Source organism: Prosopis cineraria, unplaced genomic scaffold (genome assembly GCF_029017545.1).
Source record: "Prosopis cineraria cultivar Desert tree isolate PC_DT_omini unplaced genomic scaffold, ASM2901754v1 PC11, whole genome shotgun sequence".
In the NCBI taxonomy this organism is placed as follows: Eukaryota; Viridiplantae; Streptophyta; class Magnoliopsida; order Fabales; family Fabaceae; genus Prosopis; species Prosopis cineraria.
The window spans coordinates 9,530,504-9,671,892 of record NW_026555342.1 but is presented as its reverse complement, the minus strand read 5'-3'; the positions used below and the strand labels follow the sequence as shown (position 1 = coordinate 9,671,892).

General features: G+C 33.9%; 16 protein-coding genes and 2 non-coding genes across 24 annotated transcripts; 10 read left to right on the top strand and 8 right to left on the bottom strand.

Annotated features, from left to right (window-relative positions):
• Positions 1–13,509: 13,509 nt before the first annotated feature.
• Positions 13,510–15,554, bottom strand: LOC129286764 (protein JINGUBANG-like). Its single transcript, XM_054922782.1, has one exon. The coding sequence runs from the start codon at positions 15,437–15,439 to the stop codon at positions 13,916–13,918; it is 1,524 nt and encodes a 507-aa protein (XP_054778757.1). The 5' UTR covers positions 15,440–15,554; the 3' UTR covers positions 13,510–13,915.
• Positions 15,555–24,952: 9,398 nt separating this feature from the next.
• On the top strand, positions 24,953–27,851 carry LOC129285162 (uncharacterized). 3 transcript variants are annotated; one of them, XM_054920738.1, is made up of 7 exons: positions 24,953–25,156; positions 25,457–25,622; positions 25,738–25,796; positions 26,220–26,338; positions 26,510–26,747; positions 27,180–27,251; positions 27,522–27,851. In XM_054920738.1, the coding sequence occupies exons 1-6, from the start codon at positions 25,085–25,087 to the stop codon at positions 27,210–27,212; spliced, it is 687 nt and encodes a 228-aa protein (XP_054776713.1). In that variant the 5' UTR covers positions 24,953–25,084; the 3' UTR covers positions 27,213–27,251; positions 27,522–27,851. The 3 variants fall into 3 exon arrangements, with proteins under 3 accessions (XP_054776713.1, XP_054776710.1, XP_054776711.1); XM_054920735.1 differs by having other exon boundaries at positions 24,957–25,156; positions 27,137–27,251; XM_054920736.1 differs by having other exon boundaries at positions 24,967–25,118; positions 27,137–27,251.
• A 5,352-nt stretch (positions 27,852–33,203) lies between these two features.
• On the top strand, positions 33,204–35,292 carry LOC129286959 (allene oxide synthase-like). The gene is made up of 2 exons (XM_054923070.1): positions 33,204–33,951; positions 34,234–35,292. The coding sequence occupies exons 1-2, from the start codon at positions 33,291–33,293 to the stop codon at positions 35,031–35,033; spliced, it is 1,461 nt and encodes a 486-aa protein (XP_054779045.1). The 5' UTR covers positions 33,204–33,290; the 3' UTR covers positions 35,034–35,292.
• A 2,792-nt stretch (positions 35,293–38,084) lies between these two features.
• Positions 38,085–38,158, top strand: TRNAI-AAU (transfer RNA isoleucine (anticodon AAU)). The gene has a single exon. It is a non-coding gene; the product is annotated as a tRNA-Ile (tRNA).
• A 7-nt stretch (positions 38,159–38,165) lies between these two features.
• On the top strand, positions 38,166–43,829 carry LOC129287179 (CASP-like protein 5C1). 2 transcript variants are annotated; one of them, XM_054923365.1, is made up of 5 exons: positions 38,166–38,333; positions 40,988–41,258; positions 41,805–41,937; positions 42,064–42,254; positions 42,347–43,829. In XM_054923365.1, the coding sequence occupies exons 2-5, from the start codon at positions 41,104–41,106 to the stop codon at positions 42,375–42,377; spliced, it is 510 nt and encodes a 169-aa protein (XP_054779340.1). In that variant the 5' UTR covers positions 38,166–38,333; positions 40,988–41,103; the 3' UTR covers positions 42,378–43,829. The 2 variants fall into 2 exon arrangements, with proteins under 2 accessions (XP_054779340.1, XP_054779341.1); XM_054923366.1 differs by lacking the exon at positions 38,166–38,333 and having other exon boundaries at positions 40,563–41,258; positions 42,064–42,290; positions 42,436–43,829.
• A 228-nt stretch (positions 43,830–44,057) lies between these two features.
• Positions 44,058–45,166, bottom strand: LOC129287178 (protein VACUOLELESS GAMETOPHYTES-like). The gene has a single exon (XM_054923364.1). It carries the CDS (start codon positions 45,014–45,016, stop codon positions 44,294–44,296), a length of 723 nt encoding a protein of 240 aa, XP_054779339.1. The 5' UTR covers positions 45,017–45,166; the 3' UTR covers positions 44,058–44,293.
• A 9,070-nt stretch (positions 45,167–54,236) lies between these two features.
• On the top strand, positions 54,237–55,418 carry LOC129286994 (uncharacterized). Its single transcript, XM_054923110.1, has one exon. It carries the CDS (start codon positions 54,396–54,398, stop codon positions 54,849–54,851), a length of 456 nt encoding a protein of 151 aa, XP_054779085.1. The 5' UTR covers positions 54,237–54,395; the 3' UTR covers positions 54,852–55,418.
• Positions 55,419–56,950: 1,532 nt separating this feature from the next.
• Positions 56,951–57,307, top strand: LOC129286071 (uncharacterized). Its single transcript, XM_054922107.1, has one exon. It carries the CDS (start codon positions 56,951–56,953, stop codon positions 57,305–57,307), a length of 357 nt encoding a protein of 118 aa, XP_054778082.1.
• A 2,579-nt stretch (positions 57,308–59,886) lies between these two features.
• LOC129284863 (protein TIC 62, chloroplastic) lies at positions 59,887–64,768 on the bottom strand. Its single transcript, XM_054920354.1, has 14 exons — positions 64,505–64,768; positions 64,290–64,407; positions 64,127–64,199; positions 63,986–64,037; positions 63,721–63,897; positions 63,319–63,400; positions 63,099–63,171; positions 62,921–63,031; positions 62,255–62,407; positions 61,815–61,948; positions 61,149–61,313; positions 60,883–61,068; positions 60,509–60,688; positions 59,887–60,318 (listed from the first exon to the last, which is right to left on the bottom strand). The coding sequence occupies exons 1-14, from the start codon at positions 64,761–64,763 to the stop codon at positions 60,258–60,260; spliced, it is 1,824 nt and encodes a 607-aa protein (XP_054776329.1). The 5' UTR covers positions 64,764–64,768; the 3' UTR covers positions 59,887–60,257.
• A 7,462-nt stretch (positions 64,769–72,230) lies between these two features.
• On the top strand, positions 72,231–75,922 carry LOC129285755 (4-hydroxy-3-methylbut-2-enyl diphosphate reductase, chloroplastic-like). Its single transcript, XM_054921623.1, has 10 exons — positions 72,231–72,639; positions 72,839–73,035; positions 73,575–73,754; positions 73,874–74,005; positions 74,121–74,195; positions 74,286–74,391; positions 74,507–74,601; positions 74,813–74,995; positions 75,108–75,194; positions 75,524–75,922. Exons 1-10 carry the CDS (start codon positions 72,246–72,248, stop codon positions 75,587–75,589), a joined length of 1,515 nt encoding a protein of 504 aa, XP_054777598.1. The 5' UTR covers positions 72,231–72,245; the 3' UTR covers positions 75,590–75,922.
• Positions 75,923–76,133: 211 nt separating this feature from the next.
• On the bottom strand, positions 76,134–81,152 carry LOC129285754 (cytochrome c biogenesis protein CCS1, chloroplastic). Its single transcript, XM_054921622.1, has 8 exons — positions 80,629–81,152; positions 79,367–79,586; positions 79,169–79,280; positions 78,336–78,608; positions 77,886–78,151; positions 77,258–77,414; positions 77,088–77,171; positions 76,134–76,666 (listed from the first exon to the last, which is right to left on the bottom strand). Exons 1-8 carry the CDS (start codon positions 81,059–81,061, stop codon positions 76,481–76,483), a joined length of 1,731 nt encoding a protein of 576 aa, XP_054777597.1. The 5' UTR covers positions 81,062–81,152; the 3' UTR covers positions 76,134–76,480.
• Positions 81,153–81,483: 331 nt separating this feature from the next.
• TRNAQ-CUG (transfer RNA glutamine (anticodon CUG)) lies at positions 81,484–81,555 on the top strand. The gene has a single exon. It is a non-coding gene; the product is annotated as a tRNA-Gln (tRNA).
• Positions 81,556–85,022: 3,467 nt separating this feature from the next.
• Positions 85,023–96,170, bottom strand: LOC129285936 (uncharacterized). 2 transcript variants are annotated; one of them, XM_054921926.1, is made up of 23 exons: positions 96,019–96,170; positions 95,531–95,862; positions 94,484–94,587; positions 94,192–94,260; positions 93,982–94,042; positions 93,720–93,859; positions 93,073–93,262; positions 92,727–92,788; positions 92,106–92,194; positions 91,112–91,181; positions 90,963–91,022; positions 90,568–90,714; positions 90,428–90,463; positions 90,279–90,316; positions 89,500–89,586; positions 89,013–89,178; positions 88,835–88,912; positions 88,443–88,579; positions 87,857–87,933; positions 86,353–86,422; positions 86,094–86,159; positions 85,536–85,684; positions 85,023–85,316 (listed from the first exon to the last, which is right to left on the bottom strand). In XM_054921926.1, exons 1-22 carry the CDS (start codon positions 96,076–96,078, stop codon positions 85,550–85,552), a joined length of 2,274 nt encoding a protein of 757 aa, XP_054777901.1. In that variant the 5' UTR covers positions 96,079–96,170; the 3' UTR covers positions 85,023–85,316; positions 85,536–85,549. The 2 variants fall into 2 exon arrangements, with proteins under 2 accessions (XP_054777901.1, XP_054777900.1); XM_054921925.1 differs by lacking the exon at positions 85,023–85,316 and having other exon boundaries at positions 85,357–85,684.
• A 7,823-nt stretch (positions 96,171–103,993) lies between these two features.
• LOC129285065 (probable 1-acyl-sn-glycerol-3-phosphate acyltransferase 5) lies at positions 103,994–108,163 on the top strand. Of its 2 annotated transcripts, none has more exons than XM_054920609.1 (4): positions 103,994–104,262; positions 105,345–106,255; positions 106,521–106,626; positions 107,070–108,163. In XM_054920609.1, exons 2-4 carry the CDS (start codon positions 105,684–105,686, stop codon positions 107,148–107,150), a joined length of 759 nt encoding a protein of 252 aa, XP_054776584.1. In that variant the 5' UTR covers positions 103,994–104,262; positions 105,345–105,683; the 3' UTR covers positions 107,151–108,163. The 2 variants fall into 2 exon arrangements, with proteins under 2 accessions (XP_054776584.1, XP_054776585.1); XM_054920610.1 differs by having other exon boundaries at positions 103,998–104,262; positions 107,640–108,160.
• Positions 108,164–110,067: 1,904 nt separating this feature from the next.
• LOC129285064 (UPF0496 protein At4g34320-like) lies at positions 110,068–112,058 on the bottom strand. 2 transcript variants are annotated; one of them, XM_054920608.1, is made up of 2 exons: positions 111,646–112,058; positions 110,068–111,365 (listed from the first exon to the last, which is right to left on the bottom strand). In XM_054920608.1, the coding sequence occupies exon 2, from the start codon at positions 111,348–111,350 to the stop codon at positions 110,229–110,231; it is 1,122 nt and encodes a 373-aa protein (XP_054776583.1). In that variant the 5' UTR covers positions 111,351–111,365; positions 111,646–112,058; the 3' UTR covers positions 110,068–110,228. The 2 variants fall into 2 exon arrangements, with proteins under 2 accessions (XP_054776583.1, XP_054776582.1); XM_054920607.1 differs by having other exon boundaries at positions 111,675–112,058.
• An 8,689-nt stretch (positions 112,059–120,747) lies between these two features.
• On the top strand, positions 120,748–121,376 carry LOC129284832 (putative lipid-transfer protein DIR1). The gene has a single exon (XM_054920317.1). The coding sequence runs from the start codon at positions 120,774–120,776 to the stop codon at positions 121,095–121,097; it is 324 nt and encodes a 107-aa protein (XP_054776292.1). The 5' UTR covers positions 120,748–120,773; the 3' UTR covers positions 121,098–121,376.
• A 1,409-nt stretch (positions 121,377–122,785) lies between these two features.
• LOC129284936 (dolichyl-diphosphooligosaccharide--protein glycosyltransferase 48 kDa subunit) lies at positions 122,786–127,680 on the bottom strand. The gene is made up of 13 exons (XM_054920456.1): positions 127,320–127,680; positions 126,768–126,904; positions 126,454–126,579; positions 126,071–126,124; positions 125,833–125,946; positions 125,444–125,499; positions 125,319–125,360; positions 125,119–125,194; positions 124,935–125,006; positions 124,713–124,838; positions 124,526–124,630; positions 123,866–123,949; positions 122,786–122,991 (listed from the first exon to the last, which is right to left on the bottom strand). Exons 1-13 carry the CDS (start codon positions 127,585–127,587, stop codon positions 122,938–122,940), a joined length of 1,314 nt encoding a protein of 437 aa, XP_054776431.1. The 5' UTR covers positions 127,588–127,680; the 3' UTR covers positions 122,786–122,937.
• A 751-nt stretch (positions 127,681–128,431) lies between these two features.
• On the bottom strand, positions 128,432–132,596 carry LOC129286656 (deSI-like protein At4g17486). Its single transcript, XM_054922633.1, has 4 exons — positions 132,361–132,596; positions 130,005–130,257; positions 129,328–129,615; positions 128,432–128,935 (listed from the first exon to the last, which is right to left on the bottom strand). Exons 2-4 carry the CDS (start codon positions 130,213–130,215, stop codon positions 128,691–128,693), a joined length of 744 nt encoding a protein of 247 aa, XP_054778608.1. The 5' UTR covers positions 130,216–130,257; positions 132,361–132,596; the 3' UTR covers positions 128,432–128,690.
• Between the last annotated feature and the right edge of the window lie 8,793 nt (positions 132,597–141,389).

Sequence of the window (141,389 nt, the reverse complement as noted above, 5' to 3'; positions counted from 1 at the left end):
TAAATATGTATTAATTATTTTTTATTACTATAAATTATGAGAGGTGATTTAAGAAATGTATAATAAATACTTATTAAAATAAGTAATTTTATTTATATAAAATAAATAATAATAATAATAATAATAATAATTTTTCTAAAATGAAGGGAGTACGTACCATGCTACATGATGACATTTGCAACGAGCGAGGAAAGTGTTCATCAATGTTTTAAAAGTATTCATTGACAAATGACAGAGAAAGGATTATGATGAAAACAATATAATTCAATGAAATGTTTTTTAATTAACATTATGATAAACTCTTAACCTCACATCCCTATTATAAAATCACCTATAACTACCTCACCATAATTAAGGAGACATAGTCAAGTTATTAATTTCATATAAAAAAAGGGATAAAATTTTAATTTTATTTTTATTTGAATAAAAATTTAAATTTACATTATATATTAAGGTTGTCTGAAATTTAATAAGTTTTCAAACATGATATATGTATGTGCATATATATATATATATAAATTTTGTCCTTAATTTTGACAAATTTACACGTGTTCCTCACATGCTAATCATTATTAAAGACACTGAACTAGGTCACTTAATCATCAAAATGAACTTTTCTCACGGTTATTAAAAAAAAAAAACCAACTTCTGTTTATTTTTTTAAAAAAATGGAAGAATGAATCCATTAAAAAATTCTTATAAGATGTCGAGAATAGAAAGCATTTGTGGAGGTAGTTTATTATGTGAAAATTATACGTGTGAAACAAACCGCCATGGGTTGTAATGAGATGAATTATGATCGTTCGAAATGAAAAGTGACAAATTGAAGGTGTGAACACAGAAAATAATTCAGTGTTAGTGATTGTGAATTATCGCGGCGCTACCGCAACTTGGGAGCGTGGGGGCCCATGAGTTTAGTAAGAACGTCCATGTCGTTGACAAAGGGAGTTCGCGGCAAGGAAGATTCCGGGGAATGGATCCGTTTACCTGGTCTGGGTTTTAGTCAATTTCCGTTTGTTTTTTTTGTGGATGCTAGTCAATTTACATTTTTAATCCGAACTTCCTCAATTTTTCCAACGTGATTCAAGGTTCAAGCCTGGCTACCACGAAAGAGCACATGTGTGAAGGCTGGCCTCTTGGACATTAACTGAAGAAGAGTTATGCTAGAGTGAATTATTGGGCCATTAAGTGGACTTGCAATTGAAGCCCAAGTCGGAACACTTGCACGCTTAGTTTATTGGAAACGTTTGGAGTTTGGTCTCCATGATGGGGGCACACACAAAAAAATAAAATAAAATAAAATAATAATAATAATAAAGTAGCCCAATGAACGTGCTCACAGGAGTTGATTCACAGGCTCAAGGACACTGCGTTGGAGGTTATTCTTCTGGATCGTAAGACATTGTTGTTCAGTATAATTTTGGTATACTCTTCCTCATACGAACGTTGGACAAGTTCACTCCATGGTTAACCCCTACGGCCAGTCTTCTTCTTCTTCTTGTTTTTTTTTTTTTTTTTGGAATTAGGTAGTGGCTAGCGAAAGCTAGAAAGAGTTACAAAACCAGAAAAAAGCTAAGGTGGTCTCGCCAGGGTATTAACGCCGTTTTGGTCATCTTGTGCCAAACGGGATATAAGTAATCTGCAGAGGTTGACTTCACGACTCACGAGTGATGTGATGATGCTCCAGGTTCTGCTGTCTGCATACAAAATCTTGTATTTCCACAATATCATTGTAATTAAAAGGGGTGGTCTCCTCTTGCTGTACTTCGGTATATCAGACTGATTGCCTCAAGTGAATCAGAAGTCATGTAGACTCTTTCAGCAGTAAGCTGGTTGCAGACTTGTATTCCATATTTAATTGCTGAGCTCAGCAGTGGTAATAGGTACATTTCCCAGGTTACAAATGAACCCAATAATCCATTCTCCATCAAAGTTCCCAAATCAGACCCCCACATGCAGCATTATTTTGAGCATCAGCGATGCATCCCCTTCCAGACAGAAGATTCCACTTCTTGGTGCTACCCGGCGGTGTCCATGAGTCACTCCCTGGTCACTTTTATGCCTTCAATTATTCAACATCCTTCAAAATATGATCCTTTTCTGTTATCCATATACTTGCATATGCGTAATCCCTATCATGAAACATATTTTCTTACGTCATCCATGTATTCACAGTTCCCAACCCAGTGGACAAGTAGATCTGTTACTATTGCTGCTACTGTTGTTCTATTCATACATGCACAGCTCGCAATAACAGAGTTGCAAACTATTTCAACCACTCATGCGGGGAAGAAAAAGATCATTATGTAAGCAAGGAGAGTCATTGAATATGAATTTGAATGAATTAAATTCAATGACTGTTGGATTCAATTTATAATAATTCCCAAAAATGTTTATTGCATTCACTTGATGCTCCTTGTTTAAAGCTGTCATAGTCTTTTATACTAAGACCAGATACTTGCGTTTTATTTTCATTCTCAACAAAACAAAGAAAGACAGAATAAATTAGAAGAGTTAGCTAAGCTAAGGTGGCCTTCCTTGTGGATTTTTTCAAAAGCAATGTTACGCCTCGATTGATATGAGAGAATGGGTGGTATTGGAGTGAAAATGAAAGAAAAAATGACCATTTTAAGTATTTGGTGCTTGGAAGAACGCATTTTAATATGATGGCCCATTATCTCATTTAAGGCAATCCCCATTTCATCGGCGGATCATGGGAATGAAATCCATTCCTAGGAAGGAATAACTTTTTGGGTGACCAAATTATCCCTGCTTATGAAGTTTTCGTACAATATTATCCTTCCATTTTTTCACTTACTGCCTCATCTCTCGACTTCTTCGTCTTGTGTTTTTCTTGCCTGTAAAAAAATTGCACCCTAAACATTCCAATCTTGTGATGGCAAAGCTATGGGAGTTTTGTTATTTCTTTATTTTTAGATTTGTTAGTTTGTGAATTGCTTACAAAAAAAATTCTTGCGTTGATTGCTGGAGATGCTGAGAAATGGAACAAATTCATTTTGACAATTACTGGATAATTTCTTGGGTTATAGTATGCAATATTTTCTACAAATTTCAAGAAGCGGTGGGAGAGTCAAAGGAGGTGGAAGAAGAAGAAGAAGAAATTGGAGCTGTGAAGTGTGAAGGGCGACGATCCAGTAACGATGGCAAGTGAGGCGCAAAATCTGGGGCTGTTTGGTGCCATTATATCTTTTTAAAGAAATAGGAATAAGGGTAAAATGGTATTTTGTTATTATAATTACAAATACTAAATAAAAATTATTCAACCATTCCCCTAACATATCAAACATGTTTTTTAAGGAAAACTTTAAAAAATACCCGTTGACCATAATTAATTACAAAAGACAGTCCCAACAGCTTTAAAATTTCATTGTAATTTAAGGGTACTGGAGCAAAATTAAAATGCTGAAAGAAAAAACAAAATTAACCTTCTTCATAAAACATACACAGAAAATGCAAAAACAAGTTGTTTATTTTTTTTTTACTATCTATTATTTGTTACCTTACATTAAGTTGCTTATTGTAGAACAATCTAAAATTTCACACCAATTTTTCACAAAAATATAATTTAATATTTAAATCTTAACTACTAAAACACTTACCATGATAAAAATGTATCTACATTGGTATTAAAGGGTAAAACCAATTTTCAAAATACTACCATGATAAATGATAGTTATCATTGTAGAAATAACTTTAGATGTCATTTTCAAAACCTACTATAATAGAAAAAGGTCTATCATGATAATTAAGAATTGCAATCACTTTGTGAAGTTTACCACAATAGAAAGAGCTTTCCTTATAATAAAATAGTTTACAAAATGGACTACCATAGTAGAAAATAATTTATCATGATAGAAAATATTTAAAAATGATAAAATAAGCCTATCAAAGTGATTTAAGAAGTAAATAAGGTAATTAAATAGTTACAGCATCAAATAAAGGTACTTAATGGGATACCACTTCAAACAAATATTTAAAAATTCACCAATTGATTGAAAAAACATAAATAGGAAAAAAGCATGGTTCCTAGAGCAATTCAATCATAGACATTAGACCGAATACATATAATTGTCAACAACATGATTCGAGTGTAAAATTATAACAAGTACACTTAACTCTTTTGGATGACCATACTTTCCAAATATAAAGTTAATCATTAATATCCAAATGGATTAGAACAATAATTTTCACACTTTAATACCATGATTGATCTAGAGTTCACTTTAAGGTGTACACTTAATTACAACACATCCATAACGACATCATCTATATATCAAACATATTCTAAACAAGGAAAAATTAGAGCCACATTTGAATTACAGTCATCCAATATGTAACATCTCAAAAATTAACCTAAGGTTAATTAAGTTAATTTAGAGCAAATGAGTAATTTTGGAGGAATACTTAGATATAAATATTTTTAATTAGAAGATTATTATTAGATTTAATTTAGATTAAAATCTTAAGTTATGATCTTATAGTAAATAGAAATAGTAATGCTAATATTATTAAAAAAACAAGAAAGAAAGAAGAAGGAAAAGGAACATAAAATAAATTGAAAATTGAAAAGGGGGAAGAGAAGTAATTTTTGCTTGAGGTATAAATAATGCCAAAAAAAAAGAGAGAGAAAAGGTGAGGCGTAACCGTGTGTGCATTAAAGAAAATGAAAAGAGAGAGAGAGGCATGATTTCACATGGGACCCACACGATTTTTTTAAAAGCCAACAAGCCTTTTGGCTTTTCATTCTCTCTTCCTTTTTGTTTCTGCTTCCGCATAGAGTGAGCGAGCGAGCGTCGTCGGCGATAGGACCGGTTTAGAATGTAAAGCTCCATAGTAAGATATTTCAGATGGAATTTTAAGTATTCTAAGACTAGGTAAGTGTTCTAAACATTTTTTTTAGTCGTTTTTCCCTTTGAGCTGCAGATTTTAAAATTTTAAAAAATCTAAGATTTGAAAGAAGGATGAATTTTTGGTGAGAAAATCTTGTTATTGAGATTGTTGGTAGTGTAATAAATATTCTAGAGTATTATTTTGTTGATAGAATTGGAATTTGAGGCATTTAAGTTTATCCCTAAATCCCTATGGGTAGATTTTTGGTTAAATCTGAAAATATAAATTAATTTGTTGATATTTAGATGATTATTTGAGATGAGAAATAAATTATTATGGCTATAGAATAATGATTCTAGGCTTGAAATCAAGTTTGCAATTTTTGAGTATTTTTATATGCGAATTTTTGAAATAAAAAGGGAAATTTTGATATTAAAAATTATTTGAATTAAATTATTGTGAAGGAGACTATTGAACCAAGTAGGTAGGTTCAAATACATGAAATTAAATTTTAGAACTCAAGAGATTAAGACTAAGGTCTTAAAAATAAAATAAATACTTAGGTGTTAGAGTATGAGTGAAAATTGTGTTAATAATATTATTGACACATTGGGATATGATCAATTATAGATTAATTTTCTTTTGACACCATTTAAACTTTGAAAAGCTTTGGAAGTGTTGTAACTTGAGGGATAACCTTTGATCTCTCAAAGGTTAAGGTAACCGGAAGAAATCTATTTTATACATTTGTATGTTACTTAATTAATTATGTTGGTGAAATAAAAGAATATATATATATATATATATGTCTAAATTTTGAAATGGTTGTTTGTAATGTATGTGGCTTTGTTGAGACTCTATGACTTGTGACCAAGTTAATTATAACTTGGTATGAGTAATGAGATTGATGGTTGATGATTATGTGTACACTCTTAGATATAAGTTGTGAATTATGCACAATGATGAATTGTATGAGCATGTTGAGTTTTATATAATGCTAATGTGGTTTTGTATGATAATATAAAAATTGATACAAGAAGCATGATTGAAATATGATGATTCTTGATGTTTGTTGAGCAAGAAAGTTGATGAGCATGTAGGATAATTTTGAATTATATATATGAGTTTTTGAAATGCATTTTCTCATGAGCATGATCATATGGCGGGAGTTCGCCTTAGTGAAGGAGTTAGTGGTTATACAAAATCCATATGGTACTTGACTATTAACCAATAATTCTAGGGGTTATAGTCGTTACTTACCTTGTAAGGTGTAACATCCTAAAAATTTTAAGACTCAAATTTATTTAAAAAAAATAAATAAAAATAAAATAAAATATCTATAATTAAATTAAAATTTAGAATAATTTAATAGAGGCCCAGAGTTTGAATTTTACTAAGCAAAAGTTTGGTTTTATTTGATTTTTAACTATGGGAAAAATTACCAAAGTTGACCCGGGCTTTTGTGCAATAATAAAAAATGTTGGGCCCTTTCTTGTAATTTTCCCCAAAGTTTTTGACCAGCATTTTAAGGAGCAAACTGATGCAGAAACGCAGAGAAAATGAGAAAGGAAGCAAACGCACAAACGGGAGAGAGAGAGAGAGGAAGAAGAGAAGAGAAAGGGAGGGAGTTAGGCTTGGATCTAGGAGTCTTTGCGACCGTTGCGAGCTCGGCTACACGATAGGTAAACTCCCTACTTCAATCCTCTTCTCTTTCTCTTGATTTTCTTCAATTTTTGGAAGAGGAAATTTTTGGATTTTGATCCCAAAGGCTTTATTCTTGTAAGCTTTTGTTTCTTTGGATTCTAGGGAGCATGTTTTGAGTTTCTATATAGTGATCTAATGTTTTGAGTGAATAATTGGATGAAAAGAGGTGTTTTGGGCACAAAATAAACCTTGAGAAATTGGGTTTTTGCTCCTCAATGGTTTAAGCCTATTGATTTAGTTATAATTTTGCTATTTGAGCCCAATAAGATTTAAATTAAGGTTTGGTTTTCATTATAAGGGCTAATGGTGAAAGTTGGTGACACTAAGTGAAGGTTTTTAATTGATAAAAAATTATATAAATTGAAAATTAGCCTAGTGATGGCTAATAAATTGTTTTGGCGGTTAAGTGATACTATGTGAATGGTTGGTTTAATATATGGACCATTAGGGTGAATTATGACTCATTGACCTAAGTTGTGTGGTATGAGTTATAGTCTTCATTAATGCTATTTGTCATGATAAGTGATGTGGATCACTTATATGTTGTAGAAAATTGTTGGTGGAACTTATTGAGAAGTAAGGAACAAGCCGAGCCCTATTTTGTATAAGGGGAACCCTTTTGGTACCAAAGGGTTGAGGTAACAGGGGAATTTATATTTCTTATTACTTTGTTTTAGCTATTTTTGAATAAATATTACTAGTTATCATGCATTACATGTTTTAAAAGATTAAATGTGCTTTATAAGGGGTTATGGGGTACTACTTTGATTATAGTGCAAATATGTTTTCTAATTGTTTAATAACAATGTTTTTATGGAAATGAGATTTATAAATATTATACTACTTTAGAGTGTTGAATGGTCAATACTCAGGAAAGGTAGACAAGAGTAAAAGGCATGATCTCGGTGGGAGTTCACCAATGAGAAGGTGTGGATTTTTGATATTCTATGGCACACTGTCAGTACTCAGTGTTGTCTTACGTATTGTGGGCTCAGTGCACTAAAGTGGTTAGTGTATTGAGTGTTCGACACCTCTCAGTGGGGGAGGGAATCCGACATATGAAGTGTGAGGTTGAGTGCCTAGGCCAAGGTAGCCCTCACATGGAGAGTAAGTCGGGCTGGCTCTGGGAGGGAGTTAGCTTTGACTGCTCAGGATTCACGTCGAAGGGGCATAGGCGGTTCGGTGGATTAGATCATGCCTTAGATTATGTTTTGTGCCTGTGGAGGTACAAGTAGGTATAAGGTTTACCTGCGAGTTAAAGAGTGCTAGGGGGCATTCTGTTGGTCATGAAAGGCCATACCGGCCTAGGTCATGCATTCATGCATTTTAAATGGCTAAATTATATACTATGTTGAATTTATTATTCATTTATTTAATTATGGCTTACTTTGTAATAATCAATATAGATTTCACTGTTGCTGAGACTGTGGTTGTCTCACCCCTTTCTTTTCAATATTCTAGGTCCAGGCGAAGGATCCAGTGGTGGACGGGGAAAGGAGCAAAGCTAGGGGTTTGCTTGTGATTTGTAAAGAACTGCAACCCCTTTCTTTTGAGCAAATATATTGTAATGTATTTAAGATTAGGGTGCCAGTAGGATATGATTATGTGTGTGTGTGTGAATATGTGTGGATTGTGTGCTTGTGTATGAATTTTTGTCTGTTTGCAGACTTGTGGCTAGGAAACTTGGTTATGGTGTGTGGTTTTGATGGATTTACTTAGTAGACCAAGTTTCTATTACAAGCAGATCTTTATTTTGATATATATGTGATTTTATAAGCAAATGCAAAGTGGTTGCATTGCAAATGGTGTGCTATGGGAAAACATACAGCTTGGATAGAGAGAGTGGGTGCGTGGTCCCCACAAGGAGCTCTGAGCCAAGTGAAAATGTTTAGCATATGTATTTATATAAATACATGGTATTTGGATTGATTTGTGACCACTCTTGTATGATTTGTGCATTTTGGGGGTTTAGGGTCCATTTTAGGAAATGGCACCCGGGTGGTCAAATTTTGATGTATGGGGGTTTTCCATCATTTGAATGTTCTATCAAGTGTTTTTAATCTTATTTGACGTGTCCAAAGTGTTTCCACAGGTTTGTGACCATTAGGATGGGATTTGGACAATTTTGAAAATGGTTTTTACCAAAAAGCTGTACTTTTGCATCCGGGTGTCCAAATCTTAATCCGACCGTTGGATTTCTCTAAAATTTGGGTCACAAGTAAAACCTTTTATAAGCTTCGTGTGGGCTTTGGAATCACGTCGATCGGATATCGGACGGAGAAACGACGCACTCCGGAATTTGGTCTGGAGGTGCTGTCATGACAGCATTAAATTGCTGTCATGACAGCTACAGTGTTGATTTTGTAACCTGCACAAAATTCAATCCGTCCGTTGGATCTTTTCAAAATTTAGTATGCTAATAGTATTCTTTAAAAGTGACATGTGGGCTTTGGAATCACTCCGATCGGAGGTCAGATGATGAAATGGTGCACTCCGAAAGTTGGTCCGGAAGTGCTGTCATAACAGCTTTTTAGCTGTCATGACAGCAAAAATAATCAAAATTTTAACATGTCTAATTTTTTAATCCGACCGTTAGATCTTTTTGAAATTTGGTACACTTATAGTACCCTTTGAATGTGACGTGTGAGCTTTAAAATCACTTCGATCGGAGGTCGAATGACGGAACGGTGCCTCCTGGAAATTGGCCCAGGAAGGCTGTCATGACAGCAATAAATTACTGTCATGACAGCATCTTTTTATTCCATTTTCGTCTAGCTTGCTTCCGTGCGCTATAGTTAGAACCTATAATTTTTTTTAAGGTTTTAAATGATTTATTTCTTAAGTTGGTTAGAGGATCAACTCCTTAACCACACTTAGTTTGTTTGAATTATATGATTTTTGGATAACACTCGAGGCAAGTGTTACATAAGGTACTGTAACATTGTTCCTATTAAGGGACTTGATCTTACTGGCCTATCTGGAGTTTTGGGTAGAGCTAGTTTTGGGTATGACACCCTATAGTGTGTGATTTGGGGGAAACCGTGTTCATAAGTGAGTAAGGTAACCCTGGCCCGATAGCCCCTCAAGATATGATTAAGGCCTTGGGTAGTCTCACCACATGGACGATCCTTTTCGATTGTTGGCCCACGGATTTCATGTCAGAGGAAATAAGGGGGGATATAAGGAAGAAATCGATCATGCATATTATTACTATCATGCCATTTGAGTGATCGATGGCTATGTTAAGAATATGATTATAATTGTAAAAATGAGAATATGTAGTAATTATGCGAATAACGTATATGTGGCTATTTGTGTAAATTTTGTACTTGACTTTATTCTTGAAATTATTCACATGAGTTAAATGTTAATGTGATTAACATGTTATTAATGTGATTGTTTGAATGGTCACCTTGATAAATTAATTAACCACTTGCATTCATGATTAATTATCATGTATTTGTATAACTTGGATGTACCTTGGTTACTGAGTAGTTATGCTCACCCCTTTCTTTTAACATATTACAGGAGCTAGCTCATCTCAGAAGAACAGAGGAAAGGAGCATTTAGCCAAGTGATAGTAATCACTTCTGTAGGCCTTTCTCTTTTTATTTTGATATGTGTATTTAGTTTATGATATTGCCAACTAGGATACTATATTCTTGATCCACTTGCATTATGGGTTTTGTGTTGGGGGAAATGTATTTTGGGCCCTGAAGAATGTGATTTGATGCTTGTGCTATATTAACGGGCCAAAATATTTGTACAAATAGAAATAGTTAATATTGCCTAATTTGAGAACTTGAATGTTGTTATAATCTCCCCTTGTATTTTTGATATTCAAGGGTGAGCAGTTGATATTAATTATATGTGAATGAAAAGAGAAATTCATGTATATGATAGGCTATTGATGAGTGATATATAGAGTATGATGATTACGTAATAATCATTGTGATAAATGTAATTGAGACCTTGACCCCCCGCTGCCAGTTATGGAAGGGTTTGAGTGGCCAAATGTTATGTCGTAAATATGTATATATGTATTGTAGAGTAAGGCATATAGAGAATAAAGGGGGAAACTCTTCTCCCATGTTGATGTGTTTCCTTTATCATGCTTCCACATATGTTTAATTGAATGATATGAGTTCTTGAAATATTTTAAAGATTTGGAATCCCTTTATATTGAATTGTTTGTGAAAATATATGTTAAGAATTTGTTTAGGTTAATCTCTAATAGGATAATCCTTTTGGGTTAGTCCTTAATTTACTATAGTTAGTTTGATGATTAAGTTCTAATTTAGGACATCCTTTACATAATACAATTGTATAGTCACAATTAACTAATCAAGGTTCCAAAAAAAATTAATCATAGTATCAATGTTTCAAGTAAACAATCAAGACCATGAGGAATAGATAAAATCCTCATGACATTATATATGAAGTTAATTAAAATATAGAGTTTACATGCTCAATTGTAATCATAATTATCCTAGGTTAGCAATTATACATTACATAATTAAGAAAAGGTAAGACAAAAGAACTAGTGTCTCATACACTAATTTAGGCCTTTAGTGCTTTCGTAGCTAGACCCACTTCTATAAAATGGGGAATGAGACATAAATGTCTCAATAAATAAAATTAATATGCAATGATACATGTAAGGTAATTAACCATGCGTTTGCTGAGTGGGCATATTACAATGAGTTTTCAAACACAATTTATCCAAACAATCTGAAGAAAAATGCATGACACATCTTATATACTTCCTTACAACATGCCTGGAACCAACAAACCCAATTAAAGATAAGTCAATCCAAGCTTAGTGTCACTCATTAAATGCAATGAGAGCATACTACATGGTATATTATCTCCGAATAGAAATCGCAAACAAATATATATTTCAAACCCAACAAGTCATGTATATTAGAATATATCCGAACAAGAAAAACATATTCAAATACTTAGTGTCAGCATGCTAATAGTAGTTGCTCATTTTTGTACATACCGTTGTTTTTTATCCTACATTAAGTTGTTCATGACCTTACTATCTGTCATTTGTCCATTTGTTTCCATTAATTTCATTTCAGGCATTATCATCATACTAACACAAGTTATTCGTTTCCCTACATAGTTTATTACCTTGCACGAAGTTGTTTATTGTCCTACTATTTATTGTTTATGCATCACTTTCAAATGAATTTATTTCAAGTATTGTCATCATGCTAACACAAATTATTCATTTCCTTATATACTGTTGTTTATTACCTTATGCATTAAGTTGTCCATCACCCTACTGTTTGTTATTTATCCATAACTTTCGGTTGAATTCATTCCAAGTATTGTCATCATGTTGACATGAGTTGTTCATTTTGATATATATTGTTGTTCATTACCCTATATTAAGTTGTTCACTGCCCCACTATCTATTGTTTATCCATTACAAATGTCCAAAAGCAAGGGAAAAAGTTTATTATTAACTGAAAATAATAGACAAACAATGAACAATAGAGAATACATAACTTAATGTAGAGTAATAAACAACAACATATAAAAAAACGAACAACTTAAAGCAATGGATAAATAACTATATTTTAAGAGGGACAATCAGGTAATTTTTTTTAACATTTTAATTTCACTGCATATTCTTGAATTGTTGTAACATACTAAAATTTTAAAATTTTTCAAGTTTTTTTATTAACTATGACAAAAGGGTTTTTATTGAAATTTTTCCTATTTTTTAAGCCTAATACCACTCTCATTCTCATCCTATCAAAAGTCATTCTTTTGTACCAAACGAGGTATTGCAGTGTCACTGACGAAAACGAAAAGCCTCCCAACAGATCGACACAAACTAAAACGTCGTTTTGCCATCTTTGTCGTGTCCATGCTGTCTCCTGACGTGTCAGGCCACTATTAGACCCTTCCTTTCAGGGAATTACTCTCTCCTTGCTACGTTCCACGACTCATTACATCTCACTAGCTACCAAAATGTTCTCCCCTCTTTTTTAGGCAAACCCAACTGTCCATCCGTCATTTTTCCAACCAAAACCTAATATCATTGCCCTAAAGGGATTCAAAAAGAATAATTAATTTATTTTCGATTAAAAAAAACATCCATCTCTTTACTGTTTTATCCCTATAGACTAGCTTCGCCTTGGAGAAATATTTTTCAACCATATATGTATATACATATTATTCATGAATTGTGTGTGACTATAATATGTAATATCCCCTCTGTATATTCTGTTTTTTATGTTTTTATAGAAGAACCCTCAGCAGATTCTTTAATGCTCTGTATATATTGATTATTTATTCATGTATAATTTTGACTTTGATAGCTTCCTTCATTTGATGTATACATCTTTTTTATTTTAATACATCATCTATGGAATATCTGATACCATGGAATCAAATTTAGATATTGTTGAGTTTAATTAAAAATAATATTTTTGTAATTTTTTTTTGCAGGGTATGGAAATATGATTTATAAGTTTATAGTTGTACAAACATGAACCCCAAATTCAAGAAAAGACATGAGCTAACAATTAGGTAAAATTTAAAAGTAATTTATCTACATTTTTTGGATGAGGCTAGGAATATCTTTTGATAGCTAGAGCTCGAAGACAAAAGGGCAAGCCCTAGTAAATTAGATTAATTAGTCCATGCACCAGAGTTAGCAATCCCTCGTCCAACCACTCATGTTTACTTCCTACGTATATATATATATATAAACAATATCACACAATTTAAAAAAATAATTAATTATAATAATTATATCTGAAAATAAAAAAGTAGACTAAAATACCCTGTATTAATCAATATAAGTACACATTAATTATTTTTTATTAATGTAAATTATGAGAGATAATTTAAGATATATGTAACAAATGTTTATTAGAATGGATAATTTTACTTATGAAAAATATAAATTAAAAATAATAGTTTCTCCAATAATAAAAAACAAAGAGAGTACTTGTTTAGCTTCGAGCTAGAACTCCAATCACTCACTTTCACAATAACCTCTTCCTTGTTTACCCTTTTGCCCCGAACCTCTAGCTCTACGCTTGTTTTAACACCTTCACCGCTAGTTTCTAAGCTTTTTATACGTGATCCTCTCTCCTCTCATATTAATGAAAATAAGATCATATATGTTTAAAGACCAGTGATAGGTTAATTAAAAAACTAAAAAAAAAATCATACAAAAACAACATATATATCATCGAGGCAAGTTTTGAGATGCATTGGTGGGGGACTCCAGCGTAATTAACATACACATCCTACTTCAGTCCTACCACTTTTACTCTGGCTGAGCGTGATCTCCTCGTCCATGTGGAGAGCATTGTCAACACTTTTATCCTCACTAACTTTCACTTTGAAAGTGCCACCTGTTATCAATCCCTCCAGGTAAAGATGAACCACTGGCTTTACTCACTAACCCTTGGAACATCCTCAACTCCGGCGCGTGCTCCGGTACGCGCCACACCTTCACTGAATTGTCTAAGCTCCCCGTGTACACTATCCATCGTCTTCCTCCCTCCGTCGTAGGACACCGATGATGATAATCCTGTTTGCATTCATCTTCTTCCGATACTTCAGCTCTTTCTTCTTCCACGGCGATGCATTTGACGGGTCCGGTGTGACCCGTAAGAACCGAGAGGCACGAGTGGGTTCCGCTGTCCTCTCGCTTCCACACGCATATGTTCTTATCCGCTGAGCCGCTGAACACGAGGTTACCGCCGGCGGCAACGCAAAGAACGGCTAGCTTGTGACCTTTAAGAACACCACCGTGAAAGAGGTTTCCCTTTCCGTCTGCTTCCCAGAAGTTCAACAACCCATCGGACGACCCACAGTACACCACACTGGACTCGCGGTTCACTGCCAAGGCCGTTACGGCGTTTTCCTGCCTCAGAAGAATGCGATCCAGAAGGTGGTTTGTTTTCCCTTTTCCCACCATTTCTCTCCTCCACATCTTCACCGTGCCATCGGCGGATCCCGTGAAAACGAAGCAGTATAACCCGGCGACCACCGAGTTGACGGCGTCCTCGTGGGCGTGGATCGATTCCAAGCATTTTGAATCCGATAACCTCCAAACCTTAAGCGTCTTGTCCCACGAGCCGGAGTATAACAATCCTTGATCTTCCACCAGGCTTAAACTCGAAACGGCATCAAAATGCTTGATTTTCACCTTGTTCTTGCGCCGCCGGACTTCGACATAATTCTTCGGATTCATGGAGCTTTTCACGTAATCCTTTAGGGTCGGCAAACTCCCGATGCGTTTGTAAGAGGTTGGATTCTTCTGCGTAAACTTCCACACCCTGATTTTCCCATCCTGGTGTCCCGTAAAAATCTTGTCCCCAGAAATCACGATGGCCTTCACCAGTCCACTGCTCGATTTGAACCCAGCGAAATCCTTTAAATTTTTCCACACCCTTATGTTCTTGCTATCGGAACCCGTGTACAACAAATCTTCAGACACGGCGAGCGAATATATATGCCCTTCTTCACGTACGAGCGAGCCAATGAGGCCGTGCGGCGGAAAGCCATGGTCATCGTATTCGTGGAAACCAGGAGGAGCGATGGACGACGAGAGGAACCAGGGAGATTTGGAGTACGGGGAGGTGTCGGGGGCTTGCTGGCTCCAGGGAGACATCAAGTAAGGCGAGCTATTGTTGCTGGAGAGGGCGCTTTCGAGGCCCCCCGCGGTTGCATCGACGTTGCTGTGGCGCTGGTGGTGGTGGGAAAAGCCATTGTCAACGGAGAAGTCCTGGGCGCCGACGATGTAAAGCGAGGTGGGTTCGGAGTGCAGGAAGGATCCGAATTTAGGACGGTGCAAGGTGGTTTTCTCCACTGTCATGGTGGTAGCACCACCGGTTTGGTTTGTCATCCAAATCCAAAGAGGAAATGAAGGAACAGAAGCTTAACAGAGAGACGGAGAGATAGATAGATAGAGAGAGAGAGAGAGACTTGGGGACGTGGGTTGGTCTGCAAGAGGCGTTTTGTGGCGTTGAGGAAAGTTGGGAGAGGGGATGGAGGGTGTGTATATATGGAAAGAAATGGAAGGGAATAAAACTGTTCAAAATCAAGTTGAACGAGAATGAAGCTGGAGGACACGTGGCACCTCAAGGGACGATGGAGCCGGGAAACCGGGTAAGCCGGTCACTCAATGATCTGAAATATGGAGGGAGGCTTTGTTGTACTGTAGCGTCTTTTCGAATTTCCCTCACCTTCACGGCCCATTAAGTATTAAGGGCATCAAATTTTTTTGCGCCTCCGCTCCTACAAAAAAATGTCTCTCTTGTCTGCCTAATTAAATAATGAAAAAAATATTATGATCTTCTTTCTATTTTATTTCAATTATATATATATATATATATATATTTTTAAAACCCATATTAAATTTCTCTAATTTGATTAAATATAAAATATAAACATCTCCTCTATTTTTAAAATTTTATTTTTACCCATCCAATCTTTAGTTAATTGTTAAGTTATACATATGGAACAAAAATTCCACCTCTTTAAATATAAATATTATTTAAAATCATTCAAATTACCCTAAAAATTAATGCATTTTATTAATTTTTTAATTTATATTTTTTTCATTTTTTAAGAGTATTTATTTAGTATTTTAAAAAACATTAAATGTAAAAATAAGTAAAAATAATATTTCAAACATGAAATTAAGAAAACTTAATGAAATACAGATTTTTTGGCTAATAATAAAATAAGGATTTAATATAATAAATTACTTAATATAAATTATGTTTTTTAAAATCTAATTAATTTTATCATAAAATTTTAAGTTTTTTATTTAACTATCCACATACTTAATTATTTAACGTTTTTAAGATAGGAAGAGAGAATATACAATTAGATTATTAGGAAAAATTAATAATTTTAAAATTTTCAACATAATTGCAAATGAGAAGTTAAGTATTTTAAAATATTTAACGGAATATTTTTAATGGTGTTAAAAATTAGATTAAAATGGTGTTAAAATTTGGACTAAAGTGTAAGTTTTTAAAATAAAAAGAAGGTATCTATAATTTTAACAAAACAGAAGGAATGTCATTGTATTTTACTCTAAATAATAATATACGGTTATTGCATTTGATTAAATTAATAATATCCCTTTTTAAAAAAAATTGTATATATAATTCATTCATGCCATTTTGAAAATGAGATTATTATTCAATAAAATATGTAGTATTATATATAGAAATGAGAATTTATAATTTTTAGTGAGATTAATTTAAGCATATTGTTCACGTAATAATAAGATTATTTTTCACCAAAACATTGCAATCATTTAATTAAACTAGACGAGAATATATAATATACATTTTATATTAGATTTATATATATTGATATAGAACGTTATCTTTTATTCTTGTTTATTTTTCATCAGATAAAATATAGACATGGTATAGTTTTTTTTAGTTTTTATGAGCCCCAAACAAATAATAATAATAATAATAATAATAAATTGAGATTTTATGTAGCAGTGGTTATAATAGATTAATTAATAGTGTTAACTGATATGGAGGCAGCGTGAGAACTGACAGGGTGGTGGAATTTCTTCCAAACAGATCACGATACGATTGACGTGGTTAAGTTAGCCAAGGCACGATTAACCTTTGACTTCATAACTGTACATTGGCAATGAGCAAAATTCATGAATCATGATTAGCATGTGAGGAAGAATGGTCCAATTGAATCTTGATATCGTAACGTACCATAAAACATGTGTGGACGGTACAGTCAAAATCTAAATGCATCACTTTCTAGGAAACTGATATACATGTTACTTACAACAAAGGTTGTTCATTCGCCTAAGGAAAAACAAAAAACAAAAAACAAAGGTCGTTCATGCTTCACGTTTCCCAATACTTGGTCAATTTAACGTTGCACATATATCTTCATCCTTAAATTAACCTCTCGCCTCTTCCGAGGACTATATTGACTTTATATATATATATATATATATAACTGTCTAATCACTTTTGATTATAAGTTGTTCTTGCATTTGGGAGTCTAGACAGCACTATTTTCAGGTATCAGATCGAATTTTGTGATTGTTACTACTCATCAACAACATATGATTATGATTTCCTTTTAATTATATTTTTGGATGCACAATCTGCATGAACGTATGTTCAGTACATGATATGTCCCGGCCCCCCAGTAACGAATGGTTTTGTTTAGGTCTCCGTGTCGGCATGATACCCCTTCCAGGCTTCCACAGGGAAAGCTACAAAAGTTTATCCGATATTTGCTACGTGTTTGACACAAAATGCTGGCAAAAATTGGGTCCACAAAAGCATAAGCACGATCATCATAACCTTACACAAAGATACTTTCATGTCCGGGGCTTAAAAAAAAAAACATGTTGGTCTCAAGCTGTTTATTAGGATAGACCAAACCATGATATGATGTGGTATGCATTACATACTTCATATTTATAACATTAGAAAGGTTCGCACTGTGACGGCCACCTGGCTCTTTCCCGAACAAGCAAGGTCATCATATGCTAATCAAACATTTAATTTGTCCACTTCCATTATTGGAGCCAAAAAATCGTATTTTTTTAAATTAATTTTTATGTCATCTTGGTTTTGTGCCTGCTTCCTCCAGTTGTTGCATTTGTTCTGCATTATGATATTGTTTATACATATATATAAAGACACACACACACACACCCTAATCCTAATCCTAATGAATAAATAATTAATATATATAGAAGGAACAAAAACTTACGCCTTCTGGGAAATTAGCCCGATTTGGCAAAGATATTCTTGGCAAATCGCGCGCATCTACAACTCACCTATGATATGGATGATCAATTCCGGATTCTCCAAGATTGGCCAGATGAATGCAGGAGAATGCTCATTGATGAATGTCCCGGCAATGTATTTTGTGTCTCATTCTATTGTTCTAATTGTCGCCTGCCTTTCTGTACCCAAAAAACAGAAACAGTTATCCATTATTTTATATATATATATATATATATATATTTTATCTTACAGTACACACATCTTTCCTATATATATATATATATATATATATCTTCAAAAGTATTTGGACACTTAAAAATGTACATGGTATTTGATTTAATTGCGTAGAGACACATGATTGGCAACTTTGGCTTAAGGTTGAAAAATACACATCATGTATGAGAAGTTGAATCTAGCAAGCGAAATGTGTTAGTTTCTCAAAACATTGTGAACTAATAAAATTCGAATCTCTAGTATTAGAATTGAGGTATCCACATCGTATATCGAGCATAATTGTGTTTAATGGGATAATATAACTATACGTAATAAAAATAAAACAAGCTTTGGCACTGCAAAGGATTTTTTTTTTTTTTAGAGCGGCGGAGAACACGCGGCGAATAACAGCGATTGGGTCAGTTTAATTTGTTGAACATGCATGAATAAGATTCCGTGAGATTAATGTAGCTGGCTTGTACCTTATTTTGGATTGACCTCAAATTCTACGTGTCACCAAAAACAGCCACACCAACTCAGATTCATCGACGTGCATTATTTTTGACCAGCATCATTTACCTAAGTTAGAGTTATCTACACATATGAAATGACGTAGCTTATGTCCATGATGCGTCTTCCATATTTTCCTTGTTAGACACTTGGCTAATTAAATCTCCTTTCTTCCTTCCATCTTAATCTTACTCTTTACGTTTTTCCCCCTTTCTTAAAAGGAAGTAACGTTCTCCTTTTGTTTTCATTTACAAGAAAACTATCATTTTTAACTTATTTTTTTATATAAATAAAATTATATTTTTTAATAAATATTTATTGCGAGCCTTTTAAATTATTCTTTATAATTTTATCATTTATAATTATAAAAAATAATTAATAAAAAGTATTATAATTTATTTTTTTATTTTTAAACAAATTTAATATAGTTAATTGATTTTTGTGTGATACTTTTTTTTTTTAGAAATAAAAAAAGAGAGAGGGAAGTGGCAATTTAGACCAGTAGGATCATACCACCCTTATATGTCAAATAAGCATGGTTATTGGTTACCTAGTCAAAATATTTCTTTTCTCTGCAATGATTTAGCTTACGTGTTGCTACTGTTATACATGTCTCCTATGGCTCAGACAGGTCGATTATGCTGGTGCAAAACGGATTCTCACGTAATAATATACTTTAGTGGCAAGACGTGGCAGGGTTATGTAAACTAATTGCATTAAAAGTTATTTAAACCCAACAAGATGTGAGTGCTGATGATTTAGACCAGGGCAGGTGCAGTACTCTCCTAGCTTAGCTAGGTTAAAAGCTAGCTAGCTACCATCACACACATACATCTGGATGTGAAGACAAATTACTTACACACAGATAGATTGATGATGTACAGTTATGATGTGATAGTCAGCGCAAATCCTTTAACTTTATTGGCTGATCATTAGAAAATATAACCACACGCCTTTTATCAAATTAAAGGTGTTTTTGACGAGGTCAAAACTTATATGGAGATCTTATTTATCATAATAATCTGCATTGAAATTGGCTTTCCGCCAAAGAATTTATACTAATTTACCTTAAGTTGACAGAGAGTTAAATGTGTTTTCTCTGCAGTTAATTCGATCTCATGCGCACATCAACCAAGAAACTAGAGAGAAACATGCATAGAGGCTGTTAAATTGGTAGGAGCAACTATGTACTTAGCCTTTAGAACTTCAAGGTGCACATAATTTCATATGCCTAGCTATGGCTATGCATTCAAGACTTCATTTGCTGTACAAGTATGAATTATTATTAACCATGCATACATATATACATATATATGAGTAGATGAGAAAAGTTGAAAAGGCTATACACTTATTTGTGTGAACATCCTAATTTTCTGCTTTGATATATAGGTCCGATTTCTGCATTATTCTGGGTAAGACATGATACTATGTGTGAGGTTGGCAGCCTCATTTAATTCTTCTGGCTTATGTATAAGTTGATAAAATTCGTGGCTTCTATACGTTTGCAAACAGTTGTCATTGGCATGATAATGCTCTGTGATGTACCACCTTGTCTCCCCCTACAATTGCCAAAATGCCACTTCACATAAGTTTATATATTCGAATGTTGATTGTCATACAATGTATTGCATTCGATTCTCCATGATCATTTGCCATTTGGGCATTCCATTTTCTCTCAAGCCCCCTGTTCATTTTAAATTGATTTTTATAATTTTTTAAATTGTATTTATCAAACTAATATAAAAAATTTAATATCAAGTCTGGAAAGTCTTCCATGCTTATCCCCTTGATAATCTAGACTGTATAAATTTAATATTTTTATTTTTATTTTCGTTTTATATTTATAAAAATTAATTTTTTTTAAAAAATTTGATTACCGCCAACAAGATCAGCGTGCAGATTTAATTTGGACAAATAAATTTAGTATTAAATTTTTTTATAATTTTCATAAATTAATTATTTAGATGTTCTTTAGACAATATTATGGTCTAGTTTAATATTAAAATTTTTTTATAATGTTATAAATTGACTATATAGATATTCAAGTTCAGATTTAATATTAAAATTTTTTTAAAATTTTTATAAATTTTATTTTGATAAATATAGTATTTAAAATAACTAAAAATTAATTTAAAATGAACCATGGGGACCATCTTGAAAGCAAATGGATGGCCAGATATTGAGGAGCAATTGATGCTCATCAGTGATGAGCACTAAATGTAGACACTACAATATATACTAGCATAAAATATGCAAACAATTAACACATAAACCTTTTTTTATGAATACTATTATTTGTTTTTGCACATGCATCATAAGTAAATGAAAGGACTTGTACCGGGATAATCAAACTTTTGATTCTTTAAATTTGTATCCGTTATCAATTTGGTCTCTCAAATTTAATTTTTATCATTTTAACTTTGTACCTTACATTTTCTTAAGCTATTATGTTAGTCATCCTTTAAGTTTTGAAACCCATATTAGCTCTCAAATTAAACTAATATATAAAATATATATATGTTAACGAAATTCATGTGAAGGAAAAAGAAAGAAAATATTTTTTTTGGCCAAAAGAAAAGGAAAATAATGAAATCATATGACTTGTGAAAGTCCATTCTTATCATTTAGGTCAAACACATACAAGCTAAGTTATCAAAATACTTTGCAAGCATCAAATTAATCTGGAAGTCAATTTATATTTCAAAACCTTAATGGCCATAACATGATAACTTAAGAAAGAATAAGAAATTTTAAAGTGATAAAAATTAAAGAGAAAGTGACAATAAAAACATAAACGACAAATAGGCATAGCAAAATGTGATAATTATGTTTTAGTCTTAAAGGATTTGTTTGTCAATTAATTTTAATGTGAAAATACTATTTTACTTCTCTGAAAAATGTGTGTGTGAGAGAGAGGGAGGGAGGGAGAGAGCAGCCTGTAGACCCAATCAATTCGATCATTAGAAATGCAAACACCTACATCCTAACTTCAGCTTAGAAATTGAATTCAGTGAATAAACCCTTTGAAGAAGGAGCTTACAGCTCATAGCCATCAACCCAGATAAAAAAAGCATACCAATCATGTTGCTCTTCCCTTGATATAAAACTCTTCAAACCCTGATTTTTTATGAATTCATAAGGTCCCAGCAAAAATAGAAGGCTGTTGTAAAAAATTCATGTTTCATTAATGTTGACAACTAAAGTTCTTATGAACCAAACCTAATGATGAGAATGTGGGTAGAGGGAGATCAAATTTGGTGAAGAAGAATTAGATCTTGCTTGCTTCATTTGCATTATTGTTGATGGAAGCGGCAGATTTGATGAAGGTGAATGATCTTGTGCAGATGAATTTATGACCTTGTGTGACTGCGTGTGTGTCGAATTGCCAAATGAGTTTCCTAAGATTAAACATTAAGAACATCCCATTTGATCTCCACCACCCTCATCATTAACAACCTAACTAAGGTCAACGATAGCTAGTCGCTAATGTGAAGAAGAGTGCCATAACAAAATATGACGCCACTGTCATACACTCATACCTATTATCCTCGTCCCGCCTCCCTTGTGAATCCCATACCACAACATGGTTCTTCACCAGCACCATCTGCAAATGTGCAAAATGAACTCTTACCAGGGCTTGATAGAATCAAGATGCGAGGAGGGGGAGAGAGCTCGAAGAGTATAGATGGGAAGTTAAAGATGATAGATTGAATAGAGAGCAGTGTTTTGAAATCCAGAACCGGACATCTCAAAAAGAGCTTCAAGTCACAGTTTTGATGTTTCAATTGGTTAAACCGGCGGTCAAAATGATAACATAAAAATTAAATAAAAATAATATTTAAATGCACAAATATATAAACAAAATATTAATTTGTTGATGGTGCTTGGATCCCCACTCCTAAGGCTAGATGCCTAGACCGTTGGAGTTGGAGGTAGAGGCATGTCGGCATAAGTTTGTGATATCGAAGGAAAATGCTGGAGCTGAAGGCACGCTGTCATGTCATGACTCAAAAGCTTTCATCTCGATGCCAAAAGTTGGATTGCTAAAGCTGGAGGCAGAGGTTGGAGGAGAAGTCAAAGATTGAGCTTGGGAGATGGAGGAGATATTAGAGATCAGAGAAGACAAGACAAAAGAGAATTAGTGATTAAAAAGAAAAATTATGAATCTAAGTAACTTAGCCTAATTTTTTTTTTTTTTAGCTTTGAACGAGTTGACTCGCTTTGGTTTCTGGGTCAAAGCCAGTTCTTTCAAAACCGACCGGGTCAATCTGAGTCAACCCAATTCAAATATTAGATTGATTCAACTGATTGAACCAAATCGTTTTATTCAGTAGGTGGTGGTCAGATCGTCCAATCCGATTTCAATAATGCTTGGGAGAGAGTGGGGAGATGGAAGGGGAGAGAAAAGGCTAGAGAGAGGGACTTAGGGGGCAAAATGTCATTTTACAAAAATCCAAGATGTCAAATAAATCCCTTAACACTAGAAAATGATGTTACATATCATTTCATGGTACTTATTTATCATTTATATATTTTGAAATTATTTTACTGTTATCCCACTTTTAAAATTAAACTTGAGAGATTAGAGTGATAATTGAGGCAAATTGAGGAAGGAAAGAACGAGAATGTTTGTTGATGAGGCGGGTATGGTCCAACAGGGAAGTTGATTGGAGAGATGATGAATGATTGAGATTATGAGAGAGTGATGAGAGGAGTGGGGAGCAGATCTAGAAGGTGCAAATGCAGCCTACTCCTAAGTTAGTGCTGTACACTTGGCTTCCTTCTCGAGCATGCAGATCTGCAAGTGCTTACCAAACGAAGCACTTGTGTCCACTCTTCCTGCTTTCCACTTGGCTCTCCCTTCCTCGACTTTTCTACTTTTCTATCCGCCTACAAAACAAAATATCCGATCCTCATTCGAGGATTATTTGTAGGATACGTCTTTAATCACTGATTATGAACCACATTGACCCAACAAATTCTAGCTACTTGTCTGCTTCTGAAGAAGATCAGACCAACTTCTCTGATTATTTATTATCAGATGAATAATGTTGGCTGGCATCAAGTGTATGATTGCAACTTCCAGAGATATCACAGGTGTGGTCAATAGTTTATACCTATAATCCAACTACCAGTGTGTGTGTGTGTGTGTGTGAATATGAATAACTAGGACATTTCATTCGCTACTAAAATACTGGTCTATTTATTTGGTTTATTAATAAAAAATACACATTGGCATAGCATGTGTGTTAGAGCATGTTTGAATTGAACCCCTCCCTTTTTGCGCTCCCATCAAATCAAAAGGAATTTGGGGGGTGCGGAACACGCTCCCAATCACATATTTAGCGGTCCTTGCGCATTTGTATGAATAATAACATGACTATGCTATTTACAACTGATAAATGATGGTTATCTCTCTCTGTTTTTTTTTTTAAATAGACCTTTTTTTCCTTACTATACGAATCGATCAATGTGTTATAAGAAAGTAAAATGTAATATATTGGCACCGAGTCCAAAATGAGCCACAATTTTTATGGTTTATAAATAGAGTAATTTCCAATAGATTTTATAAATATAGCTGCGTATATTTTTAAAACATATATCGGAAATGAGCAAGTACATGGTCAAAACTTAAAACTATTAAGACAAATTTTGAACAGATCAGTAATCATAATTTGGAGCAAAAAAAATGGAGCTCCGGGCCTTTATTTTATTTTATTTCCATTTTTCTATGGGGCATTAATTGATGGGCTTTGGATTGCTCTCTCACAAAATAGCTCGACTTATTTCCTACATAGGCTTTCACGAATCACGTTTTGTACCTGTCCTATTTATAGGCCCATGGTAATGTCGTTTAAAAATAAATCCACAATCACGAACAAAAGATAACAGAAAGAAAATCGAATGTAAGAAGTAAGAACAGGCAACCCAACCTGCTAAGAGCAAAGCCCAAAAACTAAATCGTTCGAAGTTCAGATGCCAACAAAATCAGAAGCATAACCTGACCGACAAGAAAGGACCAAATTTCGGTAATGGCGTCTAGGATGGATTTCGTTCCCGAAGAAGGCAAGTGTCTTCATGAAGATTGCACCACTTTGATTTTGGTTCGTATGATTTTCTAGGGTTTCTTAGATTCTATTATTTTTTAAGTGTAAATTAATCCAATTAATTTGTTCTCCTTCTCCTGCTCTGAGAGCCTTTCAAAGAATTTGCTAATTTTGATTTCATTTCACCCTTGTGTGCTGCTAACCAGACGGGGGGAAGCAAAATGATATGAAAATTTTGGTTGACTGTTGGGGAAATCGTGGGATTCTCTGTCTCTATCTCTCTATCTCTCTCTCTCTGTTTTTTTTTTTTTTTTGGATTCTATAATTTCATTAATGCTAATTTTTCCGTGCGTTTAGCCTGCCTTGTCGATTGGGAATGTGGGGCAGCTTGCTGCTGACCTTTTAGTTTCATCAATGGGATCAGAACGAGTTGGATATTTGGATGACCCTCATGTTCTCCCCTGTGTTGGGAACGATGCTTATGGACCTGTTCCTCAAGGCGACCTTGCGCTCCCTCTTGAAGGTGATCCTTACCTTACACTTTTGGTTGTGACCTGTGACAGTTGTAATACCTGCATTAAAATTTTTGCGCTGAAAATTGTCAACTTTTTTTTTTTTTTTTTAAACTTGGCTTGCAGTTTATGATTCTCCTTCTAATGCGATCACTATTATCCAACAGAGATCCCCAATCGTTAAGGTATCACTCCAGGTCACCTTCTCTCATTTAAATTGATTCAGTTGCGTACCATCATCTCTTCCGAGGTAGCACAGTTTCGCTTCGACATGATTCATTCACTGACCAATGCTTTTAAGTATTCACCTGCTGGGTATCATGGCTGTCCCTTTACACATCCGGGCTTGTCTCCGGCAGTGCATGTCCATTTTACCGAAGATATGATGAATGTTAAGCATGACTTTCACCACATTTTCTGATTCAAAGCTAACATTGTCTTACTGCTTGCTTTATAAGTTAGCTTACTATTGTTGTGTCTACGTTTTGCTTCATCTTGGTGCTAGTTTCACTCTTGATGATGTATAGTTGCTTTTAATTACCTAATTGGCACCAGTAATTTGGAATGGAGAGGGAAATTTATTAAATTTTATGTCTTCATCTGAGCAGGGTATGATGCTTGAATTTGCAAAGAACTTGTCTGATTTTGTTTATGTTTCTGGGAAGAAGCATATTGTTTTGCTCTCTAGCTTAGATTTTGGGAAGTGGCAAAGAGTTGACATGTCAAGGTACAGACCTGTACTCTTTTTGTTTGGTGTCAAATTATAGCTTTATCAAGATCATGTCTTAACTGAATCACCTTGACAATATTGTAAATTGTAAGTGTCCAGCCATGTAATATGATTAGCAAGTGCACATTGTATCATATGTAATACCTGATATGTATACTTTCACTTTAGTGGTTTGCAGATATATTACCTCTCTAGTGCCAGCAATGGCGGAGTAGATGAAAAGTGCGAGCAACTCGGGTGGAAGAAACTTCAGGAATACAACCCTTCTCAGAAGCATTGGAAATATCTTAGCAATTTAGCTGAAGGAAATGCAACTGGGGAAGAAATCTCTCCTTTAGAGGATGAATTGGAAGAAGAAAATTATTATGCTAGCTTGCCTTTTGCTGCTCTTTTTTCATTTCTCAAGGTAATTTTTTTGTTTTGTATAATTATGATTTTCTTATTTTTAGTAATAATTGTCATCTAGAAACAGTGTTATTTTATCTCCCTCCTGCTTCCTGGGTATATTTTGTGCAATACATATGTTGAAAGCTTCAGGCCTTAGTTATGATCAACTTACCTTGTCTGTGATGGTGAAATCTAGGAGCTACACGTGCGATACTGTGCATTATGGATTAAATACTTAAGAATGCATCCTTCACTGGAACTAAATAAATAAATCAAAGGGATGGGGATGGCTTTTATTTTTTTTCCCTCCTGCAGAGAAAGAATAAAATGAAAAATATGAACTTGAGGTTATGCTTGTATGTGGCTGAAAATTAAAAGGTCACCTGATCACAAGCTTTATTTTATTAGGCCAAAGGTTTGAAGGTGACTTGCCTGTTATGTTATTGCTCAGAAGGAGACAACATGCCTGATGCTTTTCAATTAGCCGATGCTGCATGCAAACTTCTTACACTGAATCCCAATGGTGAGCTTTATTTATTTATTTCAAATAATTTGATAATTTGATTTATTTCAATTAGCAACATGCCAGACTCATAACTTAAATATCTCCCGATGCAACCTGACTTGGAGCTTCCTTTTAATATATCTTGCTTTTAAACCGTATCAGTGTATGATCTTTTGCCTACTCAACATTAAAGGTTCTCTTAGGAGGTAATGAGTAGTCGTGTCTGCTAGCAAAATAATAAAATATACCCACTCTTACATCAGTATATTTCATATCATGCTTCTTCAGGAAGTGGTGCTGATAAATGGCGCGTTCCGCTCTCTTGGATGACTGTATATGGACCGCCTCCAGATTTGTCCATCTTCTGAAACTTGATTGGCATTATAGTGAGACAAAATCAGAATGGAGGGTGCAGGTTGGAGAAACTGGCCATGGATTAGTATACTCAAGGGAGCACGCCAGCGGCTCAGTCACATTTTTTTCCCCCGAAGCATGTAACCTTTAAACTACCGACGAAAGGGATGTGCGCTGACATTTCAGATTCTCTGTATTTGCTTTGTTATGTTGCTAACCAGTTAAACATATGAACTAGAAGCATAATGAATCAAAATTCAGTCATCTCTATGCATCTTTCCTTCAGCACTTTATTGTAGGCAATCGATTATTTTTGGGGCGTAGTTTACATTCAACATCCAAGTCATGACTTTTTCTGATTTTTTCAAAATTTTTTATATGATGGAGTATGATTCTGAGTTTTAAAATTTCATGAACAGGCTCGCGATAAAAAAAAAATGACTTTATACCCAAAAAAACAATTATGTGAAGTTAAGTATTTGTAACCATGTTTTTCATTTAAAACCTTTAACAGAATTAGGGTTAATGTGTAAATCTGTCCCTGAAGTTTTTTTGAAGGTACAATTAGCATCCTTAAGTTTTTAAAAGTGCAATGCCCCCCTAATCTTTTAAAAACGTAGCAATGCTGTCTAATTTTAATAAATTTAAATGTTTGACCGTTACTTGACTGTTTATTTTGAAGTGGTATGTCATGTGGTGTCCTTTCACTTTCTTCCTTTATTTTTTGTATCTTAGGTGGTATGAGAGAGATTGAAGAAGCATTCAGATGCAGATCATCTTCTTCCACGATAGCGTGGCCTTTGGCACCATCTTCATTTCCTCTTCCAATTAGAACAAATTCAAGCATGGGTTCCTGATTTCCAAGAAACAACATCACTCAAAGCTAAGTTAAAAAAAAAAAAAGGCCAGCATAAAAAAAAACAGGGAAATTGAAGAACTAATCTTGAGCCTTCATAAAAAACCTGGAAAAATTTGGGCACAGGGTTGGGGATTTAAAGTCCTTGATGTTGAAAGGTGGAAGCTTTATCTATTGAATAGGAGGAGGATTTTTCCAGTAAGGAAGCATTATGGGTTGACTTGTAACTACAGTTCTATTGCTAGTTCTACCATGGTAGCGTCATCTTCGGCACCATCGATTTCATCTTCGACAATGCCGACAAGGTCGTCTAGAGCTACACGGTGGTCATCAGGTCACCTTTATGCATTGTCTCTTCCTATGCCCGCAGCAAGAGCAAGCGTGCGCCGAAATCGATACATCATTCAAGCCAAGGATTTAGAATGACTCGAAGGAGTGAGGGAGCAATGGAAGAGTTGAGATTTGGAATTGGAGGAACAAGAGATCTTTGTGAATCGGATCTCGACAAGTGAGGGGGAGAAGAAGAAACTTAGGAAACTTAGGCGAAGTCACGAGGGCTAGAAAGAGGAAGCGATCTGGGTTCATGGCTTCCTTTCTTTTCTTATATCCGTGCACAGGATTTTCAAGCATAAGAAAGCAAGATTCGATAGAGAGAGGGACTTGGGGGTATTATAATTGTCACCCAAGATTCAGAAGGAATCAAATGAAGAGGTCTCAACTCTCAAGATAATAAAAATCAATATCGAAAAAATCTAGAAAGAGAAAAAATAAATGCTTCAGCAAGATTCAGAACGCGTGGTCTTACGGCTCATGGAAGAAGAAGAATGCGGCAATGGTGATGGTGTAATGATAGAGAGGAGGAGGAAGAAGCTGAAACATGGTGGAAATGGTGGGACCTGCGACTACTACTACTATTATTTCCTTTTTCATATTTTTGCTAACAAAAAGGAATGATCTGGAAGCTTTATAAGCATGCCACATAAGCATAAGCATAAACCAGTCAATTAAAGATCAACATTTTTTCTGTCAACTCAAAAACAATATTGCACTATTTTAAAAATATGGGAGACAACATTACACCTTTAAATAGTTAAGGATATTAATTGTATCTCCAAAAAAATTGCCAAGGCAAATTTACACAATGACCCATAGAATTATAACTTTTTTTCTTTTTTGATAAAACATAGAATTATAACTTAAAGTTAGAACAACTACAACAAATAATGAGGGAGACGCCGGGAGGGGTTTTGTTTATGGTATCAAAAGTCGAAACCTAAAAACAGAAAGGACATGATGACACCCTTTCATTGGGTTTGGGCTAGATTTATATCTTCGCTGGTCCTACTGGCCCAATAATTAAAAAAAAACTCTAATTGGGCGTCGGTCTTGTTTTAACTTTGAAGTCCATTTTGTCCCAAAAACATGTTAAGCCTGTTTTAGCAGGACACATGTCTTGAAATTTTCTGGCCAGACATATGTCTTGTCATTTTAATTTTTCGATGTGAGTTGGGTTTGATAATTATGTTTTTTTTGGGACAAATTGATAATTATAACTTATTTCCATTGTGAAGATTGAAAACTACGACTAATTATTTATTTATTTCCTGATCTGACGAGTGTTGAGCGAAGATAATCTGACGTAACGATCAAAGACATTAAAAATTGTTTGCGTTGCAAATTACCGAATAACCCATCTTAAAGCAAGGCGGTCGTGTATTCCAGAAGTACTGAAATGCCATAACAAGAAGATCACATTACAAAACAAAAAGTGAAAGCAATAGAAATAAAAATTTTATACCTAAAATATTATTCGACTTTTTTTCTTTTCATTTTATGTTTCAAAAGTAATATTTTTATTTATTCTTACAATTTTTTAAATAAAAAATAGCATTTATAAGGCTTGGGGTAACCTGAAGCCAACAGGCAAACAACCCATCTGTTTTTTTTTTCAAAAAAACAATTAGAGAAAGAAAAATAAATTATACTCTTTTCATTAAAAAATGTAAGTATTTTTTGAGAATTTAAATTTTAAAAAATATAAAATATTTTTAGTGTTTTGAAGGTATAATTAATCTGCTTTTTCTAAAAGTTTTTATAATAAATAAATCACTTTATATTTATTTTAAGATAAAATATTCTATTAAATAGGAATAAATATGAAAAAATGATATTAGTTTAAAAATAATTAATTACTTTATCAAGGGATGTAGTTGAATTTGTGAGAATTTTATACTCTAGACATTATTAAGAGAAAATTTTAAATAAAGATCAAGGATGTGACTTAATTATTAATGGATCTCAAAAAAATTTAAAATTTTAATTCAATTTAACAGGATAAAAGTGAAAATAATTTTAACTATAAAAAGATTAAAATATCCTTAATTTATTATGCATAATCACTCATTATTAATTTTCTTACTTTACTTGTTAATTTACTTATATAAGTTATAAATTACATGAATTGACATGCCAATAATTATATAACACTTGCCTATTTGGATTGCAAAATGAATCAATTTTTTAGGGCAGAATCATGGTTTCAATGAAAAACTGCCAAACATTCCAAATTGTTGTTAATAACTTATTTAAGGGAAAATCACGTTTTCTTATAAGATGGAGCTGGTAGGTTCTCTCAATTAATTTTACTGTTAAAATATTAATTGCTTGTCAAAATGTTTTACATGCCAATATTACTCCTTGTCTATGGTATGTATTCTCTCAATTTCATATTATATATTTCTTTCGTTAAAAAATATAAAATATTTTTAAAAAAATTAGGTGTTAAAAATATAAGGTATTTTTAATCTTTGAAGGTGTAATCAATGCCTTTTTTTTTAAAATACTCTTATTAAATAAATTACTTTATATTTATTTTAGGTTGAAACATCTTATTAAATAGGGATAAATATGAAAAAATATGGTTAATTTTAAAAATAAGTAACTATTTCATTGGGGACGAAACTTAATTAAAAATACTTTACATTTTTAAATGGAGGGAGTACAAGTTTAATAATATTATATACAACTTTATTAATAATTTAATTTTCAAAAGTAATGTCCTTTGTGGTAATTTGTATAGCTAAAATTAATTTATTTAAATATTTTTAATTCTGTTAAAATTAATTTAAAAAAATATTCACACAAATTGTGTTATAACATAATCAAAATTAATTATATTAATTAATTATTTTTATAATCAATTATACTCTGTTGAAATCTAAATAGGCTTGACATCAATTGTTCAGTCATAAGCAACAATATCAATTGTTAAATTATTAATTTTACTTATTAATTTACTAACATCAACTACAAATTACTGGTAGGTCTTATAAATTTACTAACATGAATTGAAAATTACTGATGGGTCTTGTAATTTATAATTAATGTTAATAAATTAACAACTAAAATTAGCAAATTAATAACTAATATTATTACTTGTCTAACAAATAGATATAATTTATAAGTAAAATTAATAAATTAATAAGTAAAATAAGAAAATTAATAATTAGTGATTCTACATAATAAGGTGAATGGTACTTTAATTTTTTACAGTTAAAATTATTTTTACTTTTATTTATTAAATTGAATTAAAATTTTAAATTTTTTTAAAACCTCCTATTAATCAAGTCACATCTGATTGTTACTTGAAAATCTCTCCATTATCAATTAATAGTCTCTCCTATCCCTTATAAGATATAATATGTTTTTAACTATTTCACTAGAGTTAAGGAGTTAATTCATTAAATATATTTTAAAATAATTTTTTTAACTTTATCTTTATTAAAAATAGTTAATTTATTAAATCACTTTTCACTGTAATTTAAATATTTTTTAGTTTACTAGACTAAGCATAGATTTTGTTATAATTATTGACTCTTAACAAATAAATTTTTGACAAATTTACTTTTAATTAACTGAAAATCATGCTTATATGCCCTTTTTAATGCATCCCTGCTAGTCTGGCCCCACTTCCACCGAAAGATGTATTAGAACGCAGACTAATTTGTATCCAACTGGAAATCCTTTACATGGTAAACTCTACCGTCAAGTATTTAATGTTATTGTATAATCGGAACTGAGTTCCTCCAAAATTCAAATTTTTAATTGAGCTGATATAAGTACAACCTCTACCAATTAACCAATTAAACCAAGTTCAGTGATGTATTTGACGTTGCTTCCCACTTTTCTTTTGTTAATCAGGCGGCCCAGGAGGCCAAGACACGTCTTTGGAGGAATTGGTCCCAGCCCCATCCCTCATACAAATTTAATCCGCCAGTGAACTTGTTGGATGCAATGCAACTACCCTTTAAATCGTACCAAACAAATGCCTCTTCACACTCAGTCACTTCCCTCCAAACACAGACCAATTTGCTAAGCAAAACCTAATGTCATTTTCTTGGCATAATTAAGCACTACCAGTTTCATATAAATACCAACGACTTCAACCGTCATGCCCCAACAATTTACAATAACCCTGCAAGAGACTTTCAGAGTCAACTTTTATCTCAGCAAAACTTCATTTTCAGTTGTTTCCCACACTCCACATTTTCTACCAAGATTTCCATATTTCATTGGTCACTTGCCTAGATTCTTCCATCTGGCCTAAAATTAATAAATAAAAAATGCCCAGATATTTTCATCCTTTTTCCTTGAAGAGAAATAAAATATTGCTAAAAAATAAACACGGAGAAGGAAAGGCAACGAAGTCAGACAAATAATATCCTAATAGAATAGCTATCCAACCAAAATGCATCATCCAATCCAAATCGATCACATTGCATTTCGGGTCCCTTTCTTCCCTCTTCTCATAGACTTCGTTGCGCATCGATTATTGCACATTCCGAACGATGTCCTCTTCTACCTCAGACCACTGCGATTCCACTTCCAAGCTCCCGCTCAGACCCATCCCCGGCGGCTATGGCCTCCCCTTATTCGGAGCCATCGCAGACCGATTCGATTACTTCTACAACCAAGGCCGTGAAAAATTCTTCTCCTCTCGGATCCAGAAGTACAAATCCACCGTGTTCCGGACCAACATGCCGCCCGGCCCTTTCAACGCCTCCAATCCGAAAGTCGTCGCCGTCCTCGACGCTGCTAGCTTCTCCATCCTCTTCGACGTGTCGAAAGTCGAGAAGCGCGACGTCTTCACCGGAACTTACATGCCGTCCACCGCCTTCACGGGCGGCTACCGCGTCTGCCCCTACCTCGATCCCTCAGAGCCAAAGCACCAGCAGATCAAGAGCTTTTTCTTCTCCCTGCTCTCATCGCGGCACGACCAGGTGGTTCCGCTCCTCCGGAGCCACTTGTCGGAGCTGTTCCGGAAGCTGGAAGACAAGGTATCTGACAAAGGGCAAGCGCCATTCAATTCCATGAGCGACAACGAGCTCTTCAACTTCGTATTTCGGTACTACTGTGGAAAAGACCCGGCCCAGACAAATCTCGGGTCATGTGGCTCCAAATTATTCGATCTCTGGGTTCTCCCGCAGCTTCTTCCAGTGGGTTCTGCAGGTTAAAGGGCGTTTGTTTTTATTTGGTTCGGTTTCATCCGGTTTTCACTCACATCACAGCTCCTTTTACTAATGTTCTTCATTTAATAATGATTGTCATTCCGTATAAATAATAAATATCATGAATTTCGAAGTACAAATTGTCATTTTTGTATGTGTCAGGTGATGAAAAGAGTCATATCAAGTACCAACCTACCATTTTTGTATTAATCCACTGAGATAGATTTGTTCTGGTTAACCTCCAACTCTGACAATGAAGTCTTACACATCTTGTTCTATCCAGGTCTGCCATGGTACTTTTTCCCCATCAACGTGGTAGAAGACTTCCTGCTTCATACGGTGCCGTTTCCCGGGTGGTCCTTAAAGTGGGACCACAACAAGCTTTACAAAGCCATCGACTCATCCGCCACGGAAGCACTCGGCCAAGCCCCGAGCTTCGGCCTCACCAGAGAAGAAGCCTGCAACAACATCCTCTTCGTGCTGGGCTTCAACTCCTACGGTGGGGTCAAGATAGTGGTCCCCACTCTGATGAAGTGGGTGGGATCAGCTGGTCCGGCCCTGCACAAGAGACTCGCCGAAGAAATCAGGAGCGTGGTTAAACAAGAAGGCGGGGTCACCTTCAACGCGTTGGAGAAAATGGCACTGGCCAAGTCGGTGGTGTGGGAGACGCTTAGAATAGAACCTCCCGTACCGTACCAGTACGGGAAGGCGAAGCGAGATTTGATCATAGAAAGCCACGAGGAAGCATTTGAAGTGAAGAAAGGGGAAATGATATTTGGGTTCCAACCATTCGCGACCAAGGATGGGAAGGTGTTTGAGGATGCAGACAAGTTTGTGGGGGACAGGTTCGTGGGAGAAGGAGAGACGTTGCTCAGGTACGTGTATTGGTCGAATGGGAGAGAAACAGAGGATCCCACCCCGGAGAACAAGCAGTGTCCGGGCAAGGATCTTGTGGTGCTGATGCTCAGGGTCATTCTGGTGGAACTCTTCCTGCGATACGATACGTTTGAGGTGGAGATTGGAACCCCCACGATAGGCCCTACCGTTACCGTTAAGTCTTTGACTAAGGCCACGAACTCCTAAAACTTGTTACTTCATTAACACCTTAGTAAAGTAAAATATAACTAAAATATATATATATATATATATATATTTTCACTTGCTTTGTCAAGTTATTAATGAAACTTGTATTATTTAAATATATGCTTTCTTTTGGCTGGCTAGGCGGGGTTTGGATTTGTAGTAATTCTGGTCGTGTGCGTGTTAATCTAGTTTGAGATGGAACAGATACTTCTTTGTAGTCATTGTGACCACGTGATGTGATGTTTACTGTTTACGTTCACTTGCTGCTCATTGTTTGAAAATCATTTTCTTTTTGTCATTTCTTTCTACGTACATCTTTTTGCCACGAACAAGTTTTTTTTTTAATTTCTTTTTTAAGATATTACCTGGTATGGTGTCTTTTAATTTTGTCTACATCTATTTATGGACAAGCAGACGTGAAATTAGAATTTCAGGCCCAAAAAAATCGTGTAGGTGAAGGTTTGCATTTAACTTCTTGAAAGTTGGTAACTTGGCTTTCAATCGGAGACACTTTTACGCTACATTTTGGGTTGATAAGGAAGGGTAAATATTTTCCTGCTGAAATTAATCTTCTGATTTCTCGCTCTTCTTATCTCAATGGTAATTCATTTGTCATCCAAAAATCCATCGTCGTTAGTGATTTTTAGTCCAATTAAGAATGATATGTATCATTTAAACTTGTTATCTAATATTGCCAAATTCTTAGAAGTTTGGAATTTTTTTTTTCCTTTAGGAATTCTGAAAGTTTTGATGATAAGCTCTAGTTGCCGTTGCCAATTGCCATTTTTGAAACAGACAGGACCTATGAAAGAGAAAGAGCCAGATAACGGGATGGCCCAAAAATAACGTGCAGTTGGGATCATCAGACGAGGCGGGTAGATGATTGTGTATCGTGTCATGTTGACGTTGAAAATTATCTTCTAATGAGGGCTGTGTCAACTTATGAAATGGAACTAGATAGCATAGAATAATACATAGAATAATAGTAGTACGTAAAGTTGCTGGGCTGACTTTCTTGGCCGAGAAACAAAGTTAAAATGAGAGCAGAGCGAGTGTCACGCACGTGTAAATATATCACTTGCTATATAATTCGTCTCCAGGTGGCAAATCCGTAGAGATGCTTCTAAATGCTTCGTTCTTCAGTTTGAATTGCCAGATTACTCGCCGCGAACAAAAATAAATATTCTGAACATTTTAGTTTGTATATTCATAAAAATTCACATGGAAAGCGAGACCGATTTAGAGGGGCAAGCACCACGGCGCAAAAATTTTGCAAATTTCTTTTTTTGGTTTAAGAATACTGCTAAAATGAATTTATGGCCCTCCACTATAATGTTATTTTGCATTTTGGCCCCCCATTGATTTGATTCTGGATCCGTCCCTGTTCACAGACCAAAATGATAATAAAAACGATGACTAATTAGCAATGAAATGGAAAGCTTATCGTTGGTTGATCTAATATGAATAATTAATCCTTGGTCTTGCTTTCCTTCCTTGGGTTGTGTAGTGAAGAGGGAAATAAAGAGAAGCGAGGATGTCGATGTGGAAGAATATGAGCTATGTAGAAAATATTGATTAATATGTTCAATGCTCCAAATTAATATCTCTGGATATTTTGCTTATTTTGTTTGGGTTAGTTTATTTGTTTTAGGTGTGTTTCTTATTCTGGGCCTTATATATATAGTGTGCCCCCTCTTGTATCTCATGTACGTTTTCTGCTACAAAACCTAATGAGTTCAATAAGAGTATTATTCAGCAAAGTGATTTTCTATAAGCTACTTGGCGACGAAGATGGGTGGTAGTTATGAAGAAGGAGCTACATAGTTGATGAGCTCTGATCCGAGAGAGCTTGGCCTCGCCGCTAAGAAACTCGCCAAACACGCCGTTACCCTTTGGCTTCGTCGGCACCGCCTTCCTCCAATGCCTCGCCGTTGCATTTTCTTGAGTCTTCCTTCAATCATTTTTGGCATCTTAAGGTGATTATTGTGTACCTCTCATCAAACTAGTTCGTATAGTGATCCACGTTATTCTCACAGAATGTTTTCCTTAATTTGATAATTATTTTGGATTATTATTAGGTAACATTACACAGCGGAGAGATTGCGAAATGGATAGCAGTTGTAGCTGTTGTGGGGCGATTCCCAGGTATGCTGTCAGTTTTGGTCTCTCCGGATGTTGTAATAATTAAGAAGAAAGGACGGAGTTTGCAGAAGCAGTGATGCTAGTGATGGTGGTGGCAATATGCATGCCTTGGGATTGCTGCTTATCTGCTTCTTCAACACACGAAGGTGTCTGGTGGTTTCACAAATTCCTTCGCCCTGCCTCATGGCAGCATCTCCAGCACTGCTGGCATCCTCCTCCTCCAATTCTTTATCCTCTCTGGGCCCTCTTCATCTTCTCTAATTTCTCTAATTTCCCTCAACACTTTCCCATCTTTATTATTGCACTCCTTACAACCACACACACACTCACTCACTCATGTCTGTGAATCTATTTTTCTTCTTGTATCATTTCATTTGTTGTACAGTAGGTAAATTGATATTTGAAAATGTGACATCAAACTTCATTCTAGTGCTCAAGTCATCATTTGATTCTTCGTTTTTAGGCCCAAGCTTATTCCTTCGGATAATATATGAGTGGCATGCATGTTTTTACTATCTATGTATTTTCGAGTTAATCATAAAATGTTGTACTTGAGTTTTTTTTTAAAAAAAATATGATAATTAACCTTTGAAATTTTAAAGTCTTTTGTGGTAAAAGAAAATGAAATGAGAGAGGAAAAAAAAATTTTCAATCCATTGAGTTTAAATGTGAAGGGTTAATAATAAGGAAGGGTGATTCATGCTAACTCTTGTAATCTTTGCACAGTTTTGTCTGTGTTTTTATTCAAAAAATAATAATAAGGAAGGGAATTGTACCCCTAAAAAAAATGTAAGGAAAGAAATTGTACCAGAAAACATGGGAAATTGGTTCTGTATTGTAGTATGATACGCCGTAAAAGCATCTATAAATTTATCTTTATATATTTTAAGAATCTAATTCCAAGCATCTGGCCTATTAGCTCAGCCGGTTAGAGCGTCGTGCTAATAACGCGAAGGTCGCAGGTTCGAGACCTGCATGGGCCATATTTTTTTGTTTTCCCCCAACCCCAGTCGGACTCACCAACCAAGCCTGTCTTTGGACTAACCTCAATCGAATCTGAAAACCTAGGTTTCATTTATAGTTCAAGTTATGAGGGCATGACTGCATCTTTCAAGCAGCTTCAGTTCGACGATTTGAACCCCCGTTCCTTCTGGCGAGGTAAACACTACCCAAGGGAATTTAGTTTCAGCCATTGACTGTATTGGTTATTATTTCCACAAAATATTGTCATCACTGCTTATTTTAGGTCTTCAATGATGTTCTAGGGCCACTTTGGTCTTGATGAAGCTGGAAATCAAGTATTAGTATTTGCGTGTAAAATTTGAAACTTGTTGAATTACGCGGGCGAATCCTTGGGTTTTGATCTGTAGTTATATTGTGAAAAGGCAGCATCTTTGTGCATTATTTTCGATAATAATCTCATGATGAGCTTTTGCCAGTGATGGTGTTAATGCAGGACACCGAACTAAATATAAATGAAGAAGAAAGAGATTATATATTTCATGGTATTGATTCCCTGAGACAATTTGTCCTGTATTTTCTCAATATGACTCTGTGACTGCTCAATACATGTAAATAGATCGGCCACAACTCAAAAGCGGGGGCTTTTTAATTTAGAAGGAAGGATTTTATAGTCCGGATCTGGATGGATGGCTTGAAACAAGAGGGGGAAAATTGGCACACAGCTATTTCTTTGTGATACAAGTGAAGAATACTAGAAGTTTATTTTTCGTTGGCATCATAAAAAGTAGATGGAGGGCCGTGAGATGGCGAATGACGTGGCAAAAAAGGCTAACACCACAACCTCTAAGGACCTAAGTAAATAAATAGTTCACGAGCATCAAATGCTAATAGATCAGATGATCATCTAACATTCTAACTGATTAGGATGTACAGATTCTGTCAACCATGGATATGTTGGTGTAGCACAAGTGAATCTTGATGGAATTCTTTTCAGCTAAATAGCTTTCATGCTCTTCCAGTCCTTTTGGTGTCTTAGTGAAGGCATAGTAAGCTCAGAGGATGCCTTTGTAATTGCTTTCATCAGTGATCTATATCTGATTCTGTTCTTCCTACACATTCCACAGCAACAATGGCTGCAAAATCTTCATATCATGCTCAACTAATTTTTGCTGAACCATTGGGAAGCCATCATTATCTCCATGCACTAACATTTCTGGGCCAATTATTGCTGCTCTGTATATATGAAGCTTCGAAAAGCCAAAAAAAAAAAAAAGGTTGAAAATATATACTCTCACTGTTGTAGCGTAACGAGGATTCTGCAATGAATCAAACAGCTCTTGATTTCATTGCAGTATGCGGTCTGATCACCTTGAAATAATACCCTTTCAACTACTGTGTTTATGTAACAGTCAAAAGCTAGGTCTGCCCAAATTTCCTGTGGATATGGAACACCATTCTAATGTAAAGTCTTTTGTGTTTTCCCCACTGGTTAGATCATGATTTTCATAACAGAGTAGGATTTGTTTGGATCAGGGTCGATGCTTAGGAAGAGCTTTTATTGATGTTGATGAGTGGTTTTCTTCAGAGCTGGCTGGGAGAGCAAGGCTCAGGCTCTTCAGTTTGGATTCATTGAGGGTGTTGTGAAGAAAAGAAAAAGAGTGTGACTGACTGAAACCCAGCCTTCTGCTGTATATAAAGTTGGGATCTTTCATTGTGGCTATAGATTGTGAGAAAGTGACATAAAATGATTCAAAATATAAATATGCATCAGTACATTTACTTTACTCCTAGGCTCTTCTGAAATCGGTGATTGCCTCCAAAATTTTAACCATATGAATCTAGTGACCTCAAACAGCCATGTCCACCCCTAGTCTCTCATCACTTTCCCAAGAACATTGGGGGGTCACTAGGATAGGACACGTGGCAAATCCAGGGTCATTCTTTAAGAAAGCACTAGTGTGGTCTTTTATTAACTGTTGCTTTGACTGAAACTAGAGAGAATGGTTAAACTAAACGATTGAATGAAAAGTGATATGTATTTGTATTCCACTTGTACCCAAGGGTCCCACCCACATACATAGTGCTCTCTCAGTGCCCCAAACAAGTTAACCAACGTTCAAATCCAGGAATAGAAGCTAGAGCATCAACTAAAGAAAGCATCCTTAGCATCCTTTTATTAAAACAGGATTGTCTTTTGGTACAGACAATTTTCATGTCTAGTTTATTATTTATACATACTGATAGACATAGCATACTAATTACTCGATTGTAACTCTAAAATTTTTAAAATCTTTAATTGCTTATGGGTTATTAATCGTAATTTTCTATAAAAAGAAAAGCAACCCATGTGTCAAATCAATCATTATGACAGAAACAACATTATTGCTCAATGACCAAATCATAACATAATAACATGGACTAGATTAGTGGATGAAATTTAAGCAATTAAGCCGAATTTCTTTCGAAAAATTCAAGCAATTCTTTTACACATTATAATAAATTTACATATTATAATAAAAAAGTTACAAAATCTTTTATCTTCTTTTTAGTGGCACCCACTTATTTCTTCATGATTCAATTGACATATTTCTTCACTGCAAAAGTCCAAATTTCCACCTTGAAACTTGCCGGAGTCCTACAAAGGACTTGAAATGTTTGGGAAAGAGATGTCCTAATTTCCATAAAGTACGGTAAATTTGGTTGTCTTCTTGGGTTGTTTCTTAGTTGCTAGAAAGAGGAACAAAGTGGTCCGGAATTTTTGTGTACACCTCTCTTGGGATTTGTGATTCTTCTTCATTACAAATCATAGCAGAAGGTTTCAATTGAAACAAGTAAAATTGATTATATAGATGAGGGGTGCGGACTATTATGGTTCAGAAATGAAGGGGAAAATTGATGAGAAAACATAAGAGAAGGAGAAGAAAAGGCAAACCCAGAAATTGTAAATTTAGATTCAGAACGTCTCATGCAACAAGGAGAAAAGAAGGGCATGGATGAATTACCTGGTTCTGTAGGTACCATTGCGAGCTTTAGTCTCAGACTGGGTCAGACTATGTTCTCTTCTGCTTCTCTTCTCTTCATGTCTTTCGGTGTTGAATTTTACAGCTACACTGCTTTCTGGTACTTTTCATTTCCCGCTACTTCACTGTATAATCCTTGATATTCTGCGGTCTTTAATGGGATGAATCTTTATAAACCTGTTCAGCCATACATTAGCACGATGAATGGTCTAAACTGAATTCTTTTATCTGATTATGCTTCTTGGTCTGTGGAATAAGTGGAACGAATGGTTGCTTTTATGCCTAAGCTAAGATTCTTAAACGTTTTCCAGAGTATGTTGATTCAATGTAGTGATGCCCTTTTCCATGGATGAAAAGTGATTGATCACCTTAAGGTATTGTTTGGTATTCTTTCAGTTTTCAACTTCTGCTGCGATTTGGAATTGGTAATGAGGGATGAGACGGAAAGAAGCTAAACTTTGTCATTGTTCTAACCTACAAGAATCATAAACTCTTAGTATGACAAAATTTAAAAACAAAATCCCTTTTACTCATCCAGGCAGTGATCTGGATAAACTAACATCTGCTTCTGTTCTTTGCTCTTTACTTGCACTACATAAGTAACTGTTGATTCCTGCGTTCTAATCTGGATCTTACTAAATTGCAGCTACTTGGTAACAATTATGGGTTTGGTCATACCTTGGAGTTTTACATTAGCATTGGTAGATGGATACTCTGTTCTTCTGAAATGCCCCATTCATCAGCCAATAATACTGCTGATCATTGTTATCGGAGATTGGGTACGTAGATTCTGATTCATGTGCATCATCAGATCGTGTGGGTAAATTTTGGTAGAGAAAATTAGGTGCTGACATGTTCATATTCTTCTTGAAAAACTAAGGACCTAGATTAAGAATTTGTTGCAGATATTATCTGTTCTGACACTAGCAGCAGCATGCTCAACATCAAGTGTTGTGGATCTGCTGATACATTCCCATGGTTCTTATTGCCCTTGGAAGTATTGCAGCAGATACCAGATATCTGCAGTTATGGCGTTTCTGTCATGGATCCTGTCATTGGCATCCTGTCTTTTCAACCTCTGGCTATTGCCCTCCTTGTGATTCTCATTTCATTTTGGCTAGGACCATAACAAGTAAATATCACACTTCATTAACGATATGTTGTTTCCCCTTTATTTGTGTATTGTAGGATTAGAAATTCTAGAGGGCAGTGTATTTGAAGAGTGCTGTAGAATCAAAGAATAGTCAGAGAAGCTCTTAATGTGTATATGTATATAGGAGTGGAATGGTGTCAACTTGAACAAAACACAGCTCATTCTGGTGACTGGTGAGCATACACATGGATTGGACTGAAACCTGCGGATTCTCATGATGGCATTCTTACAGGGGAAAGGTGGTTGTAAAAATGGAGAACAGAATTCACAGAAATAAGAAACAAAACGGAATTGAATTGTGCAAGTATCATAAGCTCCAATTCTTAGCGTCTTCTAGACTGCCTGAAGATACAGTATGGCCATCCAGTAGACGCCATATACATAGTATAGAGAAGTCGTTATCAATCTTGAGGTTGACGCTTAACCAAAGCAAAGTGCTTTTGCCTCCCTTTTATGTCCTGATTGGCAGTTTCCCAGTTTCAACTTCCACGTGATGTACTTTAAACTCTTACATGAGACACGCTGTATACCTTATATTTCACAAACTAATGCAATATTTTACGCATTTATTATCATTTCGTTTTATTTAAAAATAATATCTATATATATATATATATATATATATTATATTAGAACATACCATAATAATTAAATTTAAAAACAAAATCATGAAATTTAATTAATCGGTGGAGTCAATATTTAATATGATATTAAAATTTTCAACATTTATATTAGATAACGTAAAATAATTATAGGGAGGGATAAACATGACATGAAACTTCTGCGAGCTAAAAAAGTTGTTTTTCTCCTAAAAGATGTAACAAAAGCATTTCTCCAGTATTTATTTCATTATATGAAATTAACATTTTGCACCTTCTTCTTGGGAAAATAGCTAAATAAATATATTAATTGATAAAATTATAAAATTTGCATTAGAATTTAATATTATTTGTATATGTTTCAAATATTATATGAAGAATAAAATAATAATTTTATATTTTATACAAATAGTTTCAAATATAAAATAAATAATAAAAGGGATAAAGCAAATTTTAGTTCTTCATGTTTGGGGGTTCTATCGATTTGGCTCCCTAACTTTAATTTATATCATTTTAATCCTTAATGTTTACTTCAATTATCAAGTTACTCCTTTAAATTTTGTAAGATAAAATAGCCTTTAAAGAGAGATGATGTAGCAATTAGATTACTGATGTAGAATATACACATGGATAAAATAAAATATATTAACCAAATCTGTTAAGTCCTAATTATTTGTCTGTTATTTATTTTATTATAGTGTCATCATTATCATGGATTTTTGATAAGTAATTAAAATTTTTTATTTAATTTACGTGTTTTTTCATGTTAGCATTCTAAGTTTCACATGAGCTTTTTTCCGGGTTATTTTAGCTTACAAAACCTAAAAAGTAACTTGATAATTAAAATAAACATTAAGAAAGGATAGAAATTAAAATTGAGGGAACAAATCGATAGAACTTCCAAACGTGAATGACTAAAAGTTACTTTAACCCATAATAAAACTCTTAAAACAAATGAGGCTGACAAATTAAATTAGTGTGAAGAGTTCATTAAAAAAAAATTAGCGTGAAGAGAATACTTGGCGTGCAATTTTGCAGAGAGCCTGAGTCATACTAACTATTTTTTTTTTTTTTTTGAAAAAGCCAAATAGTCATAACTCATATCAGCTAATGCACACCTTCCTCCTCCAATTTTTATGTCTTATAATTAAGAAATTGATATTGATATCATATATGGATTTGTTGGGAAAAATTAAAGAGCGAGGTATGAAGTTGAGTTGATCATAGTGATTGAGAGAGCTTGTTGAGTAAATTACAGTGAGTCCTGGGATGGCATGCCACTACATCTCCCATTGATCAACAACTGAACCACTTTCATCATTACAGATCCATTTCACTACTTCGACCACGAAGCTACCCCACAATGGCTTCTCTGCATACCCATCAACCTCGTGACATCAGTGATCCCACGACCCCCGCTATGAGAACCGTCGGATCTCCCAGCACCGCCGATATCACAAACTGCACCGCCAGACCCGCGATCTCACAGCACTTCTTCACCTTCCCCTTGCTCCTACCACTGCCATGGCTGCTCTGAAGCGTGTTCTTCAACCTCGGAATCCTCGTCCCCGATCCCTTCCCCTTATAGCTTTCCATGTATATCTCATGCCAACTCTCCACCAGCATCTCCCTCACGCAAGCCACATGCAGATTGTACTTCTTGCAATTCGATCTGTAACTCCAGCTCCGTCCCTTTCGCCCGCACCGGTGGCATGCCGAGCTCACCTTTCTGTACAGATACAGCTTGATTTCTCCGTCGTCCAGTACCATCGGCAGTTTCGCGCAGCACGGATGAAGGTCGAACCCGCAGGATCTACAGTGGTACACGAATCCACTCACGCCCTTCTCGCACGCGTTGCAGTAACGCGCCATCTCCCCCGGCGGCCGGATCAGGAATTGGAAGGAGCATTTCTTGTAGAAAGGGTGGCAGATCGAGGGCGAAGGGATAGCGCAATGGACGTGAAGATCGTAATCGCACATCGAGCACTTGTATCGCGATCCTATGCCGACCTCCTTGCAACCATCGCATTTGAATGGAAATTCAGAGTACTCGAATCTGAGCTTGTGTTGTGGGTGGCTGAAGTGGGATATCTCGCTGTATTTCATGATCGCGTTTCAGAGAATTGGCTGAGGAGGAGGAGTGCTTGAACACGAAGATGAGGTATGTTTATACATACATACTAACATAGATATATATATATATGTATATATGAAACTAATTATTAAAGACCTGATTATTGGGAGACTATAGAAATGTGTCATTTGAAGTCTGGGGCTTGGGTCTATAATCTTGTGTGGCTTGTGGGTGAAGCAAATGGAAAAGAATTATGCCTCCTGATCAGATGATAATGGTGCAAGTTCCTGGGAATTTCCGTTTCAACGAGAACAGGGAGACATTATGCGCATATTGATGAGTCACGTCCCACGAAGGAACATATACCAATTTTTAAGCTTTTGACGATTTTGTAACCTGCTAATCTGCAACCTTAATTACCACGTATTTTCAATTATTTAGTTTCTTTCTATTCTATTTTCAAGGGGTGTGTTCACTGGATGGGACCGTCCCGAAAAAAGGGGACTAAATTTTTATTCTATGTTTTGTCCTATTCCAAAAGTCATCCTGTTACATTAAAAATTGAGATGAGATCAAGACATCTCATCGTCCCAATAAATCGAATAATGTCAGAAAAAATTTAAATAATAATATTCATTAAAATTTTGAATAATATAATTTATTAAGTTTAAAATTAAAACACGGCAAGTGCATAAATCACAATAATTTAAAGTCAATTATTGAATTACATTAATCACAATTACACATTATGATAGCAATTATAAGTGATCTTTAGATTATAAGAGCAACAACAATAGGCAATCTAAGCACAACATCAAATTATTATTCTTCTATTTTAGTTGAGATGTGCTAAGCTAATTACTCTTCTGTAAATAAAACAAGAAATATGATACAAATAAAAGTCATTAAATAGACATATATAAGAATAAACTATATTAATATAATTAATATATTATAAAGAAAGATATTGCCATGTTTAATCTATGTTGTTAAAATTATCAATATAAAAAACCTTATTTTTATTATAAAAATTGCAAGTATTGAAGTTATAATTGATATAATTAATATAAGTATAAATTATATTAATATATTTAATATATATTTTTAAAATAAAAAATAATATATATAATATTTAGGATGTGACGGGATGTCCCAATGGTAATCCCGTGTCCCGACACAATTGCTTTTGAGCTGGGACAAGACTCATCATAATATAATCAAGATGATATTGGGTCAATCAAGATGAGTATAAATTGAGCACTCCTACTATTATCAAAGATATTCAAAGTGGTAAATGTAGGAGATTGATTCATCCACTACAAACCTTGTGATTTCATGCTTGTTAAGGAGTTACAAGGGCTCATGAGATTCCAAGATATACATTCAAATTATGTCTCTCTCAAGATTGAAAGTTCTTGCCCTTTTCATTTTAATACAAGGTGAGTTTATTTTGTATTAAAGAAGTCCTAGCTATTTTGTGTTAATGGAATAGATGAACAAGTGAATTTGAACCAAATCTCTTATTTACATGCTAAAAAGTTCATGAAAAATTCATATTTTATTATAATTTTTTTATTGTAATTTTAAATTTTCCCTAAGTAATTATTTAAAATTTTAGTTATTCCAACCCTCTTATTTTCCTTATGATTTTATTATCAATACTTCTATTACTCTCGTTTCTTCTCTTATCTCCCATTTTATTCTCATCTCTTATTAATCGAAAAACAGAGGTAAGCTCATTATACTTAATCTTTCATTTGTGCCTCAAGTTTCGTCTCATCTTTCTTTAACCTTTAAAATCTCTTATACTATATAAATAAAGAATTTTAAATACATGAATTTTAAATAGGAGATTTTAAATCTAAAATTTAATTTAAAGCCATTAATTTAAAATGCTACCTTAATTTATTGTAAATTTATAGGAATTTCTTCCCAAAATATATAAGAATAAGGCGTCAATGCAAGCTTATAAATAGTTGAGAATAATTGAATTACTTGGCCTTTTTTTTTTTGAGCAAATACTTGGCCTTTTTTTAAAATAAAAAAATAAAACTACAATAGGATATTTAAGAATGACGCGAAGAAAGAAGGGCTGTGGATATTTGCTTTAGTGGATGGATTCATTGTGATGTGAAGGCTAAAGGATATATGGAGAGAAAGTGCCAGCCAACGCTGTAATAATTGGAAGTTTTGAGAGATTGAAACAACGTAGCCAAAGGAATAGATTCCTCTGCACAATTAGAAGTTCTGCTTCTAAGCGTTAATGCCTATCTCGTGTCTTTTCCTTAAAATTAAACATAGACGACATTATCTTGGTTTATCATCTTTCTTATCCAATATTTTATCTGTACCTAGACTCCCAACCGCCTGTAACACTCCTTCACCATGAATTCATATATATATATATATATATATGTTCTAGGGCAGATGTTATTATTTAAGTATTTCTAGCTCTAACAAGTTGGTTAACCTTTTAACAATATGTCAGGAGTTTCATATCAAAGAACCTCACAAGTAATATAGAGTTTATAAGTTTAAAGAACTCTTCTCCTAACAGGCTAGTCTTTTAGAATTAATTCTCTCTTTGAATTTATGTTCGTCATGTTGGTATTGAGAGGTAGGTGTCACAGAAAGAGCTACCTATAAAAAGTTCTGTCTAGCAAGAGGCCAAGTGAAGTATCGTGAAATGAAATTGCTAAAGACGTCAGCTCTTGACGGGGTGTTATTATCATAATATAAGTCCTTAAGAGACTTTCCCTTTGAGCTTGTATTCATCACACAATATTGAATTTCCTGAAAGAAGGCTTTACTATAAACACCAACATTATAAATTTATAATATGCATTTCAGGAATTTTGCAATACTCTTCAATAAAATATAAAATTAGCAAAAATATTTCCATTCTAATAGTTTGATTACCCAAGCTCTATTATTGATTATTATTAATAAATTGGTTTCTTAAAAAATGTGTTAAATATTAATCTTATTACTATAATCAACTTTTACCAAACTTAGCTTCACTGTCTCACAAACGAACTTCTAATGAATTGAAATCCAGATAAATACTAACCCGTGCAGTACCTGTAACTGTTAGGTGTCACACGGAGATGGTCGTTTCATGAACCATGAATGATCGTGGAGCATTTGTTCTTTTGTATCCCCTTGAAATCTACACCAATAGGACTGTTCTATCCCAGACCCAAAAAAATAGTAATATATATAATTGTATATGTATATGTATGCATATATCTGTCAATAATATAGCTAGGGGATACAATGAGGAGAGAAACAAATAAATGGAGGAGTTTTGCAGCATTGTGAAGGTGATGAGAGATTCTTGTTGCGTGCGTCATGAACAATAATGTTGTGCGATTTATCATTGTCAAGAATGAAATTATTCCTTTCAGCAGCCTTCAATTACATATATGTACAAACATTCAGTCTTTCACTTTTAATTTGCACAAATTCTGTGGTACTGCCCACTCCCTTCTGTCTCACCCTCGTCTCTCTCGTCACTTGTTGGTTTTGATTGATCCCAACATTCATTTTCGTAAATCAACTATAAACTAGTGCTATTGAATAATCGAGTCAAAAATATGAGTCAAGTTATATGAATTAATCCAAATAATCTATCATTCAGTTCGGGTCAGGTTTGAAAAAAAAAAAAAGATCCAAACAAAAAGAAGTTTTTTTTAAAAAAAAAACAAATCATATAACCTGTAAATTATATTAATTAACCCTAATGGATTTGAGTTGGTTCATTTAACTCATATTTAAAAAAAATAAAAAAAAGGATAAAGGAAAATTTTCATGGTATAAACCATATTGGGCAATACTTAGTTAAATCAATTTATATATTTTATATAAATATTATAAATTAATATTTTGATATATCTATAATGAATATCAAATTAAAAATCATCATTTAAGTGTATTTTTTTAAAACTCATAAAAAACAGATTGAAAAAAAAGGGTTAATGATTTAAATGAAATATCCTTAAGTTAAAGGTTGGATTGAATTAGGTTGTAATTTTTTTAACTCGTATAAAAATAGATTAAACCTAACTTAACTCATATGAGCTAATTTATATGATTTGAATTAGCTCATGTTTTCACCTTTATTGGACAAACTTTTCATTTTTCACACAGGATCGAATTTTACGGAGCGGCCAAACGAAAAAATGGAAACAGGGGAGAGAATATAGGGTGAGGAGGAATGAGAATGGGATTATTAGATAACACCGCAACTCGGTTGATTAAAATGGAAAAAGAGCAAAAGTATATATATTCCAAGCCAGCATTTGACCAGGTATGAATGATTGAGGGTTGGGTCAGACGAAGGAACAAGTCACTCACATGTTATTGATCTTGTTGGAAAGACGCAAACTACGTGTGAAGGATATAAAAAATGAGATTGGATTTTTTTTTTTTTAGGCCGAAATAGATACAATCCAACAAAAGAGAGAGACGTGCAAACTCTCCTTGTATCTTTTTATCTCCCATGGGGCTGTCCATCCACAACAGCAAGAGAGTCTTCAAGAATAATGGATTAAATATTTGTTGAGAGAATTTTGCCATCAATATGGTTTTACCAGGCTTGACTCATGAATGATAGGTAATTATATCAAAGGAGAGAGTTTTCAAGGATAAAAATATGGGTTAGGCTCAACTAAAATTCTTCAGTGTTGATTCTTTTCTTGCCCACTTCATCTGATTTTTCATTTTCCCCTCTCAAACTAATACTTGTGTTGTCCTTTTCTTTTACTTGCCTTTTTTGTAAAAGGCCTGACCTAATCCTCAATTATTGTCAAATTTCAACCCTCAGCCCAATTATACACTTCTGTGGTCCATGAAACGGACGCCGATGGCCCATTGGGGAACCATTGAAAAGCGACTCCATTGATATGTTCAGTGAGTTTTGCGTCCAAAATAATATAATATTTTCTTGTTTTTCTATGAAGTTTGCACGATTAGGGGGAAGACTTATCTCAAAAAAATTCAAGCTATTATTAAATGATAATGTTATATTGAGATTCAAATATCACTTAAAATTTTTTGTTGTGTCGGTTATCTGAACTTGTGATGGTTTTATTCTCAATACAATTGAGCACGAAGCAGCTAGTTTTCAAGCTAGTCATGTGGATCATTTCTTGACAAAATTATTACTATGATATGAGCAAACGTGATCATGGGTGGAATGTTGATCCATCTTAATGCTAAGCGCAGTTTTAGTTCAACGTCAACACATGAAAGAATAGCATTAGTTTCGGACGGCTTCTCTCTCTTGAGATGAGAGCATTGTGGCTCTCTAAAACCTCTAGGGTTTTCCTCTCCATCCTTGGGAGAGTCTCTCCGTTAAGGAGGGCTTTTCTTGTTCTTGGTAGCGGCGAGCTCTGGGCCTCTTCTTCGCGGCAACTGCTGAGAAGCGGTGAGGTGGTGGGTGTGCGTGAGTTGGGTGCGATGGTTGATGGAGTGGGAGCACTGATTCATGGAGATGGATTCAAGGGTGATGGGTTCAGCGGTTCCGATAGTAATGGAGGAGGAGGTTGTGCAATCATGATCATTGAGTTTGATTCTGTGACCATTCTAACGGGAAAATGGAAGGTTTGAGGTCAGTGGCTTCAATGATTAAAGCGATGCAGATGGAAATGTCAATGGGGTCAAGATCTAAAGCTGTTAACGAGTGAAGGGGGTTCGATTATCGATCGAGGCCAATCGTTTACAGGATTGATGAACTGGTCTGTGGAGATGGCACTGGGGACTTATGATGGGTGCCCCCTAGTTCAGAGGTATGGATGAGAGTCAAGCAGGTGTCATCGACAGGGTTCACGGCTTCTTCAGAGTATATGGTAATGAAATTGATGAGTATTAGTCTTGATATTGTGCTGGTCCTATCCCAGACTAATATCCTCCAGGATGCTCAAGCTGTGAGGATTGATCTAAGATTGGGGGTATTTAATTTTGTTCTGACACGTGATTTTGTTGATAAGTTTAATCTAGAATTTGATTCGTTTATTTGGCATAATTATTCCTTAGCTAATTTCTCAATGATTTACGAGGATCATTACTGGTATAATCTTGGTTATTTTATTGATCTTTCTTGGTCAACATGGGTAACATCATCTGATCCTTTTAGGCTAGTGGTGATGAATGGATTGAATAGTTTTAATGATTTGAAGTATCGTACTGAGCATGTGGTTTTGCTTGTGATGCCTGCAAACTAATTTTTAGATGATACGAATAGTGTTTCTTTTATTGGGATTAAGCTCTTATGTTTTTGCCTTTGCCTTGTTACTATGTATTTGTTCAAATCTTTTGCCGGCAATAGACAATTCCTCTATGTTATTGTGGAATGATCTGAATTGATTTTTTTTTTTAATAAATGATCTGATTTGTTTAGGCCATAGTCTGTTTTGCCCAAGATATTCTGAATGCATAGTAAATGTTTGGATGGTGACAATGGGATTTTGCAAGATGGTCTTGATGTTTTGAACAACACTCTTAGGGCTTTTGATAGAGATAATGCTTGTCTCCCAATGGTTGATTTGTTCGAAGAGAAAGGAATAAGTTTAGCCTATTCAACCTCTGTTGATTTCTTTATAAATTCTGGCAAGTCACTTAGCTTTTGCAGCTTTAAGTGGAACCCAAGTTCTTTTTATCAAGCTATTGCATGGATTACATGTATTGCAGTGATAGGGATGTGCGAGATCGGGTTTGATCCTTTCTAGTTTCTCTCATAGATTATTTAGTTCTTCCATCTAGGATAATAGTTTTCTCCATGCTTTTGCCCCTTTTTTTCTCTTGCTTTTGTTTATTTTTTGGATACCTTTTGGTTTTTGGATTTGATGTTGCTGCTCTGCTTTGAGCATTTTCTTTGAATTTTTATTGATTTTCTTTGTGGCCAAAAAAAAAAAAACAGGTGAAAGAACAAACCTGTTTCATTAATCATTGCAGAGTCTTATCCGATCGCGTGACACAATTCAATATATATACACATGTATATTTTCAATGTTTTCGTGGAAGTTAGTGGGTCAATGGAACCGAGGGAGGGTGTTGACCCATAATTTGAAAGCCCACTTTTAGTGTCAACAAACATGAGCGATTTGTAATTTCCATCCAAAAAGCCTACTTTGTGGTTTGTGCTTCACAACAGCACGACCTCGAAGCCACATGTTTCTTTAATATATTTGACATTTTTTTCAAAAGAAAAAATCAATCAAAGATGATGTAAAAAAAAATTTATATTAATTAAAGATTATCTGTAATCAAAACTTAAATGAATATTTTATTAATTTAAATTAGAATTTTATCAATAAATATTTATTTAAATTTTAAAAATAATTCATTCTAAAATAATAATGATTCATTTAAATTTTTTTTTATTTAAATTTTAATAATAACTTATCCTTATCCAACTATCCTTGATTGTTAGTTTTTCTTTTTAAGAGGAAGTGTGTTGGAAGAAGGAACATGTGGATTGTGGTCTGTGGATTTGAAAATGGAATCTGTGGGCTACAATACCATAAAGAAAGCCGCAAAGTGGATGTTGTACACACAGCACAACACGCTGTTTCTTTTTTCTTTATCTGTTTTTTTTTTTTGGGGCCCCCACCGGCTTGCACAACACGCTGCTATCTCTCGTTGTGGTACCCACAAATGTGATATGATCTTCAATTTGCATAACTACGGCATCACCCCATCCTAAGCTTTTTATAAGAAAAAAAAAATTGGGAATACTCTCTTACTCAAATAAATAAATAAATGGAAATACTTATTTAGCTTAAATATGCCATGCAATCCAAAACACAACATTTTTCATCAGCTATTATTGGTCTAAAGTGTAAGGTACTTTACAAAAAAAATCAATAGCTTGCATTAAGTTATTTTCCCCTATAAATGCATTTATTAATTTTATTATAAAGAGATTTTATAAGAAAGGAATTAAATGTAATTAAGATAGATAATCTTAAAAAGTAGTTATCTTTTGCCACTATTTTAATGTTATAGATTACTTTTAACCACTTTTCTTGAAATCTATAAAATTTGCTAAAAGTTTTTTACATTTTAAGACTGGATGAAATATTAAAAACATCAAATCATTGTCTGGTGTGTTTATTATATTATTCCCGTTATGTCCTTGTTAATTATATGAAATAATCAAATTAGTGTGGTTAATAAGACGCATGCTAAACATTCAATAAGGGCATCTTGTAAAGAATTTTAAATCCAGAACAAACTATTAAGAAGCTTAATTAGTTTTAATTATATTCTTGATTTCAGTGATCCGGTTATTTGCTCCGGAGCAGCAACTTAAAATAAAAATGGCTTAGTAATATATCAAGTTTCATATGCTAAGCTACCCACCCTGTCTTAATGTACTTAACTCAACTTAAAAATGTACACGTTTAATTTAAATAAATCAAATTGAGGTCTAACATTTTTATTTTTTTCAAAAAAAAAATAGAAGGCTATGGCGTTAAATTATACAGGAAGTAAGACCTAAGAATGTTGGGATCCATATATTTATATAAACTCTAAACCTTGATGACAAGCATGAGGAGCTATGCAGTTGACACAAGACATTGAAGGCATCTCATAATAGAAGTATTTTTCCTGGTTTTAACGATAGACGTAAATTTAGGTGAAATAAGCATATATTAAATTAAACGATATATACTCTACTTGTATACTTTGCTCGACGCATTCATTGCTAAGAAGGGCAGACGAGAAAAGGAAGGATCACGGATAGTCCATTTTTAACCTTGTTCTGAAAAATACGATAACCACTACTGTTGAGTATGACAGGTGCAAACAATACAGTCACTAGAAACGTGTGATGGGCTTGCGGCGAATTTGGAAGATTCGAGGAGTCAAACAGACTCATCTCCCACATCATGCTTTCAAAGTTGTTATGTGAAACTATTTACCAAAAAGAAAAAAAAAAAAGTTATCTTGTGAAACTAGAAATTCGATGGATGCTTCCTCTTTCAAATCAAACATGGGGCCTTCCCTTTCTTCATCTGAATAGTCCACAAAATCTGAGTTAACTTGCTAATATAGAAACGTGGCCCGCAATCTGACATGAGAGTGATACTGTCATTACTTTAACTTTCTGGTAGTGAGGAAAGTGCCGAGGGTGTCCCTTAGTCAACGTCGGAATCAGAATCCTTACGCGATGCTGTTTCCTTGCTACATTCATGTCACCTCCTCTTCGTTTCTGACCCTACAAATACCACAACTCCTTCCCAGAATGACCATCCAATATCATAACTAAATCATACTCCTCTGCTTCTCTCGCTGTGTTTCCTTTCCCACCGTGAAACCGCCCAAAGTTCCAACAATAACATCCCGAAACAGAGAACGCTTCTTTGATTTGGGAGACATCAAGAACAAAAATTAGAGTGATTCCAAATGGGTACTTGTGCATCTTCTCAAAACACAGGCCAAGGTGGAAACTTCACTTGGAAATCAAGTGTGAACATTATAGACATGGAGGGAAAGCTGCAACAACTGAAGGAACCGAAGAAAGCAGGGCATGTTCTGTCTCAGAACCCAAACTGTTTCGTCTGCAGCTCAGAATCCATGTACGTCGGGTCTCCGATTCCTCGCGTGCGTCCTAGTGAAGAGCTTCAATTAGGACATATTTACTTCATATTGCCTCTCTCTAAATCCAGCACATCACTTTCGCTTCAGGACTTGTGCGCTCTGGCCATCAAGGCTAATGCAGCTCTTGCTCATTCACGCACGCCTTCTACTGCTAATTCGACTGCTTCTGCTACCTACTCAATCTTAAGGAAACCATTTTTTGTTAAGCAAAAATGTCTGCTCAGTAACTCAAATCTTGCACGTGTCTCTCTGAGTGTTTGACGTTAAGTTTAAACGAGTCATTAAGGGAGGAGATTGAAGGCCTCAAGAATATGCAGAGAACAAGGAAGAAGTAGACAGAGAGAAAACCAAAATGCTGAGAGATGACTGCCGCTGGTGATGTGAGATCCAACGGCTCTGATTGCTGGAATTGAAAGTGCTAATCATGTTATTTGTAGGATTTCCACTTCATTAATTGTTTTTTTTTTGCCTAAAAGGTCAATTTTATTAATTTTCTCTTCATTAAATTTGAGTGTCTATGAAGTTTTGAGTGACCTATTAGAGAAAGATCTAGTCAAAATTTTGAGGAGTTTTGTGAAAATTTTAAGCTCAGTAAGTTATTGAACTCTCTACCAGAAATGGGGCTGACTTGAGTCTGGGTTTTGAGGTTCAATATTGGCTGTGAAGTGTGCTTATGTGAAATGTCAATATGAGAATCGTCCGTCTTCTATATTTTTCACAAATCATTGCCAACGATCTTTGGTAACGGACTGTTGCAACCTTGGAGGTATAACCTTGCAATTTCAATGTAGTCCAAGTGGATAATGATTTCCTCATTTCAGTAATTGTCATTGAAACCATATGACAATTTCTTAGCATATAACGACATATTATATCGTGAGAGGAGGGGGGGGGGGATTCTTAGTTTGTTTGGACTAATGCTTGTAAAATTGAAATTTTCACTACCCACAATTTGCAAATTAAAATTTTTGACAAATTGCTATCTATTTTGATTATATAATTCAAAAGTAGATTTAGATGTATGATGACGATAAAGAATATGAGTTAATTTGATCTCCTTAAGACAATAATATTAAAATCAAAAAATAAATTTAAATCAATATATAAATATTGCATATATTTTGTTTACACTTTTTAGGAGACTTTTTGGGCATAGCCATAATGCATCCAATTAACAATAAATGAATACCTAAAATTTAAATGAAAGTTGTCACGTGAGAGGAGGAAGATCAAAGCACTAAAAATCAAACTAACTATTAAATCGATTGAAATAATAATTTAAGAATGAATGATTCATTCATAGTTGAATTAAGATCAACCCTATTATAATTAAAATACACAAAAATGTTCATATATAATTCTAAAGAGATTAGTCCACAAATATTACATGGAACGGTCATGTATGATAAACATATAATCTACCAAAACAGAGTTAGTAAAGCATAAATTTTGTGAACCGCTACTTTTTTAAAAGGAACTTATTGCAAGCTCAATAAAAGGAGAAAAATATAAAATCCAACCCCGGCCTACTCTTACAAAATTCCTAGTCGGACCAGTTGGGAGATTAGATTAGTTTGCAAATTCACCGGCCAACCCGAGTTAGATTTTAATACGAGGAGGAAGATCGTTGACAAAAGCCGAAATTCTCAAATTGGAGTACGTCACGCCATAAGAGTAAATTGATAACACATCATATTATTGACAAAGATCTTCACGCAAACACGGGGGAGAGAGCAGCTCCAGCACGGACGAAGACTTCTTAAATCGCATTCAATGCTTTCCAACGGATAACTAATCCCAAACCTACACAAAGTTGCTTCGGCCATAATCAGTGTATTGGAACAAAAATCATTTGACCCTACTCGCATTATGTTTTAAACCCGTAGTTTTGAGCAACTCAAAGTTAAACCAAGTCATCTCTGCCACGGATTTTCAATGTCAGCGAAACCTGATTCACGTGAACGTGCAACCAGGTCAACTTTATTAACAATTTAACATATTATCAATACAACTCACAGTAACGCTAATTCATTTCACTTTCTTTTTTTTTTTTTTGGGAAATGGTTAGATTGATAAGGAGATCATTATTTTCAAAGCTAGAATGATGCTACAAACACTACACTTAAGAGCCCAAAATAAAAGGCAAACAAAGGCCCACGTTAACAAAAAGGAAGAGACAGGAACGTGCCGAAGCCAGAATTTTCAACCCCAAAATCCTCTCATTGGTACAAACATTCACTTAACTTGGAATTTCACTTGAAAGGCCACCGTTATGCTCTTCACTCCTATATATACCCGAACTCTTCGCGCCACAGCTATATCCAAACCCACTTCTTTATCTCTGTCTCACTCGTATCCAGATGGGCACCTCTGCTTCTTCTCAATGCAAAAACGAAGATGGAAACTTTAGCTGGAAATTCACAGTGAACTTGGTTCATTTTGATGGTAAGCTCCAACAGTGGAAGCAGCCACTGAAAGCAGAGCATGTTCTGTCTCAGAACCCAAACTGCTTCATCTGCAGCTCAGATTCTATGTACATAGGCTCACTATTGCCCCATGTGGCTCCGAGTGAAGAGCTTCAAGTGGGGCAAATATATTTTCTCATGCCACTTTCTAAATCTCACATCCCACTCTCACTTCAAGAGTTAGGTGCATTAGCCATCGAGGCCCATGCAGCACTTACCCGCTCGATCATTCAATCTTCTGTTTCACTCTGAAATTGTTCTGCACGTACACTATTCATATTACAGATCACCATAAAGCTAATGCTTAACGTGGTTTTGGGGTTTTCTAGAAGGAACAAGTCGATCGATGATTATTCTAGTTGTACAAGAGACAAGGGGAGAAAAACAGAACCACAATAGTCCTTTACTTTCTGCACCATTAATTGGAGTTCCCAACGTGATCTTTTAGAGAAAAAGGCATAGATTAGGAATCGTATGCTTTAGTGCAAATATGCAAATTGTTATACTCCTCATCTCTACCACTGAATATGAAATTGCAAGGCCGTGAAAAGTGTACATATGGATGGCTAGCTAGCTTCGAGAGAATAAATTTTCCATCATGCTTGATTTTTATCGTATGATCGAGAAGTGTTTTCTTTATTATCTTTTTTCTAGCCTTTTGCAACAACCAAGTTCCTTATACACTCTAGGGAGATCGAGGGAGAGTAAAAATGACAGTATTTAATAAGATTTAACGTGTGAGATCGAATAAGAATGAGTTTTCTATCTACTCCCAAGATTGACCAGCAGCGAAGAGTGTGTGAATGATTTGCCGGAAATAGTTGGTATCATAAATTGATTGTTGGGAAAAAATGCAGAAATTTTGAGAGGATTTGCTTCGTCTTGTTTCTTTTTTTGTTTCCTTTGTTTTGGTCTGCTTTATGATCAAAAGACGACATTCTGGAATTGGAATGAATATGCTTGTTGGTGGTCATCCGTTAAAGCATGGTGTCTCCAAATGCAAGTTGGCTACATATCAAATCTGGAATATATTCTTTTTAATAATATATGACATTCGTATAGTGCTGTAACAACAATCATATATAATATGTTAAAAAAAAATATTTAAGTATGAAATTGAGAAGTGAATTACATCTATACTCTCATAATTTTGTATAATTTATACATGAGGATATAATGATATAATTTGGTCTTCTCTTAATTACAATTTTCAAAAGTTGAAATAAACCATGTCACCTAAACAAATCAAAGTGTGTGTAATTAATACACAGTAATGAGCGTGATACAAAAAAGCACAACATAGTTTGTCTGTGACTGTGAATGTGGAGTGTACCAGACATCTTTCAGAACGTCATCAGAAATCCTTTGCTTTTTTAGGTTTAAATCCAAATTCAACTTTATCCTATAAATCGTCTCCCCCAAAATATGCGCAGGCTGATATAAATGTAAAGATAATAAACAGGAAGTAGATATCTATATTTTCATAGGGGAGTATATGTAAGTCAGAAACTTGTATCTAAACCATAAAATCATCATTCAGAAAAATAATTGGTTGAACTCAAATCCAGAAACAAGGGGAATGTAACTTGCCATGTCACTACTCTTTTGGCTACCTTGTGTCCTTACAACATCCTCATCGCAAATAATATTGCAATCGTGTGCCGTCCATTTAATGCGTTTACTCTGACCTTCATCTATCTTCACAATGACGATGAGCTCCAACCACCGTCAAAGAAAGGAAAAAGAAGGCTTCTCTAAATAATTTAGCTACTACCCCAACACTGTTGATGAACTTTAAGGCACCCTAGAAGGCCTTAGTCTGTGTTGGACCAGTAAGTTGTTTAAAGTTAATGTCTATACTGACTCTTTAAAAACTCTTTCTCTCATTCATCATGATTACCACGACAATCACCCTTTTTCAAAAACAATCAGAAGGATTAGAGACTTGATAATGAGAGACTGGACGATTACCCTTGATCACATCTATAAAGAAGCTAACAACTGTGCAAATTCGCTCGCTAGGCATGTTATTAGAGATAATGTAGATATTTAGATTTTAAATAATTTACCTTTAGAGTGTAATAGTTTTTTAAGCATTGACATAACTTAATTGTTATTTTTTGTACAGTTTCAACCGTGGCCTTTCTCACTCCCAAAAAAAAAAGGAAAGAAAAAAGACAAATCCCTGTTTGAGCTTTACGCACATTTAGCTAACAACTAAAACATTCTTATACTACTACTTATAAATTATCTGATGCTTCACCTACTTATTTTCATTAATGAAACATAAAACAATACCAAAACAAAACCAATGCTCCGTTAAAATATTGATATAACAAACAATTTGAAAAATTACAAAAATTTCCAAGCGATGATCATTTTTTCTGGCAATAGAGAGAAACCAAATTACATTCAGTTGCATTCTAGATTTGACTAAATTAAAAATATTTAAAATCATGGAGACCGAATTATAAATTTTAAAACTAGAGAAGCTAAATTGAAGATTGATGAAGATAAATATATATTCATGAAGATGGTAAAATTGACAAACAGTAATCCTCGTTCTCTTCCGCCAAGAAAAAAAAAAAAAAATCATCCAATAACAACTTAATTTCTCGAAGAAATGAACATACTTGTTGCTTCCACTCTTCAATTCAGTGCCTCCTTAAACTTTTTATTCAAAAAATTACAAAAATTTCCAAGCGATGATCATTTTTTCTGGCAATAGAGAGAAACCAAATTACATTCAGTTGCATTCTAGATTTGACTAAATTAAAAATATTTAAAATCATGGAGACCGAATTGTAAATTTTAAAACAAGAGAAGCTAAATTGAAGATTGATGAAGATAAATATATATTCATGAAGATGGTAAAATTGACAAACAGTAATCCTCGTTCTCTTCCGCCAAGAAAAAAAAAAAATCATCCAATAACAACTTAATTTCTCGAAGAAATGAGCATACATGTTGCTTCCACTCTTCAATTCAGTGCCTCCTTAAACTTTTTATTCATCCAACATGATTTTCCTTGTTGAGGGAACAATTCTGTCACGATAATGAATTTAGTTCCTCACAACATGCAAGCCTCATTATAAGTCAGAACCGATGAGACATCTATTCCTAAAATAGTCATATTGTACCCAAATCTGACGCCCTTGTTGGATACCACATGAACTATAACCTTAACTGGTTCCATGTGTATTTAATTCATATGATTCTTCGGGGAAGGTGACGGTGATGCAGGAGGCTTCAAGTCCTCATACCTGCATGTCCAAGAAAATATTACTACGTTCACACATTAGAAAAACATAGCATATGTATAAATGTTCCTCATAATATAAACAGGCACAGATTCAATTCAACAAGCATTATTTTCGTCAAGAAGCATATCCGCCTGAACATGATGATAAAGATAAAGTCACAGAAGTCTCTTCAAGCAAAGAAGAGACTTACATGGTATAAGGAGAAAGTGGTCTTGGCTTTGGTTCACGAAGATTTTGCTCATCCCTTGGTTTATCTGCTACTGGAAGCTGAGCTGCTGGGCCATTACCTGAATCAATCTCAGGCACCAATAAGAGTGATACACTAGGTGCCCGTGGGGATGGTGAAGAAGGAGGCTTAAAGTCAGGATATCTGCAAGCAATAGCTGGCCTTAGAGAATACCAACGTAAAGAAGAAAATCTAATTGAGATTGCACAAGACATGTAAGAGTTGGGGTAACTGGACTACAAAAATGAAAACCAAGTTGAGAAGAGGCATAATGTAGGGAAAACAGCCAAGTTAAATTACAGCTGGACCAATAATAAAAGGAATGAAATAAGACTTACACAGGGTAAGGAGAATTAGAAGAATATGAATCCTCAGAAGGGCTAGGTTCGGCAAAACTGATGGATGTAGTTTTTTCAGCTTCTGGAGATTGGGGTGCAAAATCCGTTGTAGAGGCAGCAAGAGGTTTATCATTGGAACTACTTGGTGTTGGGCTTGGTGAAGTGGGAGGCTTTAAATCCTCATACCTTCCCAAACAAAAACTTGTAGGTAAGAAAGACAACAATGAATAATAAAATTTGGGAAAGGTGCTTATCTAATGACATACACTGGATATGGAGAGCGAGACTCCGCCACACGTCCTGCTGCGGCGGATGCCTGAGAAATGACATTTTTTTCTTGAATACTACTTGGAGTATCAGAAGCACTAGGTTTTGGCACTGTATCAGGCTTCACTGGAGAAGGGGATGATGCTGGTTTCAAATCCTCATAACTGAAAAGGGTAAATAGAAAATTCATGTTATTATGCTTTATAGCCCACATGAGCCTTTATCCAGAACCAAACACAGGAAACGCAGAACCAAAAATTCAGGTCTCATATGTCACATTGGTGTGCTAATTCTATTAACAAACAACAAGAAACTACATAGAAAACACTTATCTAAATAAAAAGGACAGATGAAACTACTGAATCTTCTGAATACACAATGGAGGTAGTGCCAAAATGCCACATCTCAAGTCTCTCCTGCCTGTGCTTAAGTAGCTTCCATCTCAATATTTGCCAAAACCAAAGAGAAGGGTGGCTGACAACAATGTTCTTATATATCTATACGCACCTCCCCAGGACCCACCAACTAAACGGAGGGGAGAACAGATAATGGTGGGGCACTATTCCTTATAATTCTCAATAGTAAGAAAAATCAGAGGGGCAGCAAATTCTCACTGAATAACACATAAAATCTCTTATCAAGGCAACGTGAGTAATCTGGCTTACACAGTATAAGGAGAAAGTGGCTGTTTAGTCACGGGTTTTGATTGTGCAGTTTCTTTCTGAGAAGTAATGCTGGGTTCCTCTACCACAACACTAGCAGAGGGTGCTGGATCAGTGACAGCTGCAATATCTGGTTTCTGAATCATCCCATAAAAGGTTAATAAACTTGTAGTTCTAGTAAATAATGACAAGGTGAGATAGTTAATGAGTAGCCCTAATTGGGAAGGATGAACTTTGAAATTTCAGATCCAATCTAATCCTTTAGATTTGAAATAATTTGTCTCAGCTAAAGCAACTGATGACTCCAGCACAAGTTAAACTCATAACCAGGAAGAACTGAAGCATTAATGTCTGATGAAAACAAACCTTCTTATTTGACGCTAAAATTAAGTTTCTGACCTAGTTTAACTTAATTTGTACTATCTATGCAAGAAATGTAATACCTTGGGTCGATAATTGTAAGCACGTTGAGAAGGTATCTTTGCAAGAAGTTCCTCCATGGGAGTCAGTGGTGCAGTCGTCTCAGCAATTGCCTCCACTATTTTGCAATATGAAAGATCAGGATTCTTGGCCATCACTGCCAAGAGCTCTGCAATCTGCAATAAATCAATACATGTTAATTATGCTCTATGATAGTATCAGTCAACAAATCAAAACCTAACATGCAGTTTCAGAAGAAAGAAGAGATCGTAGTGTATTTCACATAAAAGGTCCATCACAACAACATGCATATCGTATTTGTATGCAGCAAAATTTAACACTTTGGTATATCTAACATTCAGAATTGAAGCGTGTAAGGAGCACAGCATCCTGAATAAAGTTACAAATCTCATCCAGATAATTTGTTCTGTATGTGAACGAAAGGAATCAAAAGTTATGGATTAGATAAAAATGGTTCAATGTCTAACTACAAAACTTGAGTTTTATCACTCAATCCTTTAGAAACCTCAACTCAACATTCCAACATGCTGCATTGCATAGAGGTAAACGCTCACGTTTGGCTATAATAATATGGCATTATTAAGATCGAAAAAGGAACAGTTAAGAACTTCCAGCTATCTATCATAAATAAATAGTAAACCCACGAAATGATTTTACATGATGAATACCTGAAGGTTTGACACCAGACCGCCAAATAAAGTATCTTCTGTTGAAAGGGTTAAATTATGAGTTTCCTTGAAAGCATCAGTGGGCCTTTCCATACCTCCAGGTCTCACTATCTGAAGAAATGTAGCAATTAGAGCATAGAACTCTGTACTTGGTGCAATTAGTATCATAACGACTCACTGTGTATGGAAGTTCACTGGATATCAATACTTCTTCTGCCTTCCTTTTCCAAATTAGAACTCCCCAAAACAAACTTCAGAGGGAGAATTAAAAAATCAGTTGAACTGCTTAAAAATATCTACATATAGCTTCATATCCAAGACTGTATCACTTGGCTATGAACTACATCATGCAAATTTAAGAGTCAGATAAGACTACCACTCAATAAAACTTTACTCACTTGAGAAGAGCCGCAGGAAAGCCAATTTTGTTTGTTCCCAAAGAAGAAACGAATATGAAGTGATTTACTTTAGCAACAGTTGCTGCAACATTTAGGATAATGCAACTCAACTGATTACAAATCATAAATCATCAGCAAAATGACAAAAACTGATAACTTTTTTAACTTCTTGTATGACTAGGGCTTGACGAAGTTTTCCTAACACGCTATTAGAACTACTCCACGTGTCACAGTTATTCTGAAATCTCAACAAAAATCTATATCATACACCAAGGACACTCATAAGATTAGGTTTTACCATCAGAAATTTCAACAGTGGTTTTTTTACAAGGACTTGATGTGCAGAGAACATCGAACAATAAAACTGGAAATTATACAGTAATAAAAAAAAAATTCTTATACCAGCATCGATTAGGTTCTTGGTGGCTAGATAATCTATACGAAAGGGTCCAGTGATGTCAAAAACTTCCTTCTCACTGGCACCAATGCAGCATATTACGGTTGATGCATTCCCTAACGCTGATGCAATCCCAACTTTTTTCTCCAAATCACATTCCACTAGTTCAAGCATTTCTACAGCTGGGCTAAAAGCCAAAAACAACCTGTTATTTAATATATCAGCATTTCTTGACTCTCTAGATGAGGACTTCAAAGCATTTTGACTTACGTTGACCCCCTTCTCTTGCATCCGCAGCATCAAGTCTCAATTGTTTAACACTCTGCGCATGTTAACATAGTAATTAAGCGCATACCTATCCACTTTTAAGAAAAGAACATCACATTACTCTTATCTACACAGAAAAGTTACCTGAACTAGTGATTCCGCTCTCTTAGCATTTCTCACCCCAGCTCTCACTCGGAAGCCAAGCTTTATGAGCTCCCTGAATGAAGCATTACTGAGCATTTTGCAAAAATGGTCCTAAAATTTATCTGAGCCCACTTAAAGATGAAATGCCCCGTAAGAAGCGTACCTCACAGTTCGTGAACCAACTCTACCAGTGGCACCCGCAACAAAAACTAGGTTGTCGTCCTTGGAATCTGTTTTCCCAGGAACGGCCTCCGCCGCGTTTGGACTGTATGTTGTTGAACCTAAAACAAGATCATACAGATCAAGGACGCACGGAAAGCAAAACATTTTTGGGAAATTGTACCGATTTGATAACGTTAATGCAGGATAGTAATTCACCCGAAGCTTTAGCTCTGATGCTGCGAGCTTTGAGCTTTGAGCCATTTGTGGTACACGGGTACTTGTTCAAATCCGAATGTCTGAGAACCCTGACACAACCAGAAGGTTTCTCCAAAACCGATCCTTGCGATAAAGAGGAGGGAATGGATGTGAGGGTCAGTGATTGCAGGGCGAGTCCCTCCATGGTTAGAACATAGATGGAAGTTTTTCTGTATATGGGTGACCAATATTGAATCGGGATTTGAGCAGTTTTGATCATTATCCATGGCTATCTTTCTGAACCGGCCAGAGCACCACCCTCCACACAAGCGGATATGATGGCCCCCACATCACACGTCACAGGCACATTATCGTACTTCCCAAATTCGAGTCTTCCAAATTCAATAGGCATTAGAATAACTGCTCTCGATAAAATCATTGAAAGTTTTCCGGTCCCGAATTGGCAGGGAGGTAGTCCAACTTTGATCCACAGGCTCTATCTACTGTGACTAATGTGATTAGTTGTTTTCTAGTTTTTATTTGCCAATACACATATGAAATCAATTATGGGTGGAGAAAATTTCAATCGTAATTTGGCAATCTTTATAGTGTATACTCCTCCAACGTTTATTATAGGGTGTTTTTTTTTTAAAAAAAATTAATGTATGGTATTTGACGAATATTAATTATATTTTTTTAATATTATTTTTATTTAAATTAATTAATTATGAAAAAAATGTAACATAAATTTAACAAATTTTTATTTAAACATAAATAAAATTAAAATTTTGTTCTATTTTTAAATAAATTTAGTTATTTTATGTCAGTGAAATGATTAAAAGCACTTTATAATAAAAATATGATGGTGATGGATATAGAATTTAAATGAAGCTCTCCTTGGTTTTAAGTAGTTGTTACAAAGGGATGCTATGATCCCAATTGATCTTTAGTTTTTAGAAAGCTTACAAGTAACTTGCTGCTTGTTCCAAGTTAAGATGAAGCAAGAGAGAGATTCCAACAGGAGAATAATTGGATCCTCTAAATTAATCTCAGATCAGCTTAAAAATAAAAAATTTATTAAAATTATTTTATAATTTAGTTTGACAAAGTTAACAAGTTTTTGTATAGGTAGGAAATTTTCTGGATATGTACCATAATTATATTATATTGTATTGTGTCTTGGCAAAATCTTATATATATATATATATATATATATATATAGAAAAAACATACATTTTAATCCCTACATTTTGTTCATATTTTGTTATAGGTCTTTACACTTTTTTTTGATATTTTAGGTCTTTATATTTTTATTTTTTAGTATTCTAGATCCCTAAGAAATCTTAGACGGGAAAATAAAAATATAGAAATTTAAAACATTAAAAAAATATAAAAATATATAAAAATATATGAATAAAGTACTATGTTTTTTTTCATATAATTTCTTAGTAATCTTCAGTGTAAGGTAAAAACGACTATGCCGTAAAAAGAGAGTTACGCGAGGATACTGGGCCGTATTTTTCTGTGTTACCAACTTGTATGCTGGGCTGGCTCTTGTAGCGCATCAATTTTCACAACACAATTAGTGTTAGTATCATTGATCACTGTAATTGAGAGGCCCATGGAACTATCTATGAGTGCATGTATTTTAATCAATTTTTCGTAGACATCTATTTTAATAATTTTTAACATCACAGTTAAGCGGCAGCGAAGTGGGAAAAATCTAACTGATCTAATTCTTTTTTTAAGTTATGATTATATAAGAATAAGTTATTTACCTACGATGAAGTCAAGGCATGTGATTTTTTTATAAATTATTTATACTGTGATAAAAAAATTTATTAATATTATCAACACTTTAAAATGTATTAAATGTATTTGTTTTGATATATGCAGAGTATATCTGAATAATTAATACATATTAATTATGAAAATTTTAATATTAAATTAGGCCTTTTAAATTAAATTTAAACTAGATTAAAAATAAAAAAATTATTAAAAATATTTTATAATTTTTATTTTAATAAGTATAATATAAAAGTATATAATAATACTTTAAATCTAGACTGTCCATATTAAAATCTAGATGATTCAAATCTCATTTTAAGAATACCATGTCCTCATCCTTGGAATGGGTAGGGAATTCAATTCTTAACATGCTTAACTATTTTATTGGTTATGACAGATAAGAAGTATGATAGTTTCAGCATTTTGAACTTTATTTGTAATTTTGAATGGCATCTATTTCTTTGAGAGATAAATTATAAAATAAGATTTTCGAAATATATTGCAACTCGGTATTTGAACAGTAAAAGAATAAAAGGAGATGTTTCATATCTATATAATTAACATATAACTGTGCATAAGTCAAACTAAGTTTCTTTCTGGCCATAATCAAATGAATCAACTTAGATCCAAAAGCTTTCTCCATATATTTTTTGACTAATTCCTTTGACTGTCCTAATTTTTAAATGCCACCCACATGACTTTTGGATCAGGCAATCATAAAATATCGTTACAAAATCATTTTAGAAGTATCAGGAATTCTAGTCTATCTTAGAATATTGTTTATATAATATTGAGGATTGGGTCAAGTGGGGAAAAATTCTAAGTTTCTTGGGTGAAATTTCATGTTCTAAAACACTATATCAAAGCGGCCGATTTCATTGAAAAACTAGTGAATTGGTCTAGCCTGGAATGAAAGGAAAATTAGAAGAAAAATGAAGTGGTTAATTCAATCTTGAACTAGCTAGTCAAAATCTATAAGTCGATTGATTTGCTTATTTAATTATTTTATTTTATAGAAATTTATCAAATAGCTGTTTCATCATTTTTTTAAAGTCAATGAGCATACCTTAAAGCATTACTTGAAAAACACCTTAGACCTTAAATGTTTAAAATGTGCAACATAAACTTTAAACTTTTAAATTCAGAACAAATTACACCAGATCGTTAACTTATAAATAATGCCGTTAATTGTTGACTTTGTAGGGTTTAGTCAAATGCTATTATGACAAACCTTTGCTAATGTATTATCGGTTAATGAGCACCATAAACTTTAAACTGTTATGTGAGTAACATCCTAGACTTTAAACTCTTAAAATATACAAAAACTCCCATATAATTTGATGGCCCATTTGGTTCATTGAATTAAAGGAAATGTAATGGAATATAATGCAATTAGGATTACATGAGTTTGTTTGGTATGAGATTGGGAATTATGGAATTAAATTTATTTTTTAAACTTAATTAAATGCAAATAAAAACAAAATGAAAAATTAACCTTAACTAAAAAAAGCCCATTCTTCTGTCCTTTTCCTTTCCACCGAAATAGCCTTTTTCTTTTGATTGAAACAACTATTTAAAAAATAGAAACAAAAAAGATTAAGGTAAAGTCGCTGGAAGGAGAACCTACGAATGGTGACAGCAAGCTTTTGATGGCCTTAAACGGGGATGCTAATGAAGATCACCACTCCATTAACTATGGCGGGCCTAGGTTGTAGCGGCAATGAGGTGATGCAATGCGAGATTTGGAGGTGGATGACAGCAACAATGTGGACGATGAGAGAGGTCTAGTTGGTGGTGAAGGAAAGGAGTGCAGTAGCAGATCTGATGGAAGATGACGACAGCCAATGTTTCTTCTTCCTCCTGCTTCTTGTTCGAGAAGTCCATTTAGCAAAGAGTGATGGCGAGCAATTTCAAGGGTAATAGTGCCTTTTCTCATCCTATAATCCTCATTCATATAGTCTGGCGATGTAATCCGGATGCCGCCATTTAAGGGAATCAGGATTACATGATGAAATCCCCTTTACATTACCAAGCCCAACCAAACATAGGAAATAGGCCAACTACATCAAGATTACCTGTAATATGGATGCATGGAATTGAATCAAATGGGCCACGAAATTTAGAGCAAATTACCCCCCACCATTTCGATGATGTGACATCCCTCCTCACATATTAACGAAGCCCTCATCTATCCACCTTTACTCAACCCATCAGTTGAGGGATTCAAGAGAACACTAATTGCATCTCTCTCAATTAGCTTTTAGCATCTCTCTATAATACAGGAATAATTTAGTCTCTGCAACCTTAATTTCTGCTTGAATCTATTGATGAAATAGTCAATTTTTGCATCAATTGTTAGTAAAATCTTCAATTTCAAACCTAAATTAATTGGTTAATTAAAATCTTTTTATACTTAAATTTCTTTTCAAATAGGATCCTAAATTTTTACCATTAAATAAATAAACATTATTTAAAATAAAACTAAATTAGAATTATATAATATATAGAAATATGATATACTAATCGTTTAGAAAACATTGCAATAAAAGGGACAAAAAATGTCATTTCACAAAATTCTAGGTTATTTAGTGTGACCAATGATACATTCATTGTGGTAGATTACACTAATGCTAATTTAATCTACATAACAATTAACATTCTGCGTATAAACAATAAGGGTAATTTGCTTTGAATTTCAAAGTTTAGGAAAGTTTTTACACATTTTAAGAGTTTAGAATTTATGATACTATTCAAACAATAATTTATAGTTAGTGATGCTTATTAACCAATGACACATCAGTAAGAGATTGCTACATTAACATTTGACTGAATCCCACAAAGTCAACAGTTAATGGTGTTATCTATGAGTTAATGGTGAGGTGTAATTTGCTTTAAATTTAAAAGTTTAGAATTTATTTTACATATTTTAGGAGTTTACAGTTTAGGGTACTTTTCGCCTGATACTTTAGGGTCCAAAATGCTTATTAACATTTTTTTACTATTAATAAATCAAGCTATAATCCCTTTGGAGCAAGGCAAATCCCAAATCACTTGTTCACGATGATCTTCAACTCATGACACAAATCTTGTTCTTGAGTTGAATAATTGAGTGGAAAAACTCATTCTTTATTAAGTAAATTTTTTATGATTGAACCTTTTTTTTTTCGTCCTCTAATCTAATCCTTACCCATAGAATGTTTGAGCCTTTTGAAAGGATGAAAGAAGGGAGAATCACATTCAATGACCTGAGAAGAAAATTATTCACAAATAAAGATCAATATAAAATAAATTATTGTTAAAATAGAAACATGTACTTGCGTTTTTTTTTTCCAACTAAAACTTATTATTAGTCTTTATCTATTAATAATTTTTTTTTTGGGTTTTTGAATGTGATTTTTCCATAAAAAAACTATTTTTTCCGAAACTGACAAGGATTATTGGATAATTTATCAAACTTTCTGTTTGCTTGCAGATAGGGAAAATGAGAGCGAAGCGCCAAGCAAGAATGACATTCATTAAAAAGGATCTTAAAAATTATAATTATTAAGAAGGAAGAACCACTAAAATATAGTAAATTTAAAAATACTAGATTGCTCCTATCAAATCTCCCGCATTATCTCACCCCGCATCTTAATTTTCTTTGTCAATTTACCAATAAATGAGTTGAAGATCCTCCATCTTCCCAATTAGCACTATTGGCATCAATTCTCTTCCACAAATAATGGGTTACGTTGGTTCTTGTACGAAGTAATTTGAAATTTGCTTTTACACTTGGATCCTTCAAGTTAGGTATTAAACCATACCCATTATTGCTTGCAGAGATAATGGCAAACTATTTCAACAAAAGCATAGAATGCAAGCATTTGATTTGATGCTATTGCTCGCTAAAATTCAAGCAATATAAGTCTGGTCTACGTACATCAAACAAGTACAGGAAATCAATTGGGGATTGAAATTACAGCAGAGACAAAAATAAGTATGATCGGGTTTAAATATAAAAATAGGAGTACAACTAAAAACATTGCTATTTTTTTATTATTATTACTATCAAACTTCCACAGGATAAAATTAGAAACCCGGGGGGGGGGGGTTGGTTTTCACCAGAAACTTTATTTTCCTCCCAGATACTCAATTTTGGCACCGATTTAAAAAAAGTTCATCTCATATATTATATTATCATGTATGTGTATTTATTTTTAATTAACTCGAACTATGAAGGGGAAAGTATTCAATTCAATAAAAAAAAAAACTCTTTAATTGTTAAGAACTACTCTATATGAGCGTTATTGAAATTGTTGAATGCCTCGCACAAAACAAAGAAAAAAAACTTGTTGAATGCCAAAAGATGCATCCCAAATCTAAAAAGGAAAAAAGAAAGATGGAAACAAAATGTTAGTCCAAAAAATAAACATTTTTTTTAAAAAGATATCAATAAAGTCCTTATTTTCATAAAAAGATATATTCTTTTATTTTTTGTATTCCTAATTCCAATTACTAACACACTTTATGATGTGTGAGAGATAAATTTATATAAGGATCTAGGTTAATAAATAAGAGGGTAAAATGAAAAAAAATTATTTATAATAAGTTACTTATATTTTAAGCTGGAGAAAATACTTATATTTTAGATTGGCTAAAGTATTTCAATATATCAATGATTGTAGATCCTTCTATAAAGTTTCCCCTCATAGATACTAGTTTAAATTAATTGATTCAACTCTTAGTAATTATAGAAAAAATGAATACTCTCTTCATCTCAAATTATAAGATATTTTTAGACAAAATTTTACATATCATTAAACCTCATTAAATATATTTAATAATATTATTTTTTTAAAATAAAAATATAAAATTTTAAAAATACCCACCATTTAATATATTGAAAAGAGAAAAGATAAAAATTAATTACATAAAGAGAAAGGATAATATTAAAATTTATATATTTAACGAAATCTTAATCTATTCAAAATTTTTTATATTTTAAAATAAATAAATTCTTTTAAAAGTATTTTATAATTTGAGACGAAAGAAGTATTAGTTAGGTTCATTTAGAGATTATCTAAAGCTTTAAATGCATACATTTTTTCGTAAGAATGTTTGGATGAATTCGGGAGATTAATTCCAGTCCAAGACTTCCAAGTTCCAACAAGTCAACATCTCTCATAAATTCACAAAATTAAATGCACAAACTATATTAGGAGGGAAAAAATAAAAACGAAAACTGATGAATAAAATGATAAGATAAATCACAAAAACAAGCACATCATTCTATTCCATTTCCATCATTTTTATCGCGTGAATCTTGAAATGCATGAATGAGATCGAATTATTAAATTTAAACAAGACACGTGTTTACCCCCCCCCCCCCGGCGGGGCCCAAAAAAAAAAAAGACACGTAGGGTTGAAGGAGGGGCAGGCGGTTAAATTAGTTTCCTAAAAACCGGGGATGACATGTCAACTTCATCAACACGACGTCGCTTCCCTCCTAATTTCCTCGCGCCAAATGTGCCAGCCGCCATGCCATCACTCTCATTAGTTCAGGTGTACCAAAAAAAATAAAAAAGAAAAGAAAAGAAAAGAAAAGAATCTGTGCCATTTAGGTCCTCCGCGCTAAGCTCCCCAGCCTCAGTCACGTCTCGTAAGTCTTTCTCTTACCTACCAGAAAATCATCACATTCTGTTGATTGTGTAGATTTCATTGAATAAACTACCATATTTGAATAAACTAGTAATAACTGTAGGATTCAATTACTACCAAATTTTATACCTACCTATAATACAACGTATAGATATTTTCTTTAACTTTACATTATTTCATTGAATCTAGCTTGCCCTATTTTAGGTACTAATTATTATATTAGTAACGATGTAAAACATGCATTGTTTGTAAGTGCAATTGTCCGAGTACTAGACATAGAGAACCTTAATTATTACTAATTTCTTGCAGTTTTGTATTTTTTTAATAAAATGGTTTGATGGTTTTAGAAATTCAAATTCATGAAACACGTGTTGTGTCGGAGGTCATCGGTTATAAAATGTGTCCGAGCCAACTCTCTGCGCCCATTCTGCTGACTTGCGTGACTCTGTCTCCAGCTCCGATGGCTATCGCTCCTCACCACCTCTGCCGTCTCCCATCTGCGCGATCGGACCTTGCCTTGCCCGAGAATCTCCCTAAGATCGGAAGTCTTCGATGCCGGAGGCATCTCTCAGTCCAGTGCTCCGGTGATTCTTCGTCATCTTCCATGGCTGTGGACTCCGATTTCGACGCCAAGGTGTTCCGGAAGAACCTCACCAGGAGTAAGAATTACAACCGCAAAGGGTTTGGTCACAAGGAAGAGACCCTCGAGCTGATGAATCAGGAGTACACAAGTATGCTTTGTTGACTATTACGGACTTTGATATGTTTTCTTTAATTTCCAGAGAATGGAGATTAGATCTCGTAGCTACTGCCTCATGCTTATTATACTTCGGGCTTGATTAATAATGACTGACAGGTTCCTTCTGAGAGGCAGCGTCATATTATTTGTCATGCCTGGCTCATTTTGTATGACTTTGCTTGGAATTTCAGGTGACATCGTTAAGACTTTGAAGGAAAATGGAAATGAGTATACATGGGGTAACGTTACGGTGAGGTTGGCTGAAGCCTATGGTTTTTGCTGGGGAGTCGAGAGAGCTGTTCAAATTGCCTACGAAGCGAGAAAACAATTTCCTACCGAGAAAATATGGATTACCAACGAAATCATTCACAACCCAACTGTTAACAAGGTCCCTGCATATTTCTATTGATTTCATTTATTGATCTCGACCCTCTTTTTTGGTCAATAACTTTTCTTGACTTTATACGGAGGCCCCCCCGCCCACCTTTCCTTCTCCCGCTGGGGGTTTTCTAGTTGGTATGCGATGGGCATATTTGGTTAAAAACATCCCCAAAGAAGTGTTCTGATAATCATTCGGAGGAAGTAAAGTTATCTGATTTTGAAAGTTTGAGACTCGTCTTATGTGAGGGCATTGTTTTTTAGAGGGGCCAAATTGAAGCAAGTCCCTGTTGTTATATTTGTGAGAGATTTTTAGATATGTTCAACTAAGAATCCGATATTTGGATCGATACTTGATCTTATACTATGCAGTTTTTGTCGTCGACGAAAACCGTTCTAAGGTCCTGAAATATTTTGTCATTTTACTAGGTTATCTTGATCATTGTCTTATTTCTTCTACCATGCAATCTTTTCAGGCAATATAAAATGCAGTGTCACTGTTTCTAGTCAATTACAATCATTAGTGGACTTTGTAAATTTTAAATGCAGAGGCTGGAGGAGATGAAAGTGCAGAATATTCCGGTGGAGGAAGGAAAAAAACAGTATGATGCTGTAGACAAGGGTGATGTTGTGATTTTGCCTGCTTTTGGAGCTGCAGTGGATGAAATGATGACTTTGAGTGAGAAACATGTCCAAATTGTTGATACAACTTGTCCATGGGTTTCAAAGGTATTTATCTATCTGCGGAGATGAATTTTTGTTGTGCTGAGCTGCTTAAAATAAATTCATTTATCATGCTTCATGCACTACTGGGTTCTGATTAGATTTCTTCAATAAAATGTTTCAAGGTTTGGAATACTGTTGAGAAGCACAAGAAAGGAGAGTATACCTCTATCATACACGGTAAATACTCCCATGAGGAGACTGTAGCAACTGCATCTTTTGCGGGAAAGTATATCATTGTGAAGAATATGGAACAGGTTTGTTTAAAGATGCAGTTAGTTTTAAATTCTTATGTTGGATGGAAGTGCAGAGATATAAAATGTTTAATGCTTTTATCATGCTATAATGTGCACCTTCATTAACTTTGTCTAGGCTGAATATGTTTGTGACTACATTCTTGGTGGTGAACTTAATGGATCCAGCTCAACAAAGGATGCCTTCTTAGAGGTATAGTTTTTTGTCATGCAATTAATCATGTTCACTGAATTCTGGGGTAATCACTTTGATGATTATTTATTGGCTATTTCCATTTTGCAGAAATTTAAGTTTGCAGTTTCTGAAGGCTTCGATCCAGATACTGACCTGATAAAAGTGGGCATTGCTAATCAGACAACAATGCTCAAGGGAGAGACTGAAGAGATTGGTTAGCTATTATTTCTCAATCAATACAAAATTTCGTTTGTGAAGGGGGGGAAAATCCATATATATATATATATATATATAACACTGGAGATATTTCTTTACTACACTTTTTTCAGGGAAACTAGTGGAGAGGACAATAATGCGCAAATTTGGTGTGGAAAACGTCAATGAGAACTTCATAAGCTTCAACACAATTTGTGATGCTACTCAGGTAGTTTGAAGTTTTTCTTTCTTCTATTTCTTTTTCCTCTTTAGTCGTTGATGTTCCTTGTTATTCTAGATTCATTAACATATGACGAACATCCCTTTAAGTCCCAGTATAAGTCAATTAACGGCATGCACAGAACATTTGTCAATTTGCTGGCCATTGTATGTTCGTTCAGTTTAATCACTGGCGGAGTTGGTTCTTCAATCTGTTTCAGGAGCGACAAGATGCTATGTACAAGCTGGTGGAGAAAGATATGGATCTAATGTTGGTAGTTGGTGGATGGAACTCCAGCAATACCTCGCACCTGCAAGAGATAGCTGAGTTACGTGGAATACCTTCTTACTGGGTTGACAATGAGCAAAGAATTGAAGGGAACAGGATATCATATAAATTAAATGTAAGTGACTAGGCATGGATGTATAAATCCATATATTGTCATATGCCGCTAGCATTCTTTGGCCTAAGCTACTAATAAAGTAATATTGTGTTTAATTTTCTTGTTCTATTAGCATGGCGAACTGGTGGAGAAGGAAAACTGGCTGCCAAATGGTCCAATAACAATTGGTGTAACATCTGGTGCATCCACACCAGACAAGGTAATGTGACTAATCTTCTTGGTATTTGATTCTAATTCTTCTAGTAAATCTCTGTAATGTAGTTCTGCTGCTAGCAACAATAGTTTTATTAGTTCACATACTAAATTTGATGCTTTTATTCTTGGTTTATTGTTCCCGTTAATTCCCCCCCCCCCACCCCCGAAAAAACCCAAAAATAAGAAGGAAAAAAACACCATTAGACCACGCCTTGTGGCCCATTCCGTGCCTTTTCTAACGGCTTGCATATTCCTTTTAGGTTCTTAGTGAACAATGATTTTCCCAAGAACGTCCTGTTCAATTTGACTAATGTTATTTTGCATTTCAAACAGGTTATTGAAGATATTCTTGTCAAGGTGTTTGACATTAAACGTAAAGAAGCATTGCACCTCGCGTAAGTGGTTCCGCTAGAGCTTCGTCAAAGTATGAGTGAAACGAGATGTATTGTATTGCTCATGGTATATTGCAATCCCATGTACTCTGAAACTGATCAACGTGAGCAAGTCTTGACTACAGAAATCTTAGAAGAAGTTTCTTTGTTTTTTTTTAAATCTTGTTGGTTAAAAAAAAAAAAAATCTTTGAAGAAGTTACCTGTTAAAGTTATGTGTTTTTGGTGGTAGCTGACAGAATCCAGCCCAATAACACAAACTGCCCAATGTAGCACGTTTTTTGAGTTTTTGTGGTCCAAGGCAATAAAAGCAAAAAATTCTTAGGATCGCGATTGATTTGAGATTGTTCGCATATGAGTTTCGCTTTGCATTTTTGGTCCATCTCTCATAAGGTCAGTGCACAAAATGAGCGGTGATTTATGGGAGCAAAAGAATTACTCTCATTAACTATGAAAAATGATCATGTTCATGCATTTTAGTTAACCGAGGAGACAATATAAATGATTTTATTTTTCGGAAGGAAAAAAAATAGAAGAAATGACACCAAAGGGATTAGGGAAAGCAAAATAATCTTACATTCATGAAGAAAGACCAGTCTTCGCAGCCTATATATATATATATATGCAAATATCTGTCTTAAAGTAACATAGGCCGAATGAGCCGAATACATTTTGCGCTATACAACAAAACTGAAAACATATCCTGAATGTGTATCAGCAATAGTATACATAATTCTTGGCTGATTAGCCAAGAATGCTTGAGCAACTCATTGGAGTTCAATCTCTATTTGAAAATCAAAGTGCCTTGGACTTCATCTTTGTTATGTGATCCGTAAAAGCTGCTATGATCCAAATGTAACGGCTATCTCTTCCAACCCTTGGTGTCTCAAAAGCTATAAGCTAGCCACTAATGACATCAGCTTGCTCAGACACTGAAGATTCAACAATTTCAGGAATCTTATCAAGCAAGCTGTTCATCTCCTCCGGGAATTCAGCCTTTGCTCTGTTAGTCTTCCCTCCGATAATCACTGTGGTTCCATCTTGTAATGCCCATATCTTTGAATTGACCACAGAATTAAGCAAACGCTTCAATATAAAATCATATGAACATTATTGAAACTCAGCTAAGATGCCACTAAGCAAGCTTGTCAAGTCATACTGCATCAAGAATTTCAAGGATTTTCCATTTTAATAATATATTTCATGTCATTTGTTCAAAGCAATTGCTGCATTGAAAATGACGCTAATATTGTAAACCCCAAAAAAATTGGCATTAATATTATCTTACTTGCAAATAGAAGATGCTTTGACTGGAAGATTTTAATATCCTATACCAAATAGAAGACTGTCCATTTCTTTGACCGGGGGATTTTAAAAAGAAAAGAAAAGAAAAAAAATCGTTTTCTAGAGCTGCTGTGACACTAAAATATCCACCGTCTTGTCTGAAAACCTTTTCTTCGGCCCATGTTTAACATAAATGCATAAAAATCTTTTGCAGAAATTTCACCTGGGAATGAGATAAATAGCTGATGCAGTTGGTGAGCATTAGAGCACCAAATCCAGCATATACAATTGGCACACCAGGGTCGGTCTGCAAAAGTAATGTTAATAGCAATAAATTTACTATAGCTAAGGTAGAATTAAATAGTTCAGAGCAATTAAAATTTGAGGCAGCACCTTTAAGTCCAAGCCACTACTTCCTATTGCATCAACAATAACAATTTCTGTGCCATCGATGTTGATTGGGAGCTTTGAATTAGGTCGTCTAACTCCTGCAAATTTTCCTTCTTTGTCATAAAGGACAACTGATTGAAGATCACGAGCAAGCATAGATCTGAAATTTGACAGATGTAAAAATAATGAGAAAAACATGAAGATACAATTCATGCTAGAAAGAGCTGTGTAGTTTAAGCCTCTTGCAGTGGTCCACAAGAAACTCATAGCAGCTACTCTGCTTTATCACTGTTATCTACACTTATTCTAGAATGTTTACAATTAATTCCTTGATGACGTTTATGAGAGAGAGAGAGAGCTTTCCCTGTTCTCAGAATTTAAATGTCTTCTTATAGCCAATTTTCCAAATTTTACCAATATCTATTTTCTGTAATCTTTCTTGCTTGTAAATTAAAATGGAAATTTAAAAAAAAAAATTGAAGGAACGTGCCTTTGAGCTTGCGAACACTGAATGTTATACCTTAGCGTTGGTACAATTTTTCACATTATCATATATAAATGAAGATATAGAGACTCAAAGCCTTATCTGCTATCTACAATGAAACGTAAAAGCCACAACTCAACTACTTACATTCCCTTCACATCAGGTGAGTTAACATCACCGACTGGTAAAAATGTACCATATAGTTTCTTATCTCCGTTGATCTGTAGAGGTGCCATAGCCAAGTTATACGGTCCTTCGTTGTCCTTGAGAATTTGCAGTGCTGAAAAACTCCAATCCGTTTGGTATATAGTGATACCAGCATATCTTAAAGGATCATTTACACTAATCGTTTTCCGCATTACTTCCTTCCCATTTATATCAAAGAGAGAAAGATCGGTGTGGAACTGGGAAACCTGTAACAAACCAAAATGGAAATAACATATTAAGCAGCCAGTTCAAGCAAGTAAAACTGAGAATTTCATCTCCACAATATGACCGATAGTAATCAAATAAGAACTTTGCAAATCCACCATCGTAACTTATAGTGTTGTTAATTACAGTAAGGTTGTTTCCATCTACGATTTACCTAAGATTTACCTCTCCACTATCATAGTAATCCATGTAGAATTTGTTAACATGAACTTCTGTATCAAAGGCTTGTGTGGGAGAAGAGAGAAACCCAGATGGACCCAGAACATCACCTACAACAAAGTTCAATCCCTGCGGCACTGTGACTGAACCTCTAAAGCTCCCAGCTGCACTGAGTGTTCCTCCAGCCATTATCAGCAGCATTGCTAAATGTACGCCGATGGGGGCCAACCGACCAGCAAGCCCCCTAAAAGCATATAGAGAGGGGCCTTTCAAGAATACCTTTAATCCAATATCAAAAGTAGTCCAGTTGAGATGGTGAAAGAGATTCAAGTTTATAATTGGCTAGTAGCTAAGAATTATTATTCCTTAGTCAATAGCAAAGCACTTTGCCACTTGTCCTAGGGCATCTAAAACTGAATTGGAACTCTTTATTTTTCCTCATGGCTTTATACAAACTGAGTTCATTTTGAAAATTCCAAGAATTCAAGTATTTCTTCCTTAACTGCCGCCACTCATTTTATTTGATGAAGATCAATCTTCAATGACACAATACATGAAAACCAATGGAAAGCATAATAGTTTTAGCTGGCCAAGCCTAGTATATTAATTTTGAAGGAATGATACACCTTAGTTGAGCAACTGAATATATATTTGGGAAGTCTTAGAAAAGGATCTGGTATATTCTGCTGGTAATATGGCAGATCCATATAATTTCAATGTTCGCAAGTGATTTGTTAAACAGCAACACTGACATCGCAATTTTATTGTTAAGAGCAAAGTGCAATGTATAGGCAAAGTTCAAGGGGGAAAACAAAATAGCAGAGTTTTGAGGTTGTTACCTCATATCCAGCTCCCATCAGTATGGTGCCCACATCTTGGACAGATGCTCTTGGCAACAATTCTGAAAATTCCTGCTTACGGATGGCCTCAGCAGTGTGTAAAAATGACCATCTATGAAACAAAGCAGGCCTTTAGTAACCAAAAACAGTATATATATCCCATCTCAGACATGTAAAAGCTGTAAGTCATAGCCCAACCTTCTCGCAACCTTTACAAGTGGGATTTGTGTTGTATAAGTGCAGGCCATAAGGGATGCACCGAAAAGAACCAACATTCCAAGAAATACAGGTGATGAGAACATGTGATCAAAACCAAGGGTAAGAACCCATCTCCAAGTAAAAAATCCTAACACGGGATGACCTTCAGGGTATTTCTGGAAATAAAAGTCTGGGGCCTCACCTTGATCAATAACGGTTCCTGTTACGAAGATCCATATCTGGTCACTTTGGTCATAGTAAAGCCCAATGGCAGACACAAAAGTCACAATAGCATTTCTTTCACCAAGTTCATTCACAAGATTCTTTTTAAAAGAAGTTGAATGCAAATGTATCTTCTAATTGACAAGGAAAAGGAGCATCTTAGTTGAAGGGATATTAAACATAGATAATAAACCAAATAACGGAGTCAAGTCAAAGTCTTGCTAGATTCAGGCGTAGTAGAATCTACCCAATTACCCAAACGAGTTCAAACTACTAGAGTATAAACCAAGTGCACAGCAGAACATCAAAGAGAGAAAGAGAGGGAGAACAAACATAGAGAGAACTATTCACTCTGAGATAAGTTCTTCCTTCAGCCACCTTCTTCTATTTACAGTGAAGGGAGGCCACCGCAGAAAAGGAAAACTCAATCGACATTAACTTGTCTCATAATGAAAGGGATAATTGATTGGAATAATGACCATAATTGTGAAGGAATATCTCTTATTTTGGGATTCAATTATAAATCAATCTCACATTAATTCTTGATTCTGGTAAACCCTCGTGATTTCTGGAATCATGCCAAATCCCTTGATTGCTCCAACATAATGGTCCAATTCCCATCAAAGGCGGATCTGTAAATTCCAACATATTCGCAAATTTTTCCCACTACATAGGAATTTAAGCAGCTGACATCTTCATTGAAATCCCTCTTCATTTCTTCTTGACGGCAAAGGTGCTTTATTTTTATTTAGTGCAGCAGTGCTATAGATTTTTAAGACGAATGTCACTTTAAAAACATCTTTCCAAGTACACGTACAATTTATATCCCACCACAGATGTATTATATTATTCCCTCAAAGCACTAACTATATAATTTGGTCCAATAGGGAGGGCCAACGACAGAAAAGCCATAAAACCGTATCTTTCAGGGATTAAATGGTGTATTTGCTCCACATTTTAAGCAATTACGATGAGAAACAGTTTTGATTCAATTCAGCCACCTTAAAATAGAAAAGGGAAGAGAAACTTAATTTGCATACCCAAAGCCATCAAAGCTGCAATGGCGAACATTTCCCCAATAGCCAAAGGCAAATTAGCCAGAACCGTCAATACCCTCTTTATCAACATCTTCCCCATCCCAGAAACACCGCCTTTACTCCCCGAGCTTTCCGGAGGTTGCCCATTTCCGCCACCCCGAACGCCGTCGTCATCGTCAGTTAGAGACGGTGGAGCCGCTTCTGATAACACAATCTTCTTGGATACACTTTTCGCTTTATTTTTGAGGTCTTGAGGATTCTTGAGCGCACAATTGATGGGAAGCAGAAAGGTCCTCTGTCCATGGAGACCTAAGATACGGGTGTAGTCAGAGAATGGCTTGGATTTGAAGGAGGGGTGAAAGAGAGAGGCTTTGAGGAAATGGGTTTTATCAAGAAGTGAAATTGAGGGCTTAATGGGACTATGCAATAACTTCATCGATGGAAAAATCGAAGGCGAGCAAAGCTGAGGGCCGTGTGTGAGTTCAGTGATAGAAGAATAACGACCACAGCGGTTAGTTTTATCCCAAGAAAAGATATTTTTGTTATGTCAAAAAGACATTGAACGTTAGCGCGCTAATGAAACGAATCTGATTGTTTAAGGGAAATAAAAACCAAAAAAAAAAAAAAATATAATAATAATAATGTAAGAAAACTTTACGGGATGAAATGTGTTCTTAATAACAGTATCCAAATCCTTAATAAACTCGAGAGTCGAGATAGGTAACTAACTTTTATTAAAAAGAAAATCTAATTAGAGACACGTATATCGGTTTATCAACCACGTCTATTTGGTCCCGGGTTTGCATATTATTCTAAAAAAGCAAACTTGATATTTTATCATGAACCATTCGACAACAAGGTCCCATGGTCTAGTGGTCAGGACATTGGACTCTGAATCCAGTAACCCGAGTTCAAATCTCGGTGGGACCTTTTTTCTCATCAGTTTCTAAAAGAAATCTATTGCTACAAAGGACCTCAAATCTCTTTTGGGGACCGATTTTAAGAAGGATAAAGTAAGTGTAAAATGATCAAATTGATCTTATTGAATAAAAAAAAAAATAATGAAAATTTTATGAAAGTATAAAATGACAAATTAACCTTATTGAATTAAAATAAAAAATGGAAAATTTTCGTGAAACTATATAATGTCCAAATTGCCCCTAGTATCTTAAGAAAATTATAGAAATTGTTCACTTGCACTTATGGAAGACTTGCATTTGATGAAAGATAAGCTGCATATCATGAAAGAAAACTTGCATATGCTATCAGATTACCCTTCATTGCAAATTATTACATCACGTGAAAGGTATGTTGCATTTGTGGAAGATATTTATACATTATGGCAAAGTTGTGTGGACTGTTAGGCCATTAAGGCTATCGCTTTATGTCTAAAAAAATGTCTACTTATTCATTCTATATAACATGTCATTATTTTTCTTATTAACATCTTAATTACATATTTTCACTAAGAATTTAACGTCTTCAAATGAGGATGAATTGAAAATTTTTGTTAGTATTGAAAAATTCCTAAATTTTAATGATCATTTTGATATTGATGACCTTAATTTATTTTTAGAATTGGAGGTATTGAGAGAAATGTTACTAGAAGAATTATTAATATTCCAATTAAATATTGAACTATATTAAAAGATTATACTACTTTCCAAATGCATGTATTACTTATAGAATATGATTGACAACACCAATAACAATTGCTACTATTGAAAGATTTTTTAAAATTCAATTTGCTTAAATCTTATTTAAAATCAATCATGTTACAAAATAAATTAAATAAGTTAGCTATATTATTTATTTTAAGTAAAATATTAGAATTACTTGATTACTAAATTTTAGTATATGATTTTTCAACTCAAAAGGCTAGAAAATTTACAGGGAGGTAGCTAAATGAAGGGAAAGGGGTCTTTCCTTTTTCCTTACTCTTCATTTCCTTCATTTTCCTTTTATTACCATTAGATCAAACCTTTCAATTGTTTTGATTTAATATTTGATAAAATTATTATAATTCTACATAACATATATAAATAATTTTGAACTATTACAATTTGATTTGAACAGGGGTGCCCTCAATTGCCAGTCAGCTTAGTTTGACCTCGGATACTAGAGATCACACAAAAAATTTGATCTAAACAATTTAAAACTATAATATTTTTATTTATATATTTTTGTGTTAAATAATAATAATAATAATAATTTGTCAAAATTAAAACAGAACAGTTGAAAATCTTAGATCTAACGGTGATGAAGGAAAAAGGATAGTAAGGAAAAATAAGAAACCCCTACTCCGATAAATTACCTCTTAAATAATTCCTCCTTAAGTGCCAAAACTTATTCACAGAAGCCTGCATTATGGGAGAATGTTGCATCCAATGAAGACATTATGGGATGGGCGAAGAGGGTCTTCAAGGAGGTGCAATATTTCTTTTGCCAAATGCAAGCCTTTTCAATGAGAGCCACACTTCAACATATACGTAAATTAGCCTCGTGAAAACTATTTTTCCAGGATAACCAACATTGATATTCGGATAAATTAACATCCTATAAATGAAAATATGGGACAACATTTTTTTCCCCCGACAAACTTTCATGATATCCTGAAAAGTGACGTTCCCCACGATTTCTGTGGTTTTGTTTATTCATTTTTCAAAATAACCAGAATTGATATTAAGATAAATTAAGTTCTTGGATATGAAAACATGGGTGAAAATGAAATTTGCATGAAAACCTAGCAATATATCCTCAAATTCAAGCTTCTACTCCGTAATTATATAACCTTTTAATGTATTTTTAATGATCAAAATAACGCATGATTGAAAACACAGAAGCCTCTATATTATAGCGTATATAGTTTCGTTAAATGTAAAATGTGCCTTGATTCTATTACATTATACTCCTTCCAACTCGCTTTATTAGTTGTGTTCTAAAAACAACACATAGTCCACAATATAAATTATTGACTCATGCTAACTCTGCATTTTAAATTAAACTTCTCAAAATACCTTTACTCATTTTTCAAAGTATGAAAGAGAAACTCTAAAAAAATATTATATTAATTGATTGTATTTTTTGCTTTTTTATTTTGAGAGTTAGTTTTAAAATTTTATTCACAATTATTCTTTGTACTCTTATTATATTGATATTAATGAAGTTAATAAAAATAACTTATAAAGAGATGGGAGGGAGTATACGCTAAAGCATATCTTTATTCTTGGTACTAGTTCTATGTCAAATCTCAGTCCCTACTTTCATGTTCACATCAAACCACACTAGCTTGCATCTAAGAGATTCACAGTATTAAGGTAAATTCTCTAATACAATCTTCAAGTCATCCTCTTTGACCCCAAAACCAAACCCAACAGCCTCCCTCTCCTCGATGCCGTCGAACACATTCTAGTCACTGCCAATTTCCTCAAATCCAAGGGCTTCTCCGACACTGATTTCCCCAAGCTCACCTTCCTCTGCCCTCAACTCTTTTTCAACACCTTCCAATTCACCGACACTGCTCCCGTTTTTTATTTCTTAACTCACAAGCTTCTCACTTGTGTCAAGGAATCATGCGCCTATATCATCCGGCGCCCCAATATCCTCTTCTCGGACGTCGAGTTTTGTGTTCGGCCAACCCTCAGCTTTCTTTGCCGAACAGGAGCTGAGAATTTGAACCAGCCCACCAATTTGACAGCCCAAGCACTCATTTGTTGAGCACGACGGAACAGAAGCTTTGAAATAAGATTACATTTCTGCAAAGCATAGGCTTCTCATAGGAGGAAGCGGCTACCATCTTTGGATATGGGCTTGAGATTAATTTGTTGCCAAAATTTGAGTATCTAGTGAAGCATATGAAACGGATGTGGACGAATTGATGGAGTTTCCTCAACACTTTGGGTATAGTCCGGAGAAGAGGATTATTCCAAGACATTTGCATCTTTCACAAAGGGTTGTTCATATCCCGTTGAAACGAATGTTAATGTGGGGTGATGAAAAGTTCTACGCCAAATGGAAGTGAATTTTGGAGTTTAAATTGCAATCCTAGGATCAAATTTAATTTGTCTACTTTAGTACACTTACATCTTTCCATCTTTTTTCTCGCCTTTACAATATTGATTTATTTTACTTAATCGCTTCATTTTTCTTACCAAATATCAATGGCATCTTTTTGGCTAAAAAAAAAAGGCATTTTTTGGCCAAATTTGTACACTTATTTTCACTTAAATATACAAATTTAAGAGTTTAACCACTACTTACAAAATAATTTCACTTGTTCTACAATAATTTAACTTATTTTGTTCTGTAACAGCATATGATGGGCTGTTATTTTTTATCTTTTTTGTTCTGTCCATTGGGGGTGTATGATTCAACTCCAGCAATTTTTAGGGGAAAAATAATAAAAGCAAATCTCTCATCGGATTTTGCAACAAAGTAGGAACAAGAATTTGGTCCCCAGGAAATGGTAGCAATTGGGAAAAAGATTCAACAATTTTCTTGACGGGATGAGAGGGTCGTTGTCAAAGAATCCTCTGGGTGTTAATGTAACCTCTCTGGGTTTTGGCACGTGGCTGCTATGAGTCTTCAAAAAGATCCCACAATAATCATCCGCCAGAATAACGCAAATCACAAGCCCTAGTCACCTATATTGCCTGCTGACCATCAGTCAAAAACCCCTTGATACAAATATCCTGGAAAGAAAAAAGGGAACGAGAAGAAAGAGAGAGAAAATTACCATCATGTATGAATAATGATGAATTCAGGTGGATTTTGGCACATGGGTACCTTAATTTCTCTAGTATTGTAACGGTTATTTATTTTTTAAAAAAAAAAAAATCCAGGTTCGACATGTGAATTGAACTTTCAATACAACTTGCATTCAGTTTGGAGGAAGAGGAGAGGTTGGTCACCCTCGACAAAAGAATCAACCATTCCTTGTCAATAGCTCAATGTCAGCTCCCACTTCAGCAATTTTTATTTCCTTTGAATTCTTGGCCGCTTTTGCAATGTTCAAGACATCGAAGTCCAGTGCTATTTTCTTTACAAGACCCTCAAGCATCTGTTTCAAGAGGATTCAACAATTATAGTTTGAGATAGGAAGAAGTTATAGCAATTCACCTTCTCATAAATATAGAAGTATCTATAAAGAAAACCAGCCCAAGGTGCAATTCATAAGCTAGTGTACACAAGGACCCCCTTGTTCAAGAAACTACAGTGTATTAAAACCAAGGTCTTCCATCTATTACGGTATGACACTGCAGCTACTGACCCAACAAACATTTGCTTCGTGACATCAATAGTAGACAGGTGATAAATTAATTTGATAATGCGGAAGCAAATTGTAATGTATAAGCAATGGATCAATGACGTGAAGTTGAATTGCAATGTGCAAAGCAGCTTCACTTGCATCGCAATAAATGACAGAATTTTGCATCTTCTCAATGACCAGATGAAGAACATAAATTTACCAGTGATCCGACAGCAACAAAAGCCCGGAATTTGGAATCATCGTCGACATTTTCATCTTCTATAATCTGGGGGAAATAGCATATCAATAAGTACAGTAGTAGTAACACTCACCCAAACAGTAAGAAATAGCACCATCTAAAATTGGTCAGTCTAATAGTTTATATGACCTACAAATGCACAAAGTCAAAAACAACATTTCCTCAGTCCCATTTCTTCCTCGAGTTGAGTACTTGCCCTAGGTAAAAGTGCCAAACATACCTCAAGTGATGCAGATAAAACTTGAGATTGACCTTCTAGATCTTTCATTTCAATCAACAGCACCGCATAACTGTGATTGTCATATAAAAAGGTTAGCACATGCTTAAAACATCATTGATCCCTCATATTGCAATTCTAAAAGCCTGTGTTGCCAATGGCCGCCACCATGACAGCCATGGCAGAGTAGCCAACTGTGCGTCAGCCCTACTGAGTATTGGGCGTGGCAACAGTCAATTATGTTGCTATTGCTATGGCACCCACCAGCATTCAAGTGACTAAATTTTGCACATTTCACAATAAGCTAAAGAGCCTGTGATTCTGTGAGGTTTGATTTAAAATCAATACAGTACACCTAATCAATACAGAATCATGAAAATAAAACATGATAAACCAAAGGCGATTCAATGCTGCATCTTTCAGCTCCTCTTGGAATATAACTGAAAATTTAAAATCAATACATAACACCTTAAAAATCATGAGATACTATTTCTCTCTTGTCTAATTTTTTCCACAAAAGAATGGCATCGTTTCAGCTGAAATATATTTCAATTTTGTAATTTTTTTTTTTTTGGTAAGATATCCACAAAAGAATGGCATGGTTTCAGCTGAAATAAATTTTATGATGGACACATTGAGTGGCATGGGATGCTTAATAGAGCAATTTAGTGGGTTAATTCTCCCACATCAACTAGCTTTTGGGATAGAGTTTCCAATCCCACTTAGGTACCCATCAATTAGTATAAGAGTCCAAGTATCAAAGCCTAGTGGTCGGCAATTCTGAAGAGGGCTACCCAAGAAGAGTTCTAAGCAGCAAGACCCCAAGTTAAGTGCCATGAAGTGCAACAGCTGAGACATCAGTTTTTCAGAAGGGGCCAATTGATGGAAACTTGATAGTATGGGATACTATATCCCACATTAAATAGTATGGGATGCTTAATGGGATATTTAAGTGGATCAATTCTCCAACCTCAATAGCTAGCTTTTGAGGTAGAGTTCCCCATCCCATTTAGGTACCCCATCAATTTACATCATTCAAAAAATCGTCACATTGCTTCACTGGTGGCTGCAATGCCATATACCATGATTTTGAAGCTAGCAGTCATATGCCGTTGACAACAATACCTCAAGCAAATCACCACAATGATGGAAGCGGACCATAAACTGAGATCTTAACATCTCAAAAAACATGGTGTGTGATTTACTTATGCAAATTAACATGGGCAAAGCATGGAGAACGGCCAAGCTCCTAGAAGTGCCCTCCCTTCTTCCATTTTCCAGATAGGAAAAGATAAGTTATCTAATCACACTTCAAGTAATACAAAACCACTACCAAATTATGGTTGAACCTGAATGGGGAGGCTGCTTATCTATAATTTGGAATACATGAAAAAATTTTAACCCTAGACATAAGAAATATACAAAAAAAAAATGTAAATAAGGTATATTCTACCAAAGATAAGCAATCTAATCATGTTCAATGAAGTGTAGTCAAGAAAATACTTACTTGAGTATCAAGGTAGAGTAGGATAATTGCAAATTTTTGTTTGCAGATGAACTACAGCTTGAGAAAGCATCAAGAATCTGCAACCAACAAGCACGGTTAGCACAAATAATTGACTAAGGTATCCTCATCACAGAGAACAGAAAAAACAAAAATAAATACAAAATGATATCATTCCTTTGGAATGAATTATTTTCACTAAAAAGAGAAGAAAATGTTAGAAGATGCAACCGAACAATTAACTGTAGCTATATAGCAAATTACACACTTTAATCGAATTATGCAAAAAAATAGTATGGTGAAACTTAGCCGATGCATATTATTGTAAATAAACTTTTTTAAAGAAAAAAAGATTAGCAAAAATTTTGAACGGAAGAATAGACAGCTCCAAACATGAGACAAACTATGAGTATATGCACCTTTTTCATTAAAATATGTTACACAAAGCACACAGCTGCAAGAGTTACACAGAAGAGAAACAAGGCAACTGAAAGTTATTTTATATATTAACATCATTTTTCCAAGCAGTTATAAATTATTAACTAGTTTTTTTTAAGTAATAAAACAATTGCAAGAAAGGGATGCTAACCATGCTACGATGTTTTTGCAACCAGCTGTGATATGACGAATCCTTAAAGAGATTAGTCACAGCTCGGACACTGGTCAACAGATTTGCAGGAATTGTTGGATTTGTTGTGACTTTCTTAATTAATTGCGATAATATATCTGGAAGTAAAAGAGGATAAAGTTAAAATAGATTCCACCTCTACAGAAAGGAATAGGGGGGAAATCTGGTATGAAACTCAGGGAGGCTCCCACACACCAAAAGCAGAGATAATTATAAAACCATAAATAATATGGCCAGCACAATTGGTTTATGTTATACAAGCAATAGCGAGTAGCAATGTATTCTTGACATTGTAAAGAAGGAAGTAACATAAAAATTATCATATTAAAAAAAAGTACTGGTAAAACACATACCATTTTCAGCTTCCAGATGCTTTAGGAATATTTTAGCCCCATCCGGGTGAAGAACTACCATCCTTATAATATCAATAACTGCATAAGCACGGTACAGAAGTTACAAAATCTGCTTTCATGAAGTTCAATGAAATGGAACTGCAAAAAAGCAAAATTTCAAGAAACTAAATCAACTAACCAGGAAATATCATTGCAATCGGCCATGAACTAAGCAATTTCAGCAACAAGGCTATATCAGCCTCAGCAAATGTACTAGAATGATAATGTGAAGCATCTTTCAAAATTTTAACAATGGCACCCAGTCTGGGAACATCAAGCTCAGTCAAAGCCAATTTCTGCTGTTCCTGTATGAGATTGACATAAAAACCGCATCACTCAAACAGGTTTATTGATCTAACAGAGAGCTGAATTTGAAGACTAATTTTTCCAGTTTCAAAGACAAAAAAAAACAAGTTGACTGTTCCTAGTGGCTATAACCCTGAACTTTGAAAAGATCATGAATATATTAAATATGAATTGAACACGTTTTCTGAAGCTTGAACACTAGCAGGTGGCTTGATAGCTGTGATACGCTAAAGTTCCTTCTATTGATAAAACATTTTCTCCATTATGTAACATAAAAACTGATGAGGAAAAATTTTGAACTTCTCAATCGTGTAGATTACCTGGTTGGAGAGTAGAGAATTATTAAATTCAGTGATCTTTTTAAGGATCCCATCAAACTGAGCTGTATCAAAAAGAAGCACCCCTTTCTGGGAAAAAAAAAAAGGTACAATATATCAGCTATCATATTTCAAAAAACTAGCTTGAAAGAAGCAAAAAAGTAAGAACAATAATCAGATTACCAACATAAGTTGCATGATAAAATCCATCTATCAAATAAAATCATAATAACTAATAACAATAAAAAATTAATATAATATCTTGAAGATCCAAGCAGATTTTGCAAAGAAACTTGCAGCTTTATCACAACTCACTCTTTAATTGGATAAAAACAATTGTATATAGAGCTACTATTTATAAAGATGATAACTTGAGCTGCTATGTTTGTCATCATCTTATTATTCTCATACTAATGATAATCATAACAATACTATTTACTACATGAACTCTGGATGATAGAGAATGCACAAGTTGATGCATCAAGGAAAATTCTTGAACAGTGAGCCATTATCTAGTATGAACTTGAGACGAGTTTACAGCACAGTAAATTAAAAGCCTCACTGAATAACATCAATAAGAGTCCTTCCTTTCACCAATAACCAATGTTAGCCAGGTAGCGAAGCAAAACACACACACACACACACACAAAGACAGATGACAGATTTAGCATAGTGTAGAATTCACAAACTCCTTTCTCAATATGCTACCGTACAACACATAAAATTGTGTTTAAAGACTAAAAGTAACTGCAACTAACAAAGTAAATTGTATGAAAGCAAACCTTAGGGATATGCTTTAAAGTAGGTTTTGCAGAAACAGCTGGCATAAAAGCAAGATACAAAAAATTAAGTGAGAATTGAGTCATAAAGCACAGGAACGACAATAATCATGAGACAAAAAATTAGCCTTGAGCGAGATGAATTCTTTTACCAGAGTATGAAGGTTGTCCAGGTATGTAAGCACTGGCTGAAACAGAACACAACATATCAAAAATCAAGTAGACAAGTTACACTACAGGGATTTGATTCAAATAAACATCAAATTTTGTTAGACAGAGATATTATACTTACAGCCAGTATACGGATCACGAAAAGATGCATCAAAAGTCATATCCTTTTGTCCAGTATTTTGAAGTATGAACTGTACAATTTGCTCACGGAAGGACAGAGGAAGATTCTCCTTGAGAAGCCATTTGTCAGCAGCATCATATGGATTATCTAGTAGCATAAAAACTTCATTATTAATCACCAAATTATAATCAATAAACAATGTAGTTTTATTGATCTAACAAAAGCCAAACGGATATTCATTTTTCTTTTCTAGACATAAAAGACTTAGGGATCAAACAAACAGTAATTCCCTTGCAACTTGCTCTCACATGAAGTGTAAAATATCTAAATAATTAAAACAAAATACTGATGATCACATGAAGTGAAAACCTCATGATGAACAGGAAAAAAGGTACCTGATCGGTTGTATGGCAGCTTACGGGTAGGAAGACCATCTCCAATGTCCACATCAAACACTGAGGAGGGAGATGTAAAAGTTCTGAGGCAAGAGTGTGAAGAAGGTAAACCTCAACAAATGTGCAAGGAAAAGAAATAGCATACTGACCATAGTCATACTGAACACCATCAAGGATCGGACGATTAGCATTGTCTGGTCCATCAACCACCTCACCAATCTGTAGGACAATTATATGTTATAAAAACTAAAGAATTTTGTTTTGAAATTCCAGTTTTTTATTACAGAAATTCCTTATTTTATTTCAGAAACAATGGTTGCAAATATATAGGAGAATGTAAGGCACAGAAGGTTCAGTCAAGCATCTTCAAGAGGAACCAAACATGAACATGTCTTACAGAAAAGGGATAAAAACTTGTAAATGAGGAAACTATTTAGGGAAAAAAAACAGCATTTGACTTCAACCTATCAACCAACAAAAACCCATGTGATTCCTGTGAAGAATGTGTGCACCAAATGGTCAAGAATCATGGCCGTTAACTACAAATATAAGGAAACAAATAAAGCCATTAAAGCCAGCGAATAATCACATGTCAAATATGATTTCCAATAAAAACCCAAATAAGTAACCTTGCAATGTCAATTCTATTTGGCACTGCAACTTGTGGTTTGTCTGCGGCTAAAGCATCTTGCTGGTTAGGTGAAATAGAAAAAATAAATGTTAATTTTATTTATTTCTAATTACAGCTTAAATATGCTAAAATCCATCTACATCTCTCCTAAAGTCTTGAAATTATCAAAATGTCAATATGTGCACTTTTCTTTAATAATTCAAGCCTTGCCATTAATATCTCTTCATCCCATCCTTCCACAGATTTTCTAATTTGAGATTCTGTCAATATAGCAAGGTGAGTAATTCCATTTTAGATTTCAGATATGCTCATTACAACATAGCATGCAAATCACAACCAAATACATTGTTGTAGAGTCCAAATCTCTAAATGGTAATTACATTACGATAACCATTTCATAATACAAGGAAGAGAGAGTAGACATATAGAGATAAATAGTACAGAGGAACCGCATGGCAAGAGAAATAGAAAGCTATAAGCGAAAGTAGAAGCATTATTAGTGAGGGAAATACTTTGTCCCAGTTCTGTTCTCTCATGTTCCATGCATATGCCACCCCATTATCCCCCTCTCTAACTACCTTTGTCTGGCCATCACTAGTTCCTGTTTGGAATCAGAAGACTATTAGGACACAACAATTACAATGGAGAAACAAGGACAAACATTACATCCCTGGATCGTGTAAAGAATTCCCGACATTATTCACTTTTTTTAAAATAAAAGCGATGCCACAAACACACCTTATATTTTGCACAATATAAATTACAGAATACAAAATATATCTTGTTTTCATCCGGGAAATTTTTCTCAGAAGAATATCCTATTTTCTCATTGGCATCTCTTCTCTTTCTTGATATAATTTCTTCTTTCCTCAAAATTAAATTATGGAATCATAAAGCATTACCTTAGTCTTAAAATTGAGGATCTACAAGATTGTTGACTTTATAAAATCATCAAATTAACAAATCGTTAGATGCTAGGATTTATGTTACAAGCTTGGCCTCCTCCACCAAGAAGGATGCTGAGAACTGAACATGGCTTGTGGTTTGCTAAAAATTTAAAATAAAAAAAAAATGGAGGAAAAGGATAGCAAGAGGATGTTGGATGACTTAAGGGAAAAAAACTAAAACCAGACCTGGGATCTTTAATGCCTCCAAACCCGGTAACTCTTCCAATTTCAGTCCTCCAACCCTCTTGCTGGCAAAAATAAACACATATGGCTAAGTTAATGAGTGATAGCCACGCAAAGTATATCCAAGCATATAATTACCAAAAAAAGTTCCCAATTTATTTGCCAAGGACAGAAGAACTTTACATTTTCCATAAAATAGTGATTTAAAAAAATCAAAAGCCAAACAAGGACAGCTCATGTGCCAGGGAACAACATGCACAGATAACCGTGTTAACAATTGCAAGGGCATATTATTCTCAAAGATAAATATTAGCAAAAACATATTCAGACATCTGATAAATAATCATACCTACTAGACTTGTATTGAGAAAGTTCTGAAGTGTATAAATCAAGCTCTTGCGGGTCAGCAACATTTTCTTGATTTACAGTCCAAATACGTACCACTCCATCAGAACATGCTGTCACAATATCCCCATTTTCCAGAAATTTGGCATCCCAAACACAACCAGGATGTTCTATGCTCTGAATACAAACGCCATCTGAATCATTTAAAGAGAAGAAGATGCATTCAGCAAAATCCAAGAATCAAGCAGCTTAAAATTTATGCAACTATATCAGAAACTTCAATATGATAATAGATATATGCCACTCCAAGAGAAAAAATATTTTCCAATATTAAAGGCTTTTAACAAGCTTAGAATAAAGGAATAAATGAAAATATTAAAATAATGTTACAACTGAACAAGTTTGTGATGAACATCACAGCCAACCAGAGATAGCAGAATATACAATTTCCTTCGATAAAAATTTATTTGGCTGTAAACACATGCCATGCAGTGATCTTGGAGATAGAACTGTGAGATCAAATGTATATCTTAAACCAAACTAGAGCCACGAAAACTCAGAAGTATTGAGTATTAATGAGGTAATACATGCAGGAAATATTCCAATGACACATTATCTCTATGAAAAGAAGCAAGAAGCACAAGCAATTGCCTTTCCATATTTTTGCATGACGATCTTCACTACCACTGACAATAAGTCCTGATGCATGTGAATCAACAGAATAAATAATTGCAGTATGACCAACCATCTCCATTAGCACTTCACCACTTACTGCCCATAATCTTACAGACCTGTAACAATGAAACTCCATTTAAAAAATTTAAAATGGTCTGCCATAGGCACAACAGTTTATAATATATACTTGGCCAAGTATTCAACATAAATAGAAGAGTTCATGTAGAAGTGAACCTACCCATCATGTGATGCAGAAATAATTCCAAGATCAGACATCACAGCCAAACCTCGAACTGTATCTGAACATATGTCAAAGAGAATAAGCATTTTCAGAGTCATATTGCTTTGTATTTTTATTAGATGAAAAGTCATATGACTTTATGTTCAGACAGAGGAACAAAAACTTGATCGAGAACAATATAACCAGTCTAAAAACAGAAAATCAAACCTGTATGTCCAGTAAAGATGTGTGAACAACTTTTTCCTCTCCAAAGTTTTAAAGTTGCGTCACTTGAACCTAGAACATGTCAGAAGATAAGTTAAATTACTTCACTACCTTCAGTCACAGACTAGCTCAATAATAATTATAATATCAGAAGAATAAGTAGTTTTCAAGTAATGAGATGGGAACCCCTGCATGTACCTCAGAACACCACGAGTTTAAAGCTCGCTAAGAAGCATGGCTATAACCTGATACATGCGATAAAGGTCTTGAAAAATAAATTAACACATAACGATACCTGTAACAAGCTCGCCTGAGGGTAGCTTTATAACTGCTTGAATAGCTGCCTTGTGAGCCTCCCAATTTTCTAGAGGTTGCCCCTTCCTCCACCGTCTCAACGTACTGTATAGGACATTTCAATTAGAAATGAACATAGGAGAACTAGAGAAGAAAGTTTCATAAGCATTAGTCCAAAATAAGTACAACCACTGACATGATTGCAGCAGTAAACTTGCCAAAAAAAAAATTCCATTGATTTAGGTCGTTGAAATGGAAAGAATTTAGTTGCTGTCCTATGGGTGCATGGAAAACTAAATATGTTAGACAACAGCAACAAAAACTACTAACTAATTAACTAGAAGGATATAAAATACAGAGGAGTGACAATAACAACACAACAGAGTCACACCAGGAATCGGCTTAAAGGATGATTTGTGCCCCCACCCCCAGGACTATGCTCAGAGAAACTTCTGTACAAGCAACTTTCCAAACTAAAATCATCAGAATCTAGTGTAAGAGTTTGTTAACTGAAGGTAGTTCTCTTCATGAACTCTCAGTTCCTCCCATGCCAGAGATAGGGTGACCAGGAAACTATCACTGGGCTTCTAACAAAACGCATGAGACAGAAGAGAAAAGCCAACTCTCCTATCACATGTTCTATAACTATGTTACACAAGCACTTAACAAGGAAAGCTCCAAAACTGGATCTCATTTAACCATCATATATTTTTAATTAAGGAACCCAGAGAAAATAAAATTTTACTCTGCTCAGATCACAGGTCTTAAAAATTAAAGACAAGTAATTTAGTAAGTGGACATAACTAAAGTCAGAGAAAGTCGTGAAAAGGCCAAAAAAAAAATCTTTAGAGTTAAATGTAACAAACTGGCGATCCACCTCATTTATATACCAGACTAGATCACCCGCCAGCGCCAATATAAACATCATAATCAACGAATAGCCAGTCAACTGAGGAAACGACCATAAGCAAACAACTAACTTCTACAACATCGTAGGAACGCGATGCATAAACAAAAAGGAAAAGAAAAGATCAAATTTAAAACTCACCAATCAACAGAACATGATACGATATCCCCATCGTCCAATGCAATGCCAGTAACCTGTAACTGATGACCCCTGAGTGTCTGCACCTTCTCCCCCGTCCTCAAATCCCAGACCAATACAAGAGTGTCCATGCCACCGGACACAATCCCACCCTCTGGATAGTCCTCATTCGGCGGAATCCAAGCCAACGGTCCAACAAAACTCGAATGCCCCAACAAAATCTTTGAACATGAGAACTTGCGCTTGTCCGAAGGGTCTGGAGTCCAGAACCTAACAGTTCTGTCCCTAGAGGATGTGGCAATGCCCTCATTGCCACAGACGCATATTCCACGAACCTGATTTTCAAGGAACAATCGATTTTAGGAGAATAAATATATAGGATTGCGAAGTACAATCACTTTAAATTGACCCCACTGAATGTCTACCAACACCAAATTGAACACTCTTATCAGTAAAAAAACGTTGAGAATTCGAATGGTGGCAGATCTTACATCGTCTTCATGGCCCCTAAGTTCGCATCGTAACTGATAAGGCTTATAATCAACCTCCATAAGTGAGAGCAATATTGGGAAATTCAAAAGAGGATTGCTTTACTTGCAGAGGAGAAAACTTGAAGTCTCTGCAGTCACGCCGAAAGAACCAAAGTGACGACCATTTATTTAGAGGAAAATAACAGGTTGATGAAAAATAGTAAATTAATACTAGTTCCAGATTTTTTTTAACTAAAATTAAAAATATTAATTTAAATTATTACAAATTTAAAAATTTTAATTGTAAAAAATATTTAAATATCAAATATATTGTAATTATTTAAATTAATATTTATAATTTATTTTATAAAAAAATTTATCAAAGACTTAACTGATATTAATTTACTACTTTAGAACCTAATTGTTATTGTCCCTTTATTTAAATTTAATTTTCATATAAATAACTAGTCAATAAAATTATGGAAAAATTGGTAATAAAAACACAACCAAATCTAATATTTTTTTCATAAAGTAATCTTTTTAATTGACCAAAATGCCTCTATAACTTCAACTCTCTCGCTCTACTCTCTCCCCTCTCTCTCCCTCTCCGTCAATGATGTCCTCCATCTACAACTGTCAACTCATTGCTATCGGAGTCGTAGATCTCACTGAAGAGGCACACCACCATTGATGCCTCACAGGAGAAGTTCATTGCCATTGTAGATTTGGATTCCGAAGGTCTAAATTTGCCATTTTTGTTGTTGAGAATCACATTCTGAAGGTTCAAATGCGTTTGTCCAAAATATCATCGAGTTCCTTAAGAAGGAGACCAATGGCAGCCATGTAAGATTTACCCATCCTTCCTACTCTCGCAACCATTATGATTCGCTCGGTATTACTCTTTGAATTATTTTTTTAATTAATCAAACAATCTCTCTTTGGTGATTGATCAATTGATTGGTGTTCTTGATATAGCTTTAGCTTACTTAATATGTTTAGTGAAAAATAAAGGATAAAGACTGATGCTTGTGATACATATATCTTTCTAGGACTAAAGAATGAATAGTTCAAACATGCAAGTTTTGATCTTTAAGGAATCTATATCCATGGTTTGCCAACATTCAAGAGTTCTTTTGTTTAATTTTTAATCTTGTATAGATGAGTAGAAGACCATATTTTGTTCATTTGATGTTACTGGTGCCTAAGATCATTGCTCTTTAGGTCTTCACTTCTTGAGTTGTTGGCAGTATTAGAAACTTCAAGTATTATTATTACTGACTTACTTCACTATCATCAAAGCAGTATAACTTTGCAAAGATACTTTAAGTATGTTTTATTTCATATCATGCTATTAACGAGTTTTAAAGCTAAATGGTTGATAAGCTCAAAGTTGTGAAGATTATTATAAATCTTAGTTGTAAACCACATGGTGCAGTTCTTTGTATCACCTTCTACACATGTTGAGGAAAGAATTGTAGGTGAAAGAAGTTCTTCAAGATTTAGATCTAGCACATGTTGTGGACTTGTGATTCATAATAAACTGGACTATTATCTAAGCACTGCATGCGATGTCCTTATGTTCATATTTTGTAAAGATTTATTAGAAAAACCAATAAAGATATAAAATTCTAACACTTAATTTTTGAAATCATTGGGAATGATAGATAGAAATTTCTAATAACAATAATGGGCAATCAAACATTTAATCTTGATTATTAACCATGTGTTTCACTTGCCTTTTTATTGGACCATTCTTTTGAGTCTTCTACCATTAAAAATTATAGCCTTGGCATGTATTATGTTGCAAACTCATGGTTGATTTGCTCACGTGGTTAAAGTTCATACCTTACTTGGTTATAAATCTATGTTAATATGAGCCAAAATTTTTTTGCATGGCATCCATTCTTTTATTGGAGAATTAACTTTTTATTAACGCTGTTAAGAGCCATTAAAAAAAAAAGTTGTGTTGAACTTGTATCATCTAAGAAGCTAGTTGTAATTTTAATAGGTGTTGTATATTAATGCTTGAATGACTTATTTATGATGGCTACTAATTTTTATTTCAAGCATAATGTCTTAGACGCATCAAAGTATACGATTTTGTCTAAAGATGAGAAAAAATAAGTTCAAGTTAATAAGTTCTTGCATGCATCTCATAACTCAACAAAACCACAAAGAAATGCTAATTAAGGGATTCCCTTGAAAAATTAAATGAAAATGTGATTGTATTTTGAAGTGTATTTATGGACATCCCTCTTATTTGTTTTTTGTATAGGATATTATGTAGTTTAACATATAGGCAATATTGTTCTTACCCCCACGATATTATTTTGATACAAGGTACTTTATAGTCCTTATTTATCATTTTGATTGTATTTAATATAAAGACAGACCAAACCTTATGGAATTATTGTTGTTTCGTTGAAATTTTTATCATTTATGCTCCCTCTTTGCATTTACTTGTTTTTCAAGAATAATTCAGTTGTCCTGTATATTACATTATTAAATTCACATCATTTACATGTTAATATGACTTTCTATATGATGTATAGTGCTTAAAAAAGAGGAAACTTACTATGAGTGTTTCCAAAATTCTTTCATGATAACTATTAATAATTACATCTAATTATAAACAATTACATGATAATTATAAGCAATTACATGTAATTTGAACATACAGAGGATATGTAAATTAGTACATGCTCATTACAGTTGCTCTAGATTTTATGATAATTATAAACAATTACATTTAATTTGAATATACTGAGACTTTGTAAATTAGTGCACACTCATTACAGTGACTTTAGGTTTCACGAAAATTTGCTTGTAATGTCTAATAGATTACATGTAAAAAAAAAAAACACAGAGAGCACACAACTACTAATGCCTCTAAATTATATATAATTGACTACAGATTACATATAATTCTATAGATCAAGAGATTTGCCAATAAGCTTGAACAAAAATTACATGTAATATCTAACAGATTACATGTAAATTAAACAATAGATAGCACGCCACTGTCAATGCTCATGGATCACATGCAAATGACTATAAATTACATGTAATTTAATATATGAAAAAGATTAACAAACGTGCCTAAGGAAAAATTACATGTAATATCTAAACGGATCACATGTAATTCACATTGGTATACACACATGCCTCTCACCTTGCATCCAAACTATAACCCTTACACCCTAAGCCAAACTTTTTATACCCAAGCTATAACCTTTACAATGTGCACCTTAAGTCAAATTTCTTGTACCCAAGTTAGAACCCTTGCACCCTAAGCAAAACCCTTTAGACCCAAGTCAGAATCCTTACACTTTAAGCCAAACCCCTTGTACTCAAGCCATAATCCTAACACCTGTAACATCCCAATTTAAATTCTAATAGTTAATTTGAGTTAATAGAAATTTTGGAGAATATTTAGAGGTAAATAAATTAGTAGGAAATGATTATTAAATCTAACTTAGGATATAATTCTAAATTAAAATAAAAAAATTAAGTAATTAAAAAAATATTAAATTATTATTATTATTATAAAAAAAAGAAGAAGAAAAGGTATGAGAAAAAGGAAGGAAAGAAAGAAGAAAACGAGAGTGGCTTTCGGTGCAATGATTATGTATATAATAATAATAATAAAAAGGTAGAAAGAGGAAAGAAGAAATAATAAAAAAAATGTGGGACCCATTGAATTTTTATAAAAACTCACCTGTTTCCTTCGTTTCGTCATTCTCTCCTTCGTGCGTGAGCTGAGGCAAAGTGAGCGTGAGTCGCTATTGTGGGAGATCTGAGTTTTTAAGGTAAGAGTTTTTAATGGGATATTTAGAATGTGATTTCAAGTTTTTCAAGACTAAGTAAGTGTTCTAAAATTTTTTTTTAGTCATCCTTCTTCTTTGGTTTCTGATTTTGTGGTGGTAGAAAATTTAGAATCTAGAAGAGGGATGAATTTATGTTGAATAAATATGGTTTATGAGGTTGTTAGTAGTATAATAGATGTTTTAGAGTATAAATTTATTGATGATCTTTGAATTTGTGGCTTATGGATCAAATTCTAAACTAGATCTAAAAATATATGTTGATTTATTGAGGTTTGGATGATTATTTGGGATGAGAAATAAATTATTATGGCTATAGGATTATGATTCTAAGCTAGAGACTTAATTTTTAATTTTTGGGTATTTTAGGTGCGAATTTATAAAATAAAAAGAAAATTTTGATGATAGAAACTAGTTTAGAAGTTGATTTTTAAATTATTAATGTTTATTGATGACTAAAAGAGGAGTTAAAAATTTTACTTAATAGTATTGACTCTAAATTTGTATTAAGATTGGGATTAGGAATTATGTTACATTTTTAATTCTATTATTAGAATTCTTTTATTAGTTTCAAAAATTGAAGCTAATATTTATAAATAATATGTTATTTGTAGATTGTATTATTGGTGAAAATTGTGGTGGGAGAGAAATTGTAAGGAATAATTTATTGAAAAAGCCACAAGGTAACCATGCTTTTAATTTGTGATTAGTGTTACTTCATGTTAATTGGGTGATTATTGAAAAAATTATGAATTTTGTAATATTGTATAATTGTGCAATATTATTATGAATTTGTTTGATTATTGTGAGAGGTGTTAGGAGACTTGCTATTGTTGTTGTATTTATGTGCCACGTGATACGCCCCTACTGGAGCTCAATAGGTAGCTTGTAAGGGCTCGGGCTAATCTACCTTTGGCCGGGTAATTTAGCACCAAGTGAGGGCTATGGCTCGAGGTTAATGGAGGGATATAAGAATTGTTTGTTTGTGTGTATTGTAATATTTCTTATATTTTGTTGGAATTATATTATTTTTAATTCTCACTTAATAAGCACACACTTAACTGTTTGTATACATTATCATAAATTGGCTTTGGTTACTGGGACTTTTGAGTCTCATTATGTGGTTAATAATTTTCAGGAGAAGAGCCACGAGTGATATGGGAGGAGTCCCAGAGGCTTAGTGGCATAGATCCACTGTCTCTTTTGGGTATTTGATTTATGATTTATAATGTGTTATATTGCCAATATTAGGGCTTTTTGTTTATTGACAATTATATGAATATATAAATGTAATCATGCCTTTCAAACTATTTTTATTTTTGGTACACTTTGGATGACTGTAATTTTAATATTTTGTTTACTTTGGATTGGTTAAAATGGCATGATTATGAGGCCAAATAACTGGCTTGTTTTAAAAATTGACTAAATTATTTATTTTACTTGTTGGGAGTATAAGGATGGACAAATGTGATTTAGTTTACTTGTTGGGAGTATAAGGATGGACAAATGTGATTTAGCCTAATGGCATGTGAGAGGTAAAAATTTAGCTGAAATGTTGTATTGTACGAATTGAATCTAATTATAAAATATTTTTATATTGAAATTATTGATATAAAATGTGTTGGGTGGCTGTAACCCAACTATGGTTGAGTTAAATTATTTAAAAAAAAAATTTGGTATGTTACAACACCTTATACCCTAAGCCAAACCCCTTACACCCAACCCTTTCTCTAAGCCAATCTCCTTGCATCTTGTGTCTTAAGTCAAAATCCCTACACCCTTTGATTGTTGAGTTTACATGTACTCTTTGATAATTATATGTAGTCAAGGGGTTATGACTTTTTTGGAAAACCTTCACCGGTTGGCTGAAGCTCCAACGAGCACACCATTACTTGTTAGAGGAGGGGGTCAAAGCTCTAGTGGCTGGATTTTGTACCTTTAATTAATATATTTGCTTTGGTCCTTGGACACAATTTGTCTCTCAAGAAGGTATTTTTCACCAATTCTCCCTAAAATGATCTAAATTAAAAAATTACATTAAATTAAAATTCTCTACAATGCAGTTAGTTTTTTAACCAACCTATAAAATACAATTAAATGTATAAGTTCTATTAATATTTTATTTATCATTTGTCATGTTTAATGTTTAACATATTTTTCAGTATTTAACTATATTGTAGGAGGCCCAATAGTAATACTTTTGAATTTAAATTTAAATCTTTTATTTCAATATAAAAAATATAAAACTAATCAATGCGGTTGTCAACAGTACCGTTAATTAATATAAAATATAAATGGCATGTATAAAATTGAATAAGTATGGTCATCAATGTCATATAATTATCGTTAAATAATATAAACCATAAAAATGTAAAATATAAAGTATAAATGGAAAATATCATTTAAGGACTATTGAGGATATTTAATATCAATTGATAATCAAAAAATTATAAAATATCATTACTAGATCAGGAAATTAATTTGAAAATAATTTTAAATTGGAAAACACTATAATACCTCCACCTTTCTTTTTTCAATTGACAAGTATTCGTTTGTAAATTAATAAATACCCATTTTTTTAATAAGAAGTAATTAACTAATTAATAAGTTTAAGAATATAGAAGATCTTGATTGTGGGAAGAGATAATTATAAATCATATTTTAACAAATAACTATTCGTTAATTAACAAGAACTCGTTTACATTTAGCAAGAAGACATTTGCTAGTTGACAAATTCAATAATATGAAAGAACTTGATTATGAAAAGAGATAATCATGTTTCAACAAGTAGCTATTCGTTAGTTAATAAGCACTCATTCGCATTTAATAATAAATCATTCACTAATTGAGAAGTTTAAAAATTTAAAAGAACTTGATTGTAAGAGGGTACAAGTATAGATCATGTTTTAATAAGTAATAATTCATTAATTAACAAAAATTTATTCATATTCATATTTACTAAAAAACTATTCATTAGTTGACAATTTTCAAAAAAGAAAAATAAAAGAAGGGGTATTATAATCTTTTCTTATCTAAAATTATTTTTAAATTAGTTTCCTACTCTTGTTGTGATATTTCAATTTTTTAATTTGATATTAAATTGCTTCCATAATTCTTAAATGATATTTTCCCAAAGTATAAAACCATCGAAGACAAAGCTGAAGTGGGATATGTCATGTATATAGAAATTTAGGATTCAAAATCACAAGAATAAAAGTTAAAAAATTTATCAAGTTGTCGTTTATTTGTTAAACTTCCCTTAATATTCAAGAATGCACCCATTTTTTTTTTTTTTTACAAGTAAAAGTTTAGGTAAGTTAGGTCTACTAAAAAAATATTTATATAGTTACTTACAATTGCTCACCAATAACATTTTTTACATGATAATGGGATTTGATTTCACATCTTATAAATTATGAACCAAATCTATATTAACTTGATCAATTTTTATTGGTGAATACAACTATATTTAGCAGGCCTAAAAAAATTCAGATGATATGAATCTCAATAAAATGATATCTTTTTCAAAAAATAATTAAAATGTGTTGTTCTTTATTTACTTCTTTTTTTTTCAAAAGCCAAAAGTCAAAAACCAGGCCGCATTATAAAGAAACACATATCCCTCCTTGCTTGTAAGTTGTAACACAATTTCTATGATCTAAGTTTTTTGCGAATGGAGAATCGATTGATATTCAAAGTTAATTAAAACTAACATGCAGAAGTTTAATTTAAGATAAACTTCCTTGATATCAAAGTTCACGAATCACATGATTGAATCTACAAGTGTATGCTTACATTCGTTTTAAATTTTAAAGAAGATGATCAACTTTTGAATACTGGTATTGACAAATAAATCTTGATTTTAGAAAATAATACCCACGTTCATGAAATCAATATCATGGCAAGATTCGTAATTTCATGTATTTAACAGGCTATCTTCTTGTGAAGTACAAGTTTAATTTTAGCTAGCCCCTTCGTCCTTTGTTGTTATCTCTGGGTGTTCGGTTGGAGAGATGCTCCTCTCTTACTTGGTTTGAAAAATTAGAATGAAGGAAAAGAATTTTTTTTTAAAATCTCCCTTCCCCTTTCTCTAAACCCTCCCATTTAAATTTGAGAGAATTGAAAGAAGAGGGATAAAATTTTTCATATCCTAACTAATATGTTTTTTTGTTATAAGTTTAAAAATAAAAATACACTTTTTTTGCATCTCAATACTAATAAAATGATAATAAAATTATTCATATATACTTATTTTTTTGTTTCCTTTCCTTTCCTCCTCTCTTGAAAGTTGAACCAAACAAATTCCTCCCCTCCCCTCGCCTAGCGTAGCCTGTAATGGCATACAGGGTATTAATGTAGAACCATCAAAGTCTAGTGTTCCTTAATCCACTGCAACCCCTCGCATCAATCACCTTGTTGGAATCTCCGTAGACCTTACCAGGTTAGCTTCCTATCCACTTCATTGCGTTTTCTGATCCAAGGATCTGCTTGGGGGACGAGAGAGTGCTAGGATAAAAAATGAAGAAATGTGGTAAAGAAAAGAATGAGGCGTTAGTTCATTGTTATTCTACCCGACCCAAAATGGCTGAATATGTTCTATGGATTCTTTGTTTTCCTTAACATTGCATGGGATTATTGCTGTTGTTTCAAAATTTCGTACTTTTTTTTGAGACAAAAATTCATGCTTTGAATAACTGTACTTTTTTCCTGGGTTTTCTCGACAACCATGAGGCTTTTTGGCTAGTGGGATTTAATCGTACTTGATCCTTATTTTTTTTCACACAAAAGGAAGAATGGAACTATGAGTGTTCTTGGCAGTTGGTGATGTTCGGGTAATGTCATTAACAGCTTCATCAGAGATTACGTCTTTCGATGCGATTATAATGTGTTGGAAGGTGCAGTTTTATGTATTCGTGCTTGAAGGAGTTGGTTTCCGCTTGATTTTAGATATGCACCATAAAATGTCTCACGGTGAAACCCATAATGAATTTGTGAGGACGTGTATAACTAAAATGGGAATGAAACCCATAATTTTTTTTTTCTGTAATCTACAAATCAATCAATAAAAATATGATGGCAAAGCTAGCAAATCCCTTTGGCATCATTAGGAAATTATGCCAGATGCTCTCCTGATTATGCTAGCACTAATGATCTCCTGTCTCAAGCGTCCCAGAATTGAAAGATTTTAACCCAACAGATGTAAGTAAAATTAGGACTGCTCTGCTTCTTCCTAATAGATTTAATTTTGCGTGACAATGCTTGCATCTCACTTGTATTTCACTATCAAGGGATGTTAGGCTTTTCCATCAGCAAGTAACTTTTCTTTCAGTTTTGATTTAATGGAATCTATCTTTCTATACTGCTTTATCAAGGTAAACTTCATGGGCATTGTAAACCATTTCAGCCGTTATGCAATTCTTTCCTCTTGATAGATTTGTCTATGCTATAACAAATTACTGGCTTATTCATATTTTGTGATATTTTACACTTCTCTGTTTTTTTTTCCTGACTTTGTTTCCTCAGGGTAAAGATACGATGTCCTAAACTTCTACCAGCTTTCAGTTTTCGTAATACTGTTGCCAAACTTGTCAGATAGCCTTCTCTAACTGGATTGCCAAGAAAGAAAGAGCAGCTTTCAAAAATTTTGGCCTGCATTGATGTTAGAAGCCTTGAGGAGGGAGCATTTTTTTCCTCAAAGAAATTCTGCTTTACCAATGTAAGCTTTGTAATATATATATTGTATGCCACCGATGAGTACTGATTCTCTGAGAAAATGATTAGACATGTTAATCATTCCTGGGGGTAAGTTTCAAGGAACGCTATTACCATACCTATGCGGCCAGTGATCACCTTTAATAGCATATGGCAGCTCTCACTCCTGAAAGTTCAAATATTAGAGCAGAGTGTCATGCACTAACTCCACCGAAAGTTTTGAGGGGTCTGGTGTGTCTAGTGGTGTTGTTTTCTACTGCATTTATAATGTTAGTGTACCCTGGCTTTACTAGTGCTGTTATAGTGCAACTATTTAGCATACATTACAGTAGAAAGGCAACTTCCTTTTTCTTTGGTGCTTCGCTAGCCCTGTGGCCTTTCCTATTTGAGAAGATAAACAAGACTAAAGTCACATTTTCTGGAGACATTGTGGCATCCAAAGAACGGATCTTGCTGATTGCAAATCATAGAACTGAAATTGATTGGATGTATTTATGGGACCTTGCCTTGCGGAAGGGATGCCTTGGATACATAAAATATGTACTTAAGAGCAGCTTGATGAGATTCCCTATATTTTGTTGGGCATTTCACATGCTGGAATTCATCCCGGTGGAAAGGAAGTGGGAGGTTGATAAATCAACCATGCAAAGCATGCTCTCTACTTTCAAGGATCCTCAAGACCCACTTTGGCTTGCTCTCTTCCCAGAAGGCACTGATTTTACGTAAGCCACTTGCCCATGGTTCCTTTTTTCCTCTTTTATGCTTGTCAACGAAAGCTTGGTACATGTCTTTGCTCATGATGATTGTGATTCCCAGAATATGAAGGTTTCTTGTATGTGAATATATACACAATAACGCAGCCACCAGCATTTAGATGCAAGTTTGAAGGATGTTTGTATATGTTGTTATATAATGTAGCATATTTAACTATGTAGTTTGTAGCATTCTGTTGAAAGTTTCTCACCATCTTTCTGTTTCCTAGTATAGTGAGAAGAAGTATGATCGGAGTAAAAAATATGCTGCTGAACACGGGTTACCCATTCTGAAACATGTTTTGCTTCCAAGGACAAAGGGCTTCTGCACTTGCTTGCAGGTTGTCCTTTATTTCTTTGTTTTCTTTCTACCTCTAATGACTATTGAATGTTAAATGTAGCTGTTATGCTTCCTTTTTCGAGGCATTCCCTTTATTCTTCCAAGAATTATGCGTCATCTAGTCTCTGAAGATTACAATTTAGGCTTGACTAGCTCCAACCAGTCTGGGTTAGGTTAGTCAATGCTTGACTCTAGTTTGTGGTGAGTTTGACTGTTTGAGCCTTATCTTCATAGTTTCAGTTTGGGAGTTCTTCTCAAAAACCAAAGCATTCCTGCTCTGCCAAATAGAATAGATCATAGTACAAAACATGGCCACCCTAAGTTTATCCTATGATTCCTTCTAGTTTGAACAAAAATGTGTTGCTGCATAGAAATTCTGGAAGAACCAATATCATTTGAAAGAGGATTGCAAGGTCAAAGTGTTCTTCTTTAATGTGTTTTCAGGCAGGAAAAGACAAGTACAAGACAACAGAATTCTCCCAGGTTCAAGTGAGTGTAGAAAGACAAAAGCTCACAAGTCTCTAAAATATGTATTGGGTACAAGCCAAAATAAGGAAGAGCAAGACAGTGACGAGTGGCAAGCACTGGAAAATTGGTTCTGGCCTATTACAATCCCTACCGTTCTCTTTTTTCTTTTGATATGATGTTTTGAGAGACTTGAGCATCTGACGAAGCAGTAATATCTGCTTTATATCCTTCAGCGTGTATAGTAAATAACAAATGTGTTAGTTCATGAATTTGCCACTTAAGGGCTACATATCTGGAATTGCAAATTATGGTGTCTTTTTTCTTTTCTTTTCTTTTTCACAATAAAGCAACATATGCAACCTCCTATCTGCACTTTACGAAATTAGGAGAAAATAATAGTGCACATATTTTGAGTTGCCGATTCTAACGGTACTTTCTATTTGATGAGGAACCGTGGAAACATGTCTATATATTCAACAGTTTCTCTTACTCATAAACAGTTCTAAAGTAATTAATTTCAAGTTTCTTATCATGTTTTGACCATAGTTTATGATGTGACCATCGGCTACAACTACCGCTGCCCATCTTTTCTGGACAATGTATTCGGAGTGGATCCTTCTGAAGTTCACATCCATGTCAGCAGAATCTCCCTTGACAGTATCCCAGAATCTGAAGATGAAATGTTGTCATGGCTGATAGAAACGTTCCAGATTAAGGACCAATTGCTGTCAAATTTTTATAGCCAAGGTCAGTTCCCTAATCAAGGAACAAAAAAGGAGCTATCTGATGTGGAGAGTATTTTGAACTTCATGGCGGTTATTATGGTATCTGGGACATGCATGTTCTATATTCTCTCTTCCGTCTGGTTCAAAATCCATGTTTCTCTAGTATGTGCTTGTTTGGGAGCTACCAATTTAAATGATCGGCCTTATCCATTTATTTGAGATCATTCTATGATTTTGTTGTTGTAATTTGAAAATTGTACTATTATTGCATGCAATTTCATCTTATGTCTTACAAGTTGATATAAAAGTGATAGCCTGATAGGATGAAATAATCTGAAAAAGTGCTCCAATGAATGGGTTATTAGATGATGATTTGATAAGTTGGGTTCAACCGATTCTGATTTGTTTATCAAATTACTTAATGGCTTTAGACAATATTAATATTAATATATCGATGAAAGTTCTATAGAACCACAAGTTATGATTATTATTTTTTTTTTCTTACTCAAAAATATATAGTTTAGTTTAATTTGAAATATTATTGTTAAAATATTGCTAATTAAAAAATATTTTATCAAAATCATTTAAATTTAAAATTAAATTAAATTAAAGTGTAGTGTAGTCATTTATTTCAAAAAATTGTGTGCATCAAGAGTTTGAAAAACAACTATCATTTTAATAAAATAATAGAGCATTTGACGGAATTTATCACATAATTTCGTTTTTTTTTTATAAAAAGACAAATTTCATTAAACAAAGAAAAACGATTACAACAAAAGCCAAGAAGAAAAAAAAGAAAGAACAGCAACAAACTAAAAGCAGCGAAAAGAGACCACAACAACAGGGGAATCTGGAGTGATTTTTTATTTATTGGTGAATAGAGTGACTGATATTATTTGTTTGTTTGACTTTGTTATCATTTCAATTTTCATAACTCGAGCAATGCAGGCATACCGAGCAGCACGTTTACGGGACCTAAAAGTATAATTTTAAAAACATAATCAAGGGAAGAATTTCGAAATAAAAAACTGTGGAGCTTGTAAATGTAGTAACGAATATTTATCTTTATCGAGTCAAAAATGTTAGCAACATATATACACGCACGCATCTATGCGCGCGCGCACATAGACACAAACATATTAAATTAGATATATTGGGGAAATATGGAAAAGACAGAAGGATGAATACGCCACTCCAGGCATGCTGGTTCTTATAAGAGTTCCTTGCTGACTAATTTATGCGTATTCATTCAGACAAGGAATGATATCAATTTGTTATCAAATTTTTGAATGTAGACGATAAAAAATTAAATACTTAAATTTATATATTTCAAATATTTTTTTTTTCAATCAAGTTATCACATATATATTTTTATTCCTAATTTATCATATAATTAAATCCCATTATTAATAATATTTTGAATTTATTTTTTCTATGTTTAAAATTTGCTTGTTCTAATTTAATTTAAAAAATTACATTAAATATATAAGCTTAAATAATAAATATCTATTTTTCTCCATATAAATATAACATTGAGAATGTTTTTAAGAGCTTGATACAACATTATTGGCTTTTCAAAAATAATTCTTGGTTTAATTCTTTTAAAGACCATTCTAAAATTTAAAATTTAAATGCATCAATTTGATATGAAAAGTGTGCCTTGAAAATCACTTAAAAATCACTCCGAAAAATTCACTTAAAAAAATTTAGAAAAATCCAAGTTTACCGTAATATTTCTTTCCGAAAAATTAATTATATTTCTTTGACAAAAACCATGCCAGTCACAAAAACAATAAAAATTGCTCATTCTATACCAAAATTTAATGAGACGATGCTCTTTCCAAAACACCTACATGTCCATTCATTGGATAAAGATTTTTACATCTATTGAACAGTTTTTTTGGCAAAAAAAAAAGATATTTTTTACATAATATGATGCATATTATGTCATTATAATTATTATTTCATCTCTCTTCATATTGTTATTTATAGGTATTAGCATTTTTCTACAAATTATATTTTTATCTTTGACCCCTCCATTATATATGTTTATCAAATATTTTCCTTCAATAAGATATCAAGCCTTCCCCCCTTCTTCATGATTTAAATTATGATGTAGAAGAGATGCCAACTAAACAACCGTACCATCAAGACGTCAACTCTTAGTTGTCTAAGGTGTATTCGATTTTTGAAGCAATGCCACTGTCAAGTTATTCAAAGATTCAACAAATAAGAACAAACAACAAAAATCAATAAAAATTTTGAACAACTTACATTTCATGAATGAACAACCAATTTCAGCTACCTTAACAAACCCAAGGAATAAAATCCATTGTCTTTTTGCCTTGAACATGAAAGAAAATTCAAATTTTAAATTTACTAAACTTCTGCGCATGGATTATCTTTAACTTCAATTGTGAGGATGCTTTATGATTCTCTGGAGAACTACAGTTCTGGCCCTCCTTATGTCACGGCTGCACATATCAGCTTGGACTCCTAGTTCTTCAACATTCTTCATAAACACCCCAAGCTTCTTCTTAATCTCCTCTATTGCAATCTTCACTGCTTCTTCTTCAATTGCAAAATCGATATTACGCAGTAGAGACTCAATCTGAATCTCCAACCTATCAACCAGAACCCTGATATTATCCAGGTCCTTGATTGCCACATAAGTACCAACCTGGATTGAGCTAATCACTTCCTTCTGTCCCTTCAATGCATTTTCATAGTTCTTCCAAAGAGAATCAATCCATTTTCCCATTGTCCCAATTGGGATTGATGTTGCAGCAGCAAGAGCAGATGCTACTGGTGGAGCAGCAACAGCTGCTGCAACAACTGAACATATCAGAACCGCAGCAAATGTAGCTGCAAATATCATGCTTGTGACCTTCCTCCATGTGTGGATGGATTTGAGCTTCTTATCAAGCTTGCTTTTTCTTACTTGCAACTTCTCAAGCATTAGCATTTGCTGCTTATATACCGACTGAAAGATTTGGAAGAACTCTTCGGTAAAAGGATCACCAGCTGCTTTGAAATTCTTCAGTTCTTGTAGCGTTTTTACAAACCGGTTATCTCCTAACTCTGCTTCGTCCTCAAATTGTTGCAGAGCCACCAGTATAAGAAGCTGGCCATCTCTAGCTCGCTTTAGGCACTTCTCCAAAGCAGCACAGAAATCTAGAGTCTGCAAGCTATTCTCAAAGTACTCCTCAACTAGATCAAAGAGTTCTTGGCTTTTCCATATGTCTTTCTTGCATTCCAGAATCACTCTGACAACTTCTTGGTTCATCTCCAGAAGGCACTCTGTGACTTGTTTTAGGGATTCAAATGAAAGAGCTCGAACATCAACGCCACCTGCAAGAGTGTTTATGACCTGATTTGTTCTAGCATGAAGTGTTGTGTCAAAGGATTGCAAATCAGCATCAAGCTTGCAGGCAGCTTCATATGAACACAGCTCGGTTGTATAGTGCATATCAGTATTGAAATTAATTGCATATGATGTTTCAGGGATCTTCTTGCTTATGTGGCTCCCCATTGCTCCAAAGGAAATCTGATCATACAGAGATATGCAAAACCAAGCTTAATTCAGAACCCCCTTATGATTCAATCTCCAGAAAATGAAATGAACGCGTGGAATGAACAAATTACACCCAGATAGAGATTTTGAAAAGTTTAAACCTAAGAAGATTAAGAACAACCCAGTTTGGCAAACAGATGAATGGACGCTATCTTATATATTTAGATAATTCTAACATCATTATTAACATAGAGACAAACAAAAGATCACCAGATATTGAAATGTATGAACAAGTGGATTGAATCAAACAAACCCAGATAGAGAGCTTGAAAAAGTTCCGACCTCGGAAAGCGATTGACGGGGAGAAAATCCAAAAGAACGACAAACAAGTTCGTCGAAGCTAATTTGAGGAGTTGTTCTTCTTTCGTTTTCTCAAAAGAGGAAAGTGAGATAATAATGAACTTGAGGTTCAAGGGGAATGCAGAATCTTAAAGATATTAAGAACCGGTAAGGACCAGGGAATTTTTAGGGGGGGTGGGCTGAGAGATTGATTTGAGAATCGCTTGCACGCATGAGAAAAATGAAGGTAATGCTGAAGATGGAAAACGCGGGAAGCAATACCCTTTATATGTTTTCTCACTCTAGAAATCTATCTCTTATACACTGTACAGTTCTCACGCGCAAAGCAACGATTATCCAAAGAGAAGGGAGAAGCAAGCTGAGCTCAAAAACATCAGCTTTCAGATTTGAGAGAAACAACAGACAATGTTGCATGAAACGATCTGTTATTATTTACAGAAGAAGCTTCTAAAAAGGGTGGCGTCAGCATCAAATTTTTCCTTTAAATTTTCGGGTATTTACTAAATTTCCAAAAGACCCATTTCGTTAGATATTTAGGGAAAGCTAATTGAATAATTGATTGATTAATAATTGGATCTAACTTCAACCTGAAACATCAAATACTTCTTGAAATGCTGTTGCGAAGCTTCCAAACAAGTCCTATCAAGTCTGGACGCCACCGGCATAATAAGTTGGTTTTTTTTTTTGTTGGGGGGGGGGGGTTTAAGGAGAATATAATCAATATTTACGATTCCTGTTGATTAAACTAATTTAAATTGTACAAAATGAATCCATGATAAGAATGTTGACCTGGAAGTATATTGCCTTGTGGTTCAACGAGCTATTTGAAAGATAATGTCATCCTAGTCACTAGCATCAAGAGAACGTAGAGTATTGTTATATGCGCTAATAAGCTTGTTTACTTGCTAACTAAGACATGTAAGTAATTTAATTCTTCTCGATCAAAAATTTTCGATTCCTTTGTCATTAAACAAGTAGTACTTTACATCCAACAAAATCTATACATACATTCTTTATGAACTTTTATGATATGTTTTATTATTTAATTAATATAAAATTTGATTTGTTTTTAGCTTTTACGAGTATTTTTGAAAAATATAGATTCTGCGTATGAGCTGAAAGAACGTTCTTTTTTTAAAAAATCCAGATTATATAATGCTTGTATATGTAAATATATAGTCAGTGTAACTCTCTCTCTCTCTCTCTGGTATTAGCCAATGTAATATCTAAAAACAACAGATAGTTGCTTGTTTTGAATTTATGCAATACAATAATGCGTTATTGTAAACTTAAGATTTCTCTCAGTATGAATTTTTCTCATGTCCATGATATTTTTAAAATTTAATGTTAATTCAAGAGAAATATTCGATATTCAACTTATTTAAATATTTCAATTATATGCATAAAATTATTATCAGCTACATTTTTAACCAAAATATCAACAATATGCATGAAATAGTTGAGTAAATATAATATATCATAAAATAAAGAGTAAAAGTAATTGAGAAATAAACATAATCTATAATAAAATATATTAAAAAATCAGACAAGTCTAGTTTCGATTCAGTTGAAAATTTGAAATACTAAGTATGCAAAATCGAACTAGGTCAATTTTACAAGAAAGAAAACCAAAATTAATCTTTTACCCAAAAAAATTAATCTTATTTAATTTTAATTGGTTTAGTAGGTTTAGTTTGGATCAGATTGATCCATTGGGTTTGGCTTGGTTTCTAAACACCCTTATTAAGGTCATATTTATTCTAAATCTTTTGAATAAAATATAAGATAATTTATTATTATATTTATACTTTTTCCACCAACCATAACTGGTTCAAGTAGTTTGGTGCTTGTTCCTATTAAAATTTAAGAACCATATTCTTTGGCATAGTTTTTTTAATATAATTTTTGTATCCACATGTGATTTGAACAACCAACGTTACATTGATTCTTAACTGATGCCTTGGCGGAGTATTATTTTTTAATCAAATAATTAATTTAAGTTATCATCAAGTTCAGTTTAAACTTCAATATGTCTCTCTCTGTTTTTTTTTGAGAAAAAAAAAGGCAGCACAGATTTTAAAACAAGTCAGCTATTTATTTATGATAAAATGACAATAAAATCTCTTTAAATCATATACATGACAAGTTAATTTTTTAAAATGTCATAATTTTACTGAATTTTCTAAGAACCTTTTTGTTATTAATAAATTTATATAAATAATTAAATTTCTCTTGTAACAATATCAAAAATTTGATAGATAAAATTGTGATTTGTTGTTGTATTGTTGCAATTATAAGAAATAAAGTTGTGATTATGTAAATAAAACTTGTAATCATTATTTATTACTTTCAATACGTATAGTAATATCAAGAAATTGATATGTAAAATTATAATTTGTTATTACGGTGTTATGAATATAAAAATAAAAGTTATGATTATTTAAATAAAATTTGTGATCATTTTACTTTTAATAAAGATAATTTGATCATTTATATAAATTTATTAATGATAGAAAAATTTAAAAAAATTTAAATAGCATCATGATATTTTAAAAAAATTAAATTATTATTTATATAATTTAAAAAATTTTATTGTCATTTTTTCTTTGTTTATTTTGATGAAGCGAAATGTAAGCCTGTGGAGACTGGAAACGGAGTCTCATTGAAAGCTACCCGCTTTTGTCAACGGAGGGTAGGCCCCATTCCGTCTCTGCCATGCCCTTCAATGACACTTGTCTTGGTGACACGTGTTGAAAATAACGGCCGCCACACCTCGGCGTGTTCGTAACGGATTCGATGCTCCATCAACCGACCCTTCTCCTCGCGTGATGTATACGCTCCGCTACTGCCACCGCCGCACTCCGACATGGTCGCTGCGTTATTTCTTCGCGGGCTTCATGAAAAAAACTCGGCACCGAATTGCGGCACAATTCAAGTCTCTAGATTCGTGCCGGCTTCCTTGGTTTTTAAGATGAAAAAAATGCACTATTGTCATATTATATTTTACACTCATTCATCTCAATTTATAAAATATTTTTAAATAAATTTTTATATATCAATAAAATTTATTAAATATATTTTATAATTTTATTTTTAAGATAAAAATATAAATTTTTAAAAATATATTTTATTTAATACTCTACTAAAAAAATAATATTAAAGAAAGATAATATATGAGAAGAGTAATATTGAAAAAGTATCATTAATAAAATTTTATTGTTATTAAAGTATCTTATATTTTAAAACATTAAATCTTTCATAAAAGTGTTTTATAATTGGAGACGAAGGGAGTATTTATACTCCGTCTCTTAAAAAACATAAGGCATTTTGTAAGAGGTTAAATATTAAAAAAATGTAAAGTATTTTTAATATTTTAAAATTTAATTATTATCTTTTTGTCAAAAAGTACTCTTATTGAATAAATCACTTTATATTTATTTTAGTGTAAAACAGCCTATTAAATAAAAATAAATATAAAAAAATATGATTAGTTTGAATCTAGTAATTATTTTATTAGATGTGAAATTTGGTTAAAATGTTTCACATTTTTTTAATGGAGGAAATATAATTTTTTTCATGAATCAGTAGAATAGGCTTTATAAAATCAAGAATAAAATATTTGTTCACTTTTCTATTTTGCCTTAATGTAGACTTTCATCTATTTTAAAAACCTAAAATTTAGTCTAATCCGTTAATTCTACTAAAAAAATTTCAAAATCATATTTTAAAATTAAAATTTGTATTAAATACATACTAATTTATTCCTCACCCTAATAAATCATAAATTATATTATTTTGACAACGACATCTTTTCATTGCAAACAAACATATTTGCAAATTTTAAATTTAAATTATTTATAAAATCTCTTGAACTTATATCATTTTATGTTATGTGATGAAAAAATATGTATTTGAAATATGTTTTTAGCAATTTCAAAAAATATAAATAAAGAAGTTTCAAAGATTTGATAAAAATTAAAATCATAATATTTTATCATATGATAAAAAGTAATAAATTTTATAATATAATAAAAAATTGAAAATGTCTTAATTATATTTTTTTAGTTGTATATAAAGAATATATTTTTAAAAAATATAAATTTTTAGATAATTCTTATATTAAAGAGTGGCATTTTGATCAAATTAAAAATTTAAAAGTCAAATTTAACAATCAACATTTTAAATATACAAAAGATGTTTATATAGCATATATTTAATTTTAAGAAAGATTTATATACATTTTTAAAGTAAAGAGAATGTGTATATATTATAGTATAATAAAAAGTAGCCACTGTATTTTAATCTAAAATCAATCATTAGAAAAAAAGTGCAGCTTACCTCAAAATTTATGGCAAGTATGGATCCACATCTTGGTTTTTTTGAATAAAGATTAAAAAATGTATTTTTTAGTATTTTTAAACGATCAATTAACATTGATAATATTACTACATAGTGTGTGTATCTAGACTTACTAATTAACTAGGTACTATGTAAAAAAAAAAAAAAATCTCCCTGCACTAATGAACAGCTGGCGTCAAGACATGATGTAGATGTGTTGGTTAAAAATAATAAATGACACGTTGCTCATACCAACTTAAGGCTCATCCGTAGAAGAAAGAAAAAGTTTATCACATATTGTTACAGATTATATATATTTATCTCAGTTAGTTATAAGATTGACCGACTATTTCCTTACATCATATACCTATATAACATGTCATTGTACCGCTGGCTAGTTGAAGCACAAACTTGTGTACCCTTTTTTTTTTATATTGATAAACATTTAATTGACAAAGTCACGTAACATGCTAATCGTAATGCAACATATTGCAATATAGAATAAGAATATCAATTGTTTTATATTATTAAATTTTAGGGTACTGATTACTTTTTTAAAAACATTTAAGAGTGAAAATCTATTTGAATTTAATTGCCAATGTCAATGTCCAATACTATATAAGCGACACTACAATAAGCTTAACACTGGACTTTAGAATAACCAATGCTCGTTCAAAGATAATTTATGTACAAAACACCATTTACCTTTTTTCTTGTGCCCATGTATTTTCTTCAAAAAAAAACTATATTCAAGGATACGATCAAATATTAAGTTTATTATTATTGCCTCTCTTTTTTAAAAAACAAAAAACAAAAACAAAAGTACAAACTTTTCTTCTATGATCAATTCCCCTTCTTGTCTTTTAGCCCCTGCCTGCCAAGCACATGATAACCTTGGACTACAAGAGATGTATCTGAATTAAATGTGACAAGAAGTCGTATGTTTATGTTGCTACGTTTGGATATATACAAAAAACTTAATTTCGAAGTATCTTGTTTAGTCGTATTAATCATTGGATGTATGCGCATTAGTAAGGCTTTATATCCATCTATATCTTGTTTTATTTTGCAAGTTATCCTTGATTTTATAGTAAAACAATACTTTTTATTTTAACTTAATTTTGTAAAATTGGAATCTCAAATAATAAAAAGTTTCATATAACATAATTTTATCATCTTAAGAAATCATGGCACGCCGCTCATATAACTTATTAAAAAAGATATTATATATGTATGCACTCGTTATAAGATGCTTTTAAGTTCCAACTACTTAATTGAAACTAAGAAATAATAGTTAAATCATTAAATAAGTTTTAAAATAAAAAAAAATCAACTTTGTTCCTATTAAAATAGAGAGAAAATGCACAGCATACAATGAGCTATAAATATATTAAATTTATAATAGGATTAAAATTAAAAAATAATAATAAATAATTCTTTATGTGTTTTACATTGACAACAACAACAATAAAAAATCTTTTTAGAAGGTACTTTAGGGACTAGAGGGAATATATACACAAACACACATTGATATGCGTGGGGTCATATTAAAACTGGTGGGACCATTAATTAGGCAAGGTTATCAGGAATGAGGTGTTTTCTTGGTGATGAGAAGAAAAGCATAGATGGAAGCTAAGACATAACACAAAAATGTCACAAATCGGTCAAAAGGGGGAAATTTAAGGCCTATCCCCTCAAGGTTAACAAAAATAGAGAAACAGAAACATATTTCAAGATTGAAAGCAAAAGACACACCTCTAAACAAATCTTAAAAATACTAGAGATATTGTAATTTAAACAAACAATCACGTGAAAAATAATCGGATATCATTGTTACTTGCTGGGAATCACTTCCCTTTTCAACACATTCGTAAACACGTGTTATTTTAATTAAATAATATTTGCATAATCATTTTTTTTACATATTTTCCGATCATATTAGACAAGAAATATTTATTTAGTGGGCAGAAGATGGCGGATTCAAATTAGGCCCATTATCATCTGACGTTAGGAGGTTCATGGGGTTCCAAATTCAAGTATCAGTATTTGTCACGTCTCGCTTTGTGTCCGTTACTCTTTTTTTTTTCTTTTGGGGCGAAAGCTAGTTTCTGCGTCCAACATGTGTTATGAGCTTATCTTTCGATTCAAATAAAGATCTCGAGGATGTTGTCACCTGAAGCAAACGCATATATATTTGTTGTCCAACGTCATTACTTCAAGGACTGTACCGTGATGTCACGTGGCGATGTTTGTGTTTTTAAAAATGGTGGTTTTCTTTTGAAAAAAAGTGGGTGGCTCATCAATATCCTCATCACTATGTATGCTTTGTCATGGTATGAAAGAAATCTTCAACGACGTGCATGCAATGCAAGCAGAGGATGCTAGAGCAATAATTTTGCTTTCATTTTTTGGGTCCATCATAATTTTGTATAGGTTTGGCAAAAAGAAGAACGTGGGTGGTTACGGGATAAGGCCGGGTAAAAAAAAAAAAAAATCCAAGAATCACCATTGTTGAAGCTACTTTTTGTGTTAAATAAATTTAGGACTCGATGTCATTCACACTGACTTTCATGACAAGTAACATGGTGGTAAATTATTTTCATCATATAGGATATCCATAATTTTTTTATTTAAAATATTCAGATCTATTTGTAATTTTGTGTAGGCAAGGCAAGTGAGCTCGTTTCCTCCGACAAGATTGCAAATAGAGCTACCTGCCACGAATGATATCTTGGTGATCGTGTGAAGACCAATATAATGAACAATCTGCTGGTTAGCCTCACACAGTATGGGTAAAGGGGGCAAAATTGGCATTGGGTGCGTTCTGCCTCAGTCTTCGAGCTGAGTGCACAACTGATCGGGGGCTAGTGCTGCCTCCCTGATGAGCCCATGGCAGGGCAAAACCAGTAGGATTCGTATGTGGTAAGGCTTGTCCTGAGGATTATGGGGTCCTCCAAGACGCCGCACGGGTGCCGTGTGCTGCGCCAGACTCTAAACTCGTGACAGAGTGGTATCAGAGCAGGACGTACTTTACTGCTGTGTGCCTGTGGAGTCCCACGTTGGGACTAGTCGACCTCGGCACCACTCCAAAGGCCTGCGAGGTGTAAGTGGGTCTAAAAATAGGGACTTGGACGGGAAAGTTGGCCGTGGTCGACTCCACTCCTGTTGGCTCACGGGTGCGAGTGGGTCTGAAGAATGTAGGACTCGGGTGGCCATTCAGCAGTAAGCTGATGTGTTTGTGGCAGTACTGTACGTGCGATCTTTGAGCAGAGTCTTTCTCCCCTAGCACGAGGGCGTGCTAGATTGGGTGTGGGAGAATGTCACGAATGATATCTTGGTGATCGTGTGAAGACTAATATAATGAATGATCCGCTGGTTAGCCTCGCACAATATGGGTAAAAGGGGTGACATTGGCATTTGGGTACGTTCTGCCTTAGTCTTAGGGCTAAGTGCACAATTGATCGGGGGCTAGTGCCGCCTCCCTAATGAGCCCATGGCAGGGCGAAACCAGTGTGATTCGTATGTGGTAAAGCTTGTCCTGAGGATTATGGGATCCTCGGGACGCCGTACGGGCGCTGTGTACTGCGCCAGACTCTCAGCCCGTGACATACCAATCAGATTCCAAAGATTGTAAAAGAAGTCAGACCGGATGGTAACCAGACGTGGGCTTTTTTTGGGCCAGAAACCATACGTGGTCTTTAAAGGCCCAAGTCGGAAAGTTGCCTGTCTAGAAAAAAAAAAACAAAGAAAAAGACGACTTGGCTTCTCTCCACTTCCTCCCCTATCCACTTCCTCTCCACTTCGCATCTCAACCGTTGGATTCATTTTTGAACGGTTGAGATTTGATGTTTCATAAAATTATTATTAAAATATAAAATTTTATAAAAAATGAATATAATAATAATTTTAAAACATCAAATCTCAACCATTCAAAATAAATCCAACGGTTGAGATGGAAAGTGGAGAGGAAGTGGAGAGGAGAAAAAGTGGAGAGAAGCTAGGTCCAGAAAAAGATGATCAGTAACTGCGCATTATTGTACCTTCCTAAGATGTCTAGGGAGAACCCTGTTGCATGCTTGTCCAAATTCCTTCTCTACATTCGCCACATTTTCATCACCACAAGTTAAACTTATTCTAAACATAATTCTGGACTATTTTACGTGATAAGAGTTTAATTTAGCTCAACTTTTATTTTAAGTCAAACCTATGGACTGTGGGATGGAACAGCAGCTTTCGAGGTTTGAGCTCTAATCTCGCCCGTGACCATCTAGGGCTTCACAAATTCACGTGTTCATACGTAACAAGAAAGGTGACGATTTCAATTTCATGCATGATTTGATAAACAAATAAGTGTATAGTGTGCATGGGACCCCGATATTATCTAGCAAAAACTAAAGAAATGCAAGGGAGTTGTATCTTAATTAGAATTCTTGAATTCAAGTTTTAAAAACATAACAGCATTTGGTGATCGATAGAGTTTCCACTCGAAACCATACTATAGTCCAAGCTTTAATTGGGACCCCTAATAATTTACTACCGGAAAAAAAAAAAAGTACAGATGAGCAGGGGGCAGCAAAATCCAAGGCTTGCTCGTGATGTGCATTACATTGGTCCATTATGTGTGCCCCAATCCGTGTGCTCTCCACATACCTAATGGAATATTACTATAAATATAGGACCCAGAGGTTGAGTTTGTATATATAAAGATAGAGGGTTGTCTATAGTATTGTCCCCAGACGTATAATGGAAGCTTACGGGTACAAGAAGGTGGCAGCGACGGTGGGGCTGATGGTGATGGTGATAGGCGCGAGCATGGTGAGAGGTGAGGGGCTGTGCAGGATGACGAAGGAGGGGCTGGAGGCGTGCCGGCCGTCAGTGAGTGGCCAGAACCCTCCTCCGCCCACCAAAGCTTGCTGCTCCGCCCTCTCCTCCGCCGACCTTCCATGTCTCTGCCGTTTCAAGTCCTCTGGCTTCCTCTCTTTCTACGGCATCGACCCTGACGCAGCCATGATCCTCCCTCTTCACTGCAACATCGTCCAGTCCTCGTTCCACTGCCAACTTAATTAAGTTTATCACTCTTGCCTTCATGGCTCGTGCCTGCCTATACTTATTTGTGTGGCTCTCAGCTTTACTACTTATTACTCTTATTGTTTTTGTTTATTGTGATGTTAGTGGTTTTTTATTTGTAGTGTGTTTATTAGTGCTTTGCATGTTTTCACTTTGTCATTTGGTGTTCCCCCGTAACTCTGATTGTCATTGTACCTTGTCATGAGTTTTCCGTTTTTCTTTGGAATCGTTTTGTTAGAAAAGCGTCTTTCAAGTTTCAAGGCAAAGTACTTTGATGTTAATCTCTCTCTTTTTTTTTTTGGGGGAGGGGGGAGGGGAATCTTGAGAAATGTAAAAACCTGTAAATCGTAATATTAATTATGGATATATATTTAATATTAATATACGATAATTTTTAGAAAAACATCTTATTTATAATTTATAAATAGTACAACTCAAATTAAATTTTATATATAATAAGAGGCCTCATATTATGATTGCAACACTAGAAAAGTCTAAATATCTAAATTTTATTAAAAAATTATTTATAAATCTTGAACAATATAATTCACCGTTTCAAAATTTAAAAATATAATTAATAATTTATTTTTTGAAAAAAAATTAAAGCCAATAAATAATGACTAATAATATCACGAGACATGGATCATTATAAATTTCTAGTAAGTAATAACTACAATGACCTCGTTATTGGCTTACAATAACTATTAACATCCCTTTGGATATCACTTATTTGGGGTCAAATGAAATTTGCTAGGAACATTAATTAAGCCAACTTTATTTCAAGGTCAGGGAGGGATCATGTGTTATTGGCTTCAGACTCAAAGAGAAAAGCACAAATGCAGCACAACACAAAAATCTTAAGAATCACTCTAATGGGGGAAAATAAAACCTTCCTTCCCAAGGTTTTTTTTTTAAAAAAAAAAATTGGGGGTTGGTGTGCGTGCGTGCGTTTTTTTTTTTTTTCTGTGGTGGGGGTGGTGGATACAGAATTATAATTACAAGGTCAAAAGCAACACCCCCGCCTCCTCTTCTGGCCAACTCATCTCTCAACAAACCCTAAAAACACAACGTATGCAATTTTTATTTATACACAACGTATACGCTAGTAATATTGCAATTAAACAAATATCACGTGAAAAAAAATAGAGATCATTACTTGCTGGGAATTACTTCCTTTTAAAAAAAAAAATTCTTAAATACGTGTTCATTTAAATAATTGACCAGATACATACATTTTTTTAGAGACTTCTCGTGTTTTCCAACATATAATACACGAACAACTTACTTCTACTTAGTTTAATAGCAGGCAGAAGGAGGTATAGAACAACGTTTGGAGAAGATTGTTGGTCAAAAAGGAGGGGGGAAAAAAACGTTGAAGAAGATTAGCCCCTTATAATATGCATAACTTCGGAGATGCATGGACTCAGACTTCAGTGTTTGTTCCGTCTCGCTGTGTCCAATCTTCTTCTTTTTTTTTGGGACCGAAGCTTTTGTGTTCAAATTGAGGTTGTGGTGGCGACTGACTGGTTATGGGTTAAGCTTAAGAATTTTATAATAAAAAGATCTTTAAAAAAAAAAATCAAATAGAGATTGACTTGGTTGAAGCCTACGCATGGCAGAGGTAAAAGCTAATCGTGTTTTTCAGATGTATCGAGACAAGTTAAAGGGTGACGCTTGGAGTACACAGCTAAATGTAAAAGACCAAACTAAAGTAAGGAAAAAGTAATGTACCTACAATAAATATAAAGCATCCGCTCATACCATAGCCTAGTCAAAATTTTTCAATCTCGCAAGTTAGGTTTGACATAAATATGGGTGCAGAAACTAGATGGAAAAAGATTTACGTTGGCTTGTTGTAGAGATGGACAACAGTGAAGACGAAGAAACCTGTCATCTGCATTACAATATCCAAAATTATATCTCACATAAAAACCAATGAGAAAAATCAACAAGATTCAAAAGAAAATCGGTCACCTATTGATATAGTCACAAAACTTTAACCTGCAATAGCAACCTCTGAATGAAACATAGCCTAACTAGGAACCTTCTTTTTTTTTCTTTCTTTTTTGGCTTCTCGGAAGGGTAAATTACATCAAGAAAAATGGAGATGAGGAAGCGAGAGAAAGAAATGTTTGGTTTAAATTCAAATCAAAGATAAGGTCTAAGGTTGTGATTGGATGAGGTGATTTAAGAGTGAAAAAGTAAGTAATTTTTGGAGGTATTTTAATTTCTTCAGTAAAAAAATTCCTTGTTAGAATTACGAAACAAGCGATTTTCAACTTTCTGAGATAATTCAGCTGCTCAGTCAAAAAACAACAATGGCTCAATGAAATAAATTTGAAAGAATTTGAAATTTCACCTAAATAGGTGAACTTCCATACACGCACACGTGCAACTTCCATAGATACAAACAAGCACATGAGAAGGCCTGGCACACAGCCTATGCACACGTATATACATTTATAAGGACACAAGCAGGCATGCAGTACACACAAGTGCATGTACACAGGAATTTTATAATTGCTGTAGCTACCACACACCAAATGCATCCAAGGGTGGAAACAATGGGTTACCCTGGTGGTTGGGTGCATGATCCAGAAATATTAAATGCAGAACAGCAAACAAGGGAAACAAGCTAAAAAGATAGTGGATGGGAGGCCAAGACACATGTTTTTAGAACAGAAATAAAGTCACCTCTACTTGATAATCAGGTCACTTTTCAAATCAAGCTTCATGTGTGAGTGTGAGGGAGGGAGGGAGATACTTACCATTGAAAATGCTGCTCCATAATAGGGATAAGCTGCTGGTATAAATCTTTCGTATTCATTGTGTCTGAAGGGACGGACAGGAATCTGCACAGAAAATTCAAAGATTGAATCCCATGTTTTATTCAGTAATCTCAACATATAAAGGCAAATATATAAACACTAAAAGAAAAATTTACAATGTCAGAGGTAATTCAGTAATCTCAACGATATAGCAAATACATTAGGGCTCCAAATAGCAGTCATGGTAACATTCAATGATCAGACATTAATCAGAAGACTCAGTTGTCACTTATCCTATTGGATACCAGAAAAATCATGGATAACTTTCATCCCAGTACTCAATTTTCAGTGAAAGGAACTCTGATAAGGATTAATTGGTTAACATATTGTCGTGCTAGGGATGATGGTCCGCCTAATCCTCCCCACAAGCATAGCCTTCACAAATACAGCTAATGTTTTACAACTATAGCTTGGGAAAGACTAGGGTAAATTTGATCTAGTAACAAAGTTCTCTCCAGTTGATGATATGACTAGTTTAGCTAATCCATTCCTTACTGACATCCGCCATCTACTATACATATGGGTAGGTATCCAAGATGTCAAAATACAAAAAGATATAGATGTAGTTGTAGAGAATTGAAATTTAGAGCATCCAACTACCTGCTTCGATAGAGATAAGCTTGTATATCCAAGTCTCTGGTACTCAACTTTGAATTGGAAAACCCCGTAGACATCTGGAACTTTAAATGATGTGAAATAACGACCCTGGAAGAACAAAAAATAGATTATTGTATTCAAGCATTCATTACAGAACATAAGAGTAGTGAAAAAGATCTTCAGATGCGACCTTGCTGTCAGTTGATAAAGTCTTCAATACATAGGGGCTCATCATGTAAAACTGGACTTGAACATCATCAGCGACATAAGGTTCCCAGCTTGTTCCAGACCATTCATAAATCTCAATGGAGTATTCCTTTAAAAAGATTTGAGATGTAAGCCACAACAAACGGTGATGTTTCAACTAAAGCAAAGACTGCGTGTCTCAGCATTTAACTAATAATTAAATTACCAAATCATCATTTATCCTATAAATGGCTGGTTCTTCTACTTCCCCAACTTTGTGGTGTTGTACATTCACCGCCTTCATGTCAATACATGAAGCAGAAAACATGTAAGTTAGCTATCAGTAAGGATGCTGACAAGGTCATCAAAATAAACAACGGTAGCAGAATTAAAGGACTGTTTTTCCTTACTTTGAGATGACCTCTTTCATGGAAAACCCATTTGCTAAGTTCAGTCAAAAACTGCTCATTACCTGCCTTCTCATGTCTGATAAAAAAAAAAAAAAAATCACTTGGTTGTGACAATGTGTAAAGAGAGTAGACTGCTTTATTGGCTAGCAAGAAGTCATTCCAGACGTAGGAAGGGGGGCAAAGTTTGAATCTTTACTCACTTGGCTGGACTCCCAGCCTTTTGCACACCAGATCTGAAAAATCTGCAGAACAGAACAGAGTTGATGTCATTAAAATCTAGCTTACACTTTAGAAAACCAAGATCAGCAAGTTAATCTATTCATACCGGTTGCTGAACATGCTTAATGAGCCAGAGATCAATATCCGAGCATTATTTCTCGCCTGCAAAAGGACAATAACAAGAAGGGATAGTTAATGCATATATTTAAAATTTATCTTTTGAACACCATATGTTAAGAGAAAGCAATGAATTATTAAGATATTAATAAAAGAACAAACAGGGAAAGATAGTTATATTTTATCATTTCCTCCAGAGTCCAGATGTTTTGGGCATATCCTGCAGGAATTTATATTACTCCAAAAGAAAAATGGAAGAAAGATCATATACGATCAAAACACAAACATAACACATCCAGACAGTAATAGACAAGGAGGATCATGATCAAGGACAACCACAAGAGAGGACAGTAAAAAGAAAATAAACTGTTGATTCACCTGGACAACAGAAACTAATGAGATAGAAGATCCAGTGAGTGATGGAGGACTTGCCAACTTTGATTTTGGATTAGCAGAATAGGCTGAAGGAGATGCTGATAGAACTTTCAACACCTTAAGTAAGAAACAAAATGGTTATATCAATGAGGAACCAGAATTCAAGCAACTTCAATATAAATGCATTAATAATGCTCCCACAATTAAAGCCAATACAGCAACACAGATAAAGGCAAGTTACCAGACTATTGGAAGGATTCAATGAGTGGCCAATCCCCCGAAACAGAACAGGAGCCTGTTACATATTTATCCAAAAATAATCAGAACAGAAGGATGTAATGTACAGAGAGCATATTCCAGTAACCCACAGTTTCATTTTGTGCTAATGAGCAGAAAAATAACTCCCAAACAAAACACGCATCAATCCTGCTTGCAAAATTCTAACGTTAACCCACTAAGGAGAAAAGAATGAAAAACAGAGAAAGCGTCATAGGCTCAGACGTTGGTGCTAACAAATGATCACATTTATAAACAGCAAATTCATTACTCATATATGTTGATTGCTTAACCCTAGAGCATCATTGTGCATAACGCAAGTAAGGAGTTAATTAAAGTGGCACTTGCCTCAATTCTTTTGCTTCCTAGAATAACGTCGGACTTAATGAAACCATCAGCAGCAATCAGAGTATGGTCTCCTTCAGTAGCTGCGACAGCATAACCAGTATGATCTACAACCAAGGCTGCAGGATCCTGGGTACATATAGATATAGAGAAGCAGAAAGTAAGGTTTCACTGTCTATGAAGCAATGTTACAAACATCGAAGCAAATATACATGACATCAAATGATAGGTGCAGAACAGATAATTGTGAGCTTCAATAGAAGAATTATTAAATATAGGCCAAACAAATTCAAACCATTTACAACTACTGTATGTACCTCATCAAAGTCCACTCCACACTCAGTGGCAATTTCTCGGATTAAATCAGACGCATTACTATCAGCTGCAACTATTAAATCGTGGCCAGAATCAACAAAATCCAAAATAGCAGCTGCATCAATGGATCCTCCAAAACCTGCATATTTGTTAAAAGGTTGCATATATCAGTAAAGTCAGTGCAAGTTTCCCAAAATAAGTATAACTATATTTTCTCATGAAATCGTACGTAAAATTATGTTGTCACATAATATAAGTCTCTCAAAATGAGTCAAGCTTACACTTTACCTCAATTCATTACGTTTAAAGTCCATACCTAGTTAATTGCTTAGGAAATGTCGACACAATATAGTCGAACAGAAAAATACACGCTTGAATGAAAATATACAAGAAACATAAACTTCATTCATATGGGAGCAATTAAAATTTACTAGTAAGCTAAAAAAAAAAAAAAATCACTACTTCGAGTCGCGTTTTCCAAATTAGCAACATAAATTTATATCTTAGAAACTCCAAAAATTACAGCTTCCAGGAAAAAAGCGACAAAACATTACGTTCGATCGTGGGGCAGAACAGAATTAAGCCATCGTACAAATACTGGCCGTATCTCTGAAGTGAAATCTTTGGGTCGTCAGCGAGCTTGAAATCGAGATCGAATCCCCGGGATTGGAGAGACTTGAAGAACAATGAGTGCGACGATTTGATGGCGAAGTCATCGAGCAACACAAGGATGTGGCGATCTGAGGGCTTATCGGCCGAGAAAGAGTTGCAGAGAAGAGGAAGGAGTGAAATGAGGGAAAGGACAACGACCAGCTTGGCCATTCCGAGCAGTCTTGGGTTTCCGCAGCTCAGAGTCTTGAATCAAGACTGGGAAGTTTCAGCCAGGGGTCTTTCAACCACCAGAGATCGGGTTTATTTCGTTAATCAGTAATTGAATTATGGATCCCAAGATAAAAACAATTTTACGTCATCTTAGATGCAGAATTAACATTGGGCCTCCATGGGCCAGCCCAGGCACTATGTTGAGCCCGCCTACGTTGAAGCTTAAGCAGGCCCAACACTTGGACGCTGAGGCTTCATCTTTCGAGATACCCTCTCAAGTTTCAACTTGATTTTAGATTTTAATGGCCGAAGGGCCACATGAATGAAATGTCTACATTTACTGAGCACTAATATCTTGAACAGAATTGTTTTTAATAAAATAAATAAATACCAAATCCTTGTGGATAATTAAAAAACAATTGATTTTAGAGTTTGGAGTCTTGTTTCAATTTTTGAAAAACTAATTTTTATAAATTATTCTGAGTCAATTTTTTTCCATTTAAAGAATTAATTTGCTTCCGCGAACCCAAAAAAAAACCAATATAAAATTTAATATTGCAGCAAATAATCAAATATTATCTTAGAGAAGGGGGGGAAGCCTTTATCACTTGGAGACCGAGATTATCTTTAATCAACAGATTCCAGTAAAATTGTCTGAGCTTGTATTATAAATATAATTATCTTTCCATGCACAAACTTCTTGCTCCACTTGCTTGGCCATGCCTTCATCGATTTGATCCACTTCTCATTTGTGAATCACACAGCATGAGAAGATCCAGATCCTGACTTTCTAAATGAGCTAGATGATCTGTATGCTTATGTTTTCTCCAGCCATGAAATTGAGTTTGCAGACCAATATATATCAGAATATTACTTTACAACCAAAGATTACAAGCAATAACCAGACAACAGGTGGACACAAGGAAAGAAAAGTAAAACAGCGAAGCCATATGATGATAAATATTCGATTACAAATAAGGAAAGAAAATTTTGCATTCCTGGAGATCAAGGATCAGTGAAAGCCAGTGACTTCTTCTCCAGTGACTCTCATGAATCAAAATTACCAGCAAGACAGAGTTACAGATAAACAAGACAAAGTCTCCTCATCTCTCCTTCAATGAACCCTTTCTAGACCTCTTCAACTCCCATGGAGGCAGGCAACCTTTGTAGTGAGAGTGTAAAAATAAGGAAGACATTGATACCTCCCTTTGAGGCACCGAGATTGACGCCAAGCAACTGAAGGCAGTTCGCAGTCTCTTCTTTTCACTATCACCTCCTTGAAAATTTGAATCATGCTGAACGGTGGATGTTTTAAGAGCATCAGGGAGTATGCAATTACACAAGGCACCTACAAGGAATGCGTGAAAAGATGAGAAGTCAGAGGTAATGTAGTTGAAGGAAACAAGTCAGAGCATTTGACTACAAAAAAGAATGTTATTCGCAGTTCTTTACATGTCAGCTGTTATAAGTTTAGCCAAAGAAGCTGATAGTAGACTATAGTATTTCAATGACATGAAGATATGAGCCTGTAAGTACTTTGAAATATTTCAATAGTAGCAAGTGCCAGCCAAAAAAGTGTTATCTGTAACATTGGCCAAGAAGGGCTATGCACATGGAAGCACCATCAGAATAGAGATAATAACATTGGGAAATTCTAAGTTCCGATTGATCATTACTTGCCAATTGGTTCGAGAAAAACTGAGTTCTATTACATGTTAAGCATGAAAAATATTCATATACCTATTCTTGCAAGACGATTGACCCATTTTGGTATTGTATTTCCCGTCAACTTGAGGCACATATCCTCACAAAAATGGTTGCAGTTCTTCACAATCAAGTGATAAGTATCGCCATTGTAGTTTGCTGCCTGACGCTCCATGAACTCTCGAACCTGGAGAGGATCCAAGCTCGTTGTTCCCATGAATATTGACTTCCTAAACTTAAAACCAGGACATTGCCGAGGTTCAACCTCAAAGACGCCACTTGTCGGATGATCATGGGCTCCAAAAGCATATTCTACTCCATGAACTGTATGTATAGTTGTAAAATATCAAGAATATCCATAGGATTCAGATCAATCCAAAGCAGAAGAGAAAATATTGTAAATTATTCAGTTATCTCAATATGTGCAGACATGCATGATTATCTTGTGTTTGGCTTTGGGGGTCAAATTTATCAAATGATCTTTCAGAAGTAGGCAGTGTTCAAGCTATCATAATTTGAGTTGTGAACTACAAAAGTAAGGAGTTAGACATGGTACTTAAAAGTCCCATTAGAACTACTTCTCTTTAAGATGTAAATATAAGGTGCTGGGCAAGGGAGTAATTCCTCGGAATTTGACTAGAAAACCTAAATAAACTATTTCAACAAACAAATAAGGTTAAAAAAGTGAAAACAGGTATTATGTTCCAACTGACCTTCAATCCCAGTGTGAAAAATACCAAGACCAGCCCAATACATGTAGCCATTTACTGCCGTCAAATCATACACATTAAGATAGACAGGTGAATTCCCAGGATTGTTGCCAGCCGGTTTCACTTTTGGAAATAAGCAAAAACGAGTGGCTGATTTGTCTTTGAGACGAAGACGCACAACCGAAGGCCAGCTACTGTTGAATCTTGATTTCATGTTAAGAGTGAGTCCAAGAAGCACTCAATACCTATCTATAACCTGCATATATCAAGGCAACATTAAAATTGAAAGACACTAGAAGAAATGTTCTTTCAATACATGTAATGATGCATTGTGACACAACATAAATAATATTCAACGCCTGCCTGTTGTGGAATACATTAACTTTAGTTAAAAAGAAATATTCTTCTGCTGTGTAGTTTCTCTTGATAATAATTACATACCAATTCCTTATGTATAAATTTGAAACCACATGACATGCATGCAATGTCTCATAATTGTTATGGACTTGTGAAAATACTTCCATAATTGGAAAATATATGCCCGCCAGCCATTCGTGACATGGATTAGCGTTACATTTCATAAATCTTTTCTCATCATAAGCAATTCACAATTAACATGGAATGTCCTTGAATGGTTATTTTTTATTTACTTATATATTTATTTTGCATATGGCTTTTTCAATTTTGAAAGGCAAGAAATGTAACATTCCCTTTGAAGCCGATAATAAACCAGATTCATAATTCTTCTATGACCAAATTAATCTTTGCAGGAAAGTAGAAGCAGAATGGCCCCAGTTCCAATGTTCGATAAGATCAAGAAATTAGTTTCGCAGATCATCTAGTTTCATGAATGCTCTACATATAACTTCAGACTTCAGAGCTATGTTCTGGTGGCCAAAGGTGTGACTTCGAAACAATGATCATGCACTACAACAGATGAAGATTATTTATACCAGGATTAACTTATTGCATGTTCTGGGATCATGAAGCTAAGAAGTCCGTTTAGATTCCTTTTAAGAAATAGCATAGCGCTAGTTAGATACAATAAATGGCACAAGAAAGAGGGAGTCCGTTTAGATTCCTGGTTTGTCAATTGTCAACCTAGTTGTGACATGCTAAGGAAAGCATAATCAACAGGACCATAAAAAAGTGGATGTGGATTCAATGACTATACTTAGTATAGGCACTGAGAGTGCATGTAGTATCTAAACTATTGAAATCGAGATCAATGATTCTGAATTCATACTTCACTTGAGATTAATGAATTAATGGGTTTATCTAAATAATTGATTCAGATTTCAACGGTTCAAATTACAAGCACTTAGTGCCTATACTAAATATAGTCACTAAATTCAAATCCTAAAAAAGTGCAACCAAGCATGCCAAGCCTCTAACATCTTCAGCGTTTGTTCTCATGAAAACAGAACATGTTTTTCAGACATCTGCCATACATTGCTATATGTGCTTAAGACAAAACATTAGCATGCTACACCTAAATCGGTTAAGACAAGCAGACAATCCTTGTGAAAAAGCAGAGCATAGTCATCAACGTTTACGCAGAACAGTAATCAACTTCAGCGACTCTACCAAGTGCTGCTTATTTTTTCTTCCCTCTTCAGAGCGGAGTACGTGATGCTCGCAATAGCTTGCAAATTTGGCAATGTTCAGTCCACATCACTAGCACATTAGTTCTAACACAAACCTCGTAAAATCTGCCTCTTCGGTCTTCACGCTCTTCCCTGTGTCCTAAAGAAATTGACTAGCTATTGGTCATTCATGTGAATACACATTACTCCTTGTCCATTGTGCAGTGAATATTCCGACAAGCCAGGGTCTTTCCTGTGAATGAAAGCAGCGCTACCTTCAGAGAGATCATTTGGCCAAGATGGGATCTGAGCTATGAAGCCGCGTGCTGGTTCTGAATTCCCCACCTATACTATAACAACAGTAGGAACTTCGCAACCCAGGTTCCGAACTCGTTTAACGTCATATCAGGTTCCCTCTTTTCAATTTTAAGTTTCCATTTTTAGACAGAAAAAGAAGAAGAATGGATTCCTAACATATTAAGTTCCTAGCAGAAAAGAGCACTAAAATTGTGAGTTTTAAATGAAGATCCTACTCATGTAGGGAAAAACTAGCGAAGCAAGTACAAAAAGGAAAGCACTTTCTACGCCCAGATCAGATTAATAATTAAGAAAACCAAGAGAAGGGTAACCAACTAGCAATGGAGTAGCCGATCTTTCACAAGCAACAATAAGAAAAACAAAATAAACAGAAACAGTGAGAGAAAGAACTAAGAATTTAAAAAACAAAGTAGATTCAAGCAAGATAAGCGAAAAGTTCAGGAAGACCCACTGACCTTTGCAACTAGCGAAGACCACCCCAGAAGAGAGCGAGTGAGGATAAAGCTTCCTTCAGAAGATGATAATGATGGGACAACGCCATTGTTATGGGAAGGAGGAGGAGAGAAATCGAGAACGGAACAATGTGCGTGCCTGAAACTCACACATTGTCGTGGTTTGTTTCTGACAGTGATGAAGAGAGTGGGGAATACAGAGAGAAACTGCGGTGTCCTTTTGTTCTGGTCCGATGGGGAAAGATGGACCCGTTGGCTTATTGGAAATGAAAATTTAGGTGAAAAAGAAAAAGAAAAAGAAATCTGAAAATTATAATTTTTTCGACGAAAAAAGTGAAACCGTGAAGGAAATTCTGTCCCAATTTTGACACTTTGACTGGTATCACCATCACGGCTTGCCTTTTTTCTTCTGTGTTTTTTTTTTTGGCCCTTTTTCTTTTCTGTATTTTATTTCCTACTTCATAAACTACTATAATATTAGTCAATAATCATTATATTCATCTTAAGATTTTTAACAACGCGCCAACCAATAAGGAACTAAATATCTCCATTATTGGTATTTCGATGCCTTTAGAGAATTAGATTATACAAGTAGTCATGACAGTGATTAGTTAGTGCCTATTCATTGAACAAAAAATACTAAATGAGTTGTTAGACTTAAAAAAACAACAAGTATTTAATTTAGAATACGGTTGGTTATATTTCATTAATAGAAGGAGTAGATTGGAATACGCTGGATATTATTTTTTTAATACTGGCAATTAAAGTTATAAAAAAAATAATTGGTGGTATTTTTCTTTTTTTTTTTTTCTCCCGCATTTGGAGATTCTTACAGATTTCTGTTCATTAGTCATCGTCACAGGGATTTGCTTAAAAGTATAACTGTTTTGGTACGAGAGGTTGGAGCTTAGTATTTTCCAATGAAAGTTAAAGTTGAGCGTATATTATCCGGCAACGGTCACAATTCTTGCAGTCCAGTCTACCTGTCCCTATCATTCTTTTTTTTTTCTCCTTAGTTAGGAACTAAATTAAGATTAGCTTACCTGGAGAAACATTTATTCATGCAACCAAAAAACTGAAAAGGACAAAAAAAAAAAGGTTAAATGATAATATAAACCCTAAATGTCCAATAGTGATTTAAATAGTAAACTCATTTGTAGTGCATTTTAACCTTTAAATAATTACACCATTGGCCGTCTGACCCCATCATTAATTTCAGCTAAAACGTTGGTTACTACTGATGTATGTATTTGTGGATTAATTCTAATCCTCGACAAAGCTTTCAGGTTGCGAGTATTCATTCAAGTCAGGTTCGCGGGAGGTGGTTTGGGTAGAACTAGAGGGCAAGGATCGAGGAGGCTTGAAGGGAGGTTTGGAGGGTATAAACTACGGCGGCGGACTTCGGTGGCTTTCTTGCATACGTGGAACCGGCGGTCATGTCGTGGCGAGAGAGAGCGTTGCCATCTCGGAGCAATATAATAGTTCGAGGAAGTTGAACGAAGCAAGATGGCCTTAGAGGTAATAAACAGTAGTGTCGTGTGCGTGTGCGACGACAACAAGAGTGGTGTAGGAACCCAACCAAATCCCTGACCTCTTGTTGGGTTCTTTGGTGTCAGCCACCACTCTGTATGGCTTCTCCTTTGCTGCTCTCTAGTGTTGCCTTTGTTGTTTCAGCTTCTCTGCGGTGCTTCTACACGTCATGATAGAGGAATCCCATGAACAATCTCTTTCTTCCATGTTAATTAACACTATAGCTCATAGATGATGAACGTTTAGATGGAATTAATGGTAGGTGCTAAAATTGCTACCGGCTTAATTATTTAGGGATTACAATACACCAAAAACAAATTTAGAATTCAAATCATCCCTTAATTTATAATTTAAAATCTATATTATCATTTAATCCAAAAAGAAGACATTTGTTTATGTAGTCCCTATCACACAGGTTCTACTTATAACTTTGTGAAAAGTAATGGTTGAAAAATTACAATTTTAAAATAAACTTTTAAAGATGCAGTTTGATTATTTCTTTTTTAAATGTAGTATACTATAACACTTAAAAATTGTTTAGATCAATGATTAAAAAATCAAACTAAATTGAACGGTTGAACTGTTGACCAGTCAAGCTAACAACTCAATCAAACTGAAAAATCATTTGGAGGGTTAGGTTAGATTAAACCGCTTTAAACCAACAATCAGACCAAGAACTAGAATCAAATCGAGAACTGGATTTGATTTTTAAAAACTAAACTGCTCAAAAAATACTTTTTTTTTCTATTTTTTATTAATTTTGTTTAGAAAATGAATAAATTATTAATCATTTGATGTTATGTTGTATCATGTGACGTATTAAGTCATGATGAACTAAAAATATTTGATTTAATTATAAAGTTAAGTAATAATTTTATATTTATTTTATATTTAGATTATTATATACATATATAATTTTTTAAATTTAATTATTATATCACCAGTTTGACCATGCAAATCACAAACTGCTAGCCTTTCCGATTTAATATCTAGTTCGACTCTGAAAACATTGGTTTAAATGATAAAATTTTAAAATAAATTTACACATATAATAATGAAAAATGACATGAATTTTATGATAATGTTTTGTTTCTAATTTGATATTCTCGGAAAACATATTGAACTTTAAATTACAATAAAAAAATAGTCTATACGTAATTAAGTATTGTTTGTAAATTATAAAATCTTGAATCTATTAATAAATTCAAAAATATCAGTAAATTGTAAAAAGCGTGAGAGAACAGTAGAGATAATCTGATAAAATTTAAAATGCATGCCCAACCACTTATAATCATTATATATATATATATAGGCTTAAAAGTTATAAGAAAATACCATGTATTCATTTTTAGGTTTAATACAATTATGTACTTCATAATGCCTTTCCTTTAATTTTGTACTCTGAAGTCGGGTTTGGATTTGGTTTGAGATGGTTTACTATTTTAATGTATATAAAATATATTATTCAAATTTGGAGTTAGGTGTGAGATGAATTAATAATAGATGAAATAAAAAATATTTTTTACCTATTTGAAATTCAAAGCTTATCATATTTAAATTTAAATTAATATCTATCTATTTAAAGTTTCAATCCTTCTTAAAGATATGTAGACCTAAAGATATGTAGAAAATATAGGTTCATATGATCAAGTGTAGGTATACATATTTTTTGGAATTCAAATTTAAACTAATATTTATGTGTTTAAATATTTAGAAAAAGAATTTGTGTTTGAGTATTTAAATATATCATCATGATTTTAGAAAATGAAATCATGAGTTTTAAATTTTAAATTAGATTATTTCAATTTGTTTAAATAAAAATGATTAATTCAAATCCCAAAAGTCAAATTAAATAAAAATGATTAATTTAAATTCTAAACTTTTAGTTAAATTAGTTTAAACTTCAAAATCTGGTAATTGAATTAGATTGACAATTTAAATTTAAATTTCTCTCCAACGCATACAAAATATTAATTATAAATAAATATGCTTGACTACAATTTCATTCTATGCTTCCAGCTTTGATTAATTTTACTATTATTCACGAGACTATTGTGCAAATAGTGTATGAAAATGATATTTCAATGGCTCTTATTTGTTTTCACCGCTTATATTTACTTTATCTTTTTTTGTTTATGGCAAACTTACCTTCATGTTTCATTCCACTATAGTAGTATCATTGGCACATGTGTTTCATGATAATCATGCCATCAACCTGTCCAGTTAAGAATGGCCAATCATGATCTGGGTAATTCATCCTTAGACAATGCTTGGTCTAAACTTATCAAACAAATCAAACAGTACTGAATTAATATTTTAAGATGTCAAGTAAATCTTTGTGACTATAATATTATATAAAAATAATGCCAGTTTCATTTATATATATTATTAACTAACTTATGCGTGTGTTCCCTTTTTATAAGGAAATCAAATTGCCATAGTTGTTTGGAAGCCCTTTATGAGATGTTTTGGTGATAGGTTGCAGCAGGTAAAGACATGAAGTTTCAAAGTTTGGTGTCTGCATTGATAGCTCACATTTCTATTTATGTATATATTAACATTAATTAGTATTGTCCTCATACTCTTGTTTTTAAATGGTTATTTTGTTTGGATTTCTTGCACTAAGAGAAAGTAATGAGGCCCGAGCCTGATAGGACTAGTAACTGGTGTGTGCATAATTAAGAATGTATTCTTGGCTTCAAGGAGACCAGCAACGGCGATGGAAATGTCAAAGAGAACAGGACTAACCTTAACTCGTTAGAGGTAGGTAGTGCTATTAAGGTGCCTCATGACGTGGCGAAAGAAGGGGACGAAGGTGAAATCATAAACGATGATGAGAACGGACATGAAGATCAAGGGGATGATAAGGATAGAGGTCTTTGAGATGTCAAACTTTTCGATGTGAGTGTTCATGGCGGAGCCTTGTTGCACTAACATGATCTGAAGTTGAGATGAAGATGAAAAGCAAACAAAGCTGGTGATAAGGGTCTGAAACTTTCCTATCATTTTCCATCTTCGGCGAGGCTCATAATGGCAAGATTATGGTTGTGATGGGCACTAGTGGCTTTTAAAGGGTAAGGCCATATAGCACGAAGAGAGGCATAAATATGATTCATGCATGTGTAAGGAAGGCGTGAAGAGAGAGAAAGAAAGGCGTTAAGTATTTTAAAAAAATATAAAAAAATCGTTAAAACCCATTGATAACAAATAGATGTTTGATATTTTTAATGTTAGGGTGGTGTAACAGCAAATTTTTAATATTGAGGAACATAATAGACCTTTATTTGAGTTTGTGATGCCTACTGATTCTTTAAGTATGGTTAAAGGATAAAAATAACCTTTAATCCTAATAATAATATGTAGATCTCTTTTAACTAAATTGCTACATATACAAGGGTTGGATTCCAAGCCCTAAACATTTGCTTAAGCTTGTTTTTAATTTCTAATGATTTCAGTGACATAGGCGAGAGGGGAAAGGATGAAGTTTTGATGTCATCTATGCTATTTACAAATTGATTTTGTACCTTTTTTCCTTTAAATAGTAAGGGCTCCTTTGTAAGTTGCACCTTATAAGTAGGGATGTAACTTATATTTTATAAATGCGTGATTCCACATCTTATTAATATTATTAAAACAAGTATTTTGTTGGTGAGTACATTATAATTTTAAATCAGTTTAGCAAAAATACTTTGAATCATGAAGTATGATTTGCTACTAACTTTCTGTCCCAATTTTCACTGTAAAATTGTACTACTTTTGTTTTTTTAATATAATAAAAACTATCATGTTTTTCTTTGTTTTTAGGGTTAATGAATAATGGGTATTGTAGACCTTGAAGTGTTGTACGAAAAGCACCCTAAACCTCAAATTTTTAAAATGTAAAAAATTGACCCTAAACTTTTAAATTCATAGCACCTTAAATCCCAACATTAACTTAACATTAACATCATTACTATTCATTTAGTGGAGCCCAATCAAAATGTTGATGTGACAGTTCATTGTTGATATGTTATTTTTAATAAGCACTACAAATCTTAGACTATCGCTTTAGATCCTGAACTTTGAAATTTAGAGTAAATTATTCATACCGTTTATGTGTAGAATGCTAACTATCATGTGGACCACATAAACGATAGGGTAATTTGCTCTAAATTTTAAAGTTTAGAATTTAGGATATTACTTGTGTAATAATTTAGAATATGTGGTGTTAATTAAAAATGATACATAAGTAACAGACTGCCACACCAACATTTTGACTTGGCTCCATTAAGTGAACAGTATCGACGGGGTTAATGGTGGGGTTTAATTTGTAATAAATTTAAAAGTTTAGAGTTTATTTTATATATTTTAAAATTTCAGGATTCAAGGCACTTTTTGCTTAATACTTCAAAGTTAAGAATACTCATTAACCCTTGTTTTTATTTATAAGTAAAAATACAAATTTTAAGAAACATTTATCACAATTTTTTAAATTATTCCTCATAAAATAAATATTTATTTTCACTAGATAAACTTGTTTCATTAATTATAGAGATAATTTAATTTAATTTTTAAATTTTTAATATAATTATTATATTTAATCAACTATCTTAAAATGTATGAGCCAGTTATTTTTCATACTAGAGGGAGTAGTTAGGCGGGCCCCCCGTGGGGGTAAAAGGCGGGGGTGTTTCATTGGATTCATTAATCATCATAGGGCATAGCTGCCTTTTCATGTAAGAATTACTATAGCTTCTTTTTGTTTGTATGCACCTACGACTAGGTAAAAAGGGCCAACCCAACCCTATAGAGTCGGCCTTTGAAGGGCTCGGACCTAAAAGAGCCAGCCCCTTTAAGCCCAAGTTTTCTTTAAGATCTTGATATTTGAAGCCCGACTCTTAACATAGCGGGCTCAGGGTCGGCCCTGCGAGCTTTAGGCCCTTTTAACTATTTTTATTTTTTTAAAATTTTTTAATCAAACAAAAAATTACTTCATTCCAATATAATACTCAATCAAGAAAGGTATAAAAAAACTAACTAAATAACATCTAAACGAACTAAAAATACAAATAAAATAATAGCAATACAATAAGCAATGGATCGGCTAAGTCGACAAACACCTAATCAAAATTAGAAGAGTAAATGTTGAACTGAATGAATTATTATCATGGATTTAGATGAATTAGGGATTTAAGGTTGTATTTTTAAAAAAAAAATAGCAGCCATGGATTTCTGTATGAAATTTATATCAATTAAGAATCAATTGTTGTCAAAACCTGAATGAAAAACAAGTTACAATGAACTATTGTTAATTTAAAATAAGTTGTTACTAAAACCTAAATGAATACTTATTGATAAAAGTTAACTCGAATCTACAAGTATCTACTCAAATTTTGACAACAAGTGATTCTTGACTGATATAATTTTTTATCAGTGATTCTTCATTGCTATTTTTTCTTTTGTTTTTTTTTGCCTTCCATCCTCAGTAAATATGGGTTAATATGTGATGTGGAGTAAGATTTAGTTTATTTTTTTTTCAAATCTAAAAAGAGTAAAAATTATGAGAATTAATTAAAAAAAATGCATATGCGGGCTTAAACGGGCTAGCTCTTGGCCCTGTAGGGCCGACCCTTTTAAGCCCGATTTATTATTTTGAAGTCCTATTTATAAGCCCGGCCCTACTATTATACGGGTTTAAACGGGCTAGTCCGATGGGCTCGGTCTGTTTTACTGACTCTACCTATGACCTTCTAAGAAATTGTAAAAAGAAAAAAAAATAAATGAAAAAAGTAACATTGCACGCTCAAGAAAACAATTGGACCACAGAATCCGAAGCATGCACAACTGCTAGAGCTGCCTTGGGGCTTTGGCTCACGAGATTCATGATTAGAGGGAATGATAATGTACTCTTTTTACTATTTTAGAGTAATTTTAAAATATTTTCCTTAACATTCTTAATTAAAAACTGCATTATTATTTTTCTTTCATGCAACGGGATTTTTAATAACAATTACCAAACGAGCCATTTTAACGGATCTGGCTTGCCCCCGTGTTACAATTTTTTTGGTAAAATGTTTTATTTTTTTGTTTGTAAAAACAAATTAAAAGTGATTTTGGCCCCCTTAAATAAGTTTCTAAATCCATCCTTGCTTTTAGTATGTGTAACTAAAGACTCTTAAATATGTGTGAATTACGTAGATATCATAAGAAACTACAAGTGCGTATGTGTCTTTTGTTAAATTGGATTATTATATAGCAGGTTAAAAGGTACTTTTATCCTCAAATCATTTAAAAAAACACTTAATATACTCAACTTTTAAATGAACCAATTTTACCGTTACAGTTATAAAAATAGAAAAATGTTGCCCCTGCCATTAATAAGGGCTGAACTTCTTTTAACTGGTTGGTATGAGGTCCACATATGTATTTAGGTGGCATCCATTTTATATATATATATATATAAAAGACTACACTGTCTCTCCAAGTACCTCCGTCTCTTTTGCCGCCTCTTCAAACTTAAATTGAATCTTGCTAGAAGAGAAACTTATTAGAACAATTAATAATGATTCTATACAAAAACTAAAATCACTTCAAAATTCACAATGCAAAGAAAAATAATTATGACATAAAAATTGAAAAAGCAAAACAAATAATCAGGACATATAAACAATTTTAGCTTCAACACAAGCTTCTTATAATTCAGATCAACAAGACCACAAGTAGCAAAAACGACAAAAGAAGATAGAAGAAAAAAAGCAGGAGAAGGAGGAACCAAATTAGCAATTTCTACAGTCACGGGCTTTACGCGTTGGACCAATCAAACCTATTTAATCACAAATTTCTACAATGAAACCACAACCACCCGCTATATTTAAACACGACCCCATTTAATCATGTACCCAGACCGTGAAGCTGCTCTCTATTCATTGTCCTGTGCATGTAGAAATCTCTTTGCACAATCATTTTTTCTTTGCCTAATAATTCATGAAACCTCTCAAAGAAATCGAATCCCAAATTGTCAATAATCTATTCTCTATTCCCAATCCTGGTCTCTTTAAGCAAAGAGAGGTGGAGGTTGAAATTGTGGTTGTTAGTGTGCCGTGGCGATGGTCGAAGGTGAGGGCAACGGAATCAAGCTCGACAGAGGTATAGGTAACTTGGGTGGGAGACGTAACTCTCTAATCAAAGAGAAGCAATCGATGAGAGAAACTTAATATGCTAGCTAGTCCATTTTTTATCAAACAAAAACCTCCAACTCATCACTAAACAATCAACATAGCTTTCATTTAATGGACGTGAGACTCCAATGATTTTATAACGTTCAAAACAATGTTACTCCACCTATAAATTTAGGATACCAATTATTCTTTTGCAAATAATTTAAAGGCAAAAATGCCTTTTTAACCTTTATATAAATCTTATCATTCTCAGCCATAACCTTATATTTGGAACTTGAAACCTTTAATACTCCATCCCTCTAATTTTCCTTGTAACACACTAAACTTTTAGTTAATGTCTTGATT

What these genes read in the sequence shown, in the direction of transcription:
- LOC129285755 (XM_054921623.1), top strand. Translation starts at nt 72,246, where the DNA reads ATGGTTTTAGAAATTCAAATTCATGAAACACGTGTTGTGTCGGAGGTC. An exon ending in CAAAGGATGCCTTCTTAGAG is followed by an intron (nt 74,196 to 74,285) that starts GTATAGTTTTTT and finishes TCCATTTTGCAG; the next exon opens with AAATTTAAGTTTGCAGTTTC. An exon ending in GTGCATCCACACCAGACAAG is followed by an intron (nt 75,195 to 75,523) that starts GTAATGTGACTA and finishes CATTTCAAACAG; the next exon opens with GTTATTGAAGATATTCTTGT.
- LOC129286764 (XM_054922782.1), bottom strand. Translation starts at nt 15,439, where the DNA reads ATGACAAACCAAACCGGTGGTGCTACCACCATGACAGTGGAGAAAACC.
- LOC129287178 (XM_054923364.1), bottom strand. Translation starts at nt 45,016, where the DNA reads ATGAAATACAGCGAGATATCCCACTTCAGCCACCCACAACACAAGCTC.
- LOC129284832 (XM_054920317.1), top strand. Translation starts at nt 120,774, where the DNA reads ATGGAAGCTTACGGGTACAAGAAGGTGGCAGCGACGGTGGGGCTGATG.
- LOC129285754 (XM_054921622.1), bottom strand. Translation starts at nt 81,061, where the DNA reads ATGAAGTTATTGCATAGTCCCATTAAGCCCTCAATTTCACTTCTTGAT. An exon ending in CTTGTAAAGGTTGCGAGAAG is followed by an intron (nt 79,281 to 79,366) that starts GTTGGGCTATGA and finishes TTTGTTTCATAG; the next exon opens with ATGGTCATTTTTACACACTG. An exon ending in ATTACTATGATAGTGGAGAG is followed by an intron (nt 78,152 to 78,335) that starts GTAAATCTTAGG and finishes GGTTTGTTACAG; the next exon opens with GTTTCCCAGTTCCACACCGA.
- LOC129284863 (XM_054920354.1), bottom strand. Translation starts at nt 64,763, where the DNA reads ATGATCAAAACTGCTCAAATCCCGATTCAATATTGGTCACCCATATAC. An exon ending in GTTGGTTCACGAACTGTGAG is followed by an intron (nt 64,200 to 64,289) that starts GTACGCTTCTTA and finishes TGCTTCATTCAG; the next exon opens with GGAGCTCATAAAGCTTGGCT. An exon ending in CCACTTTCTCCTTATACCAT is followed by an intron (nt 60,319 to 60,508) that starts GTAAGTCTCTTC and finishes TTGGACATGCAG; the next exon opens with GTATGAGGACTTGAAGCCTC.
- LOC129286959 (XM_054923070.1), top strand. Translation starts at nt 33,291, where the DNA reads ATGTCCTCTTCTACCTCAGACCACTGCGATTCCACTTCCAAGCTCCCG. An exon ending in TCTTCCAGTGGGTTCTGCAG is followed by an intron (nt 33,952 to 34,233) that starts GTTAAAGGGCGT and finishes TGTTCTATCCAG; the next exon opens with GTCTGCCATGGTACTTTTTC.
- LOC129286071 (XM_054922107.1), top strand. Translation starts at nt 56,951, where the DNA reads ATGGGCACCTCTGCTTCTTCTCAATGCAAAAACGAAGATGGAAACTTT.
- LOC129285065 (XM_054920609.1), top strand. Translation starts at nt 105,684, where the DNA reads ATGGCAGCTCTCACTCCTGAAAGTTCAAATATTAGAGCAGAGTGTCAT. An exon ending in CCAGAAGGCACTGATTTTAC is followed by an intron (nt 106,256 to 106,520) that starts GTAAGCCACTTG and finishes TTCCTAGTATAG; the next exon opens with TGAGAAGAAGTATGATCGGA. An exon ending in GCTTCTGCACTTGCTTGCAG is followed by an intron (nt 106,627 to 107,069) that starts GTTGTCCTTTAT and finishes ATGTGTTTTCAG; the next exon opens with GCAGGAAAAGACAAGTACAA.
- LOC129286994 (XM_054923110.1), top strand. Translation starts at nt 54,396, where the DNA reads ATGGGTACTTGTGCATCTTCTCAAAACACAGGCCAAGGTGGAAACTTC.
- LOC129284936 (XM_054920456.1), bottom strand. Translation starts at nt 127,587, where the DNA reads ATGGCCAAGCTGGTCGTTGTCCTTTCCCTCATTTCACTCCTTCCTCTT. An exon ending in TAGGAAGCAAAAGAATTGAG is followed by an intron (nt 126,125 to 126,453) that starts GCAAGTGCCACT and finishes AATATGTAACAG; the next exon opens with GCTCCTGTTCTGTTTCGGGG. An exon ending in ATAGGATAAATGATGATTTG is followed by an intron (nt 124,839 to 124,934) that starts GTAATTTAATTA and finishes ATCTTTTTAAAG; the next exon opens with GAATACTCCATTGAGATTTA.
- LOC129285162 (XM_054920735.1), top strand. Translation starts at nt 25,085, where the DNA reads ATGGCGTCTAGGATGGATTTCGTTCCCGAAGAAGGCAAGTGTCTTCAT. An exon ending in CAAAGAGTTGACATGTCAAG is followed by an intron (nt 26,339 to 26,509) that starts GTACAGACCTGT and finishes CTTTCACTTTAG; the next exon opens with TGGTTTGCAGATATATTACC. An exon ending in CTCTTTTTTCATTTCTCAAG is followed by an intron (nt 26,748 to 27,136) that starts GTAATTTTTTTG and finishes TTATTTTATTAG; the next exon opens with GCCAAAGGTTTGAAGGTGAC.
- LOC129286656 (XM_054922633.1), bottom strand. Translation starts at nt 130,215, where the DNA reads ATGAAATCAAGATTCAACAGTAGCTGGCCTTCGGTTGTGCGTCTTCGT. An exon ending in TTTTCACACTGGGATTGAAG is followed by an intron (nt 129,616 to 130,004) that starts GTCAGTTGGAAC and finishes CTATACATACAG; the next exon opens with TTCATGGAGTAGAATATGCT. An exon ending in CAATCGTCTTGCAAGAATAG is followed by an intron (nt 128,936 to 129,327) that starts GTATATGAATAT and finishes CATTCCTTGTAG; the next exon opens with GTGCCTTGTGTAATTGCATA.
- LOC129285936 (XM_054921926.1), bottom strand. Translation starts at nt 96,078, where the DNA reads ATGGAGGTTGATTATAAGCCTTATCAGTTACGATGCGAACTTAGGGGC. An exon ending in CATCTTTACTGGACATACAG is followed by an intron (nt 94,043 to 94,191) that starts GTTTGATTTTCT and finishes ACATATGTTCAG; the next exon opens with ATACAGTTCGAGGTTTGGCT. An exon ending in TGCAAAAACATCGTAGCATG is followed by an intron (nt 87,934 to 88,442) that starts GTTAGCATCCCT and finishes TGTTGGTTGCAG; the next exon opens with ATTCTTGATGCTTTCTCAAG.
- LOC129285064 (XM_054920608.1), bottom strand. Translation starts at nt 111,350, where the DNA reads ATGGGGAGCCACATAAGCAAGAAGATCCCTGAAACATCATATGCAATT.
- LOC129287179 (XM_054923365.1), top strand. Translation starts at nt 41,104, where the DNA reads ATGCAACAAGGAGAAAAGAAGGGCATGGATGAATTACCTGGTTCTGTA. An exon ending in TCATTGTTATCGGAGATTGG is followed by an intron (nt 41,938 to 42,063) that starts GTACGTAGATTC and finishes AATTTGTTGCAG; the next exon opens with ATATTATCTGTTCTGACACT. An exon ending in CTCTGGCTATTGCCCTCCTT is followed by an intron (nt 42,255 to 42,346) that starts GTGATTCTCATT and finishes TGTGTATTGTAG; the next exon opens with GATTAGAAATTCTAGAGGGC.